We start from the raw sequence: 118218 nt of genomic DNA on the forward strand, positions 1-118218 counted from the left end.
GAAAGGTATGAAGATGGATAAATCACCCAGACCAAATGGACTACACCCAGGGTTCTGAAGGAGGTAACGGAGGAGATTGTAAAGCCATTGGTGGTAATCTTTCAAGACTCATTGGAGTTAGACAGTGTCTTAAAGAACTGAAAAATGGCTAATGTAATACCCCTGTTTAAGAAGGAAGGAAGGCAGAATACGGGAAATTAATAGGCCGGTTATAATTGCAATCTTTGGCAGGATTTTAGACTCTGTTATTATGGATGAGATGTAGAGTACTTAGAAGTACATGGTAAAATACAGTTGAATTAGCATGGCATTTTCAAGGGGAGATCATGCCTGATAAACTTTTAGAATTACTTGAGAAAGTAATGAGCAAGTTAAACAAAGGAGAGCCGGTGGACATGATCCATTTGGATTTCCAGGAGGTCTTTAACAAGGGGCCACACAGGAGGCTGCCGAATAAGATGAGCCCATGACATTAGGGGGCAAGGTACTGGCATGGATAGAGGATTGGCTGACTGGCAGAAGGCAGAGAATGAGGATAAAGGGATTAGGATGACAGCCAGGGTCTAGTGAAGTTCCACAGGGGTCAGTGTTGGGACCACAGCTATTCGTGTTATACATTAACAATGAAGACATTGTTGCTTAGTTTGTGGATGGCACAAAGAGAGGTGGAGGGACAAGTGTTGTTGACAAAGCAAGGAAGCCACACAAGGACTTGGTCAAACTTGGAGAGCAGGAAAAAGTAAGGTTATGCAATTTGGTAGGAAGAATAGATACATAGATTATTTTCTGAAGCACAAAGCATCTTAGGAGTCCTAGATTAGATTCCCTACAGTGTGGAAACAGGCCCTTCGGCCCAACAAGTGAGACCGCACCTGGAATATTTTGCGCAGCTTTGGTCTCCAAATTTGAGGAAAGACATTCTGTCTATTGAGGGAGTGCAGCGTAGGTTCACGAGGTCAATTCCCAGAATGGCGGGACTATCTTACGCTGAAAGATTGGAGCAACTGGGCTTGTATACACTTGCGTTTAGAAGGCTGAGAGGGAATCTGATTTAGATGTATAAGACTATTCAAGGATTGGACACTCTGGAGGCAGGAAGCATGTTTCCGCTGATAGGTGTGTTCCGAACCAGAGGACACAGTTTAAAAATAAGGGGTAGGCCAATAAGAACAGAGTTGACAAGAAACTTCTTCACCCAAAGAGTGGTGGGTGTATGGAATGCTCTGCCCCAGAAGGCTGTGGAGGCCAAGTCTCTGGGTACTTTCAAGAAAGAGTTGGATAGAGCTCTTGAGGATAGTGGAATCAAGGGTTATGGGGATAAAGCAGGAACAGGATACTGATTGAGGATGATCAGCCATGATCATAATGAATGGTGGTGCTGGTTCCAAGGGCAGAATGGCCTACTCCTGCACCTATTGTCTATAACAAGTCCACATCGACTCTCCAAAGAGTAATCCACCCAGACCCATTCTCTCATTTCCCTCTGACTAATGCACCTAACACTACGGGCAATTTAGCACAGCCAATTCACCTGACCTGCACATCTTTGGATTGTGGGAGGAAATCCAAACTCCACACAGACAGTCGTCCAAGGCAGGAATCAAACCCAGGTCCTGATGCTGTGAGGCAGCAGTGCTAACCAGTGAGCCACTGTGCTGCCTAGCTCAGGATTCTCCTAAGATTAACATGCAGATCCAGTTGGCAGTTAATGCAATTTATTACCATTTATTTTGAGAGGGCTGGAATACAAGAGCAGGCATGCAACTGCTGAGGCTGTATAAGGCTCTGGTCAGATCACATGTGCAATATTGTGAACACTTTGGGCTCCATTTCAAAAGAAGGATCTGCTGGCCTTGGAGGGGGACGAGATGAGGTTTACAAGAATGACCCTAGCGATCAAAGGCTTGTCATATGAGGAGCAGTTGAAGATCTAGGTTTGTGTTTGATGGAATTTAGAAGGATGTGTGGGGGTGGGACTTGATCGAAACTTACAGAATACTGAAAAGCTGGATAAAATGGATATGGAGAAGATGTTCCTACTAGTAAGAGACACTAGGACCCGAGGGCACAGCTTCAGAGTGAAGGGATGACCCTTCAGAATTGAGATGAGGAAGAATTTCTTCAACCAGAGGGTGGTGAATCTGTGGAACTCATTGCCACAGAGGGATGTGGAGGCCAAGTCACTGAGTGTATTTAAGACAGAGATAGATTCTTGATTAGTAAGGGGATCTAAGGTTGGGGAGGAAGCAAGCGAATGGGGTTGAGAAACGTATCAGTCATGATCGAATAGCAGAGCAAACTTGATGGGCTCACTGGCCTAACTCGGCTCTTATTTTCTTATGGTCTTATGGCAAAGGTGGTAGCATTTCAACTTTGTGAACCACTACAGCCTGTGTCATGGCTGCTGCTACACCAGTAGTCTAGTCGGCATGATTTGCAATTTTTTGACTCAACAATGATGAAGGAAGAGTGTTATCTTTGAAATGAGGGAATTTTCAATCCGTTGCTTCCCCAAACACCTACTGTCTTTGTCCTTCTGGGTGGTAGAACTCAGCATTTTGGAAGAGGCTGTTATAGATGGCACACACTGCAGTCATGGTGCATTGGTGATGGAAGGTTTGAGAACTAAATATTGTAGTGTGTCATTCTTCAAACTGTCCTGCTGGCTGCCTCTGTTCTTCAATGTAGTCTGTCCCTATTAAAGAGAAGCTGTACCGAAAAACACGAGGCCATTTCTGATTGTTGCTACAATGTTAAACAAAGAAAATGAAACAATAGGACATCCAGGGATCTGCAGGTTAGTTTGATTGTCCGTGGTCAATGCAGGGTTACCGGGATACGGTAGGGGAGGTTGGGTCTGGATGGGATGCTCTTTGGAGGGTCAGTGTAGACTCAAAGGGCTGAATGGCCTCTTTGGCACTGTAAGGATTCTATGACAGAGAGAGAAAGGGCTCCAGGGTCACAGATACAGCGCTGGAGACCAGACTAATGGAGCTAAGAGAGAGGAGAGATGACATGATTCCCCAACAGGGCAGAAGATCCTCATGAAAGAACCTTCAAGGGAATTTGCAGCAGGTGACCAGGATGGTCAAAATCTGGAATCTGGGTCCAAGAGCTGAATAGCAATACAACTGGAAGTTACTCGAGTGGGTGGTCAAAGTCAGATCTCTACATGGTATCGCCTGGCCACCACATCATCACACTCTCTTTCTGCTCAATGCATAACACTGGCACTGCTCGCCCATCAGCACTCTCAGGCAGTCTGGACTCACATCTAACCATCGCACACCTCCCAAGGCTGACACACCCAGCTCTCACTGCTCCACATTCCTCCAGCTACGGCACACATATCATCCAAATACACTGCTCCCCAAACAGCAACTTCTCTCTCTCTCTCTCTCTCTTGCGCGCGAGACAGAGAGGCTCATCCAGAAAGGGGTGGAGCAGGTGAGCTGAGAGGACCACCTGAGCCCTCTGGAGGAGTTGGTTGTCAGCATCATGAAGATATGCGAGGCAGCTGATAGCATCCACCATCCCGGATAGCGTGCAGGATGTTGTTGCATTCTGCCCTTTTCAACATCCAGCTCATCCTTGTTCTGCCGTCTGGCATAATGTGCGAGCTGCAGGTGGTATGACAACGGAGCACTCAGAACTCTCTGCAGCCTTGACCCACACCCAGTGGTCCCAGGGAGAGAGAGAAATAAGGCAGGCACAGTTTGGGAAATTTAGCTAGCATGGACGAGTTGGACCGAAGGATCTGTTTCCACGCTGGGTGGTGCTATTGCTCACTTATTCCAAGAACAGCAGCCACCAGCTCAGAGACTGGCACTGCTGTTACAAATTTGGGACTCATGGTTCAATGTGGCACGGAGGGCCACAGGGCATGGCACAGAGACCACTCCCTCAGCCCTCCACAGCCTCTCCAATATCTCCACTGCTGCTGACCCGGAGGCACCTCTTATTCCTGTTGATGTTTGTGTGTGCATAGGTCACCCATCGTCTGGCTGGAGATCAGGAAAGGTTGGATAGACTGGGAAAAAAACCCAATGAACTGCGGACGCTGGAAATCTGAAACAAAAACATAAATTGCTGGAAAGATTCAGCTGGTCTGGCAGCATCAGTGAAGAGAAAGCAGAGATTCAGACCCAGTGACCCTTCTTCAGAATGCTGCAAGATCCACTGAGATTGAGTTTGCTTTCCCTGGAGCAGAGGGGACTGAGGGGGCACATAATTGAGCTGCAGGATGCAGAGACCTAAAGCAAGTGATGAGCTTGAGTGAGAAATGTTATCCATTTGGACTTTCTGATTCTAAAATCAGTCTCTTTCTCCTCCTTAATGGCTAAGATTTTCTTCAAAGGCTTACAATGATCCATTCTGCATCAGGGAAGTCAGACAAATTTAAACACTGCTGATAAGGCGAAAAGACTTTGCCAGAAATTCCTTTATTCCCATCCCCCCACTCCAAGGGTTCTCACTGGGAGTCAGGAGTCAGCTAGAATTTCCATTCCCAGATCCCAGAGGCCATAACTCACTGAAGATTTAGGAATGCATCGGGACACAGCAAACCTCCGAGCCACACTGCCGAGACGAAGTAATTTGGAAGATGCACTTTGCAGTTAGAAAATGTACATGAGTGCACTTTTATCATTGAGGGTGGACAGTGAAAGACCATGGAATAGGAGAGCAGCAAAGTAAAAAAAACTTCTCGAACCCAGACAAAAACCAACAGTCAAGCATGTTCAGGTGTTAGAGCTTTTCTGTCTGAGTCACCCACACTAACCCCATTCTCCTGCTCACTCCACTTGCCCTTTGATATCCCACAATTGAAATCCAAACTTCTGACCCTCCCTGTTACCTGGTTATATGGGGTGCTGGTGACACAGTGAGAATCCAAAGGCCCAGGCCAATGCTCTAGGGACGTGTGTTCAAATCCCACTGTGGCAGATGGTGAAATTTGAATTCAATAAAGTCTGGAGTAAACAGCTGGCCTACTGTTGATTGTGTGAAAAGCACATCTAGCTCTCTACATCTCTCTCTCACCCTTGGTGGCTTGTTTTGATTAATTGAAAACGTGGGTGGAGGTGGATTTTGGGACAAAAAGTACCACTGAAGTCAGAAAAAAGGCTGTTCAGTTGTGTGAAAGAGTGCTTCTGGATAATGTATTTTAAAAATCTATCTGGTTTACTAATGTCCTTTACAGAAGGAAATTAGAATAGATTCCCTACAATGTGGAAACAGGCCCTTCAGCCCAACAAGTCCACACTGACCCTCTGAAGAGTAACCCACCCAGACCCATTTCCCTCCAACTAATGCACCTCAAACTATGAGGCAATTTAGCATGGCCCATTCGCCAAACCTGCACATCTTTGGATTGTGGGAGGAAATCAAAGCACCCAATGGAAACCCACGCAGACACAGAGAGAATGTGCAAACTCCACACAGACAATCATCCGAGGCTGGAATCAAACCTAGGACCCTGGTGCTGTGAGGCAGCCATGCTAACCACTGAGCCACCATGCCACCTATATGTGTAGTTCTTATCTGGTCTAAACTACATGTGACACCACACAGACAGCAATGTGTTAACTGGAATTAATTAGGGATGGGCAATAAATGCTAACCTAGCTCTTAATGCCCATATCCTGCAAACCAATTTTTAAACAATCACCTTAGTCCACTCCAAAATGCCAAATTTTCCACCCAGCCTATACTACAACTCAGTCATAACCCCCAAAAGTATCACATTCCCCACTCACTCCTCATATCTTTTAGAATCCCAACCAAACCAATTCTATTGTGTTGTTCACTCCCTGAACATTTAATAACCCCAATCAATCTAAGAGTCACATTGGACTTGAAACATTAACTCTATAGCAGTGCTCTGTTTACACAGCACTCTCCCCCCCATTCTCTTCATATTCTCTTTAGGATGCATTTGCTGACCTCCATAAACATGCAGAGGAGCAGCAAAACTTGAAATAAAAAACAAAGCCCCTATTGTCCTATGAAACCATAGGGCTGCTTCCTCATTAAAGAGAGATGACTGGTGTTGGTTTAACCTGAGAGGAGAGGTTGAGAAGGAGAGTCCTCAGCCAGTGTTGGAATCAGACCCACACTGTTAGCATCACTCTGCATTGCAAACCAGCCAATGGAGCTAACCAACCGTGTATGATGCAAACTTAGAGACAAAAAAACAATTGCAGAAACTGGAATCCAAGGTAGACAGGCAAGAGGCTGGAAGAACACAGCAAGCCAGGCAGCATCAGGAGGTGAAGAAGTCAATGTTTATGGTGTAACCCTTCTTCAGGATTGGGGTGGGGGTAAGGGGAGCTACAGATAAAGGGGGAGGGGGGATGGTGGGAGAGAGTTTTGGTGGGGAGAGGGGCACAGTGGTGAGGTAGGGATAGATTAACACAGTTAGAGGGAAGATCTGGTTGGTCAATGGGAAGAATGAATATGGTTGGTAGCTGGATAAGGGTTAATCAGAGGAGTGGAAGGGTGGGGGAAGGGCTGGAGAGGGAGTCGAGGGATGCAAAGGGACGTTATTTGAAATTGGACAACTCAGTGTTGAGTTCTGCGGGCTGTACTCTGCCGAGGCGGAAGATGAGGTATTGTTCCTCCAATTTGCGGTCTGATTCGCTACGGCAATGAAGGAGGCCAAGGATGGTCATGTCGGAGAGGGAGTGAGAAGGAGAATTAAAATGGGCAGTGACTGGGAGGTCAGGTCAGCTGAGATGCTCAGTGAAATGTACCCTCAGTTTACATTTGGTCTCACCAATGTAAAGAAGACCACATTGGGAGCACCGGACACAGTAAACTAGGTTGGAGGAGCGGCCTCCACCATTGCCACAGCGAATTAGGCTGCAAATTGGAGGAACAACACCTCATCATCCATCTGGGCAGCCTATAGCCTGCAGGACTCAACATTGAGTTCTCCAATTTCAAATAACCTCCCTTCCTATCCCCTGACTCCGTTTCCATCCCCTCCCCCTCCCTTCCATTGCTCTGGCCAATCCTTTCTTCCAGCCACCAACCGGACTCATTCCTCCCATTGACCAACGACGTTGTGCCCTCCACTTGTGTTCACCCATCCCGATGTCAGCACTATGCCCCTCTCCCCATCCAAAACTCTCCCCCAGCATCACCTCCTTTATCTGCAGCTCCCCTTACATCCACACCCCCTGTTCCCACCCACCCACCCACCCACCCCCCCACCCCCACCCCCACCCCCACCTCCACCCCCCATCCTGAAGAATGGTTACACTGAAATGTTGACTTCTCCACCTCCTAATGCTGCCTCGCTTGCTGTGCTCTTCCAGCCTCCTGCCTGTATAATACAAACCTATCAAGCTCTTAAAACTGAGAAAAAATTTAAAGATGGCTAAATAAAGAGAAAAGCTGTTAAAAAGGAAGATTTTTTTAAAAATTAGCTTCATTCTTTTTTTTAAATTCCCTACAGTGTGGAAACAGGCCCTTCAGCCCAACAAGTCCACACCCACCCTCTGAAGAATAACACACCCAGACCCAATTCCCGCTAACTAATGCATCTAACACTATTGGCAATTTAGCATGGTCAATTCACCTGACCTGCACATCTTTGGACTGTGAGAGGAAACCGGAGCACCCAAAAGAAACCCATGCAGACACAGGGAGAATGTGCAAACTCCACACAGACAGTTGCCCAAGGCTGGAATCAGAACCTGGGACCCTGGTGCTATGAGACAGCAGTGCTAACCACTGAACCACCATTTATGCTGTGCACATTTTTATAAATTTGGACTGCAAATCAAGTGGGAGGAAGCAGATTCCCACATCCCTCAGATTTAGTGCAAGATTTTAGTCAAGAAACCAAGCCTCGGGAAAGGGGTGGGTAAATGGGTTCAGGGGTCTTCACACGATGCTGTGCACCTGACTTTATTTCTGACTCCTCTCCACGCTTCCCACTCCCCCACTGATCGCCCATGACCCCGATCCCATCCACACTCGTTTCTCTTCAAGGTCCTATCCAGCAGCTCACGGGGAGTTGACAAGAGATTGGAATTTGTTTGTGGGATATCAAAGGACAAGTGGAGTGAGCAGGAGAATGGGGTTAGTGTGGGTGACTTGAATGTAAGAACCCTCACGCCTGAACGTGCTTGGCTGCTGGCTTTGTCTGGGTTTGGGAATATTTTTTACTTTGCTGCCCTCCTACTCTGTGGTCTTTCACTATCCACCCTCAGTGATAAAATGTGCACAGATGCACATTTTCCAGCCCCAGAAAAGTTCCCACTGCAATATCACTCAGAAAATACAAAAGTTTAAACACACGTACCAACAGATTCAAGAACAGCTTCATCCCCGCTGTTATTAGACATCTGAATGGACCTCTCAAATTTTTGATTTAATGTTGAACTCTGCAGCTGTAACATTATATTCCTCTCTCTGTTCTTTTAACCCAATGCACTTTGTATGGTATGATTTGCCTCTACTGCACGCAAAATAAACTTTTCACTGTACCTAGATACATGTGACAATAATAAATCAGATCAGATAATAAATTAAATCAAATATCAGCAGGGCCAGCACTCCCAGTGGTGTTGTCGGTCCTGGAGAGCTGCTAGCCTCTGATTGGCCAGGTTTTCCTCCCTTCTAAATGCCTAATGAAGCCCAAGTAAGTGCCTAATTAGCATGCATAGTGTCAGATACTCACAATGGTTTAAACCCCCTGTCACCCCAATTAAATTCCAGTCTGCATGGGAAACATATGGAGAAATGAAGTCTGTCAATTAGGGAGTGAACCATTAAGCACATAAGTACAGCCAAGGAGGCAATGGCCTAATATATTATCAATATTAATTAGATAATTAATCAAGCGATACAGGCAATGTTCTGGAGACCCAAGTTTGAATCCTGCCATGACAGATGGAAGGGCTTTGTATTTTTTTAAATCTGGAATTAAGAGTCTAATGATGATCATGAAACTGTTGTAAACTGTCAGAAATGCCCACCTGATTGAACTAATGCCCCTAAGGGGAAGGAAACCACCACCTTTACTCCGTCTGACCCCACACGTGACTCCAGACCCACAGCAATGTGGTTGACTCTTCACTGTCCTCTGACCCATTTGGGTTTGTGCAATAAATGCTGGCCCAGCCAGCGATACCCAAATCCTGTGAGTAAATAAAAAACAAAGCCCAGAGCAATGTTAGTAAATGTCTCTAAATGGAAAAGATGTTGAAATTCAGAACTCTTTTCTACAAGCTACAAGTGATGCTAGATCAATTGTTAATTGTAAATGTGAGATTGGAAGATTTTTTGGTAAACAGAGGTATTTTTAGTAACCAAAGGGCCTCTATGTCCATAAATGGAGATAGGCTACAGATGAACCATAATTCCACTGAGTAGCCAAACAGACTGGAAAGGCTGAGGTGAGGTCCTTTTGCTCCTGCACTTGTACTTTGACCTTTAATCCATGTTTCAATGTGTCCCAGCATATAGCAGTGCCGTCAAAAAGCAACAGGTGAAATCTGTGGTTAGATAGCTGCAGAAATCAGAGGGGAGAAGAGAGAAGCTGAAAATGTGTTGCTGGAAAAGCGCAGCAGGTCAGGCAGCATCCAAGGAGCAGGAGAATTGACGTTTCGGGCATGAGCCCCTCTTCAGGAAGGAGAAGGGCTCATGCCCTTCTTACAAGGGAGAAGAGAGACCAGAGATAGAAACAGGAAACAGAAGTGAATCGAAAATTATAAGTTAAGGAAAGCCGCAAGTTAAATGAGACATAGGCTTCCAACTCAGCTTCTAATTTGCAGAGCAGACTGCTCGTTAGTATGTTAGACAGGGAGCCAGCTACAGTGTTCAAAAAGGGGAAAGCAGAGATCGTCTCACCTGCTTCCCTCCCACAAACGAGTGCAATTCCTGATTCCAAATGCCTCACAGCATGCAATCACAGATTGCAGCAATCAGACGGTTGGAACGCATTGGGTTTTGAACACTGCTACAAAGGGTCCATTGTAATCAGTCTTCCACATAAGGTATCTGTTTAAGATGAGATGCCCAAGAGCAAGAGTCAGAGAACATAGGACATCACTGTGATTGGACTTGTGGCAGGGACAGTCAATGGACATTATATGTCATTGTAATGTCATGTGGTTAATTGACATGTAGCTTATGCTTTAAGACCCTTGAGGTTTGAAGAGGGAAGAGAGGTATCTCACAGTTTGGATGCAATACAGCGGGACAGGGGATCAGAGGAAGGGGGAGACAGATGAAGGGAGGATACAGAGGGGGGAATGGAGGAGTGGAGGGAGGATACAGAGGGAGAGGCAGAGGGAAACTGAGGGAGGGGAGAGACTCAGAGAGGGTGAAGGGAGAGAGATGGGAAACAGGTGGGGTAGGAGAGGGACAGGGGAATGGGGAGGGAGAGCAGCGGAGTCAGGAACAGAGGAAGGCAGAACAGAAGAAAAGGAGACTGAAGGAGAGAGGAGTTCCACAGGTTGGAGACATTGGGAAAGGGTGAATGGGAGAGTGATGAAGTAGCAAGGAGGGAGAGTTGGAATGACAGAAGGGATTGACTTTGGGTAACAGGAGCCTAAAAATTGGAAAATAATGAGAAGACCAGGTTACAGTCTGGTCTTGTGTGATTTTTAATTCTGAGAGACAAAATGTAAGATATTGGTAATAGGCAGAGACACTAACATGAGAGACAGAGGTAGACAGACAAAGAGAGAGAGAGCAGCAGAGTGACAAAGAGAAGAGATGCAGAAAGATTAGAGGTAAGAGGTAAAACAGGAGGAGTCTATTCAGACCCTTCAGCCCCCTCCATCACTCAAATAGTTTTACAATCTGTATCTCAACTTACTTGTTTTTGCTCAATATCCCGTTGATGCCTTTACCCACCAGAACCTACCAATCTCAGAGACCAGCTGTCAGATGAGAAACTTCCTCCAGTCCAGAAGTAGGCTTTTAAAAGCTCCAACCCCTCCACAGTGATGCTCCTCAAACGTCATTGTGTTTCACTAATTCTCACCACTCAGTATCAAATTTTGGTTGATCATGTTCTTTGGGACATTTTACTTTGTGAAAGGTGCTACATAGATGCAAGTTAGTGTTTCTTTAATTGCATTTTCATTACGCAGATAGCAAAAACAATGGAGGCTTTAAGCATCCTTTAAAAAATGGCCAATGACCATCTTGGTTGAATGGTCTGTGTAAGCAACTTGGAATATTCATGGAAACTTAGAATCAGTCGAAAGACAGAGCTAACTTCAAGACTCCACCAAGAGGAGGAACAGGTGACCAATGTTAGGTAAAGTGGATGGGCTGCTGAATTACAAAATATTTACAATACAGAATCAGCAACATTAGGTACTCGTTCTCCATGAGTGTCCTCCATCCCTTTTTCAATTTGTCCCAGTGCTGGTTTATCTATTAATTGTGATTTCCACATTTTCATTGCTCTTTGGTTAAAGAAATTTCACCTGAATTCTCTGATTTACATTTGTGGCTTCTAATTCTGATCTTGCCTCTTTAAATATTGAATTTTCTGAATGCAAAATCTTGACTTTTTGCAGCGTAATACATCAAGTACTCTGCGTTCATTCAGAGTATAAACTTTGTGGAAAGGAGGGTTGAACATTTTCAACTAGCTAAAATGTTTGTAGTTGTTGATCCAGGATTGAAAACCACCGTCTAACTGCAGGACAAGAGACTTTCTGTCAGGAGCTGGCAAGTCTGACAGGCATCAGTGTACTGGAGATACTCAGAGACCAAAAATCTACACAGCCAGAGCTGAGCTGAGCAGACTGCGTGGGCTCTGAGACTCAATCACTGTTCTGTACTGAGTTAGCTAATCCACCAAGAACAGTTGGTCTCTGCCATGTCTCCAACCTTGGACTCAGGAAGTCATCGTCTCAAACCCCACCCGGAGACTTGAAGACCTTAGTGAGAGCACAAGAAATAGGATCAGCTGTGGATCATACATCCCATTAAACCTGATCTGATAATTCAATACTATCACGACTGATCTTGGGCTCAGGTCCTGAGCAGTGTTGCTGAACGAAGAGACCTTGGAGTGCAGGTTCATAGCTCCTTGAAAGTAGAGTCGCAATTAGATAGGATAGTGAAGGAAGTGTTTGGTATGCTTCCCTTTATTGTCAGAGCATTGAGTACAGGAGTTGGGAGGTCATGTTGCGGCCGTACAGGACATTGGTTAGGCCACTTTTGGAATATTGCGTGCAATTCTGGTCTCCTTCCTATTGGAAAGATGTTGTGAAACTTGAAAGGGTTCAGAAAAGATTTACAAGGATGTTGCCAGGGTTGGAGGATTTGAGCTGTAGGGAGAGGTTGAATAGGCTGGGCCTAGAGAATGAGAGGTGACCTTGTAGAGGTTTATAAAATCATGAGGGGCATAGATAGGACAAATAGACAAAGTATTTTCCCTGTGGTGGGGCAATCCAGATGTAGAGGGCATAGCTATAGAGTCATAGAGATGTACAGCACAGAAACAGATGCTTCAGTTCAACCTGTCCATGCCGACCCGATATCCCAACCCAATCTAGATCCACCTGCCAGCACCCAGCCGATTTCCCTCCAAACCCTTCCTATTCATATACCCATCGAAATGCCTTTTAAATGTTGCAATTGTACCAGCCTCCACCACATCCCATGGCAGCTTATTCCATACACATACCACCCTCTGCATGAAAATGTTGCCCCTTAGGTGTCTTTTATATCTTTCCTCTCTCACCCTAAACCTATGCCCTCTAGTTCTGGACTCCTCCACCCCAGGGAAGAGACTTGGTTTAGGGTGAGAGGGGAAAGATAGAAAAGATACCTAAGGAGCAACATTTTCACGCAGGTGGAATGACGAAGAGGTGGAGGTTGGTACAATTACAACATTTAAAAGGCATCTGGATGGGGACACGAATAGGAAGAGTTTACAGGGACATGGGCCAAATTCTGGCAAATGGGAACAAAAACAGCAGTTGCTGGAAAAGGTCAGCAAGTCTGACAGCATCTGCGAAGAGAAAAGGAACCAGATTAATTTAGGATATTGAGTCGGCATGGACGAGTTGGAGTGAAGGGTTTCTAGGCTGGAACGCACTATGACAGATTGGGTAGGCTGGAGATGCTTCCACTGGGTTTCGAAGAGTGAGGGGCAAGCTGTTTGAAGGGTATGAGATCCTGAATGGTCTTGACAAGGTGAATGTGGAAAGAATGTTTCTGTTTGTGAGTCAGTCCAGAACTGGAGGGCATTGTTTTCAACTGAAAATAAAAAATGCTGGAAATTACAGTAGGTCAGGCAGCGTCGATGGAGAGTTAGCTCGAGTTGCGAGTCTGGATGACTCTTCATCAGAGCTTATGTGAAGTGTGAATGGGGAAGCATTGATGCAATGGTGGTGGGGGATGGAGTTCTCAAGTAGATTAAGTGATCAGCGTGTGAGAATGGCAGATCGATGGTGTGTCTAACTGCCAGACGTGAAAGAACAGACTGGAGTGGGAGGGAAGCAGGGAAAAAGAGGACATGGTGACAGAGGATGTAACAAGTAAAGCTAAAAGCAAGGGAAGGAATGGGAATGGGTTCACAATCTGAAGGTGTTGGACTCCATATTAAGTCCAGAAGGTTGTAAAGTGCCCAGTGTGAAGATGAGACGTTGTTTCTCCAGTTTGCGCTGGGATTCACTGGAGCACTGCAGCATGCCAAGGACAGACATGTGGGCGTGCGAGCAGGACATGGTGTTAAAATGACCGGCTACGGGAGCTCAGGTGTCCTGCAAAGCAGTCACCCAGCCTGCGTTTGGTTTCTCCAATGGGTTGTAGGCCACATAGGGTGCAGCAAATACAATACACAAGGCTGGAGGAGGTACAGGTAAAATGTTGCTTCATTTGGAAGGACTGTTTAGGCCCTTTGATGGTGAGCAGGGAGGTGGTGAGGGGGCATGTTGTACCTTCTGCAGTTACATGAGAAAGTGCTGTGGGGAGAGGGAGCAGTATTGGTGGTTGAGGAATGGTCCAGGGTGTCCCAGAGGGAACAGTGCCTGTGAAATGCAGACCGGGGGAGTGAGGGGAAGATGCGTTTGGTGATGGCGTTCTGCTGGAGTTGTCTGAAATGGTGAAGAATGATCCTATGAATGTGAAGGCTGGTGGGAGGAAAAGTGAGGATGCTGTTGAGAGTGCTGGGAAGGAGCAAGGGCGGAATGATAGGTCAGATGCATTTGAAAGCCCTGTCATCCACAATGGGCAGGACACCACAGTTATGGAAGAATTGGGCATTGGGCATTGCTTATAAATTAGACGTGCCACTTTTAGAACCAAGAAAGGGAGAATTTGTCTTCTCTCAGATATGTGTGCAATCTTGGAACTCTGTATTGGAAAGCAGTAGAAGTGAGGGTCATTGCTATTTTAGGGACAGAGGAACAGAAATTTTAATTAGGGAAGAGCATCAATGACTATTCTGGGTAAATAGGATGTGGAATTCAAAACATAAACAGGCCAGCCAATCGGCTCAAAAGGCTGACTGGTCTACTTCTCCTCCTATTTATATGTCTGTTTGCAATATAGGACCAACATACGCAACTTCACATCATTGGAAAATCCCAGGGAATAAATCAGCAAACCTTTGCTGTACTGTAAATATATCTTTTCTGAAATGTGGAGAACAAAACTGTGCGCAGTATTTCAGATGTGATCACACCCAAACCCTGTACAATTGTGACAATGTGAGCTCTTTTCATAAAAGAGGGGCGACAGGAGGGTGTCTGGTAAGGAACCCTGGGATGTCATACCTGAATGTGTCAAGGAAGCTTCGAAGAGTAAAAATCACTACAAACTGATCTGTAATTTCCTGTGAATATCTCAGACTGTGAACATGATGAAAGAAATGACAGCTTTCTGAGAGAGACATATTTTGGTGATACCGATTTCAAGAATGATCAAGGGCATTCTTCATTCCTGGTCTAAGTCAGAATTCACATCACACCAGGTTATAGTCACAAGCTTTCGCTACTCTGATAGCTTGAGATTTTAAATAAACCTGTCGGACTATAACTTTGCAGAATACGACTTCTGACTTTGTCCACCCCAGTCCAACACTGGCAACCCTGGTCTGTGGGCACTTGTGGACAGAGGTACTAATTTGTACTAATCTGGTTGGACTGCGAGTCAGCTGTGAAGCTCACAGTCAAAGAATGATCCACTAGACACCCCAAAGTTGCAGGTAAATGATTGCCACTCTGCTCCAATTTTCTAAGTTTCTTTGTATGGAATGCTAGAAGTCAGTCAGCAAGCCATTTGAAAGAAAAACCAGACAAAAGAATTACAGCTAACCGGCAAATCCAAGAATCTTATATCAGCTCTTCAATGATCAACATTAACGCTACCAGAACAACAGAAAGGGGAAAAAACAACAATATTTCACTACCTAATCTTTCCAAATGATCCAGAAACTGATCTGTGTACACTTCTAATTTCTAATCTATGTTACGTGCATTACTTTATTGTTTCTTCTCATTATAAACAAACTTTCTCTCTCTCTCATTAGCTCGAGAGAGCCCGGTTACATTGGCTCCTTTTAAAACACAAATCCACTTGGTCTGGTAAAAAGGTACCTGCAGAGAAGGGAGTCATTTTTTAGTTAACCTTCTGGCAACAAACCAAGGCAACACAGGTGAATAAGAAAGGGGATCCAGTTGATCCCTCCTCCTGCGGGAGTTTGCCAATTTGCGGTATTCCATCTGGATCCATAATATAATTGGGAACCTTAACTGTTTGTAACAACTTCTAAAGCACCTTTACGGACCTCAGTGTTTCCCAAAGTGCTATACCACCAGTGAGGTACTTGGGAAGTTGCAATATCAGAAACATGATTGTCAACTTGTACACAGCAAGCTCCCATAAAACAGCAATGTGATTGGTGACCAGATGATCTGTTGCTTTCTCACTCTACAGTATCATGGTGTTCACCTTCATCTAAGAAATGCCCTGGAAGTTCTTGAAACTTTATAATCCACAGTGTGAAGGGAACAATGAGCTGATGTGAACAGAGTCTCTCTGGATTCTGTTAGGGAAATTCAGAGCCAAATTGTGAATCAAGTGCTGGCACATTTTATCTTTTACTTCCTGGGGACCACTGCTTGCTAATGGAAGCAGTCTTGATAAATTATTTGAATAATCAATCCCTTTCATTTCTTTGAAAACTATCAGGTCACAATGGCAACAGTACACATTGTCTACAAATGTGACAGCAGCAACTCACCAGGGGTCCATTGACAAAACCTTCCAAACGATGACCTGACTGCTGAGAAAGTCAAGGACAGCAAAAATATGGGAACATTATAACTTCCAAAATCCTTGTAGAATCCCCACAGTGAAGAAGGAGACCATTCCCTCCAAGAGCATCCCTGCAACACCCCACCCTATAATGTCACATTTCCCATGGCTAATCCATCTAACCTGCACATCTTTTGGATTGTGGAAGGAAACTACAGCACCTGGAAAGAATCCATGCAGACACGGGGAGAATTTGCAAACTCTCCACAGACAGTTGCCCAGGGCTGGAATTATACCCAAGTTCCTGGCATTGTGAGGCAGCAGTGCTAACCACTGAGCCAGCTGACACACACACAATCCTCAGTTCAAAACATATTGGTCCCTTCTTCGTCAAAGCCAGGTCAAGATGCTGGAACTCCAACAGTACTGTTGGGGCACCTGCACCACTTGGACACCATTGGTTCATGAAGTAGATCCATCACTACCTTGTCAATGGGAACTCACACACTCTTCTCTTGGCTTCCTCACCTTGCAAACATCACTGTCCAACACTTCCACTGACTGATGAAAACCCATAAACTGATTCCAAACATTCAGGCTTCATCTTACTTAACTTGCTGATGACCTGTTCAATCTACCTACTGCCTCATTCCTGATGAAGGGTTTATGCCCAAAACATTGATTCTCCTGCTCCTCAGATGCTGCCTGACCTGCTGTGCTTTTCCAGTAGTACGCTCTTGACTTTGATTCTCCAGCATCTGCAGTCCCCACTTTCTCCTGCCGGACTTCCATCCAGCCACCATTCATGGAGAGCCTGTCTGAGCCAGTTCCACCAGGAGACATCGCTTGGACCAAATAATGGAAGCCATTAACAATTTCCTTGTGACAAACCCCATCTATCAAATGTGAACTACCATCACAATAGTGGTCTCAGCTAAATAGGTTCAGAGCAAGCCAACATCTCATGCAGTCAGAGAGTCATAGGGATGTACGGCACGGAAACAGACCCTTCAGTCCAACTGATCCATACTGACCAGATATCCTAATCTAATCCAGTCCCATTTGCCAGCACCTGGCCCATATGCCTCTAAACCCTTTCTATTCAATACCCATCCAGATGCCTTTCAAATGTTGTAATTGTACCAACCTCCACCACTTCCTCTGGCAGCTCATTCCATACATGCCCCACCCTCTGCATGAAAAAGTTGTCTCTTAGGTCCCCTTTAAATTTTCCCCTCTCACCCTAAACCTTTGCCCTCTAGTTCTGGACTCCCCCACCCCAGGGAAAATACTTTGTCTATTTACCCTAGCCATGATTTTATAAACCTCTGATACCAGTTGTGGAGAGGTCTGCAATGCTGCAGATTATCGAGCGGTGTCCCATCTGCAGACGAGATGCCACATCGATCGTGGCAAAAGAGGAGGCTATCGCTTGGCATCAGGGATTTGCATTTGCTAAATAAATGGGAAACTAAGGAAAGGCAATAAACACTAGTCTTGCTAAAGTTACTTACATGCCAAGATTTTTAAAGAATTCTTTCATAAAACTGAGTTTGATAGATTCAGGATCAGTTTCTGTGGATTGGAGGGTGGCTAATGTTGTACCACTTTTTAAGAAAGGTGGGAGAGAGAAAGCAGGAAATTATAGACCAGTTAGTCTGACCTCAGTGGTGGGAAAGATGCTGGAGTCTATTATAAAGGATGAAATTACGACACATCTGGATAGTAGTAATATGATTGGTCAGAGTCAGCATGGATTTATGAAGGGGAAATCAGCTTGACTAATCTTCTGGAATTTTTTGAGGATGTAACTCTGAAGATGGATGAGGGAGATCCAGTAGATGTAGTGTACCTGGACTTTCAGAAAGCTTTTGATAAAGTCCCACGTAGGAGGTTAGTGAGCAAAATTAGGGCACATGGTATTGGGGGCAAAGTACTAACTTGGATTGAAAGTTAGTTGGCTGATGGGAAACAAAGAGTAGTGGTAAACAGCTCCATTTCGGGATGGCAGGTAGTGACCAGTGGGGTACTGCAGGGATCAGTGCTGGCACCATAGCTTTTTACAATATATATTAATGATATAGAAGATGGTATTAGTAATAACATTAGCAAATTTGCTGATGATACTAAGCTGGGTGGCAGGGTGAAATGCAAAGAGGATGTTAGGAGATTACAGGGTGATCTGGACAGGTTAGGTGAGTGGTCAGATGCATGGCAGATGCAGTTTAATCTGGATAAATGTATGGTTATCCACTTTGGTGGCAAGAACAGGAAGGCAGATTACTACCTCAATGGAATCAATTTAGGTAAAGGGGTAGTACAAAGAGATCTGGGTGTTCTTGTACACCAGTCAATGAAGGTAAGCATGCAGATACAGCAGGTAGTGAAGAAGGCTAATAGCATGCTGGCCTTCATAACAAGAGGGATTGAGTATAGAAGCAAAGAGGTTCTTCTGCAGCTGTACAGGGCCCTGGTGAGACCACACCTGGAGTACTGTGTGCAGTTCTGGTCTCCAAATTTGAGGAAAGACATTCTGGCTATTGAGGGAGTGCAGCGTAGGTTCACGAGGTCAATTCCTGGAATGGCGGGACTACCTTATGCTGAAAGACTGGAGCGACTGGGCTTGTATACCCTTGAGTTTAGAAGACTGAGAGGGGATCTGACTGAGACTATAAGATTATTAAAGGATTGGACACTCTTGAGGCAGGAAACATGTTTCCGCTGATGGGTGAGTGCTGAACCAGAGGACACAGCTTAAAAATACGGGGTAGACCATTTAGGACAGAGATGAGGAGAATCTTCTTCACCCAGAGAGTGGTGGCTATGTGGAATGCTCTGCCCCAGAGGGCAGTGGAGGCCCAGTCTCTGGATTCATTTAAGAAAGAGTTGGATAGAGCTCTCAAAGATAGTGGAATCAAGGGTTAGGAGATAAGGCAGGAACAGATACTGATTAAGGATGATCAGCCATGATTATATTGAATGGTGGTGCAGGCTCGAAGGGCAGAATGGCCTACTCCTACACCTACTATCTATTGTCTTTTTTTTTAACATTACTTTTTTTTCTTTTTTAAAATTTAACCCCCACACTACCGCCTAACAGCGGTAGTGTTTGTCTATTGTCTTTTGACTGTGTAACTAATTGTCTCTCCGCAATTAGCCCTTCTTATCAGTAAAGGTGCTATGGCACCACCAGTGGTCAAAATTTACAGTGTGACATGTTTACATAAAATATTTCCATAACAAAACAGCCTCTGACAAATATAAAGAAAAGAAACAAAAAATAAGGCGTGCACTCAGCGCCTGTTAAAATGGGGAACCACAGTGGGTATGTAACCAGGATTCAATAATATCATCCCGTATTACCTGAAGATTGCACAAACTCCCAGGCAAAGAGTGACTTAAATACTGCAGGCAAACCAGATTAAACTATTCATTAAAGAGAAGTTTCCCTTTAAATAATGAAAATAATTGGAATTAAAGTCCAATTAAGTTTGACTTCCTAAATAGTTAAGAGGGAATTGGGCATAGGGCAACATTCCTTACTGGTTGAGGGTTAAAATCAGGATGGACTAGGAATTTACAAACTCACCACAGTCCTTAATTTGTTCCATATGTAACCTTGCACGTGTCAGTTTCTCTCTAACCAGGGGCTATGTGTTTAAATCTGTGATTCCAGTCACTACATTTTATCAGCAATGTGTCTCCTCTTGAGTCAAACTGTGTTTAAGAAAGAACTTATAACTTGGTACTTTTTGAAGGGAATAAAACAGCACCGATGGGCTGAGAACATGCTAGACTAAAGAGAGAGAAGGTTTGAACTCGATTCATTGACCGTGAGTCAACTCTTGGCGTGGAGAGGCAGGGCTCTCCGACATCCTTTTTTCAATCCCACACACATATATACACACAGAGGAAAAAAAAAGTTGGGCAAATTGCCAGACTGCAAAGGGAATTGTCTCAGAGTTGGAGCACTCGGGAGAAAATCAGTCCTGCTCTCAATCCTCCCGTCCCAGCACTGAGTTCTTTCTCCGAAAAGTTGCAGCAAGATTTCATTTCTGTTTCTCTCTCTCGTGTTGTATTTTTAAACCACACCGGGGGGCCCTCCTCCCCCAGACTCGAGGAGTTTCTTACCTCTATCGCTGATTTTGCTCTTTTAAAAAGAAATTCTTTGGAGAAAACTCCCCCCCTCCCTCTGTGTGTGTTTGTCCCCTCCTTCCCCGGTTGCAACCAGACTTCCAGGCGATTCAATACTAGGAGTTTGAGACTAGGCTGCCAGTATTATCCCAGACTTCTTTTACTGAAGAATGGACTTCCCAAAAGGAAAGTTTCCCACCGCCGAGATCTTCAGGTGAGTTCGAATCTTGGCTGGTCGTTCTGAACTGAACTGGTGTGGTTTGTCCCCTGAAGTTTTGTGGGGTGGGAATCTTCTAAGGATTAGTTGGGTTGAGAATTTGCTCCTTGTAATTCTTTAACATCTGGAGTCTTTCAGGTCACCTTCCCCTTAGCTGGTGAGAGATTTTTGTTCTTTGGTCACAGATGTCAGGGAGACTGAATAGAAGATGTGATTGCACTGAAGGGGTGCAGAGGAGATTCACCCAAGGATGTTGCCTGGGGTTGGAGTGTTTCAGCTGGGATAAGGCTGGGGGTATGGGGGATTCTGATAGAGGTGAGTGCCTTTTGAATCAAGTTGTTCAGGTATGTAAGACATTTACAGCATAGCTAGAACTTGAACCCAAATCTTCTGGCTTGGAGGCAGGGACACTACCACTGAGCCCTCCTGATAAGGGTACATTAGATTATGAGAGGCACAAAGTGAATAGAGAGCAGCTGTTACTCCTTAGTCGAAGGGTCGGTAACAAGGGGGCTACTTTTAAAGTGAGAGACAGGAGATTTGAGGAAAATTTTTTTTCACCGACAGTGTTTTGAGGGTCTGGAATGCACTGCCTGGGAGGAGAGTTGAGGCAGGGAACCCCAACCTTTTAAAAAGTACTTGGATGAGCACTTCAAATGTCATAACGTTTGCAGGAAATGGGATGAGTGTCGATTTAGAATTGCCTGTGCAGATTTGATGGGCCGAAAGACCTCTTCTGTCCCAAATGATTCTAGGAACTAAATGAGACAAGAATTATTGTGATCAGGAGAGTCCTCCACTGGCCTGAGAGGGTGGTTGAAGCAAATTCAGTGAGAAGTTGGGAGTTGGATCAATATTTGATAGAGGCAGGGCTATGGGGAAAGAGTAGAGAGAATGGGACAAATGCCACAGCTCATTAAAAGAGAAAGTATCGGTATGTTGGGCCAAAAGATCATCATCAACACTGACTGGTTAAATGGCACAGCTCCTCATTTTATTAATGTTAGAAGCTGCGGTGTTTAGTGGAATGGGGGCAACGGAGGAAAGAGCTCCTTATATGTTTTTAACACAAAAATGATTAATCTGATTTGAATGATGGCTTTAATTAGTCGCATTCTTCTGAAAACTGTCATCATCTTCCGCCAGATCTTCACGATGAGTTTGCTTTCTCCATCTCTCTCTCTCTCTCTCTCTCTCTCTCTCTCTCTCTCTGCGCCTTTGAAGCAGGAAAAGCAAATTTTTAAGAGACTGCTGTTGTATGAGTAAAAGGTTTTGTCATGGGCTTGGTGTGTCTCTGGGATCTAAATGTTTCACTGGAGATTATTCCTGGAGTTTGGCAGGCACACACAGACAAGGTCTGGATGCAGGAAGTTGAAATGCTGGGTCAGACGCTAAAGACTCGTTTAGGCTGCAGTGGATTTTGTCATGGATTCCGAATTACCTTCAATTCCTTTCCTGGTTACTTACCTGTTGGATGAGACGAAAGTGTTCAATCCTCATGATTGAGAAATAAAGACCCTGAATGTGCTGGTAACTGAGCAGGAAAAACCCACTGAGAGGGATACTTATAACATGTTCCTCAAGGTGCAGAATTTGGGGAAAAGTTACATGCATTATCTTCAGAGTGAAACCACTTTGATCAAAGTTAAAAATCACACAACACCAGGCTATAGTCAACTGGTTTAATTGGAAGCACACTAGCTTTCGGAGTGCCCCTCCTTCATCAGGTGATTGTGTTTTGATCAAGTTTTTGATCACCTATCCTCAGATCGTCTCAGCTGGCTCAGATTTGGAAAGGTAAAAACAATAACTGCAGATGCTGAAAACCAAATACTGGATTAGTGGTGCTGGAAGAGCACAGCAGTTCAGGCAGCATCCAACGAGCAGCGAAATCGACGTTTCGGGCAAAAGCATTCCTGATGAAGGGCTTTTGCCCGAAATGTCGATTTCGCTGCTCGTTGGATGCTGCCTGAACTGCTGTGCTCTTCCAGCACCACTAATCCAGTATCAGATTTGGAGAGACTGTGGCACTGGACTAGTAAACTGGAGACTCAGGCTTATTCTTTGGGGACACTGGTTCAGATCGCACCAAGGAACCTAGTGGCCTTTATATTCAGAAATGGTGACCCTGAAACAGCCGTCTCTTATTGTACAAAACCCCTCTGGTCCATTAATGTCCTGTAGCAAACAAAATTTTCTGTCTTTGCAATAGACTGGTTTACATGTGAATCCAAACTCTCAGCAATGACCAAGCAAGCCATTCAGTTCTAGGGCAATTATGGACGGGCAATAAGTACTGATCTTGTCGGTGACACCATTATCCCATGAAAGAATAAAGGTATAAAAGCCTTCTGTTTGAAATAATGAGAGATTTTGCTGTGATAAAGGCACTACATGAATGCAAGTTGGCATTTGTTGTGTGAGAACGGTGACCTGTCTGCTGTGAATGTTTGATGAAGAGAGCATTGATGTGTCTGAGGGATAGCAGAAGGCATTCAACACCATAAAGGGCTTTTGCCCAAAATGTCGATTTCGAAGCTCCTTGGATGCTGCCTGAACTGCTGTGCTCTTCCAGCACCACTAATCCAGAATCTGGTTTCCAGCATCTGCAGTCATTGTTTTTACCTCATTCAACACCATAAGTCTACATTAGTGTTTATGTTTGATCTTCACTTCTTCCTAACCCTAACAGTGAGGTTGTTACCTTTGGAGAGTCCAGGATTGAGGGCTGAGAGAATAAGGGGTCTCACATTTTAAGATAGAGATGGGGATTTAAGGCAGAAATTCAGGGAGCTAGGATGGAAGCTTAGGGCTGGGACGAACAGAGTTGTCTCTGGTTTGTTGCCCGTGCCACGTGCTAGCGAGGCAAGGAATAGGGAGAGAGACGAGTTGAACACGTGGCTACAGGGATGGTGCAGGAGGGAGGGTTTTAGATTCTTGGATAATTGGGGCTCTTTCTGGGGTAGGTGGGACCTCTACAAGCAGGATGGTCTTCATCTGAACCAGGGGGGAATATTCACGAAGGCTATTGAGGTGGGTTTAAACTAATCCAGCAGTGGGATGGGAACCAAAATTGTAGTTCGAATATAGAAAAGGTTGAGAGTAGGGAGGTCCAAAATCAAGTTTCAGGGACACCAGATGGCACCGGGAAGCAAGACGTTGGTTTGAAGTGTGTCTACTTCAACGCCAGGAGCATCCGGAATAAGGTGGGTGAACTTGCAGCGTGGGTTGGTACCTGGGACGTTTGATGTTGTGGCCATTTCAGAGACTTGGATAGAGCAGGGACAGGAATGGTTGTTGCAGGTTCCAGGATTTAGATGTTTCAGTAAGAACAGAGAAGATAGTAAAAGAGCGGGAGGTGTGGCATTATTGGTCAAGGACAGTATTACAGTTGCAGAAAGGATGTTAGGGGACTCGTCAACTGAGGTAGTATGGGCTGAAGTTAGAAACAGGAAAGGAGAGATCACCCTGTTGGGAGTTTTCTATCGGCCTCCGAATAGTTCCAGAGATGTAGAGGAATGGATAGCAAAGATGATTCTCAATAGGAGTGAGAGAGACAGGGTATTTGTCATGGGGGATTTCAACTTTCCAAATATTGACTGGGAACACTATAGTACGAGTACTATAGATGGGTCCGTTTCTGTCCAGTGTGTTCAGGAGGGCTTCCTGACACAGTATGTAGACAGGCTAACAAGGGGCGAAGCCACATTAGATTTGGTACTGGGTAATGAACCCAGCCAGGTGTTAGACTTGGAAGTAGGTGAGCAGTTTGGTGATAGCGATCCCAATTCTGTTATGTTTAATATAGTGATAGAAAGGGATAGGTATACACCATTGGACAAGAGTTACAGCTGGGGGAAAGGCAATTATGATGCGATTAGGCAAGATTTAGGAAGCATAGGATGGAGAAGGAAACTGCAGGGGATGGGCACATTAGAAATGTGGAGCTTATTCAAGGAAAAGCTGCTGTGTGTCCTAGATAAGTATGTACCTGTCAGGCAGGGAGGAAGCTGTACAGCGCGGGAGCCATGGTTTACGAAGGAAGTGGACTCTCTGGTCAAGAGGAAGAAGCAGGCATATGTTAGGATCAGATGTGAAGGCTCAGTTAGGGCACTTGAGGTTTACAAGGTAGCCAGGAAAGACCTAAAGAGAGAGCTCAGAAAAGCCAGGAAGAAACATGAGAAGTTGTTGGCAGATAGGATCAGGGTAAACCCTAAGGAATTTAAGGAATAAAAGAATGATGAAAGTAAGATTAGGGCCAATCAAGGATAGTAGTGGGAAGTTGTGTGTGGAGTCAGAGGAGATAGGGGAAGCACTAAATAAATGAATATGTTTCAACAGTATTCACTCTAGAAAATGACAATGTTGTTGAGAATATTGAGATACAGGCTACTAGACTAGGTGGGATTGAGGTTCACAAGGAAGAGGTATTAGAAATCCTGCAGAGTGTGAAAATAAGTCCCCTGGGTCAGATGGGATTTATCCTAGGATCCTCTGGGAAGCCAGGGAGGAGATTGCCGAGCCTTTGACATTGATCTTTAAATCGTGATTGTCTACAGGAATAGTGCCAGAAGATTGGAGGATAGCAAATATGGTTCCTCTGTTCAAGAAAGGGAGTAGAAACAATCCTGGTAATTATAGACCAGTGAGCCTCACTTCAGTTGTTGGTAAAGTGTTGGAAAAGGTTATAAGAGAGAGGGATTATAATCATCTAGAAAAGAATAATTTGGTTAGGGATAGTCAGCACAGTTTTTGTGAAGGGTAGGTCGTGCCTCACAAACCTTTATTGAGTTCTTTGAGAAGGTGACCAAACAGGTAGATGAGAGTAAACCAGTTGAGGCGTATATGGATTTCAGCAAGGTGTTTGATAAGGTTCCCCACAGTGGGCTATTGTACAAAATGCAGAGGAATAGGATTGTGGGAGGCATAGCAGCTTGGATCAGTAATTGGAGAAAGTGAGGACTGCAGATGCTGGAGATCAGAGCTGAAAATGTGTTGCTGGAAAAGTGCAGCAGGTCAGGCAGCATCCAAGGAGCAGGAGAATCGACGTTTCGGGCATGAGCCCTTCTTCAGAAATTCTTCCTGGATCAGTAATTGGCTTGCTGAAAGAAGACAGAGGGTGGTGGTTGATGGGAAATGTTCATCCTGGAGTCCAGTTACTAGTGGTGTACCGCAAGGGTTGGTGTTGGGTCCACTGCTGTTTGTCAATTTTATAAACTACTTGGATGAGGGCGTAGAAGGATGGGTTAGTAAATTTGCAGCTGACACTAAGGCCGGTGGAGTTGTGGATAGTGACGAAAGATGTAGCAGGTTACAGAGAGACATAGATAAGCTGCAGAGCTCGGTTGAGAGGTAGCAAATGGTGTTTAGTGCGGACAAGTGAGAGGTGATTCACTTTGGTCGGAGTAACCGGAATGCAAAGTACTGGGCTAATAAGATTTTTGGTAGTATACTGGATTAGTAGTGCTGGAAGAGCACAGCAGTTCAGGCAGCATCCAACGAGCAGCGAAATCGACGTTTCGGACAAAAGATTTCAGATTCCTGAAGAAGGGCTGATGCCCGAAATGTCGATTCTCCTGCTCCTTTGATGCTGCCTGATCTGCGCTTTTCCAGCAATGCATTTTCAGCTCTGATCTCCAGCATCTGCAGTCCTCACTTTCTCCTTGTACATTTAAGTCATCATTGGACAAGCATACGGAACATGGAATAATGTAGGTTAGATGGGCTTCAGGTTGGTATGACAGGTCGGCATAACATCAAGGGCCGAAGGGCCTGTACTGCGCTGTTATGTTCTATAATTTCTTCTGAGATGGTCAGTCTCTGGAATTGTTCATTGCAGAGGGTGTTGAGGCCGGGTCATTAAGTATATTCAGAGCTCTAATGGATAGATTTTTAATTAGTAAGGCGATTGTAGGGTTGGCGGTTATCAAATCAGCCATCAACTCATTGAATGGTGGAGCAGACTCAATGGGCTGAATCGCCTACTTTTGCTCCAGTATCCAATGATTTTATGGTAACTTAATCAACTAAGTCTTTATTCTTTCTCCCGATCTTAATCTACAATATTTGCTTCAATATCACCATGATCAGATTAGCCATGATCTTACTGAATGACTTGACAGGTGAGAGGGATTGATGAGCCAACTCCTGTTCGTGTGTACGAATGAGTTCCACAATCTCACTATGCACTTGGCTAAAAAGGTTTCTCCTTTAATTTCATTGTGTTCACAGCTTTCTGCACATATGAAGGAGGAGGGAACAGAGGGCTTGAGTTGTGTGCAGAGTGGGAAGAGGCATTTAAATTGAGGAGGAACCTTAAACCAGCAATGACTTGTCAGGCTGAATGGCCTGTTTCATGTCATAGACTGTCTAGAGCAATCCAGGGGCTGTGAGCACGGTACTAACATAATGAATATCAGTTTCGTATTTTGATTGTTCACTAACTTGCAAAAAACATTGTCCAATTCGCTCGTGTGCTGGGGGTGATAATTTGTCCTTTGGTTAGAATGAGCTAGTCACTTCATATAAATAAGCCAACAAGAATCCAAATTTACACAGCATATTTAACATTGTGCCTATTCTATAGTGTTGTGGAGGAGCAATTATCAAGCAAAATTTGACCCAAAACTGCATAAGGGAGAATTCAGGACAGGTGACCAAAAACTTGACCAGGAGATAGGTTTTAAAAAGCATTTTAAGAGGAGAAAGAGGTAATTCCAGAGATTGAGGAAACTCCAGACCTTGGGAACGAGATGGTTGATGCAGTTGTTAATCCTAAACAAAAGAAATGAGGGATGGTCAAGGGATACAGACTTGGTAGAAATGCCTATCAAGAGAAAATTGGCAGACACCATCCACACTTCCACTGGCACCATAGACTGGTGAGCACCCAGTATCTGTGATAAGATGGAGTGAATTTTCTATTGTCAAGGTCAGAAGGTAACAGTTGGAGGTGAAATACCAGATGAGAGCACTTTCAGGAAACCAACGTCGACAAAATGGGAAGCCAAGTTTCAACTGTAGTTGAATCGTAATGAAATGAAAATATGAGGTAAACATGAATCAATTGTATTTCATTTTGTTTAGTCATTTTGGGATTATGGGTGTCACTCGCAAGGCTGGAATTTATTGCTGATCGCTATTCCCCTAAGAAGGTAGTGGTAGTGGCTGTCACCTTCTTGAACCACAGGAGCCCACATTGTAATCGACTTAACAAGCACTAACTTGTTAGATCATTTCACAGGGCAGTTCAGCATCAACCACATTGGTAGGGGACCGGGTAAGGAGAGATTTTCTCCCCTAAAGTATAACAGTGGTCAATTTGCATTTTTTTAAATGACATTCCATCAGCTTTATGCTCACTTGTGCCAACTTATGCCGTACAATTACATTGCATTAGATTATTGATTGTTACGTTGCATCAATTCTTGATGAAGGGCTTTTGCCCGAAACATTGATTTCGCTGCTCGTTGGATGCTGCCTGAACTGCTGTGCTCTTCCAGCACCACTAATCCAGACATTGCATCAATTGTCTCTCTCTGTATGCATATATCTCAAAATGGACATGTTTTAGTCTGAGAAAACCTGCAGGAGGGGAGCCAAGGCTAGATTTTTAGTGGAGCTCAGTGATTTGGTCAGCAGAATCATTCATGCAACATGCTGCACAATGGAATGTGGATATGTAACTGATTATGTTACTTTGTCTGTAGAGCAGAAGAACAAACCAGAAAGAAGCCTGTAATGAAACCATTGGAAGATACTACACTCGAGAGCCATAATCAGTTATCTTTGTAGATATAAATGTAAATAGTGTTACTGTATTGAATAAAGTGAGAGAGCCTTGCTCTAGCATAACAATGAACAAGGGATCTGAGTGGCCAGCAGTCTAGTACAAAGGGACCTGTATCCAAGATAGTGTGTAAATACTCAATACCCAAGAAACAAGGGCTTCTGAAGGTTACAGAGAACAGTAATAATATGAAAGTAAGTTACAAAGAAAGTCACCAGCTGAGATGCTTGTGGTAGGATTATGGCTATAAATAGAGTGGTAGCGCCACAGAGGAGAGGCATTGGCAGAGGATAACGAGGTCAACTGTGTGAAAAGGGTTGGAAGAGAGGGAGAAAGCACCACGATAACAGTCACGCAAAATGGTATTGTGAACACTACACAGTGAATGAGCATGAATTAAATTTGTGAAAGACCTGAGAACCAGCAGGGAGTAAGTGTTGTTTGGTCCGGCACACTGATTGCGAGAGAGACTAAGGGATTGGAGTATTGAATGGGACAGGATGTAATCAAGGAGATAACAGGAGTAGAGTGGTTCTCAAACTCTAAACTGTCCTGCGAAGAAGCCATTACCTCTTCAGAGGCCAGTATAGGGAGAGGAAGGCAGCTGTGTTTTGAGGTCAGGGAGGAATAAGGGGGTTGTGATGGAAATTTTAAGTTGATCAAATAGAAGCTGTTGGATTTATGAAAGGAATTGAGGAAAGCTCTGGGAATATTCCTGGCTGCTCGTCACCACAGAAATAAGTTAAGAGCTTGTGACATTTGGGAAGCCTCTGTTCAAGAGAATGCAGTAACAGCCATACCTGGAAGTACACAGATTATTGAAGTTGGTTGAGCTACACTTGTGTATTTTTAGTGAAATCAGTCTGATTTTATCCATAGAGGCGCAGAGAAAGAAATGTTGAAAATTTTTCATAATTCACTGACTAGCTCCAAGTTGTAAAAGCTGGGTCTGATTCTAGGCACCACTTATTAGGAAGGATCTAGATGTAGGTTTGCTTGCTGAGCTGGAAGGTTTCATTGGGAAGGATGTTAAGGCCTTTGTGAGAGTGCAGAAAGGAATTACTGGATGACACCAAGGATGAGGGTCATCAATTATGGGGCAAAACTAGGAATGCTCTCATTACGGCAAGGAAGATTAATGTGGAATTTGATAGCGAAGGTAGTGTTCAAAAGGGATTTCAATAAATACTTGAAGGAAAAAATTGCAGGATTCTACAGAAAGACCTGAGAGAAATAAGACTAATTGCTCAGTCTTCCCTTAGGCTAATACATCCCCATGGATGAATGAGGAGTAGCACAGTGGCTCAGTGATTAGCACTGCTGCCTCACAGCTCCAGGGATCTGGGTTCAACTGTCTGTATGGAGTTTGCACCTTCTCTCCATATCTGTGTTGGTTTCCTCCCACATTCAAAGGGTTAGGATGGATTATCCATACTAAATTCACCGTGGTATCCAGGGATGTGCAGGCTGGGTGGGTTAGACATGGGAAATGCAGAGTTACAAGGATAGGGGTTCGGGGGGGTGGGTGTGGGTGGGATACGCTTTGGGTGGGTAATGTCGAATTGCTGGGCTGAATGGTCTGCTTCCACACTGTAGAGATTCTATGAAATGGCTGCCGTCTTTACCACAACTTACTATATTTCTGTGGCCTGTTGCACCAATGAGTAAAGTGCCCTCCTGTCTGTTACTAATCCGCAGAAGCAATTATGGTCCCAGCTGATAACTCCAGTCTGAGATGAGTTGGCTGACCTGACTAATAACACATTGTGTCTGTGTCTGAGTCTGAAAACTGACTTCAAGATCCATTCCATAGACTTGAACATGAAATACTGCTTATTCAATGCTGGGAGATCGCTTCACTGGTGTAGGAGTACTGAAGGACTGGCGAGCAGTCAGAGGGCTGAGGGCGCATGCACTATCAGAAGGTTAGGGAATATTTTTGTTGCCTATTTGTAATGGGTGTGGGATTGAATACAGGATAGAATAGTCCAAATAGAGGAAAGGTCCATGATGTCCTGGAAGGATCACTCCTCAAACAAAACAACATTTCCCAAGTATACAAATTTAATAATTCTCAAATCCCTCCATTTTGTTTTATCCCCTAGCTCTGTCATCTCATCTAGCCCTGTGTGACTTCTGGCATCCTCCCATTTTTACCCATTCTTGACTCAGCCAATTGCAGTTGTAAATTCAGTTGCTTTAATCCCAAGGTTCTGGAATTCCCTTCCCAATCCTTTCTACCTCCTTGCTTCTCCTTTCAAAAGCTGACCTCCAAATTAGATTAGATTAGATTACTTACAGTGTGGAAACAGGCCCTTCGGCCCAACAAGTCCACACCGCCCCGCCGAAGCGTACCCACCCATACCCCTACATCGACCCCTTACCTGACACTATGGGCAATTTAGCATGGCCAATTCACCTGACCTGCACATCTTTGGACTGTGGGAGGAAACCGGAGCACCCGGAGGAAACCCACGCAGACACGGGGAGAATGTGCAAACTCCACACAGTCAGTCGCCTGAGGCGGGAATTGAACCCGGGTCTCCGGCGCTGTGAGGCAGCAGTGCTAACCACTGTGCCACCGTGCCGCCCCCCGGCGCTGTGAGGCCAGGTTGACCAGGTTCCAGTTCCATCACCTCTGACTGCATCTGCCTATGTATCAAATTTCCTGAGATAATTAAAAACATCTTGCATTTTTCTCGCTCTGTCAGCACAGTTAAACACCTTCAGGTGCAGTAATGGTAAACAGAAGCTAAAACTAAGTCACGTAAGCATGGGGCGACAGTAGTGTAGTCACTGGACTAGCATTCCAGTACCTTCGACCAATGTTCTGAGAAAATGGATGCAAATTCTACTGTGGTGAAATTTGAAGTCAGTTAAAATCGGGGCTAAACAACTGGCCCAAGTACAACAATTGACAATGGTTGTAAAGCATATCCAGTTCACTAATATCCCTTATGAAGGAAATCTGCTCTCCTCACTTCCTCTGGCCTGTACTCCAGAGCCATCGCAAATGTGGTTGACACTTAACATGCTTTATCATCTAGAAGGCAGTTAAGTGTTGACCTAGTCAACAATGTTCCATACCCCACGAATGAATAAAAATATCAGGGAGGCGAAGGAAGAAAGCAATGAGTTTCTCCTGTCGAAGTAACAAAGACCTGGATGAATGTTTCAGTGATTGTGGTGAGGCAGGATTTGGTGATGTTTTGGTGGTGAAAATAAGTGTTTTGGTAATGGCACATATGTGGCTAGAATCTGGTCTCTGGGTCAAATATGACACTTGCTTATTTAGCTATCTTTAAATATTTTAGTTACATTGAAGGCACTGTGTTAAGATATTGTTGTTACTCAAAGCTGTGGTTAGAATTGAGACAGTGAAGCCTCACTGGGGCATGACTCCACCGTTAAAATCCCCCACCCCTCAGCAAAGGGGGTGGGTGGCCTTCCACTGCCTGAATTCCAGTAGAGGTTGGGGGAAGAGTTTGGAAGGACAGATGAACCAACATTTGTCAGGTAAACCTTCCCATTGATATGGCACAGAGACTGAGGTATTGGAACTCAAACTCATGACCTTTTGACTTGGAGGGGTGTGCTGTCAACTGAGCCACTTCCAACAAGACTAATAGACTCCCAGTCCCTACATGTTCCCACGTTAAGAAAAATGGAGGTGGGGCTGGCTTGGCAAGTGTATATTTGTTCTTCAAGAGCCCATCAGCTGCTGATTTATGAAACATTCCTGGTGAAGGGAAACCTTTCACACACTAACATCAGCCTGACAGAACTGTTCTTTCTCAAAACACCCTGATTGTAATCACTGTTATTTGGTTGTTCAGTGTTCTTTGCTTCTAGGCATTTTCACTTAATTTTTGCTATTTCATTTCCAATACTAAGTTTGATCAGACTTTGTTTTTAAACAATCCCCGCAAGAGAAACACCTAAATACAATTAGGTTGTGACAGAGAATGTGCGAGAGAAAGAGAATGATATCTGAATCCCTGGTCTCCCTCCTCCCTTTGTCTGTTACTTCCTCCAACCCCACGACCTTCTAAGATCTCTGCATTCTCCTAGTTCTGGTCTCATGTGCATCCTTGAGATTAATCCATCTACCACTGGAGGCCATGTCTTCAGCTGCCTGAGCCTCCTACACTCTAGCACTCCTGCCTGAAATATCTTGCTGTCTCTATTTCCGCCTTTTTTTTAAGACGCTGCTTGAAGCCTATCTCTTTTGTGCAAAGTTTTTGATCAGTCCTAATACCTCCTCTTAACCTGAATTGCCTTTCTGCATGAAAGGAGCTATATAAATATTTGTTGTTGTAGAGCAATTGTTCGAGGTAACAGCACAAACAGCTGCCGTGAAACGAAGGGGACTGGGAGAGAGGAAGGGGATGTGAGATGGATGAACAGAAACACGACAATGAGCAGCGGATACAGCCTGATGCTCAAACACAATAATAATGCAGGGAAGAAAGATAGATTTATATGGTAAAAAACAAAGTACTGGAGAAACTCAGCATATCTGGCAGCATCAGTGGAGAGAGATAAAAGTCTTCAGGGCTGGGGTTCTGAAGATGTCATTACAGAGCCAAAACGTTAACTCTGCTTCTGTCTCCACAGAGATTGCAAACCCGCTGAGTTTCTCCAGCACTTTGTTTTCATTGCAGACTTTCAGCATCTGCAGGGTTTTGCTTTTATGGAGATGCGCACACATGTGCTCTTTTTCACACAATCCTTCCTGTGCATAGGTATACACGGTCAGGAAAAGATGAACATATTCCTGTTCATTCACTCGCATAGCCACAAGTGGGGTAAAATGTGGAAAAATCAATTTTCAACTTTTGTCATCTGATTTTAATGCCTGAGAATTTCATGGACTAAAATTATTTTGTACTGGCAGAAATATGGTCCATTTTCTAATCATTCAAATGGGTGTTGCTGACTGTGCCAGCTTTTATTGTCCATCTCTAGTTGCCTTCAAGAAAATGATAAGCTGCCTTCTTGAACCACAAAGCAGTTCAGGAGAGAATTCCAGGAGTTTGACCCAGAAAGAATAAAGGAAGAGTGATATATTTCCAAGCCAGGATGGTGAGTGGCTTGGAGGGGAACTTGCAGGTAGTGGTTTTCCCATGTATCTGCTGCCCTTGTCCTTCTAGATGGTAGTGCCTGTGCATTTGGAAGGTGCTGTCTAAGGCTCTTTGGTGAATGTCTGCAGTGCATCTTACAGATTGTATACGCACAGCAGTGACTGAGGTAGAAGGAGTGAATGTTTGTGGATGTGGTGCCAATCAAGCAGGCTGCTTTGTCCTGGATGGAGCCAAGCTCTTGAGGGTTGATGGCAATGAACTCATCCAAGCAAGTGAGGTCTGTTGTAAATGTGACTGCCTGAAGTCTGTCCAGGAGATGAGATAATCACTGTAGGATTCCTAGTCTCTGACTTGCTGTTGTAACTATTTATTTATATGTATTTGTATGGCTAGTCCAGTTTAGTTTTTGGTCAATGTAAGGACCAGATTCTTGATAGTGGGGCATTCAGTGATAGGGATGCCTTTGAATGTCAGGGAATGACGGTTAGATTCTCTCTTGTTTGAAGATGGCCATTGCCCGGCACTTGTATGGCATGAATGTTATTTGCCACTTGTCTAAGCTTGGATATTTTCCAAGTCTTGCTGCAGTTGGATATAGACCGCTTTAGTAGCTGAGGAGTTGTGAATGGTACTGAACATTGTGCATTTCAGCAAATATTCCCATTTCTGAGCATATGATGGAGGTAAGGTCCTGGAGAGCCTAAAGTCTCTGACAGCAACCAATAGACCATACATCCAGGAAGTTTAGGAAACCAATGTGGGATAAATCAAATAATCTGAACTGAAACTACCGTTTTATCTGAAAATGTAGAATTAAGTTAACTGAGTCAGACATAAAGAAACCCGCAAATCATGTTTTCATTTGCACTTGGATGAAAAGTTGCATTTTTGGACCAGAAAGGCTTGCTTGCCATTAGCATGGAAAGACAATAGAGCCAGGCTTGAAATGCACAAATGATCCATATATCAGTAGATACTTGGTATTGCAGCAGAGAAAAAGGAAAAAATAGATTTACAGTATAAAGAACTAGATGTGTGTCTCTGTGCTCCACGTTCCTCCTCCATCATCCCACAAGCCAGCCCTGAATATCTATTCACTGAAAACTCAAGGATTCTATGAATGTTGTTACTGCTGTGGATAAGAGACATCAACTAATAGCTGTGATCTCTGGTTCACTATAACAACTCAAGGACTCAAACTTTTGTTTAATTAACAGACTGTATATTCTTTAACTGTCTGTTGCACCTGACACTCTTTCCTCTTAAGCTTTCATGAAGTGGCCATGGTGTAGTGGTAGTGTCACAAGACTAGCAATCCAGAAAGCCAACTTAATATTCTGAGGACTTGAGTTTGATTCCCACCATGGTACCTGGTTAAATTTGAATTCAGTATGAATCTGGAATTTAAAAAAAACACTATGACCACTGTTGATTATCACAAAAACCCAATACCCTTTAAGGGAAGATAAGTGCAGTCCTTACCTTGACTGACCTACATGTGACTCCAGACCTGCAGATTGTGGTTGACTCTTTGGCAATTAAGGATAGGCAATAAACGATGGCCTAGTGAGTGACACTCTCTCATCCTGTGCATGAATATCGAAAAACAACATCCATGTTTGATGTTTTGTTATTTGTGAAGTTGGTAAGTAATTTGTTTTTAACTTTCACACAGCACAACCTCAACATGGCTTCTTCATTTATATCAGGCAAGCTTTGTTTTAATTGATGTGACCATGTGTTCAAAACTTTGTGAAATATTTGGTGCAACTGCTGTGGATTGGAAAGCGGGGAGTGATTCACCCCTCCCCAATATCAGTACATCAATGCATGGCACACGCACACCCTGCACGTGCATCCAGTTAGTTTATATGCACAGTGTTACGAACAGCATAATTTGACACGGATATATCACAAAGAGTGAGACTCCGCTTCCTCCCTGGAGAGTAGTGGTATTTCTCCATCCTCTGAAGCTGAGATAAAACCTGTTCAGTTAGACTTAGCTTTATTGTCACATGTACTGACATGAGAGCTGGGGTGCATAGCCTCAAAATGAGGAGCAGATTTAGGACTGAGTTGAGGAGGAACTTCTTCAACCAAAGGGTTGTGAGTCTGTGAAATTCCCTGCCAGTGAAGCAGTTGAGCTTCTTCATTCAATCTTTTTAAGCCAAAGATAATTAGGTTTTTGGACAAGAAAGGAATTAAGGGTGACAGTGAGGGTGTGGATAAGTGGGGTTGAGTCCATGAAAAGGTCAGCCCTGATCTTATTGAATGGTGGAGCAGGCCCGAAGGGTCAGGATGGCCTATTCCTGCTCCTAGTTCTTATGTACTGTGAAAGGTTTACCACTTATTGTACCATCTTAGATACAAAAGTACAGATTCTTGAGTAAAAATACTTAAGGGAAAAAAATTATAAAATAAAGTCCAGCATTACAGATCTTCAAAAGGATAAAATCCTAGTAATAAATTAGAAAAGTAAGAGATAAAAAGTTTAGAATAACAGTCCTTCCACAATAATACAACAAAAGAAAAAAGAATTAAAGAAGAGAATTTAAAATAAAGTCCACTGACTTGTGTGAGCTGTAGATCCAGCTATAATTCAAAGTGTCCATTCCGATGTGTCTACAGCACTGAAACAGGCCATTTGCTCCAGCTGATCTATACTGCATTCTTCAGAAATGCTAATGACTTTTAGTAATTTCCTCAAGTAATAGGTGGGCACAGATTTAAAGTCATTGGCAAAAGAACAAGAGATAATAAATGAGAACAAATTGCTCACTGTGAGGTTTATGAAGATCCAGAACACACATCCTGATGTATTGCACAAGGACATACACAGAAAAAGGCAATTGAACATGTGATTGAAGAGACTAATTTGTGGTGTTTTAGGTGAAAAGGCTGTGGTGTGGGATTAAATTGGAGAGATCATTCCAAGAGCTGGTGCAGGCAGGGTGGACCAAATAGCCTTTTTCTGTGCAGTAAGATTCTATGATTCGATCATAAGAATTAAGTGCAATTCAACCCTGTGAGCCTGCACAATAAGATTATGGCTGAACTGATTGTGATCTCAACTCCACTCTCTTGTCTACCTTCCCACAACCCATGATTCCTTTATCAATCGTTAGTTTGTCAGCTACTGCATTACAATCATAGAATCCCTACAGTGTGGAAACAGACCCTTCGGCCCAACAAGAGGAAACCACCCAGACCCATTCCCCTATCCTATTACTCTACATTTACCCCTGACTATTGCACCTAACCTACACATCCCAGAACACTATGAACAATTTAGCATGGCCAGTTCACTGAACTGTGACCCAGCCTCCAGTCCCGTGAGTTCCAAAATATAATGACTCTCTGACTCAATAAATTCCTCCTTATCTCCTCCTGAATTGGGAGACCTCATATTGTTTGAAGCTGTGACCCCAAACTTCATATGCATAAAGCAAATGAGGACAATTTGTTTTTGGGATCTCTATTTATTTGCAGATAAAATACTCAGGAATGAAATTTAGATTTTTGTCTGGGTAGTGAGAGACACAGAGCAGAACCATTCACGGCGAGGGGAAAGGAAAAGCTAGGAAGACATAAATATAAGACCATTCCTAATAAATCCAAGAGGGAATGTATGTACCAAGGGTCTGGTGAGAACCGGGAACTCCATACAGTGTGCATGGGGCAAAGGCATAGATGTATTTGAGGGGAAGTTGGATAAATATATGTGGGAGATAGAAAAATGTGCCAATGGAGGGGTGTAGGAGGGGACTTGACACAGACACAGAAACATAGAAAGTCGGAGCCAGAGGAGGCCTTTCAGCTCTTTAGTCTGCTCCACCATTCGATATGATCATCGAACTCAGTCCCTTGTTCCCATTTTCTCCCCATACCCTTTGATCCACCTGGACCAGTTAGCCTGAACAATTCTTTCTGCAAACAAAAGAATGCTGGAGAATCACAGCAGGTCAGGCAGCATTGACGGAGAGAAAGCAAGCTAACGTTTCGAGTTGCGATGACTCTTCATCCGAGCGGAGATGAAGTGTGGAGGGGCAGTAATTTGTTCCTAAATTCTTTCTGCAACATCTGTCCTTGTACAGTTTGTGTTTTGTCTCTGGATAATTTTGTGTTCTCTGTCGAGCACAAAGTGAAAAAGATTTCAGACACATTGTAGTATCCTGGAGTTGGCTGTTTGAAGTTTCAGTAATCACAAGGTCAGCACCTGCCCTCCAATTGTTGTCTGAGAAAGGAAATCTTTACTGTTTCCTCACTCCCCTCTCGTCTGTGTTCAGAGATTGGGATCTTTCTCTGTCTTTTTAATCTTATCTCTTCCATTCCTATTGTCTCCAGCCACCAGCCCCAAGATTGGACAGGGAAGGATCCATGGTGCTGGCTACTCCCTATGACAGCCAGCTGAACCAAGGGGATTCTCTGTTTGAAGCTTAGGGAAACTGGGCTCAGCTATGGCTTGTCAACAATTCTGAAAGTGTCTGGGAGTTCGAGATTAAATTTCTGGACATTACTGTTTCTCTCACATAATGAGGAGACCGGTCTGTGCCTCTAAGTTTGACCATTAGAGACAAGACAGCGTGTATCCATGTGTTTGATTGGCCCACTCGATATGTTGTGGGTTCATGACTGTGATTCCTCAATGGCAATTGGATAAAAAGTGCCTTTGTTTTTGATTTCCCCACCCAATGATGGACAGGGGTCTGGATCTATGGTTCCACCAGGCGGTGATGGAATGTGGATATGTGTCTATGATTGTCCCAGTAGAGATGGAGCAGGGTATATCAGTGTCTGAGGTTCCTCATCCGCTAATGGGATGTGGGTCTATATCTATCCCCTGCAATGGCCTTGGGTCTTTGACTGTGATTCCGAAAATCACCCCCTCATCTTGTTTCAAAGGTTAGGCCAAAAGCAAAACCCCCTTCTGCCCTCTGCTACTTCTCCTGACTTTGGTATCTGCAGCAACAACTGAAAAATCAAATAGTTTAATTGGATTTAACTCAGTGGATCACATCTGTCACCAACCCCACAGCCGCTGATATGCAAAGTACACAGCAGCCGACTTAGCAAGGACAGACTGTCTTTTAAATCTCATTGTTAACAAAACTGCCCACTCTCCATAGTGTCTATCCTGGGGATTCTTCCATCCAAGAGCACTTTGTTGCATTTGTAAGTGAAATCCTATCTCTGTGAGAGAGGGCAGCTCCGTATAGTCAGGCATCTAGAAAAACTGCTTCACTTTGTTCCAGACCCAGCCTGATAACGATTGATGATAAAGTTAATCCCAAGGCTACATAATCATCAGCATTGAGTTATAATTAATGATGCAAACCATCAAATAAATGATCCATGGACCATGAACAGGCATTCAGCCCCATGAGTCTGTACTAGCATTCATTAGGAATGTGGTTGTGTTGTGTCCCAATTCTACCAACCTGCTTTGGCTCCTTATTCCTTACTTAGCACACAATCATTCGCATGATTGAATGGCACACTGAGATCTCAGCCCCAGCATACAAAGATCCAAAGATGGAGCAACAGAAGGCCATTTGATCCTTCGAGCCTGCTCTGTCAGTCATTATGATGGTGATTGACTTGATTTTAACCTCCACTCTACATTCCTGCCTATCCCTGATAATCTTTTATCTCCCTTTTGAAATGAAGAATCTGTTTTCCTCTGTCTTAAAAATATTTAAAGATTCTGCATCCACTACCTTTTGGAGGAAGGGAATTCCAAAGATTCTCGACCCTTTTCTCATCTCTGTCTAAAATGGACGACCCTTGTATTTAAACTCTGACCTCTAGTTCTAAATTCTCCCGCAAGAGGAAATGTCTTTATCCACATCCTCCCTGTCAAGTTCCCGCAGGATCCTATATGTTTCAACGAGGTCGCTGACTCTAAGCAGCTTTTTATTTCAGGGGGAGGTGGGATTTTAGACTTTACAGATGTTCAGGATCCTTTCCGTGGTCACATGCTCCCTGATGTGACCCCAGCTGCAGATTTTGGGATCTTCATAACACAAGCATGGTAAGGTTGTTCTATCACACATTGTGTCATCTCTTCAAAAAAAGGAATAAACTGGAGCTCCCATTGTCTCTTGAAAGAGAGAGAAGATCAAGAGGTGATCCAGTAAAGGTCTTTAAAATGATGAAGGATTCAATTTGACACAGAGGGGTTTCCAGTTATTGGGGAGACCAAACTGAGGGTCACAGATATAAATCGGCTTACAGCAAATCTGCAAGGAATTCGGGCAAAATGTCTTTACCCTGAGAGCAGTGAGAATGTGACCACAGAGGGGTGGCTGAAGCAATTAGTATTGATACATTTAAGTAAAGGGATGCTAAATAAAACATGATCAGAGAGACAAAAAAAAATCCAAGGTAGACACGCAAGAGGCTAGAAGAACACAGCAAGCCAGGCAAAATCAGGAGGTGGAGAAGTCAACATTTCTCCCAACCTTCTTCAGGACTGGGGGTGGGTGTAAGGAGAGCTGCAGATAAAGTGAGGGAGGGGGCATGTGGAGATGGTGTGATGAGATAGGAATAGGTGAACACAGGTAGAGGGTATGAACTGGTTAGTCGATGGGAGGAATGAATCTCGTTGGTGACTGGAATGAAGGGTCAGTCAGAGGAACCGAACGGAGGGTGAGGAGCTGGGAAGGGATTGGGAGATGGGAAGACAGGTTATTTGAAATTGGAGACTGTTGAGCCCTCCAGGCTGTAGGCTTCCCAGGCAGAAGATGAGGCATTGTTCCTCAAACTTGCAGTCTGATTCACTGCAGCAATGGAGGAGGCCAAGGATGGTTGTCGGAAATGAGGTGGGAAGGGGAATTAAAATGGGCGGTGACTGGGAGGTCAGGTTGCCTACTGCAGGCCCGGCTGAGATGCAGGGCGAAACAAATAAAGGTGGATGAAGAGGCCATGGGCTGGCATGAATCACTTGGGGCAATTTTCCTCTATGGACCTGCAAACTTTGAATAATTCTGTGTGAAATCACAGTTTGTTGTTGCCTATACTCAATTCAACTCATTCATTTATCTGAGGGGATGTGGGAGGAATGGGCAGGAAGTAAATTTGGAGCCTTTATTCAGCTCTAAGTTGCAATTGCTTTGCAGACAGAAACCCTGTGGTTATCAGAGGCGATTAAGATAAATAGGTACTCTTGAAGGCTATTACTACAATTTTTTTAAATCATGCTGGTTGAGGCATATGGGAGTTGCAAGCAGTTCTCTGACCTTCCAACCCCTGATGCCAATTCTCCCAACTCCACTCCCTCCTCAACCCCTGCTGGGAATATTAGAGGGCAACTGGTCATGCTTTGACCCACAGTATTTGGGAGTTTGCACGGAACCTAGACAAGGTAGTGAAATGGGCAGACAGAAGCAGGAACAATTGACTGTTGAGGCTATGCATTTTGACAGAATGAATAAGGAGAGATAATCTGGACTTAATGTCACACTTATAAAGGAGTATATGAAAACAGAGGTAGCAGGGTGGGCGTTCCTGCGTATCGATCTTTGAAGGTGCCAGAAGTATTGAGTGTGAGATTAGTGAAGCACATGACTCCATAAATTGAGGCATTGGATACAAAAGCAGGAAGGGTATGCTGCACTATAGAACAAATTCTGGTTCAGCCACCAATGTAGCATTGCATCCTGTTCTGGTTACCGTGCTTTAGGAGGGATCTGAAGGTCTTTGAGAGGCTATGGAGGAGTTGTATCTGAGTGGTTCCAGGTTTAGAGGATTTTAGTTACAAGGTTAAGATGGAGAAGCTGAGATTATTCTCCCTGGAGGATATTATGGAGAGGCGTTGGCCTGGAGATGCTATCAATCCAGAGACCCAGGTAATGTTCTGGGGGCCCAGATTTGAGGTAGATGGTGGAGTTCGAAATCAATAAAAATCTGGAATTAGGAATCTATTGATGACCGTGAAACTATTGCTAATTATCCTTTAGGGAAACAAACTGCTATCCTTACCTGGTCTGGGCCTACAAGTGACTCCGGACTACACAGTAATGTGGTTCATTCTTAAGTGCCCTCTGGGCATCTGGGGATGGGCAATAATTACTGGCCAGGCCTGTGATGCCCACTTCCTGTGAATGAATTTTGAAAAAGAGATTATGGGGAAGATTTGATCGATAGATGATATGTTCCAATAAGATGGACAAAATATTCCCATTAGCTGTGAGGTGTTGCTGGAGAGGTTGGGGAGGGAGTGGTGTTGGTGGGGGCACAGATATTGGGTAAAGAATGCATTGGAGGTGTGAGGAACAACATTCTGAACACAGCGACGGGCAATAATCTGAGACAGGCAATTCCCAAGGATGATTGAAGTGGAGATAATGGTTTTCAAAATAGAATTGGAGAACTTGAATGAAATAAACAGGTCAGGACTGCAGTACTCGAACAGGTGACTGTGACTGGATTATTCCACAGGGTGCCAGCACAGATTTGATGGGGCAAATGGATACTTCTGTGTCATAGTGACTCTGTAACAACGTGAGAGTTGGAGCAGGATTTGGAGTTTGTCTTGAGGACATGTCAATTGCAGTATCGCTCAAGGGCCGTACCTCTGTCTTATCCTCTCTCTCTTTTTTTCTTAATTTATTCAACAAAAAGTTCTTCTCTCTCCATTCCCAGGTTCCATTCTGGTAGCTTCAAGATATCACTTGCCCTGATGCCAAGGAGTCAACACACTCTCAGACACTCATGAAGCACAAGCACAGAGTATACAATCTAGCTCACTAAATTTTGTATAGCACCTTCGATAAGCTCAGGGTGGCCCTCAGTTGTGATATGGAACATAGTGTTGAAATATGGGAAATAAAGAAGCCAATTATGCAGAGCAAGGTCTCATAAGCAGCAACCTGATGGATGATTGGATCTACTATCTCTAAGTATTCTTTGAGATGTTCCTATATTCTAAGAGAGACTACATTTCAAAATGAGGTAGCTCATCAGCTACTAGAAAATGTGAAGGTCACAACAGGCGATATAGAAATTCAAATTAATTCTTTATTTCAACGTGGGCAATTGATGAAACTCTGTTTCTGCTTTTAATAGGAAGGTTACTAAACTTGCCATAAACCCCTTAGAACTGAAAACTCCAAGCTCTCCTTTCCCACAAGCTCAGTTTTTATTGATTCAATCATTATGGTCCAAAAAGAGGCCATTCATCCCATCATGCCTGTACCAGGTGAGCATCTCACTTAGTCCCCTTCAAACTGTGCTGTAATGTTTTATGTTATAGTGTAGGTTAGTTGGGCTTCAGATTGGTTTCACAGGTTGGCGCACCATTGAGGGCCAAAGGGCCTGTACTGTGCTGTAATGGTCTATGTTCTATGACTGCAGCCTCTGCTTAATCCGGTGCCTTCATCGATATTCAACTAATTCCAGTTTGAATGCCTCCATTTTAACTTGTCTCCACCACACCATCGGGCAGTGCATTCCAGACCCAAGTTGCTCACTACAGGAAAATCAAGCTTCCCTTCATTTCATTTTTGCTCCTTACTTTGAATCTATGTCCTGTCATTCTCCATCCCTTCACCAAGTGGGGACATTTTTTCGTGTGGAGCTCTTATGACTTTGAGTGCTTCAGTTAGAACCCCTTTCAGCCTTCCTCTCTCTGTGGAGAACAGTCCTAACTCCTCCAATCTATTTCATTTACCTCATCCCTGGAACCAATCTCATAAACCTCATCGACATTCTCTCCTATTCCATTTGCGTGTTTCCTAAAGTCTAGCGATGAAATCTTGCTGATCTGAGTGAGGCTTAAATCCTGATCACCCTGTGGTTTCCTGCTCCCTCATTGCTCAAACATTTGGGTGGAATTGTTTTGCTTTGAATCTGTTGCACCTCATTTTCTTTACTTCGGCCATAAAATAGAAACACCGGGCTCGTGGGACTTTTGAAAAACAACTGTTTTTCTTTGCAGTAACCTTACTCCCACGTCTCTGTGGGTTTCATTTTATTCCCAGACACTGATGAGTCGGTTAAGCACACTAACTGTTTGTTTGCTTGTCACCCCCACAGATGGGCTGTGTCAACATCTTTTCTCTCTTTTAAAACAGATCCCGTATTTTTTCCCATGTTTTCTTTTCCTTGTGTGCTTGGCAGGAAAAGGTTAGTTTATTCAAGAAATGTTTAGGATACTTGCCGGAGTAGTTGCCAACTCTGCGTCTGTCTTGAGAAGGATTGGCATGAGCATCCACCATGTGGGTGAGAGAGTGTTGCTTGTTAGTGTAAGTGGGGGTGGGAAGGAGGCAGCTACGATTTGAAACATCGGGAAAGGCTCATGCCTGAACAGATGTCTTTTTCCAAATCACGTCAGAAAGTAGCTTTTCTTTCTTCTTTCCCATGGGATGGGCTGGATGGATCACCACTTGGTGCTCATCCCTAATTGCCCTTTGAAGTAAGAATCATGCTTAGCTGTTTTTGGTAGCCATGATGCTGTGGTTCTGGTGTCACCTGCAGGCCAGATTGGGTGGAAGGTGACAGATTTCTTCCTCCGAAGAATTGTTCTTGAACCAGATGTGTTTTCTGACAATCGATACAGAGGTATTGCCGTGTGATTTGGACAGGCTGAGTGAGAGGACAGTGTAATGTTGATAAATGTGAGGTTATCCACTTTGACAGCAAAATTAGGAAGGCAGATCATTATTTGAATGGCTGCAAATTTGAGATAGGGGAATGTGCAAGTCCTGGGTATTCTTGATTAGATTAGAAAGTAAATGTGAAGATGCAGCAGGCAGCAAAGAAGGCAAATGGTATGTTGGCCTTCATAGCAAGAGAATTTGAGCACAGAAACAAGGTGGTCTTGCTCAAATTACACAGGGCACTGGGGAGACCACATGGAGTAATACAGTCATATAGCACAGAAGCAGACCCTTTAGTCTAACCGATCTATGCTGAACATATTCCCAAACTAAAACAATCCCACCTGCCTGCTCCTGACCCATATCACTCCAAACCTTTCCGATTATGTATCCATCCAAATGGCTTTTAAACATTGTAATTGTACCCACATCTGCCACTTTCTCAGAAAGTTCATTGCCTCTTATGGCTTTTTTAAAGCTGTCTCCTCTCACCTTTAAAAAATGTGCCCCCTAGTCTTGAAATCCCCCATCCTAGGGAAAAAGACAACTACAGTTAACTCTATCCATTCCCCCAATTTATTTTATAAACTTTTAGCAGATCACCTCTGAGCGTCTTTCAATCCAGTGAAAAAAGCCCTAGCCTTTCTTTATAACCTTCCATAAATGGCAACATCCTGGTAAATCTCTTCTGAACCTTCTCAGTTTGATAATGTCCTTCCTATAACAGGGAGACCACAACTGGAATCCAGAAGGGGCCTTACCAATGTTCTGTACAACCTCAACGTGACTTCCCAACTCCTATATTCAAAAGACTGAGCAATGAATGCAAGTGTACCAACTGCCTTTTAACCACCCTGTCTATATGTGAGGCAAACTTCAAAGAATTATGTACCTGCACCCCAGGTCCCTCTACTTCTACAGCATTACACAAGCCCCTACTATTAATTAAGCCATACCTTTGTTTGTTGTACTGAAAAACAATACCTCGCATTTATCCAGCATTCCATCTGCCATTTTCTAGCCCATTGACCCATTTGATCAAGATCTCTTTATCATCTTCGAAAACCACCTTCACTGCCTACAATGCCACAAATTTTGGTGTCATCCACAAACTTACCAACCATACCTTCTATAATCTCACCCAAATCATTTCTGGAATATTGTTGAATTTTGGCCTCCCCTCTTTGAGGAAGGATGTTGTTGCTATAAAGGGAGTGCAGTGAAGTAAAGGGATGGCAGGACTATGTATGAGGAGCACTTGAGTTGGCTTTGATTGTATCAACTGGAGTTTAGAGGAATGAGGGGGAATCTCATTGAAACCTATAAAATTCTAACAAGTTGGACAGGTTATATGCAGGAAGGATTCCCCCAGTGGTGAGAGTCCAGAACCGGGGGTCATAGATAGGGATAAGGGTTAAACCATGTAGGTCTGAGATGAAGAGAAATGTCTTCACCCAGGGAGTGGAGAGCCTGTGGAATTCACTGCCACAGAACATGGTTGGGACAAAAGATTGTGTTTATAAGAAGGAGGCAGATAGTGTTCTTGTGGCTAAAGGGGTGAAGGAATATGGGGAATGGCAGGATTAGGGTATTTGAGCTCGATCTGCCATATTAAAGGGCTAGAATGGCCATCATGTTTCTATGATGACTGCTTCAGCTGCTTTGCTACTCAATATGATCATAGCTGATCATACAGTTCAGTTCCCTGTTCCCAATTTCTCCCCCATACAACTCTTAGGACTAAAGAGAACAAAGGGTATCTAATTCCTTCTGGAAAACCATATTTTGGCCCTACATGCTTTCTGCGGCAGAGAATTCCACAGACTCACCACTGTCTGGGTGAAGACATTTCTCATTATCTCACTCCTGTGGCCTATCATACGTCCTCAGACTGTGACCGGACAGTCCAGAATAGGCTCATCAGGAATGTTTTTCCTGCACTTACCCTGTCTAGTTCTGTTACAGGTATCTATGAGATCCCCCTCAATCTTCCAATTCATTGATTTCTATTCCAAATTCTATCAACTGAATTTACTTTTTATCAAGTGCGCTAATGGTGTGCCCCCTTTCCAGACTGGATGTTTGATTTAATGGTTCATATATAGTCTCACTGCACCATTACTTTAAACAGCTTGAAACCCAGCAACCACTGCTGGATGGTCTCAACCTTAGGAGATTTGAGGAGCAATCTAATCTAAATGTTTAAAACAAAGAGGATTTGATTGGGTAAGTAAATGTGGAAAGAAATGGAAACAAAATCAATTCCTTCTGTTATGGGTGTCCAGAATGAGGTGGAGTGTAACTTTAAAATAAGAGTTTTACAACTGTAATGGATTAATACACTGTGAATGCTAACCTCTATGCAAAATGTATCAAAAGTGTAAACATTTACCTTTTAATCACCAAAATGCTCCCTTTTGTTTCTCTTTGTTGCTGGTATTTTGAACAAAAGAGAATTTCACCAGGTTTCTTTGATCAATTGAAAAATAACCAATTTATTATAAATAAGTTCAACATTTAAACAAATGGAAAATCTGGATAATAGCCAAATCATGATTTAAATTAAACTTCTATCCCCCTAATCCCAAACACATGCATTCACATGAGAGGCAAGCCAATACAACTCTACAAAGATGATATGGGTTTTTAAAAAGAGGCATTTGGGGAAAAATGCCCTGGTGGGGTCAAACACAGGGGATTGAAAAAGGAGGACTTTTTTTTGATTACTTACAGTGTGGAAACAGGCCCTTCGGTCCAACAAGTCCACACCGACCCAGACCCATTCCCCTACATTTACCCTTCACCTAAAGCTACGGGTAATTGAACATGGCCAATTCACCTAACCTGCACATTTTTGGACTGTGGGAGGAAACTGGAGCACCCGGAGGAAATCCACGCAGACACGAGGAGAATGTGCAAACTCCACACAGTCTGTCTCCTGAGGCGGGAATTGAACCCGGGTCTCTGACGTTGTGAGGCAGCAGTGCTAGCCACCATGCCGCTCACAGTCCAGTTAATCTCCCGTCATTGAAATCACAAATATGATAGATTGATCTTCAAATCAGACTTCTCTTCTGATGAGAATCAATTAGAAGGAACAGTTCCATTTTCAGAGTTTGAGAAAGTTAAAGTATTGATTTCTGAAACTTACTCACTCAGGTTCCCAGAATACATTTTACAGAGATATTTACACCCTTTCCTCTTGTAAGATTTTCTCTCAGGTAAGAGAAATATCTTTCTTTTTGTGATCAACTTCTTGAAGGTTTGGTCCTTCAACCAGCACACCTAGATTTTATACCCTACAGTGTGGAAACAGGCCCATCAGCCCAACAAGCCCACACCAATCCTCCAAAGAGTAACCCACTCCCTTCTGCCTAATGCACTTAGGGCAGTTTAGCATGGCCAATTCACCTGACCTGCACTTCTTTGGATTGTGGAAGGAAACCCACACAGACACAGGGAGAACATGTAAACTCCACACAGAGTTGCCTGCGGCTGGAATTGAACCCAAGTCCCTGGTGGTGTGGGGCAGCAGTGCTCACCACTGAGCCATTGTGCTGCCCTACTGTGAAATGGCAACTTTAGTTCAGAGGCAGTTACTAGGCAACCTTCAGCAATAGGCCCCACAAATTCAGCAATCATAAGCCATAAAACCCAACTTGACTCATTTCAAAAGGACTTAGGCCTCATTCTTTCCACAAAGTCAGCTGATTGATTTTTGTAAATATTAGATGACTCAAAACACACTTCATCTTTTAACTCCAGTAATTACTACTGAACATGACTCTTGGAAATCACATGTCCCTTCTAAATCCTTTCAATCTAGAATGTTCATTCAGCTCCATATTCCAGTTCCTCATAACCCTTCACTAAAAATGTGTATTCCTGACAGGAGCTCAACTCAGAGATTTGTTGCATTCATTCATGGGTCATGGATATCGCTGGCTGGGCTGGCATTTAATACATGTCCTGAATTGGCAGGGGTCAGCTACCTTCTTAAGCTGCTGTACTAAGAAATATTTTGAGACATGTAGAGGATTAGAAATCCAGAAACCTGTCCCCCAGTGATTTTATGAATGCTGGGATCAAATTTGGGACTTTGAAGTCAGATCAATAATGCAGCATATTTTAAAATTGCTACAAAATTAGGAAGGATAGTTAGCTCATTTGACTGGACAGTTAGTTTGTGAGGCCAACAGTGTGTGAATTCAATTCCTACACTGGCTGAAGTTGTCAAATGGATACTACCTTCTCAAACTTACCCTGCACCTGTGGAGTAGTGACCCTCAGGCTAAACTACCACCAGTTCTCTCTCCCTCTCTCTAATGAGCCCTCCAATGACTTGTTCTTTACAGAACAGAAACAGGCCATTCTGACCAATTGATACATGCTGTTTTTTTCCTGTGCTCCACGTAAGCGTTCTTCTCATATGTACCAAAGGTAAGTAACAAGAGTCAAGATCAGCAGGAATTTGATTGATTTGTAAAGCAGGTTGAAGAGACTAAATGGCCTCCCCTTTCTACCATCCTCCAAAATTAAACACATGTAGTGTTACCTGCTTTTATTGGACACTTTCCTCATGATTTTATCATATTCTGTGACTGCATGAAGAACTGACTTAAGAAGAATTGTAGCTTCAAGTCAAACTTCAGGGAATTGAGCACTAATGTAAGACTGCTGCTTCACTGCAATACCAACAGTGTGCGACACTGTCTCCTGTACCATTGCTCCAATCAGACATTAAACTCTGAGGCCCTGTCTGGTGGCTGTAAGAAGCTGTGGCACAATTCATGGAAGACCAAGAAGTGCTGCCCAATATTTTGGGCTAATATTTATTGACCACCAACATTGGTTCGCTCAGTTAGCTGGATGGCTGTCTTATAATCTAGAGTGATATAAGAGCACAGACTCAATTCCCCCAGTGACTGAATGAAAGACTATCCTTCTCAACCTCTCCCCTTCCCTACGGTGTGGTGACCCTCTGGTTATCCACCTCTACGTTATCTCCCTCTACTGGGAGAGTAGTCCAATGGTGACTTTATCATTTTATTCCCATGTGGTCTCTACTCACTCATTTAATCTTTTGATGACAAATTTCCAACAGTAATCAAGCCAAACTTAATGATATTCATCCATCTTCACAGCTACATAATTCAATTCTAATCTCCTTCCCCAACCAGTAGCAGTTCTCTCAACCTTAGGCTAATCAAAGTTCAAAAATCACACAACACCAGGTTATAGTCCTACAGGTTTATTTGAAAGTAAAAGCTTTTGGAGTGCTGCTCCTACATCAGGTAACTTCGTTAGGTCATTTGGACTAATCAGGCATTGTGAAAGTTGATTGGATCTTTGATCATTTCATTGTAATCCAATAAATTCAAATCACATACTTCATGATCATTAAATGTCTCCTAAATGCAAATGATATCTGTATCCTGAGAGAGTGAGTCTCTGTGATAACTTTGTCCAGTGACTCATTACTTGGTGTTTACTGTGTACATGGAGAGATTGGTAAAGCTGGGATTGTTCTCCTTAAGGCAGAGAACAGTCAAGAGGAGAGTTAACAAAGATATTCAAAATTGTGAAGTGTTTTGATGGATTAAATAAGGAGAAATGTTGTTCAGCAGTAGGGGGGACTGTAACCAAAGCTCAGATGTAAAGCAGTTGTCAAAAGAGGTGACATGAGGAGGTATTTATTTACTCATTTAGCTGTTACAATCTGGATTCTCCTGCCTGGAAAGATAGTGCAAACAGATTCAATAGTAACTTTCAAAGGGGAATTTAAAAAGTCATCACAAATGCCAGGCAATGACCATCTACAATAAGAGACTACTTAATTTGACAGTCAATGGTGTTACCATCACTGATTCCTCCTCTATCCCCAATATCCTGGGGTTACCATTGACCAGAACCTCAACGCATTACATAGATAAAGTGGCTACAAGAACAGGTCAGAGGACAGGAATACTACGACAAGTGACTCACCTCCTGACTCCCTAAAGCCCACCTACCATCCACAAGGCACAAGCCAGGAGTGTGTTGGAATGCTCCCCATTTGCCTGGATGGATGGTGTAATTCCAACAACACTCAAGAAGCTTCACACCATCAAGGAGAAAGCACCACTCCCACAAGCATCAACTCCCTCCTCCACCCATGTTCAATTGCAGCACTCTGTATGATCTACAAGATACGCTGCAGAAATTCACCAAAAATCCTTAGACATCATCGTTCAAACTCACAACTACTTCCAGTGAGAGGGACAATGATAGCAGGTACACGGGAACACCAGTACCTGAGAGTTCCCCTCCAAACCACTCACCATCCTGACTTGGAAGTATATCACCGTTCCTTCAGTGTTGCTGGGTCAAAATCCTGGAATTCCATCCCTCAGGGTATTGTGGGTCTACCTGCAGCACATAGATTGCAGTGGTTCAAGAAGGCAGCTCACCACCACCTTGTCAAGGGCAACTAGGATTGGGTCTTTTTAAAAAAGTTCTGGCCAGCCAGTGATGCCCTCATTCCATGGGTGAATAAACAAAAACATCAGGGTGCACAGAATAAGGGGTCACCCATTTAAGACATAGAATCCCTACAGTGTGGAAATAGGCCAGGAGGCCCAATAAGTCCACACCAACCCTCTGAAGAGTAACCCACCCAGACCCATTCCCCTACCCTATATTTACCCCTGACTAATGCACCTAAACTACACATCCCTGAACACTATGGGCAATTCACCTAACTTGCGCATCTTTGGATTGTGGGAGGAAACCGGAGCACGCACACAGGGAGAATGTGCAAACTCCACACAGACCTGAGGCGGGAAGCAAAGCCAGGTCCCTGGTACTGTGAGGTAGCAGTGCTAACCACTGAGCCACTGTGCCTCCCAGAAGTGAAAAAGGCCTTCTCTCAGAAGGTGGTGAACCTGTGGAATTGTTCATGACAGAGGTCCATCAAGGACATGAAGTGTATTCAAGGCTAAGATCGACAGATTTTTAATCAGTGAGGAAATCAAGGGTTATGCGGAAACAGCAGGAAATTGGAGTTGTGAATTAGCCGATCAATCATGATTTTATTGAATGGTGGAGCAGACTTGAGGGGCTGAATGTCCCACTCCCAGATCAAATGGTTTTAGGGATGAACTGATACCTCCCAAACCTCTTGATTTCAAAATCGAGACAATTCAATTTTCAGGCACAAAACAGAAGACTGTGTGTTAAAACATCTCCCCCATCGAGGCTTTGCTTAGCAGACTGGATGAAATCTAGACACTAAGGGAGTTCAAACCTGATCATGGGGGCATTTCAGAATCTGAATTCTGAAACCAAAACAAAAACTGGCATCAGTACAAACAACCGGGGAAACTGTCCAATTCATGGATTAAGAAAACACAATTTCACCAATTCCTTTTGGGAAGTTAACCTACCATCTGTGCACAGTCTGAGCCATATGTGACTCCAATCCTATATCAATGTGATTGTCTCTTAATTGCCTGCTGAAGCAGCCTAGTAAGACACTCAATGGTGTCACTATCTTCAAGAGGGTAAGTATGAGAAATATGCAGTAAATGCTGTCTTTGCCAGTGAAGCCCACATCCTGGGAACAAATTATTTTTGTAAGAGAAGTAACTCACACCCCCTTCTAATACAGAATGAAAGCAAACCAATTTGGCACTTAACTAGAGTACACTTATATTTATGAGGGGTTCTGGAGATCTAAGGGAAAGAGAAAACATATAAGGAATCTGGGTTGTTGCTGCTGCACTTCAGGGAACAATCATTAGGTTATATATATCGAAGGCAGGAAGTAATTAAGTGCTGTTCCCCTGACCCCTGCTATGAGCAGTTGGAAGTGTAGCAAAGTACGAGAGAGTTTGAAGAAGGTTCAAAGCTTTGGCTAAGGTTGAATTTTACTGTGATTGTCATGGCAACCACAGGCTTACGTGATTTTGAGAACTTTCTGCATTTCTTATGAACATAAAGGCCAGCAGAAGAGAATGCAAGGTAACAGCAGTGGTGAGGGAGATCAGTCAAAAGGGAAAGAAATACACCAACAGAGGATGTGGGATTGTGAGCCAATTCTGGCAATCAATGTATTCTTGAATCACACTGTGTGCTTTTACAGAGAGGCCCAGGAATTTTGGGAATCTGTGGATTTCCCACTGAAGTTGATACGAAGCCAAGTCTGAATCTACAGGGAGGATCAATCTTGTGTCTCGGACCTCCCCCTGCTGTACTGAACCATTCAAAGCAAGGAAAGCCATGTCTGAGATTCTTAGATTATCCTTCCACTTATATTTTCAAGCCTCAGGATTTCTAAAGGGTCTTTCCAGACAATGAAGGCATTGCTTTAAAAAAAAGTAGTCACTTTTGTAAGAAACTTCAAAATGTTTGTGCATTTAGAGACTATTCTGGATATTTGTCTGGTCCATCAGCAGGACCTCCTGCTTCAACATCCAAAAGCTGACCCCACCCCATCTCTCAACTTAAATTCATAACATCATCCACTACAAAAGAGGCTCTTCATCCCATCAAGTCTGCATTGCCAAAGCTTTCTTAAATCGGTGGAGGCTGGTACATTTACAATATTTAAAAGGTGTTTGGATGGGTATATGAATAGGAAGGGTTTAGAAGGATGTGGACCAAGTGCTGGCAAATGGGACTAGGTTAATTAGGATATCTGGTCAGCATGGACAAATTGGACCGAGGGGTCTGTTTCTGTGCTGTACATCTCTATGACTAGAGCCACTTTCCAGCACGTCACCTGTAGCGTGATATTTCACGTGATATAATATTTCAAATGCTCATCCAAGTGCAAGTTAGCTGATGCACAAACCCTTTTCCAAAATTTTGTTGCCTGCATACTTAATTATGCCAATCTTCCTTACCTTTCATAGGCTTTAATTGATCTAAACCTCTGCTACCTGCAATCTAGGTCATCTCAAATCCCTTCTCCCCTCGCCCTGCTCGATGTTAGATGTATCAACCTTGTTTTCAGATTGCTCCAGCCTCCTCCAGCCCCACAACTCTCCCAGACGACTGACTATAGCCATCCCTTCTCCCAACCGTTTTGCTATGGTTTGGGCCACAAATGAATGAGGGTTTGCCCCATACTTATGGGCAAAGTGATTTGCCATTGCCCTCTGCATGGACTAACCAGCAAACTCACCCATGCTTGCCACCTGTCACTGCAGCTATTGGAAAGACTTACAAGCTGATAATTATGATACAGACTGTTTGGCATCGTGCATGGCATGACAAAGGCATCGTGCATGGCCACAAGTCCTGATGCAGGGCTTCAAACACTCAGAATCTGGTCGAGAGGACTTTACCCTCTGCACCACAAGATCTCCTGCTTCAGAAAACTACGGTCCTCCAATTCTGGTTTCTTGAGCATCCTCAGTTTTGATCCACCTGAGGATGGATTGGATGCTGTCCTTTGCAATAGTGGAGTCCTAATTTCTGGAATTCTCTCTCCAAGACTCTGTATCCATTTCCTCCTCGAAAGCGTTTCTTAAAAGCAACATTTATGAACCAGCTCTATGTTCATAAGTGCTAATGTGATTCAGTGACAAATTTTATTTGATAACCTTCCTGTCAAGTGCCCTGGAAGGTCACATTATGTTAAAAGGTGCCATGCAAAGTTGTTGAAAATGAGCAGCCAATTTCCAAACATCAATCCCTCGCATCTCAGTAGTTGTGGTAATCGCCAGGTCATTTCATCTTTGTGATGTTGGTTAAGTTTTCAATTCATTGGAGTGAACACTACTGCTCTTCATTGAAGTAATTGCCAAGGATTCATCTTCCACTACCTGAGAGGACAGACGAGGCCTGGTCTGGCATCACCTCTGAAAGGTAGTGTCTCTAGAGTGGGTCTTGAACCCATAACCCTCTGACTCCAAGAGGTACGTCTACTCTCGCAGCTAGAGCTCAGGTCCCACCCTGCCTATTAAAAAGTAGAACAGCTTGTCTTGGGCATCACTGAGGCTCACTGTTATGCTATGGGTTCATCTATTCTTTGGAGAAGTTCAGATTAGATCTCGATGTGAACTCATGATCAACATTGATATGACTTAGCAGCAGACATCTCTGTCTTGAGCTGCTTTAGTTCCAACCTTCTAACAGAATCTCTCTGACATGACTACCAAGGTCACAGTTACATCACAGTACCTCAGATGCTCATTTGCAAATTCCTTAAATCCGATCTCTAAACTATTGGCCCAAACAAATGATTTGGCATTCCTGTTATAAAGAATCTCACATCTTGAGATAGTCCTTCACCTTGAGTTCTCCTTGAACTAATCTACTTTGAACCCAAGCCCTTTTAATGTGGGCAATAAAACCAAATGCTAAAAGAACACTAAACCACAAAAGGTACTACTACATCAGATAACTAACTGCTTGGTCAAAGAGGTAGGCTTTAGGGAGTGATTAAAGGAGGAAAATGAGCTGGAGAGGCGTAGAGAAGGATTCCCACAGATTGGGACTCTGATAACTGAAGGCACGGCTTCTAATAGTGAAGCAATTATAACTGGGTATGCACAAGGCCAGAATTAGTGAAGAGCAGATTCCTATTGGATAGTTGTAAGGTTGGAGGAGATCATAGACTAGTGAGGGGTGAGGTAATGGATAGATTGGAAGATAAAGATGAGGAATTTAAAGTCAAGACATTCCTTGACCAGGATCCAATGTGAGCACAGAGGTGATAGGGAGTTGGGACTTCCTGTGGTTTAACACTTGGGCAACAGAGTTTCATATAATAGTGCTACATTAAGATAGCAAATAAATGCAAGATGTTGCTGCTATACTCTGTAAATATTCCCCCAAGTTCTACCCTAATAACTTTCAGGCAAATGGCTTCTGCTCCTCATGGTCACTGTAAAATTGAATTTGCATGATTGACAAAATGAGACTAAGAATATTCTCTTGTGGTTTTCAGCAGCCGCTTCCCACGGTCATATTTGAGGACCTCCCCCTTTCGATGGAGTCTTTTTATTGCAGGTACGTATTTTAAAAGGATGGAGTGCTCAGACTAAGAAACAGTATTGTTTTCCTGTCTGGCTACAATGTCCATGGGTTGGAACGTGGGGGTAGATGGGCGTAGACAGGCTCAGGTCAAGGTGTATATGTCAGAATTAATTACGAATAATTAGGTGTCAGTTGGTGGTGGCATAGGTCTATTGTCACTGAGCTATCAATAAAGAGACCTGTCCTGATGCTGTAGGGACACAGGTTCGACTCCAACCGTGGTGGCTACTGGTGAATTTTGGGTTTAAATAAGTGAATTTGGAATGTAAAGTTCGCCATTGGTCATCATTTGATTGTCATAAAAAATAATCTGGTTCACTAGTGGCCTTGTATAGGGGAAGGAAATCTGTCATCCTAAACCGGTCCATCCTACATACAAGACCCACAGAACTGTGGTGGACTGCTAAAAGCCCTCTGAAATGGCTGAACAAGCCACTCCGATCAAGAGGCAATTAGGGATTCTGAACAATTGCTTGGTGTCTCACTCCATGAAAGAATAAATTGTTAAAGTTGTATCCTCGACGACTGATATTTGGTATGATGTCAATGACAATGAGCTTCTCTTTTTAATCAGAGGTAGAGCTTCACAATGATACAGTAACAGTTTGCTTGTAATGTCTGTGTTTATTCTAGTGTACCTGCTGACATTCAAATTTGGCGAATGTTCTCCAAGTCACTTGAAACTGAAAGAGATCATTCTGCAACCGTCGTCCAATATCACTCTGAATTGTTCCAGGAATGGCCACATTCATTGGAGTTATGAGAAAGTCGCTGATGTCTATCCTGACGGCCGTTTTCTGCACATACGTAACGCGACCATTTATCACAACAGAGAGTACACCTGCTTCAGTAATAAAACAGAGATAATGAGCTTTTACATCTTTGTGCCAGGTCAGTTAAATTGTTCCATCTCAATAGGCAGAATCCTATTCTTTAACATTAGTCTTCAGGAATGAAATGTGGAAGCAATTTTTCAGGGTTGTGGAGATCACAGGAACCTAAACATAGGAGGTGGCCATTCAGCCCCCTTTAAGCCTGTTCACCATTCCATCCAAATGCAGTTGGTCTGTACCAAGTCAATCTACATTGGTTTCAAATCACTTTAGACCCTTACTTAGCAAAAATGTGAGTCTTAGTTTTGAAATTTTCAATTGTGCACCTACCCCAGCTTCCAGAGAAGCATTGTATTGGACTCAAAATGGTAGCTCTGTTTCTCTCCCTGCATAGGACTTCTCTAGCACTTTCTTCCCTGATCCACTTTCAATGCCACCTTCATGTGCAGAGGTCCCCTTTGTGCGAAGAATTGTTTCATACCGTGGTCCTTAACTGCCTAGCTGTAATTTTTGTATTATGTCTCCTTATTATAGACTTCTCCCACAAGTGTAAGACAAATCCAAACCCTTTTGATGCAGTGTTGGTGTCCATACCTCTGAGTCATGAGGTGTGGGTTCAATTCTAGCTGCTCCAGGGATGAGCAATGATGTCTCTGAACAGGTCGGTTAGAAAATGTCTATACACCTTAATTAAATCACCCCTCCATCTCATAACCACAAAGGAAATCATACTTAGGCTGCACAGTATCAAGATTTCACACTTGTTTTCAAACTGGTGTCATTCCGTTGAATCCAGACTGCACTCTCTCCAAGGCCAGGTGTATCTTTTGAGATGTGGCATCCAGAACCGAACATAGTCATTCCAGATGGTGCCTAAGCAGAGTCTGATATAACTAATATATCTGCTCCCTTTTGTAGTTCAGTTTTCCTGAGGTAAAGATCAACATTCCATGAGCCTTTCATTTTTTTTTGTAGCTGCCCACTAGCTTTTAGGAAGTTCTGTTCTTGTACACCCAAACCCCTCAGTACCTCCAGTGCTAGGAAAGGAAAATTAAACCTCCTAAATTGTGCTTCTTTTACAGATCCTAACATGTGGTTCCTCCCACAACGGCCAGATGACATGATCATCATAATGGAAAGCTCAGTGTCTTTTAACATTCCGTGTCTGGTGTCCAATCCAGATGTCCAGGTCACTCTACTGCACGTGGAAACTAACACCCTTGTAGACCTGCCATACAACAACAAGCAAGGCTTTTTTGGCAAATTCAAAGGTGGGACCTATGTGTGCAAAGCTACACTAAATGGAGTGGAGCAACAGTCTGAGAGTTACATTGTGGACACATATGAAGGTAACAGGACCCTTGTCAAGGATTGTATAGAACAGAACAGGCCTTTCGGCCACCATGTCTGTGCCGACCATGATGCCATTCCAAACTAATCCCATCTGCCTCCACATGGTCTGCATCCCTGTATTCCCTGCCTGTCCATGTGTCTGTCTAAATGCCTCTTAAACATTGCTAGCGTATCTGATTCTAAACCTCCCATGGCAGTGCATTCCAAGCACCTACCACCCTCTGCATAAAAAGACTTACCTCGCACATCTCCTTTAAACCTTTCCCCTCACACCTTAATCCTATGCCTCCAAGTATTTGACATTTCCAGTCTGGGAAAAAGACTCCAACTATGCGTTCTATCCGTGCCTCTCAATTTTATATACTTCTATCAGGTCACCCCTAGGTCTCCAACGCTCTAGCAAAAACAATCCAAGTTTGTCCAAACTGTTCTTATAGCTAATGCACTTCAATCTAGGCAACATCCCAGTAAACCTCTTCTGCATCATCTCCAGAGCCTCCACATCCTTCATATAGTGTGGCTATTAAAACTGCACACGATATTCCAAATGTGGCCCAACTAAAGTTTTAAACAACTGTACTTGATTTACCAACTTTTATACTAATGTCCTGACTAATGAAGGCATTATTGCCATATACCTTCTTTGCCACTTTTGTTACCACTTTCAGGGATCTATGAACTTGATCCCCAAAATCTCTCTCTATATCAATGTTCCTAAGGGTCCTGCCATTAACTGTACACTTCACTTTTGCACTTGACCTTTAAAATGCATCACCTCACACTTGTCCAGATTAAACTCCACCTGCCATTTCTTCATCCAACTTTCCATATTGATAACCTGTATCCTTCCTCATTGCCTAAACTCCACCAATTTTCATGTCAGCTATGAACTTACTAATCAGATCATCTACACTTTCACCAAAGTCATTTGTATATACTATAAACAACTGAGGTCCCAGTATTAGTCTTTGTGGAACACCACTGGTTACAGACCTCCAGTCGGAAAAAACACCCCTCCACAAGTACCCTTGATCTTTAATGGCCAAGCCATTTTTATGCCCAATTTACCAATTCCCCATGGATTCCATATGGTTTGATCATCTGGACCAGCTTACCATGACAGACCTTGTCAAATGCTTTAATAAAGTCTATGTAAACATCCAATGCCCTACCCTCAACAATCATTTTTGTCCCTTCCTCAAAAAACTCAATCAAGTCATGAGACAAGCTGTCCCCTGGAAAAAAAATGTGATTATCCCTAATAAGTGCGACAAAGGGCCTGAAACTGTGCTGTACTCTTCTATATTCTATGTTAAGTTTATTCTTTTTCAAATGCGAGTAAATCTTATGCCTAAGAATCTCCTCCAATAATTCCCTTACCATTGATGGATGGCTTATCAGTCTGTAATTTCTTGGATTATTCCTGTTGTCCTTCTTAAACAGCATTGGCTATTCTCTAGTCCTCTCAGACTTTGCATATGGTCAAATAAGGATACAAAGATCTCTATCAAGGCCCCAGCAATCTCCTCCCATGCCTCTCTTAGTAACCTGGGATATATTCTATCAGGCCTTGGGGATTTACCTCCCTTAGTGTTTTCCAAGATAACCAACACCACCTCCTGAACATTAACATGTCCCACAATATCAACATACCCTCCCTAATCTTACCATCATCTATGTCTGTCTCCTTAGTAAATAACAATGTGAAGTACTCATTAAGAATTTCACCCACATTCTCCCCCTCCATGCACAAATTCCTTCCTTTGTCCTTGAGTTGACCTACCTTTTCCTTAGTTACCCTTTTACTTCTAATATATGTATAACACGCCTTGACATTCTCCTTAATCCTACTTGCCAAGGACATTGCGTGGCCCTTCTAGCCCTCCTGATTTCTTATTTAAGTTCTTATCTAGTTCCTTTTATATTCCATAGGGGTTTTATTTGATTCCCATTTCCTAACCCTTACAAATTCTTCCTTTCTCTTTTGACTAAACTTTCAGAATCTCTTATCATCCAAGGTTCCCAAATCTTTCCATCCTTATCTTTCATTTGCACAGGAATATGTTAATCCTGAACTCTGATCCATTGGCCTTTAAAAGATTCCCACATGTCAGATATGGGTTTACTGTCAAATAGTCACTCCCAAATCTAATTTCTCCAGTTCCTGCCTAATACTCTTGTAATTAGCCTTCTCCATCCACCCCCCACCACCCCCACCACCACCACCACCACCCCATTTTAGCACTTCCACCCAAGGACCAGTCTCATTCTATCCATAACTATGTTAAATCTTACAGAATTATGATCACTGTTCCCAAAACGCTCTCCCACTGAAATTTCAATCTCCCTGGCTAGGCGTATACTCCAATCCAAAGTCCAGTGTGGCCCCTTCTCTTGTTGAACTATCTACATGCAGTGTCAAGAAACCTTCATGGATGCACAGAACAAATTCTGCTCCATCTAAGCTCCTAGCACTAAACAAGTCCCAGTCAATGTTGGGCAAATTAAAATCACCCACAACAACAAATCTGTTGTTTTTACATCTCTCCCTGATCTGCTCACATAACTGTTCCTCTATCTCCTGTTGGCTATTGGGAGTCCTACAGTACAAGCCCATCATAGTGGTTGCATTTTTCTTATTCCTAAGTTCTACCCATAAGGCATCATTGGATGAGGCCTCCAGGATGTCCTTTCTCAATACAGCTGTGACATTCTCCTTAATTAGTATTGCTAATTTAAATTTTTCTCTATCATGCCTGAAACATGCAAACCCTGGAAAGTTGAGCTATCAGACCTACCCCTCTCTCAACCAAGTTTTTGTAATGGCTACCACATCATAGTCTCATGTACTAATCCAGTCTCTAAGCTCATCTGTTCCTTGCATTAAAATAAATGCACTTCAGATCACTAGTCTTGCCATGTTAATTAACATAGCCCTGCCTGTTTCTCCTATTAAACTTAATTGATTTAACCTCTACCTTCTCTTCAATAACTGCACGTTCTGACTCTCCTGAGTGGCACTAACAAACCTCCATACCACCTCCCTTTTTCCCCCCCCCCCAACTCTTCCTCTCTTCCTCCCTCCCCCCCCCCCCCTCCCCAGGATATTGGTGCCCCTCCAGTTTAGGTGCAACCCATCCTCTGGTATATGTACCCCCTTGCCCTGGAAGAGATCCCACTTTTTCAAATATCCAAAGACCTCCCTCCTACACTAGCACTTTAGCTACTCATTCATCAGTAGAATCTTGTCATTTCTGATCTCACTAATATGTGGCGCAGGCAGGAATCACAATTACAACCCTGAAGATTCTGCTTTTCAACTTTCTACCTAATTCTTTAAATTCCCTTCGCAGGACCTCCTCTCTCTTTCTGTCTGTGTCATTAGGACCAATATGGACTATAACCTCCAGCTCCTCACCCTCCCTTTTCAGAATATCCTGTGCCCATCCATATCTGTAAAATCACCCATCACTGCCTATAGAGCCCTCATCCGTCCAGACTCAAGTACTGCTGGATGGCCTGCTATCTTCCACTCAGTGTAATCCTGAACTCCTCCAAAACCCGTGCAGCCAATGCCATCAGTCACACTAAACCTTTGCCCCTTGCTCAGTGATCTAGACTGGCTTCTGGTCCAGCAATAAATCAGAGTTAAAATTTGTACTCTTTTTTTTTAAAAATGCCTGCATTGCCTACTGCCCTCCTTGTTTCCATAATCTTGTCCAGCCTTGTGGACAATATCTGAGATCTCCACACTCCTCCAATTCTGGCCTCTTCTCATCCCCAGTTTATTTGCACCACCATTAATGGGACACACCTTCACCTGCCTGAGCCCTTAGCTCAGGAATTTCCTTGTTAAACATCACTACTTCTCTCTCATCCTTTAAGTAGGCCCTTTAAAGCTTGGGGCTCATAGGTTTTGCTTATTGTCACTAATTCTGATATTTCCTTATCTGCATTCTCTGTCATTATTCCTGCTGATGCAGGGATCTCGATGTCTGTGCATGGCAGTGATTGCTATACCCAGAAGACCATGTGCTCTCACACCAATCGCTGTTTGCAGAACGTTCATCAGAAGTCACACCTACCAGGTGAAAGTCCAACAGATTTATTTGAAATCACAAGCTATTGGAGCACTGCTCCTTTGTCAGATGTCACCTGTGATTTCAGCTTGTGAATTCAAATAAACCTGTTGGACAACAACCCGGTGTTGCGTGACTTCTGACTTTGTCCACCCCAGTCCAACACTGGCACTTCCACGTTATGAAACCTCTAAGCAGCTGCACAGCCACTTACAGGGAACACCACTGCAAAGTGGGTAAGAGTGTCTTTGTTAGCTGCTTTGTACAATGTTGTCATTGATGCAGTAGAACATTGATAACGTATAACCTGTCTACAATGTAAAGGTCATTATCATTTCCCTTTCTGTAGCACCTGACCATCTTTATATTGAACTTCATGCTGAAAGAACCCTGGTCAAACAGGGAGAACCCATCAGTGTCACCTGTACTGCAAATACCAACTTGCTGGAATATAATTGGAACTGCCCAAGGTTGAAGGTGAGTTTGTGAATGGTCCCAATTAATGGTAGTGTGGGACAAGTTGGGATCCACCATGAAACCTAGTTTGATTGAGTGTGTTTTATGTCATCAGTGGGGTTACCATAGTGTTGAAAGGGCACTTGTAGTGCAGTGATCATATCCCTGCCTCTGAGCCAGGAGGCCTGGTTTCAGCTCCCATCTGCTCCACTCCAGAAGTGTGTTGTAACATCTCTGCTTTAGAAAGTATCTCCCACAGTAACCAGCCATTGAGTGTATTCTCACGAGGCTACTAATCTTTTTCAAACAAAAGAAAACTACGTTATGACACAAAAGGAAAATCAAGCAAAACCATATATGCATATAAGTCACTATGAAAACATCTTAACAGCAAAAACAGTGATTCAAACTTTTTCCCAGTAACATCTTTTTCAGCTGCTCAATCCCAGAGAAATTGAGACAGGACCCACTGTGAAACCTAGTTTGATTGATAGTGTGTTTTAGAGACTGGGTGGATAGAGAAAAGCTTTTTCCCGGGGTGAAGGATTCAATAACGAGAGGTCATGCTTTCAAGGTGAGAGGCAGAAAGTATAAGGGGGATATACGTGGCAAGTACTTCACACAGAAGGTGGTGGGCGTTTGGAACGCATTGCCAGCAGAGGTGGTAGAGGTAGAGGTAGGCATTTAAGATGCGTCTGGACAAATGCATGAGTAGGTGGGGAGCAGTGGGATATAAATGCTTAGGAATTGACCGACAGGTGTAGACAGTACATTTGGATCGGCTCAGGCTTGGAGGGCCGAAGGGCCTGTTCCTGGGCTGTAAATTTTCTTTGTTCTAAATATCAAACCGATCTTCATTGTTTAATTTCTTATTTAAGAAGCACTTTCTAGTTTTCGTTCTGGAGCAAGTTTTAAGGTTTCGTTCCAGTTTAGATGGCAGGGATTACCTTTTAGATCTGACAGCCAAACATTTCTATAAACTCTGAGAACCTGGAGATTCTACAAGCCCGAGAAGTTGTCCCATGGCTAGAATGAAACCAGAATCTGAACTTCGTCTGCTAGGACAAAACTGGAATCTTAATCTCTGAAATGAACTGAAACAAAACTACAAGTGTTTCCTTATCATTTGTTTTCTCTGCATGTTATAAACTTAGCAACTTAATCACCTCATCAATTATCTCCACAGCTATCTGGCCAGACATTTATTAAGTCACATGCATTCTTACAAATGATGCAGTTAGGCCAATTTGCCAAATGATTTTCTGATCTCAAATTAAAAAAAAATCCTTCACATAACAGAAACTAAAATCTATCTACCTTTTGTTTTAATATAATCCAAATTCCCGAATGATGATAATTTATACTATACATCTTTTTAGCATATTGATCATAAAATCCCTATAATGTTGGAAAAGCCCATTTGGCCCATCAAGTCTGCACCAGCCCTCCAAAACGCATCCCACCCAGACCAAGCCTCCCACCTTTCCCAGTAATCCCACATTCACTATGGCTAATCCACCCAGCCTGCACACTACAGGGCAATTTACCATGGCCATCCACCTAACCTGCACCTCTTTGAACTGTGGGAGGAAACCAGAGCACCTGGAGGAAACCCATGCAGACATAGGGAGAACGTGCAAACCCCACACAGACAGCTACCTTAAGTAGGAATCAAACCTAGATCCTTCACAAGGTGAGGCAGCAGTGCTAACCACTGAGCCACCATGCCATAATCATTGTGTGAGAGCAGTGAAACAGTTTAAAAATGGTTAAGAGTCATCAGGGAACATTGACTTATTTATCTGCACAACCAGCAAAAGTTGGAAAGATGAAGCAATAACATCTCAGATATTTCAGCTAGCTCCATCAAACACTCTCAGGCAGGGAAAGCACCAAATTAACTACAGTGTAAAGCTACCCCTTATGTTGTCCCCCATCAAGCACTCCTAAGCCAAGGGAAGCATGGGGCTAGATGCAGAGTAAAGCTCTCTCTACCCGGTCCCCATCAAACATCCCCAGACAAGTACAGCACGGGCTTAGATACAGAGTAAAGCCACCTCTGCACTGTTTCCATTAAACATTCCCCTGACGGGTACAGCATAGAGTTAGATACAGAGTAAAGCTCCCTCTACACCATTCCACTAAACACCCCCAAAGCAGATACATTAGCCAGGGCACTCACTTTTAGAAACAATACTTCAGTTCTTTAAAATCACCCAAGAAGGGGACCGTTTCAAGGTTTAATGTTTATCTGAAAGACAGCTCCAACTGTGCTGCTGTCCCTCAATAATAAATCCCCTCCCCCACAACAATGCTTCTTCGGCATTGACTCTCCAACAATGTATCACTCCCTCAGTACAGTCTGTAACAATGCGGCACTCCCTCCTGGTACTGCCCCTCTGACAGTGCAGCACTCCCTCAGTACTGCACCTCTGACAGTGCAGCACTCCCTCCTGGTACTGCCTCTCTGACAGTGCAGCACTCCCTCAGTACTGCACCTCTGACAGTGCAGCACTCTCTCAGTACTGCCTCTCTGACAGTGCAGCACTCCCTCCTGGTACTGCCTCTCTGACAGTGCAGCACTCCCTCAGTACTGCCCCTCTGACTCCCACAGAGCTTCCTTTCCTTTTATGTTTTTCCAACTAAATGTCGACTTCTCCACCTCCTGGTGCTGCCTGGCTTGCTGTGTTCTTCCATCTTCCTGCCTATGTACACTAGTTTTCTCATAGCAGAACTAAAAGGAAAACTCTCTACCCTTGTTCAGGAAGCTCAAATAACTGTGTCTGACGGGGCTCAGGAAGTGAACTCCACCCTCTACTTGGAAAGCGCCATGCTGGAAGATTCCGGATGGTACAACTGCAGTGTCATAGGGTACCACACTCTAAATCAATTTGAAGAGAAGGCTCTGCAAATTACCGTTGTCAGTGAGTAACCTTTTATCAATGAAAGTATCACTACGGTACCTTCAAGCATGCAGATTGTGGGGGATACTGGTTAGTCTGGGTGAGAATCCTTGTAAATGCTGTACTAGTAAATCTGTCTGGTTATCAGCTAAGTTGACTTGGTTTTATGTTAAACATAAGTTATTTTATTTTGCCTGAGTTTTCCATCAGCTGTCCTGACAGACAAACACTCAAGGAAGAAAACAGAAATAATCTTTGTCAGTAAAGATTTGAGCATTGCTGAAAATTGAGCCATTTCATCAAAATGTTTCATCTTTAATTCATCAGACAAGAATATCCACATATATTTTTAAAAATAACAACAAAAATAGGCTTCAATAAAACATATCTTTTTCTAACAAGCCACATGTCTGTCCTTCCAAACAACTAAAGTGAGACTGAATCAGTACAGGTAACTTAACTCTCACCCTGCATCAGTAAAGTTACAATCAATCAATGCCTCCAACTTTATATGCTTAATATCAATGAAATCATTAACAATATGTGGGGGCTCTTATGACACAGTGCTAGTGTCCCTACTACGAGGCGAAATGGCCTGGCTTCAAGTCCCACCTGCTCCAGGGGTGTTAATAACATCTCTGAACAGGTTGGTTATGAAATATGCAATAATTAACACCGTGGGCTCCTGCATATTCTTGCTTCTAATAGTGATTGGATCATTATGGTCCTCAATTAGGCTTGTTGAAATATCCACAATCTTTCTTTCTGTCACATGCATTGTTATGATCCCAGCTGACATCAGTACTCAGAACTGTGTGTAAAACTTTGCTTGTTCGGTCCTAATTTTGTCTGTTTTTTAGGTCAGTAGAGGTCCCTTTCAGTGAATTCACAAGAGGCTACCTATACATTTTTTTTTACATGAAGATTTAAACATTTATTAAATGAGAGTATAAATTATGAAACTATATGAACTAGACAAACATTTGGAACGATTTAATTATGAATATCAGAAAAGGATTTCACTCGTACTGCACCTTTCTCCCATGTCAGCATGATCCCTACAAAGACCCAAAATTCAGCTAAGATCCACCACTACCTCCACATTAAGGCTTCTCACTCAGACGCAGACTGGGACAGTTGCACCTAATTCCCTTCCAACGAATTTCTGTGCAGACATGCAACAGTTTGTCCCTTCGTCTAGTGTCTTTCCCTGAGACTGCACAATCTGCAAACCAAACACACTATTACTTTAATTTCAGAGCATTTACATGCGTTCCCTAAACCTAATGTTCAGCATTTCCTTGCTTTCTGGCATTCATCATGCTGACTGACTGACTTTCTTGATTGTTTTGCCTTTTACCAGATGTTACTGGACACCTGTCACTAAGCAACAGCACAGCTGTTTCCTCCACAATCCTTTTTAGTGCATTGAACTATTCACTTCAATGGTTTAAAACAGAATACCAGGCTTCTCACGCCACAGCTCACGGGATGAGGGCATCACTGGCTAGGCCAGCATTTATTCCCTGTCCCTAATTGCCCAGAGTCAACCACTTTGCTGTGGATCAGGAGTCACATGTAGGTCAGACCAGGTAAAGATAGCAGTTTGCTTCCCTAAAGGGCATTAGTGAACGAGTTTGGTTTTTCTGGCAATTGACAGTGGATTCATGGTTGCCATTAAACTCTTAATTCCAGATATTTATTGAGTTCAACTTCCACCACCTGCTAGGATTGAGTTCAAATCCGAGTCCCCAGAACATTAACTGGGTCTCTGGATTAACAGTCCAGCAATAATATCCTCACTGTCTCCCTCATAAGCAAGTTATGATTTAGGTAACCAGGGAAGCATACCAAATAGGATGGCATAACTCAGGCAATAGGACCATCCACATTTTCCTGTGGGAATTGGAGAATAAGTTGAGAAGGTAGATTTGTCAAATTTAATTTAGTCAAGATGAGATTGTCCTGTGGGCTCAAGTGACTTTTCTGTCATCGTAGGATGAAAATTCTTATTAAAATGTACCCAGACCACTGTGGAAACATTTAAGAGCCGTAAAATCTCCTCTCTCACTGACCAGAAGATGAAACACCATCTTTCATATGTTCCTAACTTATACTGCTTTATACTGGATACTAATGAACTGTAACCCTGCACACCCCAGTGCTACACGTGATCTTAAATGGGGTAAAACTATCGCAAAGTCTCAGACTGAAGAATCTGGACTGTCCTTCGCAGCTCAGAGGAAGTTAAGAGGAGGTTTATTGGGGATGTTCAAAGCCATTCAACATTTTGATGGGGCAGATAGGGAGAAGCTGTAACCTCTGGCAGATCAATTAGTAAACAGGGCCCACCCAGGTAAAATAATCAGCAAAAGAATCAGAGAGAAGATGAAGAGATGCATTTTTCACTCAACAAGTTGTGTGAAAGGGTAGTAAAGATGGAATTATTTGTAAATTTTGAAAGGGAAATGAATTAATACCTGAAAAGAGAATCTTTGCAGACAGCATGGAGAGAGGTAAGTGGGTGTGGAACTAATTGGGTAACTGTCTGGTCTTGTCTATACTGGTGTAGTATAGGCACAGTGGGCTGAACAACCTCATGTTGTATTGTAATACTCTGTGATGCTTTACAGTAAATGGATTTGTTCATCTCAACACCAATCTGAGTGCCATTGAGTATGCAGAGCTGTCAGAGGTGAAAATATTTGTGGTTAATATAACTGCCTATCCAGAACCTACTGTCAAGTGGCTGAAAGACAACGTACCATTCAACGAAAAGTCTAATCAAGTGACATTTACCAAAAAATCTCTGGGCAAAAACAGGTAAATAGTTGCATTGTTTCCAGTTCTTTAGTACAATTCTCAGGGCAACAACAGCATGATAATCAATAATCATTCTGATAGTGAATTCAGGAGAAATTTGTTTTTTATTCAAAGATTGGTGAGAATGTGAACCTTGCCGCCACAGGGAATGTTTGTGGCAAAAAGTATAGAGGCAGTTAAGCGGAAACCAGATAAATATGAGAGGGAACAGAGTAGAAGAATTGCAGAGCTATGGGAGAAAAAGTGAGACAGTAAATGGCACTTTCTACAAGACTGGCCTCCTACTGAATTGTAAGATTCCATGGCATTGACAACTCTCTTCTTGCAAAGGGTATGGATGCTGGTTGTTAACAGGAGCTTTCAGGATTAAGATCGCTGTATTTTGACTTAGGGTATTACATTCCAAACGTGCGGTCTTTGAGGGTGGGTAACACTCACCATGTGCTCAGTCTAACAATGGTCTTACACCCGTGTAATTTTATATTCCATGGAAATTCACAAACGGTAACGGGGGAAGGATACGGAGGTCTTAGGCACACTGGTAATGTCACTGCCTCTGGGCCAGAATCTCTGTCTTCATGGGACATGTTGGCACTGAGGGAGTGTTCATGATGCAGTTGAACAAACTGAACAGCGTGTAAAACCTTTCACCATTACCCCACTGTATCTCAAAGGGAAAATCATGTGTTTAAAGATGGGCAAAGGTGAAAGGAAGTGAACACGGTGACAGTGGGGAGTGGGAGTAGGTGGCCATCAGGAGAGAAGGAAGTCAATAAAGGGCATTATTAGTAATTCCACCCCAGTCTGCGATTTCTTGTCTAGTGAGATCAATATCTCCCTTTGTATGGAGACTATGGAGAAATTTGGGAAAGGTAACATTGTAAACAAAATGTATCTTTAAGCCTTGGTTAAAGGAAACTGTCTGTTTCAATGTCGATCACAATGTCCTCTCCCTTTCCTGCTACACCCTTCTGTATCACACTGACTCATACCATTCCCTGCTCTCTCCCTTCCATCACAGGTATCAGTGCGCACTCCATCTCATCCGTGTGAAGGAAGAAGACTTTGGGAATTATAGCATTCAAGTGTGGAATGCTGACAGCAAAGATGAGTTTACCTTCTCTTTAAGAGTAAATGGTAAGATATTTAGACTGTGTTGCTGTGAAAATATTCATTACCCATCAACATCTCTGACTGTTCGAGGGAATCAGAGATGGTGCCTCTTCCAAGGAAATGTAAAAGATCCCACCACAATTTATTATAGAAGTGTCCTGACCTATGGAGAAAGTGAGGACTACAGATGCTGGAGCTCAGAGTTGAGAGTGGGGTGCTGGAAAAGCACAGCAGGTCAGGCAGCACCCGAGGAGCAGGAGAATCGACCTTTCGGGCGAGAGCCTGATGAAGGGCTCTTGGCTGAAAAGTGGATTCTCCTGCTCCTCGGATGTTGCCTGACCTACTGTGCTTTTGCAGCGCCATACTCTCATGTCCTGACTTATGTTTTTTCCACAATCAGTTATCCTTCAGCACTGAAGGTGGTAACCACTTGGTGTAATTGATGGCTCTTTGAAGGGACTATCCAATTAGTTCCACATCCTCTGTGTTTCCCAAAGTCCTGCAAACTCTTTCTCTTCAATTCTTTTATCCTACTGTTTATCATATCAAATTTTGTGGGATCCTACCACGCACAAATTAGCTGTTTAATTTCCTTGATTAGATTGGCAACAATACGTCTCAGAAGATGTTATTGTTTGAGGTGATTTGCGGTACTGTTATCTCTAACACTGAGACTCCCCCTAATAAATACAGTAGCTATAATAGCAGAGTAGAAGCTAGGAATACTGCTGGGGGACTCACCTCCCTGAGGTGTTCGTCATCCACAAGGCACAAGTCAGGAGTGTGATGGAACACACTCCATGTGCGTGGATTGGTGTAGCTTCAACACTCAAGAAGCTTGACACCATCCAGGCCAAAGCAAAGAAAGCCAACATAGATTTGTCAAAAACAAATTGTGATCAAGTAAGTTAATTCTATTTTTCCATGAGGTAACAGAAGCTTCAGGAGTGTAATGCAATGGTTGAGGTGTATATGGACTTCCAACAGATGGTTGATATAGTATCTACAGTCTGTCAGTAATTTTGAGGCCAATAGAATAAAAGAGTCAGTGGCCACTTAGATGTGAAGTTGTTTGACTTCCAGAAACAGAGAATAGTGACAATGCATTGTTTTTTTGCAGATTTTTATGTGCACAAATTGATGAAGGGGAAAGGACAGGTTTTGGGAAGTTGTTATAAAAGCATATGATATCTTGAGTTTTATGAATGGGGATGTGGAGTTCAAAAGCAAGGAAGTCATAATGATCTGAAAAGATATTAAAAACAAAATTCTGAGGAGACCTATTGGTCTCAAACTTTTCACAGTATTTCTCTCCCCATAGATGTTGCCAGATCTGTTAAGATTCTTCAAGACTTTCTGCTTTTATTTCTGTATAAGTCCTGGTGTATTTCCAACTGGAGTGTTTTGACCAAATCAGGCTCTGCATTTTAGGAATGTTCTGAGGGCTTTAGAAAGGGTGTGGAAAGATTTACAAGACTGGCTCCAAGGATAAGGGATTTGGGTTTTGTGGATAGATTGCTGAAGCTGGAGCTGTTCTCCTTGGAGAAGAAAATATTGAGAGGGGATTTGATAATAATGTTGGTCAACATGATGAGGAGTCCAGACAGATTAGGTAAAATGAAACTGCCCCCTTTAGCAGAAGGGTTGAGACCCAGATTTAAAGGTGAATAGCAACAAGAACCAATTGTGACATGCAAAAACTTACTGTTATGCAATGAGTTATTAAGATTTGGAAGACACTGCCTGAGAATGTGTGGCAGGTTCACTAGTTGCTTTTCAAAAGGGGATTGGAGAAGGACATAGTACTACTGTCTTAGAGTCATTCAGCACAGAAATAGACCCTTCAGTCCAACCAGTCCATGCTGGACATAATCCCAAACTCAACTCAACCCAACTGCCTGCTCCTGATCCATGTCCCTCCAGCCCTTTGCTATTCATGTGCTTATCTAAATGTCTTTTAAATGTTGTAACTTCCCACATCCACCACTTCCCCAGTAAGTTAATTCCACGCCTGAACCAGCCTCTGTGTAAAACATTTGTCCCTCATGTCTTCTTTAAATTTCTCTCCTCTCACCTTAAAAATATGCCCCCTAGTCTTAAATCCTACATCCTATGGAAAAGACATCTGTCATTAACCTTATTTGTACATGGTTACAGGGAACGGGCCAGGATGTAGAGTAGAGAATAGCATGGAGTCAGTAGGCTGAATGACCTCCTTCTGGGCTATAGCTATTGTTTAACTCTCTTCATTATACAAACACGTTAAATCCTAGGATTGTCAAACCTTGGAACCACTTCTTTCCGTCAGTCTCCCCTCCAAACTGCAGGGCTATTTTCCTCATTCCACCTTCCCTCCAACCTGTGGGACCCCTCCATTAAACTTCCCTCAAAACTCTGGGACGCCTCCATCAATCCCCCTTCCAAACTGTGGGACTCTTCCTCTCCCTGACTTTTACCATTAATTCTACATTCCAGGGCTTGATAAAAATACCAGATTTTGTGAACTAAATGTTGATTCCACCTTTGCTTTTCTCTGCACTACCGGCTATAAACAATCACTTCAGCTTCCGAGTCCAGAGAATTCAAAAGAAGAAAATAGAGTGTAACACATAGTGAGAAACAAAGAGAGTGAGTTGGGTCCAATGTGTTGGTTTCTTATTCCTATTGCCTTTTCTTTGACACACAGTGCCAGCTAGGATCCTGGAACTCAATGACTTTCACCAACTGAATGGTATACAGACTGTGACCTGTGTTACTGAGGGATTGCCCTTACCAGAAGTCACCTGGTATACATGCCATGACCTGAAAAGGTAAGCCATTTTGAAAATTCCCAAGTTACCAACAACTGAGAAAGACAAGGGCAAAAAAGGCAGAGGAAACAAGAAGCACCAACCTCCCATCTAAATCCTGAATTGGACAAACTTTTATTATTATTGGGTCAAAGTCCTAGAACTCCCTCCCTAGTCACATTGTGGGTGTCTGCGGTGGTTCAAGAAGACCGCTCACCACCACTTTCTCTGGGACAATCTAGGAATGAGCAAACAAATGTTGCATTTCTTGGAGATGCCCATATCCTGAGAATGAACTTAAAGTCCTGCTGATCCACGGTATTAGATTAGATTCCCTACAGTGTGGAAACAGGCCCTTCAGCCCAACCAGTCCACACCGACCCTCTGAAGAGTAACCCACCCAGAACCATTTCCTTCTGACCAATGCATCTAATACTATGGGCAATTTAGCATGGCCAATTCACCTGACCTGCACATCTTTGGACTGTGGGAGGAAACTGGAGCACCTGGAAGAAACCCACGCAGACACTGGGAGAATGTGCAAACTTCACACAGACAGTCGCCCAAGGCTAGAATCAAACCTGGGACCCTGGTGCTGAGAGGCAGCAGTGCTAACCACTAATCCACCGTGCCGCCCTATTGAAGGTTATTGAGCACTAAGACGTTTTGGGATTGGACATATTCTGTAACCTCTTCTTTTTCCATTCCATAGCATGAGGCACCTGGGTTACAGTTGTCGTGGTTTACAGATCCTGCCAAAATTCCCTGCTCAAACTGCAGGTCAAACATGTTCCATCTTCTCATAACTGAATTGGGATAAGGAGCAAGAGAACTTTAACTAGAAATAACTATCTTTGGATTTATCTTTTTTGCATTTATTTTGGAATTTACCAGTAAAATTAATTTATATTTTTTTTTTAAAAATGATATCAGGGCTAAAAGGGTCAAAATCAGAGTGCATGTTGCATAGCCTGGACTTACATTCCTTCACGCAGCAGATTAGGGTGGAGATATATTTGAGGTGTTTAAGATGTTGATATAATTGATAGGCTGGAAAAAGAAAAGAAAAATAACATTTTCAACAACAATCATGAATAAAGAGGCATTATTTAATAGTCAGATCCAGGATGTTCAAGACGATCTCTTCCCACAAAGGCTTTTGTAAATTTTGAACCCAATAAAAGTTTTTAAAAAGCAGGTCAGTTTAAAAAAAAAATTAAAACTGAGAATGATAACTTGTGTTCAGGTAAGGATATTAAGGGTTATGGAATGAAGATAGGCAGATGACATTGAGATACAGATCAGCCATTGGATACAATATGAGCTCAGAGGGTAGAATAGACCTCTCCTGGTCTTCTGTTCCTTTCTTGAGCTTCTGCTAGCTTGCGTTAGAGGGTGTGCTGAGCACTGGCCACTCTTCCTTTTGATCCAACCAACCTCAACTGCAGTCATTCACCTCCCATGGAATCTGATGAATTATTCTAGGTGCAACAATAAGGTGGGGAAGTGGAATGCACTGAAAATCAACTCGAGTGGAATTCAGGTGGAGAAGCGGATCTCTGAGCTACCGGGAAACCGGGTCTTCCGTGTAGAGAGTGTCCTCATCCGGAAGAATGTGGATGAAACTGCTGCGATGCGCTGCTCCGCCACTAACGGCTTTGGGACCGTGAGCCGGGATGTCAAGCTCATTTCCCATGGTGAGTACTAAACTCCGAGCTGGGAATGAAGAGGCTGAGTGGCTGGGAAGGGAGCAGACCGGAACGGGGGAGGGGAGGGGAGAGGAGAGATGGCGGGAGGAGACGGAGTTGGGAACAGCAGAGTAATAGAACACAGAGACTAGGCAGACACAGAGAGAGACAATGGGTCAGCTCCCACTCACAAAGCTGGAGAACCAAGGTCCAGAAATAACATCACAGCCATACAAAGCTCTGGTCATATCCCATCTGGAATAATTGCATTCACTTCTGGACTCTGGACCTCAGGATAGATGTATTCTACTTTAAAGGAGTCCAGTGCAGTTTTATAAGAGCTAAAAGAGTTAACTTGTGAAAGCTGATTGTATTGACATGCAAGCTTAATATAACCATTAAATGTGTAATTTTTCATCTTCCCCATGTGGGAGTGTCTGGCCTCCAACTGGCAACTATCAGCAGCCCAACGGGGGGTCACTTGTATTGGACAGAAAGAACACCCACCCCCACCCCCACATCCCACATCCCACATCCCACCCCCACCCCCACATCCCTAAATCCTGTCTGAAAATATTCGAGAATGAGTAGGAACGCAAGACATTGGCTGCAATTGTGGCCTTAGACTTAACAGAATGTCATTCTAAAGATTCTGTTGCCAAATACAACTAAATATCAGATGAGATGAGGTATAAATAATAATAGTTTCCACACAAGTCGCAACGATCTTCCTTGTTTGAAATGGTACTGAACTCCCTCATCCAAACAGTGTTTCTAACCATTTTTATCCTTTTGTGTGGCTCTTATCAGTGCCTGTACCCAAACAGCTCCAGAACAGAGAACCCAGTGTTTGACACCGAACAATAATGAGCGAGTATCCTCAACGAGAAAGCAAAATGTGAAAATTATTCAAATATTCTGGCCTTACAGTGACTCAGTGGGAATAGATCTCTTGTCTCTAAACCAGTCATTTCTGGGTTAAAGCCCCACTTTGGAAACCTCAGTGACTATTCCAGGCTGATACTCCATTGCAGCACAGGGAGCGTGCCACACTGCGTTTTGAATGAGTTAAACCAATATTCTATCTGCCCTCTTATGTGGATGACCCCACAGCCACTTGGTTGAAGATGAGTAGGCGAGGTCTCCCTGCTGTCCTGGAGCTAATATTTATTCCACAACCATTGTTACACAGGCTTTTAGGAACACGTTATCTGGGGAGTTTGCTGAGTGCAAGTTGAGCTGCCCCATTTCTGATATTACAACAGACACTGCGACATTTCATTGGCGGGGAAGCACACTAGGGTGTCTGGAGTTTGTGCATGCCAGCACAGAAATACAAGACTTTTGCTTTTCTATGATGTAAATTTCCCTGTGTTGTATAGCACAGAGCCACTGTTGGTTGTTTACAATATCTCACAAACTCCTTTCTGGACTGCAACTATTCACCTTTCCCAATTTTTCCTCCTTCAGGTATCCAGTCTCAGCTGGTCACTGTGGCCACCATCCTGGTTTTGTTGGTCATCATTGTCATCTCATTAGTGGTTCTGGTTGTGGTTTGGCGGAAGGTAAGAGACTGATGTTAGAAAATGATGAGAGTGAGCAATCTCACTGAGACCTGACAATGGCTAACCCTAACCATAACCCTCACCACAGTGAACAACCCTTCTATGGCCTCTGACTTTCAGTTCTGCTCTCCAATGCTCTCCTTTTTTCTCACTCTATCTCTGCTCTTGTTTTAATCTTACTCCTTGTCTCTATATGTTCCTTTTCAGTTTACTGAAGTCCACAAGCAATTTGATGGGTCAAAATGACCTGGCATTTCTGGAATTGCCCACACACTTCAATGTTCACTGCCCAATAGACAATATCATGGATTAGCCACCAATGCCCACATGTCCTTGGTCCTTCTGCAGCAATACGTCCTGGCAAAGAGCTTTGACACAACAATTTGTTTTCCTTTGAAGGTAATGCTCCTTCAGGTATCAAGCTCATCTCAGTAGGGCAAAAGCATCTGAGGATGTCTGGCAATTCTTTTATCATGTCAAACCCTCCTTCTACAGATATCTGAATGGGCTGAATAAAAAATAGGTTTTAACACAGCTCTGGAACAGGTGGGGTTTGAGCCCAGGTCTTCTGGCTCAGAGGTTGGGGCACTATCACTGAGTCACAAGAGTCCTCTGACCATTCTTGGATTTGTTTCTATAACCAGAAGTGCTGTTACACACAACTAATTTTATTTCCCATCACCAAATCACCCATGGTAATTTTTTCATCGATTTAACCAGCACCACTAAATCATCCATGTTTTCCAATTGATAATTTATATGCAAAGCCGATTAAGGATAATACAGATCGTCAAAGGTTAGGAGAAGGTAGGGAGAGAAGGAAGGGCTAAATCAATATAGGGATGAAAGGGCAGGCCATCCTTCTATATTAATGTTCCACAGTGGCTTCAGTTGCAGGTCATTATCTAGTTCCAGTTGAAGTTGGTCATAGTCATGTTGATCAAAGTGCAGCAGACTGATTTTGAGCACATCTTCCACCTTGATGTTCATTCTAAATCAATGGAATGTCTAAGATGTCTTCATTCCATAACAAAAACCAAAAGAACTGCAGATGCTGGAAATCAGAAACAAAAACAAATTGCTGGAAAAGCTCAGCAGGTCTGGCAGCATCTGTGGAGAGAAATCAAGAGTTAACATTTCTGGTCGAGTGACCCTTCCTGGGAAATTCTGAGGAAGGGTCACTCGATCTGAAATGTTAACTCTGATTTCCCTCCACAGATGCTGCCAGACTGGCTGAGCTTTTCCAGCAATTCCTGTTTTTGTGTGTACATCCATGTTTGGGATAGGGATTCTGCTTGACATACTCAGTGTGACCATCTTGGTGCTATGTTTATTAAAAATATCAAGGTCATATCCTGGTATTTTTGCCAGAAGTTGTTGTGGTAAAAGGTGGTGCACTTATTAGTGGTTGCACTGAATCATTTCCTGTGGTTTGTAATCTGTTCCCACAGTGAATTGCTGACTTAACAGGTACATATGGAATCTTGTGATGCCAAATACACGATCAACTTTTCATGTTCAATTGAAAACAAATGCTGATGTCAGACTTTTGAATCTAAATACAATTCATTTGCTCTCTTACGTAATGAACAGTCCTAGCCTTTTCTGCAAAACATTTGAGTTTCAGAATTGCCTCTTGGGTTGTAGTGCAGTTTTCTGCTGAAAGTACTTGTTTTGGAGACTCAAAAATATGTTGCTGGCTCCTCCTACCATACATATGGTGCGTTCTTCTTTAGGAGCTCTCTCTTTTGATGTGTTGTTGGAAAATTTGGGAATGTATGGTGCCAAGAAGATGAAGAATCCAAGCCACCCCTGCGATTCTTCATTGTCATGTGGTGTAGGCATTTGTCACATGTCTTCGACTTTGTCTGGATCAGGACAGATTCTGCAAACTGATTATATTGAAAATGTTGATTTAACCTGCATTCATCCAGCACTTCCTGAAAATGAGCAATTGCCAATAGGGAGTGAACATCCCAAATGTGCTCCTCTTCAGTTTTGTCAATGACCACATTATTATCATAATACACGTGCATTCAGAAACACTTTCTGTAATACTGTCCAAATTGTGCTGCAATAGACTTTTACTGAGAGACAAACCAAAACGTAGCCACTGGAATCAATACTTTCCAAACATCGTTCTGAATCTTGAGATTCTATGGCGACTGTATTGTGTCGCATATGGTAACACGGTGGCTCAGTGGTTAGCACTGCTGTTTCACAGACCTAGGTTCAATTCACTCTTGGTTCACTGCCAATGTGGTGTTTGCACATGCTCCCTGTGTCTGCATGTGTTTCCTCCCGTGATCCAAAGATGTGCAAGTTAGGTGGGTTGGCCATGCTAAATCGCCCAAAGTGTCCAGGGATGTGCAGGTCAGATGGATTAGCCATGGGAAATGCAGGAATAGGATAGGGAGGTGGGTCTGTGTGGGATGCTCTTCAGAGGGTAGCTATGGACTTGAGATGGGCCAAATGGGGACAGTCGCTAGGATACGGACTCTAAAGACAGTGATTCATAATTGTGTTGTTATTCCACCGCATACAACCCATTCCCCTCTCAATGGCCAAAGTTAGGGCTAGGTTGTTCAAGAAGGGCAGCACATCCTCACACAAAGCATGATGGGAGTCTGAAAGCCTCTTCCCAAGATTGAGGTGTAGGGTCAGTTCAAATGTTCAAAACTGGAGCTGAGAACCCTTTTAACCCTCACTGATCAAAATCCTGTGGCACAAAAGCAAGGAAATGAACTTGTTACAGATCAATTGAATATCACGGGAGGCTCAGCACTGTCCCCATGGCTTGTCCTACCTGCCTATCTTCTTTTCCACCTATCCACTCCACCCCCCCCCCCCCGACCGATCGCCTTCATTCCCTCCCCCACTCGCCTATTGTACTCTATGCTACTTTCTCCCCACCCCCACCCTCCTCTCTCTTATCTCTCCACCCTTCAGGCTCTCTGTCTGTATTCCTGATGAAGGGCTTTTGCCCGAAACGTCGATTTTACTGCTCCTTGGATATTGCCTGAACTGCTGTGGTCTTCCAGCACCACTAATCCAGAATCTGGTTTCCAGTATCTGCAGTTTTTCTTTACACCCCAGAGTCTGAGTGGCCTCTTCCAAGCACTTATTTTGCCTCTTTCATCACTTCTTATTTCTGTTTTTTTTTTGCAGAAGCCTCGCTATGAAATTCGCTGGAAGGTCATTGAATCCATCAGTTCAGATGGACACGAGTATATTTACGTTGACCCAATGCAACTTCCATACGATTCAAGCTGGGAGTTCCCCAGGAACCAGCTTTCTCTGGGTATGAAACCACGGTGCTCCATCCAGAAAAAGAAACATAACTTGCATTTGTGTAATGCCTTCAACATAGTAAGATATCTTTTAGTGTAGGGAGCAGAATCTGAAGGTTGAGCATTAATGTTAGAGGAGAATAAAAGACTAAAGCAGATCTGGTAGAATGAGAAGGTTTTGATACAGTGAGCAAAGAAAGAATGTTTCATTTTATAGGGAAGAGCCTAAATAGAAACTAACAATAAATGATGGGCCTCAACAAATTCAACAGGGAATTTGTGGAGATAGAGTGACAATGTCACTGGGCTTCTCATCCAGAGGTTCTAGTTGAGGACATGGGTTCAAAACTCAACCCAGGCAGCTGGAGGAATTGAAATTCAATCAATTAATAAATAATAATGCAGGAGGATAAACCTGGGCTCTGTGTTGGTGACCATGAATCACGCATCGGAGACAAAAACCAAAATTGCTGGGAAAGCTCAGCAGATCTGGCAACATCTGTGGAGGGAAATCAGAGTTAACGTTTTGGGTCCAGTGACCCTTCGTCATCCACAGTTCATTCAGTTTTTATGAATTGCACATCGATTGTCATGAAAACCCATCTGACTCACTCATGACCTTTCGGGGACGCAAATCTGCCATCCTTACCCAGTCTGGCCTACATGTGACTCCAGACCCACAGCAATGTGATTGACTCTGAACTGCCCTTCGAGCCACTCAGTTCAAAGACACTTAGTGATGGGTATGAAATGGTGGCCCAGCCAGCAATACCCATATCCCATGAAATGATTCTGCTTTAAACTCAGAAGAAACCTGTTTATCCAGAGAGTGGTGAGATTACAGCAGTTCAAGAAGATAGCTCACCACCACCTGTTAAAGGGTAACTAGGCACAGGCAATGAATATTGGCCAGAAGCAATGCCCAGGTCCCTTGAGTAAATAAGAATAAATGTGGAGCTTGCTGCCAACAGAGTATGTTTAAAGCTTACAGTATAGATGTATTTAAGGGGAAGTGAGGTGAAGGAAGATGATGGTGGGTTTAGAGGAGAAAAAATGGAAGAAGACTCAAGTGGAACCTGAAAATCAGCATGGGCTGATCAGACCAAATTGCCTGTCCCTTTTCTGTACATCCTACACAGGTTTGGGGAGAGGGGTAATTCCAGAACTTGGTCCACTCAGTTATTAGTGCAGTGATTAATTGGGGAATGCATAGGAAGCCTGAATTGGAGGAGCGCACAGATCGTAAGGTTGTAGGTTGCACAGGGAGTTGTAAGTCGGGAGGAAGCTATAGAGAGAGGGAAAGAGTGAGAAGTTGGAGGGATGAGAATTGTCAACTCTGTATTACTGGGGGGTGAGCAATGTAGGTCAGTGAGCTAATACATGACACTTGTGGACTCGTTTGACTTTTGGATGGGATAATGTTCACAGAAGGTGGAAATTGAAAGCTGGAGGGAAGAGAAGAGTCAAGACAAAAGCAATAGAGTGGTAGGGATGTGGATGAAATTTCAGTGCTGAGCAGTTTGACAATACAGAAGATAATGGGTGGTGATGTAATAGAGCTGCAAGGCTACATCTGCCTCTCTCTATTTCCCTCCTCTATTTACTGAAGTGCAGAGCCGCACTTGGAATGAGATTGGATTAGACTGTGGATTCCACTTACCCACTTTCCTTTCAGGTTGTCTGCAAATATCCACATCCAGATGTGCTTCCAGTTAATACAGCTGCAACCACTATATGAGCAGCTGCATCTAGATGTTGCCTGCACCATGTCTGTCCTTGCCCAGATGTGCCTGTGGCTCATGTGACTGTATCCAGATGTTCAGTGATTCAGTTGCCACATCCAGATGTTGCACTTTGGTGCACATAGCTGCATCCAGCTGTGGTCTCTGCCTATTTGGTTACATCAAGATTTTTTTGTGGTTTGGAAGCTGGATTCAGTTAGTAGAGAGTGACTTATTTATGTTTTTATTCTCTACCCTCCAACCTCAATAGGATTTAAGAATTAACAGAATGCCTGGGAACACCATTTCATGCCCAACCACTGGGGCACCAAGTTTTGAGGCAGGGAGAATTTAATCAGACAGGAGGATGCAAGATGGGGGCTCTTATCTTTCCACCTCTACTCGATTAAGCCTCAGAGAGGTACTCTGTTGGATGGTCTTCTTCCACAAATGCCCCACTTAACAGCATCATCCAACCGTCACTGGTAGTAAACCATCAACAGGAGAAAGAGCTTTCCCCCAACAGCAATCGTAAACATGGGTTTGCTTGTTTCACCTTGCTCTTTTGGAGGGGAAGCCCCTCGTTCAGTCCCTGATTGGTAACAAAATGAGATTCCACTGAAAGCCACCTCGCCTGACCAAGAGACATTTCCCAGGGAAGCTGATGTGAGTCTCTTGCTGGCTCTGCCTGTGGCAGGCAAGAGCACCATTCACCAACCTGAAATTCCACCTGAGGTATTAAAATGGGAGCAGAAAGTGGGAAGGATTCATGCTTAAACAGTGGTTGGATCACAGCTGGAGAACTGTAAACCATTCTGGTCACAATGGAAAGCAGCTATTGTCTCTGGACAAAGTGCAGGATTTATTTACCAGACTCTCTGGTAAAAATGCTCGAAGAGATTACACAAATGAGCATTGTATTCTCAGGAATTTAAAGATTTTAAGGGCGATTAAGGGTAACGGAGAGTTTCTCACTCTGTAGCTATTTCCACCAGTTGTGACATCTAGGGTTGGGGGGAGGGGGGCGCGGTGCCTATCATCTAAATATTAGAACCAACCCTTTCAGGGGTGAAATCATCAAACAAATCTTACACATAAAGGCAGTCTACTCTCTATCCCAAATGGCCATTTTATTTCTAATCATTCACAGGATGTGGATGTCACTGGCTAGGCCAGCATTTATTGTCCATCGTAGAGGGTAGTTGAGAGTCAACTACATTGCAATGGGTCTGGATTTCCTGACAATCAATTAGATCATTAGACTCTTAATTCTACGTCTTTATTGAATTTAAATCTCACCGTCAGCTGTGGAAGGATTCAGACCCAGGTCCCCAGAGCAATCTCTGGGTCTCTGGATTAACAATTCAGTGATAATACCACTGGGAGGCCATGACCTCCCCATTGTTAATTCTGAACTTCAGACTGCTGCAACTTTGTTATCCAAAAGTATTTTGAGGGATACTGTGGTACCTGGTTACAGATTGTCCGTAGTCTCGTTAAATAGGCTTGAGGGGCGGAATGGCATCTTGAGTTCCTTTGACTGAAATTTTCTTGCATTTCCCTGTCCCAATTACCTCCTGAACTGACATTGCCCATTCTGCCCTGAAGATTACACTTGAGCTTGATTGATCATGTGTACCTGAAAAGATTACTGCTCTTCAAATTGAACCATTGATTGCCTGAACTCCCTACAAGAACTGAAGGAGATGAGAAATGCAATTGATGAACATTCCACCAACCATTGCAGATAAATTGGATTTTGATTCCAAAGGAAGAGGATTGAAAATCAGAGAAGTCATATTAAATCTGATTTGAACCTTCAGTTTTATTTTTCTGAGGGATGTCTCCTTCCTATCAGAAGGATGTTTTGAAACTTGAAAGAGTTCAGAAAAGATTTACAATGATGTTGCCAGGATTGGGGGATTTGAGCTACAGGAAGAGACTGAATAGGCTGGGGTTGTTTTCCCTGGAGCATTGGAGGCTGAGGGGGTGACATTTTATACATGTTTATAAAATCATGAGGGGCATGGATAGGATAAATATACAAAGTCTTTTCCATGGGGTGGGGGAGTCCAGAACTAGAGGGCATATATTCATGATGAGAGGGGAAAGTTATAAAAGGGACCTAAGGGGCAACCTTTTCACACAGAGGGTGGTGTGTGTATGGAATGAGCTGCCAGAGGAAGTGGTGGAGGCTGGTACAATTACAGTACTTAAAAGGCATCTGAATGGGTATATGAATAGGAAGAGTTTAGAGGGATATGGTCCAAGTGCTGGCAAGTGGGACTAGATTATGTTAGGATACCTGGTTGACATGGATGTAGTGGACCGAAGGGTCTGTTTCTATGCTGTACATCTCTATGACTCTGTGGGTATCACTGGCCAGGCCAACATTTCCTCCCCTTCCCTGATTGTCCTGGACGATTCCAGTGGGACTGATGTTTGAGGAGAGACTGAGTAAGTTAGGATTGTTTTTGCAGGAGTTCAGATGAATTAGTGGGATCTCATAAAGATTTGTAAAATTCTAACAGGACTAGAGAGAGTAGATGTAGAGAGGATGTTAGAGCATAGAACAGAACAGAGCAGTACATGGCCCTTTGGCCCTCGATGGTTCCACAACAATCTGAAGCCTATCTAACCTATACTATTCCATTTCCATCCATATGTTTATCCAATGACCATTTAACTGCCCTTAAAGTTGGCAAGTCCACTACTGTTGCAGGCAGGGTGTTGGAAGCCTATATTACTCTCTAACTAAAGACACCTGTACTATGTCTATCACCCCTCAATTTAAAGCTATGTTCCCTCATGCTAGCCATCACCATCCGAGGAAAAAGGCTCTCACTGTCCACACTATAAGATAATCAGAGGGTTAGATAATGCTCTCGATGGTAGATGTGTTCAGAGCCAGGGGTCACAGTCTGAGGATTCAGGATGGACCATTTCGGACAGAGATGAGGAGATATTTCTTCACCCAAAGAGTGGTGAGTCTGTGGAATTCATTACCACAGGAAGTAGTTGATGCCAAAATATTGAATGTATTCAAGAGACAGCTAAATATAACACTTGGCGCGAATGGGATCAAAGGTTACGGAGATAAAGAAGGATTAGGCTATTGAGTTGGACAATCAGCCATGATAGTGATGAATGGCAGAGCAGGCTCAAAGGGCTGAATGGCCTCCTGCTCTTATCTTCTATATTTCTATGTGAAAGGAGGCAGTGAGCTGCCTGAGGCAGTCCATTTGTATTAGTTTATGCAACTGAGTGCTCATTGATGACAGTTATGGGTCAGCCACGTTGATACATGTATGACAGGCTAGGTAAAGATGACAGATCAGTGAATTGACTAATGATATAATGATAGAAGGAACACAAGGCTGCAGAGTTTTGTACAACCTGGAGTTTCTGGGAGGTGGAAGATCAGCTGAGAAAGCATTGGAATGGTTGACTGGGCATTGGGATTGTGAATCGTTGGGACTGATCCTTGCTCATTGTCTTTTTTCAGGTCGAACGTTGGGCTCTGGAGCCTTTGGCAGGGTGGTTGAAGCAATGGCCCATGGACTCGGTCACTCAAACTCCACCATGAAAGTTGCTGTAAAGATGTTGAAAAGTAAGTCTGCATTGACATACAATTCTGTCCCATTGTAGAGTTCGATTGCTGGGGAGCTCTCTCTCTCTCTCCAGTCTGACTTTACTGCTCATCAAGGCTTATTGCTTGTCCGCTACTGGAATGGATGTGGGAATAGGTTGACAATCATTACCAATTGCTAATTGGTCTGAGAGGCATTGATAGTCGGTTTGATCCAGGTGTTCAGTGGCTTGTTGGTCTGGAGTTACATGGGGGCCAGACCAGGTACATTGGCAGATTTCCATCCTTGAAGAACCATACTTGAACCACTTGGATTTTTACGAGAATGTAACAGTCTCATAATGACTTTAATGACACAAACCTCATCTTTTCTGATGTCTAAAAACTATATTGAGTGTTTCAAACTGCCAATAGTGAGACTTGAGCTCTGGTTTTCTGCATTATTCAGTCCACAGGCATAAACCACGACACTGCAATACGCTTTCAGCAAAGTTTAATTTATCCTATCAAGCATTTTGCGAACCATTTTTAGCTCATTGTATCATAGTCAGTTAGCTTCTGAAAAAGTGAAATTGCTTTCCCTAACAATGTTGTATTTGTTAATGTCCAACCGACTGTCCAGTCTTCTACCCAGAGATCAGCCCTTACTTTTGAAGGCCAGCCTACAATCACAAGTCAGGTGTGTGGTGGAGGTGTTCCAGTGCAGTTACAACACTGGCATCTACCCAACAATGTGGAAAATTGTCTGCATACAAAGCAGGACAAATCGAAGCCAGCCAATTACTGCCCCATCGGTCTACTATCGATCATCAGTAAAGTAATGGAAGATGTTGTCATTACGATCTAGCAGCACCTGCTCAGTTTGGGCCCTGCCAGGGTCATTCAGCTCCTGACCTCATTACTGCTTTGGTTCAAACATGGAAGGATGTTGTAAAGCTTGAAAGGGTTCAAAGATGTTGCCAGAGTTGGAGGATTGGAGCTATAGGTAGAGGCTGAATAGGCTGAGGCTGTTTTACCTGGAATGTCAGAGGCTGAGGGGTGACTTTATAGAGATCTATAAGATCATGAGGGGCATGGATAGGGTAAATAGGAAAAGTATTTTCCCTGGGGTGGGGGAATCCAAAACTAGAGGGCATAGGTTTAAGGTGAGAAGGGCAAGATCTAAAAGGCATCTGAGGGGGGCAACATTTTGGTGTGTGTATGGAATGAGCTGCCTGAAGAAGTGGTGGAGGCTGATTGAATTATAACATTTAAAAGGCACTTGAATGGGTATATGAATAGGAAGGATTTAGTGGCATATGGGCCAAATGCTGGCAAATGGGACTAGATCTATTTAGGATATCTGTTTGGCATGAAGGTGTTGGACTGAAGGATCCAACTTGTCCATTAAATATTGCGAGCAGGTTATTGCTGAGCAGGTTATTGCTGAGCAGGTGCTGCTTGACAGCACTGTTGATGACACCTTCCATCACTTTACTGATGAATGAGAGTAGACTGATGAGGCAGTAATTGGCCAGGTTGGATTTATCTTTCTTTATGTACATCTCTATGACTCTATGGACAAAAGAATGGAAGTCCAGAGGTGAGGTGACTGACAGCTCGACATCAAGGCTGCATTCGATCAAGGAGCCCTTGCAAAACTGGTATCCGTGATTATCAGGGAGAACGCTCCACTGTTTGGAATCGAACGTAGCACTAAGGAAGATGGTTGTGTTTTTTTTTTAGCAGTCATTCATCTCTGCCCCAGAACATGCATATATTGTGGGCTTGGCCAGCATTTATTGTCCATCCTGGAAAAGATGATGACCTGCCTTCTTCACCCATTGCAGTCCCTGGGGTGGAGGAACAGCCACAGTGCTGTTAGGGTGTGTGTTCCAAGGCCCTGCAGGAATATACTTCCAAGTCAATGGGGTGAGTGGCCTAAGGAGGACCTTACAGGCAGTGGCGTTCCCAAGTACGTGCTGCCCTCATCCTCCTGGATGGTATAGATCATGGTTTGGAAGGTGTTGTCATAGCATTTTTGGCAAATTTCTGCAGTGCCTGTTGTAGACAGTATACTCCACTGTGACTGAGTATTCATGTTGGATGGAGTAAGCTGTCAATAAAGTTACTATTAAATCAATGCTTCAACATATTGATTTCACCATCTTGAACATCTCCCAACCATCTTGCTGAAAGTAAATACCTGATTGGTTCTCTGTGACTTACAGCTACTGCGAGGACCAGTGAGAAACAAGCCCTGATGTCGGAGCTGAAAATTATGAGTCACCTTGGCCCCCATTTAAATATTGTCAATCTAATGGGAGCCTGTACCAAAGGAGGTAAGAATCAAGTTTACTTAGAGTTATTCTCCTCTGTGGTGCTAAACTCTTCTAGAGGAAGTATCACTGTTAACACTCCCAGACCAAGGACAATAAGCTATTAATGGTCCATAAAAATTATGAGGCAAAATTAATTAATGTTAAGCTGCACATATCCTGGATTAGGGCCTGAGGCCTACCCAGAAACTGGGGTCCTTGGATTTACCCTGGCTCTGTAAAACCGTGTCTACTCTGCAACTGGAACACTGGCTCATCACTGGATCAGGAGCACTTGGGGCCTACCCTGGATCAGGAGCCCTCTGGTCTGCCCTGGATCAGGAGCCCTCATGTGTCCCTTGCATCTGGACAAGGGGTTCAGAGCCCCAATGTGTGTCAATGTCCACAGATGCAAATGCATGTTATCACTAAGTTTGAAAAGAAGCCATGATAGATCAAGGAAGCTGCCCTCTAGTCCTTTCAATATCCTTGTTGTAATCATAAAGCTGAAACTGATTGTACTCCAATTAGAGAAAATCAATATTTCGCTAATGAATGTGCTTCTGATGACTGAGCAGATGTTATTGCTATAAAATTAATCTTAAAGTCAGAACTGGAAGGAGAGACTATCAGAATTTCCCTCCATTCTCTCCACAGTCTTAGTTAAAGACTGTGTGACAGAGACTCTGACAGGAACTGACCACTCAGACTGTGACAGGGAGGAGCTGATGGAGACCTAATGCTCACTGAGAGATTTTGACTTTGCTTTGGGCAGGTCCAATCTACATCATTACGGAGTACTGTCGCCATGGCGATCTGGTGGATTATCTGTACAGGAACAAACATACCTTCCTACAGCACTACGCTGACAAAGGGCAGAGAGAGTCAAACAATGTCATCACAAACTCCTATAACGAGAGGATGAAGAGGTAATGCTTGTGGAGTCTTTACCCATGTAATAATAACAACAACCACATGTATTTGTACAGCACCTTCAAAAGAGCAAAATAGCCTTAGGAATTTCACAGGCCAGTTGTTGGGAGCTTTTGTTTTTTATAATTTTATGGGATGTGGGCATATAGCCAAAGTGCACTGTTTGGTGCCTGTTCATCACTGTCGTAGAGAAATAGGTAGATCACTCATCATCTAGATTAGATTCCTTACAGTGTCATCCAACAAATCCACACCAACCCTCCAAAGAGTAACCCACCCAAACCCATTTCCTTCTGACGAATATACTAACACTATGGGCAATTTAGCATGGCCAATTCACCTGACCTACACATCTTTGGACTGTTGGAGGAAGTCTATGCAGACACTGGGAGAATGTGCAAACTCCACACAGACAGTTGCCCGAGACTGGAATTGAACCTGGGATCCTGGTGCTGTAAGGCAACAGTGCTAACCACTGAGCCACTGTGCTGCCTCTTCAAAGACATTTAGGGATGGGTAACAAATACTGGCCTTGTCAGTGATGCCCACTTTCCAGAAATGAACATTTAAAATAGTCAAAGAGTTGGGCCTTAACGAGAGAATAAAGGACAGAGAGAGATCGGGAGAGAGGTTCAGGAAGTGACTAATGGAGGTGTGGCCTAGGCAGCTGAAGGCATGAACACCAATGATGGAACAAGTACAGCCAAAGAAGGACAAGAGGCCAGAATTTGAGGAATGCAGACATTTTGGAAGTTGTGAACTGGAGGAGCAAGATTGTGGAGGGATTTGAAACTAATCATCAGAATTTTAAAGTAGAAAATGATTAGGTAGGTCAGAGAGTGATAATTACAATGTTGCCAATTTCTGCCCACCCTGTTTCATCCATATCCTCTTTAATGTCAATGAACCCGTCATACCCCAGAACTGGTGAAATAATAATAGGATTATTTATTTGAAGGTAAAATAGATTTTTTTGGAGTTAATCTCATCTCTGATTGCAAGATACTGACAAAACATGAGACCGACATAGCTCATCCTGCCTAAGTATGTAATCATTGTCACAGTGGTTTAAGATATATTCCCTTAAAGGTATATTAGATTAGATAACTTACAGTGTGGAAACAGGCCCTTTGGCCCAACAAGTTCCAACCCTTCGAAGAGCAACCCACCCAGAGCCATTCCCCTACATTTACCCATCACCTAACACTACAGGTAATTTAGCATGGCCAATTCACCCAACCTGCACGTTTTTGGACTGTGGGAGGAAACCGGAGCACCTGGAGGAAACCCACGCAGGCACTGGGAGAACGTGCAAACTCCACACTGTCAGTCGCCTGAGGCGGGAATTGAACCCAGGTCCCTGGCGCTGTGAGGCAGCAGTGCTAACCACTGTGCTGCCCATTATGCTCATAGAGTCATAGAGATATACAGCACAGAAGCAGACCTTTCGGAACAACTTGTCCAAGCAGACCAGATATCCTAAATAAATCTAGTCCCACTTGCCAGCACTTGGCTCATAACCTTCTCAACCTTTCTGATTCATATACCCATCCAGATGCCTTTTAACTGCCACTTACTCTGGCAGCTCATTCCATTCACACACCACCCTTTGTGTGAAAAAGTTGCCCCCTAGGTCTGTCTGAAATTTTTTCCCCTCTCGCCCTAAACCGATGCCCTTTAGTTCTGGACTACCCCACCCCAGGGAAAAGACCTTGTCTATTTACCCTATCCATGCCCTTCATGATTTTATAAACCTCTAGAAGGTCACTCCTCAGCCTCCGCTCCAGGGAAAACAGCCCCAGCCTATTCAGCCTCTCCCTGTAGCACATACCCTCCAACCCTGGCAACATCCTTATAAATCTATTCTGAACCCTTTCAAGTTTCACGACATCTTTCCAATAGGAGGGAGACCGGGATTGCACACCATATTCCAAAGTGGCCTAAACAATGTCCTGTACAGCTGCAATATGACCTCCCAACTCTTGCACTTTAGGCTCTTGTAACAATATTCCCTTTATTCTTCTAAACAAAAGATTCACGCTTAAGGAATAAAGCTGTTTACATGACAACAAAACAAAATAACATTGTGCTTGAATTTACTTTAATACAGAGGAACAAATGTGGGATCTTTATTCAATTGACACCACCATTCAATCTCAACACCATGTTCCCACTTTCTCTCCATGCCCTTTGATACTTTTATCTTTCCCTTTCTTGAATATATTCAGTGACTCAGTCTTCACAGCCTTCTGTGGTGGTAAACTCCACAGGTTCACCGCACGTTGAATGAAAGAAAAGTTCCTCACCTCAGAACTAAATAACCTACCCAGCATCCTGAGACTGTATCCCCTGTTCTCGATTCCCCAACTGGGGGAAACATCTCCCAGCATTTGTCTATCCAACTGTTTTACAATTTTATACATTTCAATTGATTCCCTTTCGTTTGTCTAAACTCTCAGGAATGTAGGCCCGGTTAAACTAATCGCTCCTCATAGGACCCTCCTGCCACCCCCAGTGTCATCTTCACTCTGGAGGCTTCCAGCCTCTATTCCTGATGAAGGGCTTTTTGCCCGAAACGTCAGTTTTCCTGCTCCTTAGATGCTGCCTGCCCTGCTGTGCTTTTCCAGCACCACTCTGATCTAATCCCCAGTGTCAGTTCAGTGAAGCTCTGCAGTACTCCTTCTGGCAAGTACATCCTTCCTTGAGTAAGGAGAACAAAACTGCATGCAATAATCTAACTGTGATGACACTCCAACTGCTGAACTCAAATCCTCCTCTCATTATACCATTTGTCTCCTCCCTCTCTCTCTCTCTCTCTCTCTCTCTCTCTTCCCCCCTCCCCCTCTCTCTCTCTCTCTCTCTCTATCTCAACGCTCCTGAGCCCAGTTTCTTGCTCTCAGTCTCTTGCTTTTCACTCTTGTCGCTCTCCCTTTTTCTCTCTCCCTGTCAGAAACATAGAAAATAGGAGTAGGCCATTTAGTCCTTCCAGCCTGTTTCAACATTCAATGTGATCATAGCTGATCTTCCAACTCAGCCCCTGAACCTTCTTTCTCCCCGTACCCTTTGATCCCTTTAGCCCTAAGAATTATATGTAATTAATTTCAGTGTTTTGGCCTTCAGTTTGATGTTGCTCTCCCCCTAGCTTCCTCTCCCTTTAAGAAGTTAGAATGATGATATTAGCACCAGTAGACGTGGATATCTCTTTAGTGGGTCATCACGTTCATGATGGGCTGAGTGGCCCACTTCCGTACTGACTGTGGTTAATACTGCACAGCTTGTACAGTCGAATGCCAGCCCTGATGTTGAACTCCTGACAATGGGAGATTTCTTCCTTGGCCCTCTCAGTCATTCCCATTTTACAGTCTCATCATTTAAGGAAATTTAGCATAAAGAGGAATCAGAAAGAAACTGAGATTTAATTTGCAACTTTCCCCGCAATAAGCAGCAGTTTTGTTTTGGGAGGATTTTGTGGATCAAACTGAAGAGATTAATAACATTTCTAAACCAGGCTTCAGTGTAACAATGAAGGGTGTTTGAATTCCTAACACACCCTATGCAAATGACCAGTTATTTCTATCCTGTGTGTAATTGTGGAAATAGTTTCCGATTCTCGATTTTTATTTTTCTTGGAGCTTGTTTTGGCTCTGTTCCAGATGTAGCCAGAACAGTGTCAAACCCTGTGGGTTAGAGAGACCAACCCATCCTCCTGACTTCCTGCAGTTGCAGCAAGACATCACTCTTCATGTTTTATAAGCTGCAACACCCCTCTCAGTGTATACATCTCTCTCTGTGCAATTGCCTCTCTATTTGTGCTCAACTCTTTCTCTGTCTACATTTTTTTTTATTCATTCATAGAATGTGGGCATTGCTGACTAGGCCAGCATTTATTGCCCGTCCCTAATTTGTGAGAGGGCAGTTAAGAATTAACCACGTCACTGTGTGTCTATAGACACTTGTAGGCCAGACCAGGTAAGGATGACAGATTTCCTTCCCTAAAGGACATTAGTGAACCAGGTGGGTTTTACTAGCAATTGACAATGGATTAATGATTGTCATTAGATTCTTTAATTCCAGATTTTTTTTTTTGCAATCCGTGGCAGGATTCAAACACAGAACAGTACCTTGATTAACAGTCCAACGATAATACCACTAAACCATTGCCTCCCCACTTATCTCTCTAAGCGCTGTCACTCTTTCTGCACGATCATCTCTCTCTCTATCTCTCACTCTGTGCACTAGTCTCTAGTGTGTGTTCCTGATCCTTTATTCCAGGCAATGTTTGCAGTGTGTGATGCAGTAAAGGATAAACAGTTTCAGAACTGCAACAATAAACCTGGTCTTAAACTCCACAATTGCCGTAACCTTCCAAACCCCTACTAAGACCCATTGGCCCCTCCTCCAAGGTGCTGTCTAAATCTGGGAACTTGCTGGGTGAAGGGCTGAGGAGTGTTCACTGATTTTAATCCCCCTACTCCTCATGGATTTAGAGAGAACGGAGGTTGACCTATTCAGCAGAACACATGACCCTTGGTGACACACAATATAGAATGGAAAGGACAAAAGGACCAGAGAGGGAAAGGTTTATTTGACCTCGGGAGTTAGTGTAACCCTGGAGATGCTGCCTGAAAAAGCAGTGCAAACATGCAATCACAATTTTGAAAACAGGACTGGATAAAAAAGACACTTATTCAATGTTTAATTATTATTATTTACAGAGCTATGGAGAGAGAGGGCTATGAGACTCATTAGATAGCCTTTCCAAAGAGAGACAATGGATTGAGTGGGCTAATTCTGTGCTGCACTGTTCTGTGGTTCATATTTCACTGACAGGGAAGCAGATCCTTCTACTGTGTTGTTCATGATAATGATAATTCTTACTGTCTCCCCCTCATTCTCGTCCACAGTTATGTGGCCCTGTCATTTGAGAATGATGGAGGGTACATGGACATGACTAAAGATGAGAAGCTTGAGTACATGCCAATGCTGGAGGCTAAACATGAACCAAACTACGCTGATATCGAGCACCCCGACTACAACAGGCCATACTCACAGGAGACAAGCTCCCACACTGGTAACTCCCCTCAATCTAACTCCTAAACATCCTGGTCAAGTTTCTTTCTCTTTCTGCCTTTTCCCTCTTTTTCTCTCTCTCACCCGCTATCCTGTCACCTTTGCTCATCTGCCATCTCACTCTATCCTGACCCCTTTTTCTCCTGTTCCCCTCCAGCTTCCTCTCCACCTACCCATAGCCTGCCCCCTCTCCTTCACCCCTCCTTTTCTCCCCCTCCTTCTTTTCTCCCCCCCTCTTCTCCCCCTCCCCCTTTTCTCCCCCTCCCCCTTTTCTCCCCCTCCCCCTTTTCTCCCCCTCCCCTCACTACGCTCTGGGCAAGAAAAAAAATTCACGGATCCTGATCCAAGCACACTGCTCCCTAAAGCCCCAAGTCCTGGTAATCATGTGCTGACTTATCATCCTGTCCCACCTCCCCTCTCCTAACCCCTTCTCCCTCCTTTACATATTTTCTCACTCTCTCTCTCTCTCTCTCTCTCCCTCTCTCCCTCTCTCTCCTCCCCCTCTCTCCCCCATGCTCTCCCACACCCTCTCTTTTGCTTCCTGCCTTCTCTCCCACACTTCTCTCCCTCCCTCACACACACTCTCCCTATCTCCCCACTCCCTCTCTCTCCCACCTCCTCTCTCCTGCACCCCTCTCTCTACCCCATCCCAGCCTTCCCTCACCCCCGCCTCTCTCCCTCCTTCACATTTCCCCCATACCCATCTATCTATCTCTCTCTCTCTCTTCCACACATTCTCTCCATCCCCCTTTCTCTCTCCCTCCCTCGCTGTCAACCCCTCAATCACTCACACACCCCAACCCCACTCCCTCCCACCACCGTCTCTGTCCTAGCCCCCTTTCTCTCCCACCCTTTTCCTTCTCACACATCCCTCTCCCAATCCCTCCCTTCTGTCACCTCCAGCTCACCCTTTCCCCCTCTCCTTCCTCAATTTCCTTTATCTCCCCACACTCTCTCTCACCATCTCTTGTACTGTTTTTTGGGTGTTTTGCATAGAACAGGCATTATTCACAGGAGAACCTTTGGTAACTCTATCTCTCTATGCCTCCCTTTTATCTGTCTATTTTTATCTATTTCTCTCAATCTCAATTTTTATCTATACCAGTCTCTGTGTCTGTCTGTCTGTCTGTCTGTCTCTCTCTCTCTCTATCACACTATCCCTCTTTCTCTCTGTACCCCCTCTCTCTCTCTCTCTCCCCCTCTCTGTCTCCCTACCCTCCCACCTCTCTGTCTGTCTCTCTCTCTCTCTCTCTCCCTCTCCCTCCCTTTCTCTTCTGTCTTCTCCATTGTTTCTCCTCCTTCCTCCTGAACTGCAAATCGTGACTGCCACCAACTGGCGGCTGCTTCATACTGCAGGCTGTTGCTTGTATTGATATAAAAGAACAAGTTAGATGTTAATATCTTTTTAAAAAACCAAAGAGATACTTTCACTCTGTGTGAAACGAAAAGATTCAAACTCCACCTTAACAACTGGAGGGTGAAAGAGAGAACTGAATTTTGATATTCCTTTCACATCATTAAGAACTTTTCCTGCACTTTACAACCCATGGAGTATTTTTTAAAATGGAGTCACTTTCACAAAGTAGGAAATGTAACAGTTTTCTTGCACAGCAAAATCTCGCAAGGAGCAATGCTTTTAATTCTTTCATGGGGTATGTATATACTTTCCAGTTGCCCCTTGAGAAGGTGGTGCCTTCTCGACCTGCTGCAATCCTTGTGCTGTAGGTTGACTCTCAATGGTCTAAGGGAGGGAGTTCCAGGACTTTGACCCAGCAATGGTGAAGGAAGGGTGATATGTTTCCAAGTCGGGATGATGAGTGGCTTGGAGGGGAATTTGCATGTGGTGGTGTTCCCATGTATCTGCTGCTCTTGTCCTTCCAGATGACAGATTTGGAGATCGCTGCCAAAGGAGACTTAGCAAACTTCTGCGGTGCATCTTGCTACTGTGTGTTTGTGGTGGAGGGAGTGGATGTTAAACGTGGTGGATGGTATGTCAATCAAGAAAACTGCTTTGTCCTGGTTGGTATTGAGCTGCAGGAGTGTTCCTGGAGCTTCATTCAACCAAGCAATGGAAATTACCATCACAGTCCTGACCTGTGCCTTGTAGATGGTGGGCAGAATTTCACTAGTTATGAAGCGTGTTACTTGCGACAGAATTCCCAGTCTCTGAACTGTTCCTCTAGCCACAGTAATCATACGGCTGATCCGGTTCAGTTTCTGATCTTTTACACACCCCTGACTAGGTAATAAGGGCATTAGTTAAATTCTGAAAGAGAGGGTACCTCCAACAGAGTTACCTTCTGGCAGTATTACACTGAAAGTGTTAGTCTGCAGTTGGTGCTCAGGAGTCTGGAGTAGGGCTTGAACCAGACCACAATCTTATCACTCAGACATGAGAGTGTTATCCAGGGAACCAGAGACAAAAAGAGAGCTCCCTCGTAGGGTCTTGGTCAATATTTACTCATCAATATTGATCAGTGAGGGCAGGCAGGGACAAAACAGAGAACAAGATAGGACTGATAAATTAAACTGCATTTATTTCAATGCAAGGGGCCTAACAGGGAAGGCAGATGTACTCAGGGCATGGTTAGGAACATGGGACTGGAATATCATAGCAATTACAGAAACATGGCTCAGGGATGGACAGGACTGGCAGCTTAATGTTCCAGGATACAAATGCTACAGGAAGGATAGAAGGGGAGGCAAGAGAGGAGGGGGAGTGGTGTTTTTGATAAGGGATAGTGTTACTGCTGTACTGAGGGAGGATATTCCCAGAAATACGTCCAGGAACGTTATTTGGGTGGAATAGAGAAATAAGAAAGGGATGATCACCTTATTGGGATTGTATTACAGACCCCTAATAGTCAGAGGGAAATTGAGAAAAAAATTTGTAAGGAGATCTCCGTTATCTGTAAGAATAATAGGGTGGTTATGTTAGGGATTTTAACTTTCCAAACATAGACTGGGACTACCATAGTGTTAAGGGTTTAGATGGAGAGGAATTTGTTAAGCATGTACAAGAAAGTTTTCTGATTCAGTATGTGGATGTACCTTCTAGAGAAGGTGCAAAACTTGACCTACTCTTGGGAAATAAGGCAGGGCAGGTGACTGAGGTGTCAGTGGGGGAGCACTTTGGGGCCAGTGACCATAATTCTATTAGTTTTAAAATAGTGATGGAAAAAGATAGACCAGATCTAAAAGTTGAAGTTCTAAATTGGAGAAGGCCAATTTTGACAGTATTCAGCAAGAACTTTCAAAAGCTGATTGGGGGCAGGTGTTCACAGGTAAAGGGATGGCTGTAAAATGGGAAGCCTTCAAAAATTAGACAAGAGTGCAGAAACAGTATATTCCTGTCAGGGTGAAAGGGAATGCTGGATGACTAAAGAAATTGAGGGTTTGGTTAAGAAAAAGAAGGAAGCATATGTAAGGTATAGAACAAGATAGATAAAATGAGTCTTTAGAGTATAAAGGCTGTAGGAGTATACTTAAGAGGGAAATCAGGAAGGCAAAAAGGGGACATGAGATAGCTTTGGCAAACAGAGTTGCAGAGAATCCAAAGGGTTTTTACAAATACATTAAAGACAAAGGGGTAACTAAGGAGAAAATAGGGCCCTCAAAGATCGGCAAGGCAGGCTTTGTGTGGAGCTGCAGGAGATGGGGGAGATGCTAAATGAATATTTTGCATCAGTGTTTACTGTGGAAAAGGACATGGAAGATATAGAATGTATGGAAATATATGGTGACACCTTGAAAAATGCCCATATTACAGTGGAGGAAGTGTTGGATGTCTTGAAACATGTATAAGTGGATAAATCCCCAGGACCTGATCAGGTGTACCCTAGAACCCTGTGGGAAGCTAGAGAAGTGATTGCTGGGCCTCTTGCTGAGATATTTGTATCATCGATAGTCACAGGTGTGGTGCTGGAAGACTGGAGGTTGGCAAACGTGGTGCCACTGTTTAAGAACGGTGGTAAGGACAAGCCAGGGAACTATAGACCGGTGAGCCTGAAGTCAGTGATGGGGAAGTTGTTGGAGGGAATCCTGAGGGACAGAATGTACATGTATTTGGAAAGGCAAGGACTGATTAGGGATAGTCAACATGGCTTTGTGAGTGGGAAATCATATCTCACAAACTTGATTGAGTGTTTTTTAAAAATAACAAAGGATTGATAAGGGCAGAGCGGTAGACGTGATCTATATGGACTTCAGTAAGGCATTCGGCAAAGTTCCCCATGGGAGACTGGTTAGCAAGGTTAGACCTCATGGAATATAGGGCAAACTAGCCATTTAGATATAGAGCTGGCTTAAGGTAGAAGACAGAGGTTGGTGTTGGAGGGTTGTTTCTCAGACTGGAGGCCCCCGACCAGTGGAGTGCCACAAGGATTGGTGCTGGGTCCACTACTTTTCGTCATTTATATAAATTATTCAGATGTGAGCTTACGAGATACAGTTAGTAAGTTTTCAGATGACACCAAAATTGGACAGCAAAGGAGGTTACCTTGGATTACAATGGGATCTTGATCAGATGGGCCAATGGGCTGAAGAGTGGCAGATGGAGTTTAATTTAGATAAATGTGAGGTGCTGGGAAAGCAAATCTTAGCAGGACTTATATACTTAATGGTAAGATCCTAGGGAGTTTGCTGAACAAAGAGACCTTGGAGTGCAGGTTCATAGCTCCTTGAAAGTAGAGTCACAGGTAGATAGGATAGTGAAGAAAGCATTTGGTATGCTTTCCTCTATTGGTCAGAGTATTGAGTACAGGAGTTGGGAAGTCATTTTGCGACTGTACAGGACAATAGTTCGGCCACTTTTGGAATATTGCGTGCAATTCTGTTCTCCTTCCTATCAGAAGGATGTCGTGAAATTTGGAAGGGTTTAGAAAAGATTTACAATTATGTTGCCAGGATTGGATGATTTGAGCTATAGGGAGAGGTTGAGTAGGCTAGGGCTGTTTTCCCTGGAGCGTCAGAGGCTGAGGGGTGACCATATAGAGGTTTATAAAGTCATGAGGTGCATGGATAGGGTAATTAGACAAGGTCTTTTCCCTGGGGTGGGGGAGTCCAGAACTAGAGGGCATAGGTCTCAGGTGAGAGGGGAAAGATATAAAAGAGAGCTAAGGGACAACTTTTTCACGCAGAGGATGGTGCGTATGTAGAATGAGCTGCCAGAGGAAGTGGTGGAGGCTGGTACAATTACAACATTTTAAAAGGCATTTGGATGGGTATATGAATAGAACAGTTTGGAGGGATATGGGTCGGGTACTGGCAGTTGGGACTAGTTTTGGTTGGGATATCTGGTCGGCATGGACGGGTTGGACCAAAGGGTCTGTTTCCATGCTGTTCATCTCTATGACTGTGATTCTAAATAAAATGTTCTAGTCATTAATATGTTGCTGTTTGCCACTGTCAGATTGACTGTTTTGTTTCCTACATTATCCAATATACTTTAAAGTGATTATGAAGAACACTGTCATCCTGGCATTTTGACCATCACTATTTTCTTTTTGGTTTAATGGAACCGTTCTCAAGGTATAAAAATGTAATGCTATCAAGACTTTTGTCCTTGACTTGTCCACACAGCCATCCTGGAGTTGATCATTAATTCCCAGAGACTCCAATCCATTCCTGAAGGGGTGGTGACCCTGATTATGGGATGTGCTGTTTCTTGAGTGGTTAACACAAAGTCCCATCTGAGGGTTTAAATGGACATTAAAGACCCCAGGTATGATTAGAGGGAAACCGTCGATTCTCCCCAAATCCTGCTGTAAGAGGTTTCTGACAACCCCAGCAATCTTGAAGCACAGATTAGCCACATGTGGTGGCTTTGGAAACTTGCTGTGCACAAGATGGCTGCATGTGGCTAATGAGGGTGGTGGTGGAGGAGGGTTGTTTTTTCATACTGGAGGCCTGTGACCAGTGGAGTGCCACAAGGATCGGTGCTGGGCCCTCTACTTTTTGTCATTTACATAAATGATTTGGATGCGAGCATAAGAGGTACAGTTAGTAAGTTTGCAAGTGACACCAAAATTGGAGGTGTAGTGGACAGCGAAAAGGGTTATCTCAGATTACAACAGGATCTGGACCAGATGGGCCAATGGGCTGAGAAGTGGCAGATGGAGTTTAATTCTGATAAATGCGAGGTGCTGCATTTTGGGAAAGCAAATCTTAGCAGGACTTATGCACTTGATAGTAAGGTCCTCGAGAGTGTTGCTGAACAAAGAGACCTTGGAGTGCAGGTTCATAACTCCTTGAAAGTGGAGTCGCAGGCAGATAGGATAGTGAAGGCGGTGTTTGGTGTGCTTTCCTTTATTGGTCAGAGTATTGAGTACAGGAGTTGGGAGGTCATGTTGCGGCTGTACAGGACATTGGTTAGGCCACTGTCGGAATATTGCATGCAATTCTGGTCTCCTTCCTATCGGAAAGATGTTGGGAAACTTGAAAGGGTTCAGAAAAGATTTACAAGGATGTTGCCAGGGTTGGAGGATTCGAGCTATAGGGAGAGAGGCTGAACAGGCTGGGGTTGTTTTCCCTGGAGCGTCGGAGGCTGAGGGGTGACCTTAGGGAGGTTTACAAAATTATGAGGGGCATGGAAAGGATAAATAGACAAAATCTTTTCCCTGGGATCGGGGAGTCCAGAACTAGAGGGCATAGGTTTAGGGTGAGAGGGGAAAGATATAAAAGAGACCTAAGGGGCAACTTTTTCACGCAGAGGATGGTACGTGTATGGAATGAGCTGCCAGAGGATGTCGTGGAGGCTGGTACAATTGCAACATTTAAGAGACATTTGGATGGGTATATGAATAGGAAGGGTTTGGAGGGATATGGGCCAGGTGCTAGCAAGTGGGACTAAATTGGGTTGGAATATCTAGTTGGTTGGATCGAAGGGTCTGTTTCCATGCTGTACATCTCTATGACTCTCTCTCCCTACATACAGCAAGCAACTGAATTCAAACTAGTTGGTTACACTTTGCACAAGTTGATGTGTCTCTTCAGAAGCATAAGTCTGTTGATTGCAAGGTCCTTACACAGTCCTGTCTTTTTTTTTTGAAAGAGCATGAGGTCACAGAGAATAAGTTACTGATCAGCGAGTCTCCGATTCTGACCTACACGGATCTTATTGGAATCAGTTATCAGGTGGCACAAGGAATGGAATTCCTTTCGTTGAAAAATGTAAGCCATTCAAATCTGTGTCTCCGCATTTGTATTTCTGTTTGTCTTTTCCTGTCTACTGTTTTTCTATGTTCTAAATTTTTCTGTATCGCTCTCTGCCTCTCTGTCTATCTTTCTGCTTGCTTTCTCTTTCACACCCTGTCTATCTCTGTTTCTCTCTCCATCTTTCTCTTTTTCTCTGTCTTTCTCTTTCTGCTCTGTCTGTCTGTGTCTCTCTCTCTCTCTTTTTCTATTTCTGTTTCTGTTTCTCTTTTTCCCTCTCCCTGTCTTTCTCTTTTTCTTTGTTTCTTTCTCTCTCCTCCTTTCTTTCTCTCTTTCTCTCTGCCCCTTCTGTATATGTCTGTTTCTGCTGCAGCCTCATGTGTTTGATGGAGTCTGTGCTGTTACTTTCACACACTGAGCCAAGACGTAATAATGTTGAACACCGATGTGCAGCCATCGGTGAACACCCCCACTCTAACCTTAAATTGGCGGGAGAATCATTGATGAAGCAGCTGAAGATGGTTGCGTCTCGGACATTACCCTGAAAAACTCCTGCAGGGATATCCTGAAGCTGAGATGTGTAATGATGCAGCTCATTTAACAAGGTGTTGCTGTTGGTTTTTTTTTCAAAGTGGCCCTAAAACCCATCCAAAGCCAGACTTTTTGCAATCATTGCTTTTATAACAGCTCTGAGGAAAAAAAAGCCAAGGACAGCATAACCTTATTAAATGGGTAGCATTGTCACAGATGGCTGACCTCAAACAACAACAACAATCTTCCTATGTGCCAGCTATGATACCCTCCAGCAGTAAGTTTGTCCCCAACACCCATTTATTCCAGTTTTGCTAGGGCTCTTTGATGCCACACTTGGTGAAATGCAGCCTTGATGTCAAGAGCTGTCGCTGTCATCTCACCTCTGGAATTCAACTCTTTTGTCCATGCTTGAACCAAGGCTGTGATGAGATCAGGAGCTGAGTGGCCCTGGTGGAATCCAAACTGGGCATCACTGAACAGGTTATTGCTGAGCAGGTGCTGCTTGATAACACTGTTGATGACACCATCCATCACTTTACTGATCGAGAGTAGACTGATGGGTGGGAATTGGCCGGGTTGGATTTGTTCTGCTTTTTGTGTTTAGGACATATGAGTAATTTTTGACATTGCTGAAAATGTGTTGCTGGAAAAGCGCAGCAGGTCAGGCAGCATCCAAGGAGCAGGAGAATCGACGTTTCGGGCATGAGCCCTTCTTCAGGAATCAGCTTTCTCCTAATTTTTGACATTGTCAGGTAGATACTAGTATTGTATCTCTACAGCTTGGATGGGGGAGCAGCAAGTTCAGGAGGACAAACCTTCAGCAGCATTGCCCGAATGTTATTACGACCCACAGCCTTTGCAGTATCCAGTGTTTCCAACAGTTTCTTGATATCACATGGAGTGAATTGAGTTGGCTGAAGACTAGTATCTGTAACGCTGGGGACCACTGAGGAGATCAATGTGGATCATCATTTTGGCACTTCTGGGTGAAGATTGCTGTGAGTGCTTCAGCCTTATCTTTTGCACTGATGTGCTGGGCTCTTCCATCATTGAGGAGGGGAGTATTTGTGGCACTTCCTCCAGTGAGTTATTTAAATGCCACCACCGTTCACAATTGCAGAGGTTAGATCTGATCCATTGATTATGGGATCGCTTAGTTCTGTCTATTACTTGTTGCTTATGCTGTCTGGCATGCAAATGGTTCTATTTGGTAGCTTGACCAGGTTGACACCTCATCTTCAGGTATGCCTGATGCTACTCCCGGCATGCCCTCCTGGTACATTCCATTGACCCAGGGTTGATCCCCTGTCTTGATGGTAATGGTTACGTGGGGGATATACTGAGCCATGAAGTTATAGATTGTGCTGGGGTATAATTCTTCTGCTGTTCATGGCCCACAGTGCCTCATGGATGCCCAGTCTTGAGTTCTAGATCTCTGAAGTTCTTATGAAGTGCTAGATCTGTTCAAAGTCTGTCCCATTTGGCATGGCTATAGTGCCACGCAACACGATGGAGGGTATTCTCGATGTAAACAGGACTTGGTCTCCACAAGGACTCTGTGGTGGTCGCTCTTACCGATACTGTCATTGACAGATGCATCCTTTAGGACCTGACCAGCTCGATCAGTACTACTGCCTCCGAGCCACTCTTGGTACTGGACATTGAAATCCCCCAACTAGAGTACATTTTGCCCCTTTTCTACCCTCAGTGCTTCCTGCAAGTGCTGTTCAGTATGGAGGAGCACTAACTCATCAGATGAGGTCAGATTGTACATGGTAATCAGCAGGAGGTTTCCATGCCCGTGTTTAACCTGAAGCCATGAAACTTCATGAGGTCAGAGTTAAGGATTCAGGTCAACTCCTCCCAACTGTATACTGCCATTTCTGCTGAGTCTGTCCTGCCGATGGGACAGGACACATCCAGAGATGGTGATGGTGGTGTCTGGGATATTACCTGTAAGGTATGATTCTACAAATGTGACTTTGTCAGGCTGTTGCTTGATTAGTCTGTGAGACAGAGCTCTCCCAATTTTGGCACTAGCCCCCAGATGTTAGTCAGCAGGTCTTTGCAGGGTTTCCGGTACCTAGGTCGGTGCCAGGTGGCTCGTCTGGTTTTATTTCTTTGTTGAAACTTCATAGTGATTGACACAACAGAATGGCTTGCTAGGTCATTTCAGAGGGCAGTTGAGAGTCAGCCATTTTGCTGTATGTCTGGAGTCACATGGGGGTCAGACAAAGTGAGGATGGCAGATTTCCTTTCCTGAAGGACGTTAGCGAGCCAGGTGAGTGCATGGCACCACTGGAAAATCTCAGATCCTGAAGACATCATTGGGTTTATGGGGAATCTCCTGGCTGTCACACCTGATGTTGTCAGAGGGAATCCCTCCCCCAGTTCCTGGTGTTATCACTGGGTTCCTGGAGTATTATTGTGAAGTTGTGATGGATTGATTTTAGTTTTTTTTTCTGTTTTTGGTAGTGTGTCCATCGGGATTTGGCTGCAAGGAATGTACTAATCTGTGAAGGAAAACTCGCAAAAATCTGTGACTTTGGATTAGCACGAGACATAATGAATGATTCCAATTATATTTCAAGAGGCAGTGTGAGTATCTCATCGTCTGCTTAAATATCATAAATTGCATCATTATCACAGACCATGAAATATTGTCATCTGTGTAAATATCACACTCCATGTAAATATGACCAGTTTAAATACTGTGGACTGTGTAAGAATTGCTGTCCATATGTATGAATATCACATTTTGTATTTGATTTGGAAGTGCCGGTGTTGGACTGGGGTGTACAAAGTTAAAAATCACACAACACCAGGTTATAGTCCAACAGGTTTATTTGGAAGCACTATCTTTCGGAGCACTGCTCCTTCATCAGATGGTTGTCATTTTACATTTTGTGTAAATATTTAAACCTTGAAACATTCTGTCTGTATAAGTATTCTGATCCATATGAATATCTTTCTTGCATCAGTTTGTGTTGAGATATGATAAGTTGAATGAACATTTTTATTGACCTGTATTTCTAATTAACCTGTTCAGAGATGTTATTGCACACCTCTGAAGCAGGTGGATCTCCCAGTCCACAGGCAGGGATGCTGTCACTTTACCGCAAGAGGGTCCTTCTCAATTACTTTAATTTTTTATCTGAAATCTGTGGCCTCTCTTTCTTAATTGTCTTGCCAGATGCTTAACCCACTCCATAGTTACAATCAACCTGCTCAGACATGTTATTACACATGGCCATGTGTGATTGGAACTTTAACCCAGGCCTTCTGACCCAGAGGTAGGGATACTACCACTGTGCCACAAAAGACTTTAGGATCTCTTCTTTAACCTAATTTTCTAATTAACCTATTCAGCAATGTTATGACACAGCTCTGGAGCAGGTGGGACTTGAACCCAATCCTCTGGTCCAAAGGTAGGACATTATTACTGTGTCACTAAATAACCTCCTTCTGTGATGTAACTGCTCCATAATGGGTGGTTAGTCTTGTTAGTCCTGTCTTGTTACCTTCCCATCAATCTGCTGTTGCTTTGCCCATCTTTCCAGTGATTCTTCAATTTGTGATCCATTGATAATCAATCCATCAGTTCACTGACTGATCAATCACTTTGTTGATCGGTCACTCAAATTTAGTCTTTTCCGTGTATCTGTCATCACGCTGGTAATATTGCAGTGAGTTAATTGGTCCCTTTTGAGGCTTATGACACCATGCACATATTATACTGCTGGGAAATATTTATCAATCATTCACCAACATTTGTGTGTTTTGCTCTGCTGTTCATTCAGACATGACCAGAGATAGTGAAATGTGATATAGAAATGTAAGTCTTCACTTTCTCCCTTTCTCTGTCCCTTTCTTTCTTTTCTCACCAGATCTCTCGTACATACCCTCCATCTGTTTCTCTCTCTCTCTCTCTCTCTCTCTCTCTCTCTCTCTCTCTTTCTCCCTCCATTTTTCCCTCCATCTTTCCCCTCCCCCTTTCTCCTTCCCCATCTGTCTCTTTCTCCTCTCTGTCTCTCACTAGAGTAATAATTTTGAGAACATTACAAATAGGGACAAAAGTAGACCATTCAGCCCCTTTGTACCTGCTCGGCTATTCGGTAAGATTAAGGCTGATCTGTCTGCACCTTTCCATGTAATCCTGAGAATCCTTTATTCTCTGCCAAACAAAGTCTATCCACTTCCATCTTAAAAATATTCAATTACTCTGCCTTCTGAAGCAGAGAGTTCTGAAGTCACGTAATCTCCAAAAGGTTCTCCTCTGTCCTAAAAGGCCTTTAATATCTAGTTCTGGACTCTCCCACAAATGTAAGCATTCTTCCCACACCCACCTTATTGAAACCATTCAGAATCTTACACACTTCAATCAGGTCGCCTCTCACTTTTCTACTCTCCAATGAAAACAACACCAGCCTGTCCACCCTACCCTCCTAAGACAACCAACTCATTCCAGACGTCAATCCAGTTAATCTCCACTAGACTGTCTGTAATGGATTTACCACCTCCTTCAAATAAGGAGACCAAAACTACATACAATATTCGAAATGTGCTCTCTCCAATGCCCTTTTTAAATAAAGTCAGAAGTCAGATGACACCAGATTATAGTCCACCAGGTTTATTTGAAATCACAAGCTTTGGGAGCACTGCCCATTCATCAAGTTGAAGTGACTTCACCTGATGAAGGAGCAGCGCTCCAAAAGCTTGTGATTTCAAATAAAGCTGTTGGACGATAACCTGGTGTCATGTGACTTCTGACTTTGTCCATGCCAGTCCAACACCGGCACCTCCACTTCATGGCTTTTCAAATAAAGCACAGCATCCTTACTTTTATTTTAAAAAATCACAGATTACTGGAAAAACTCAGCAGGTCTAGAAGCATCTGGGGAGAGATAGCAGAGTTAATGTTTCAGGTCCAGAGACCCTTCTTCAAAACGGATCCTTAATTTTTTTGTTCAATTCCACTTCCAATAAATAATAGCATCCTGTTATATTTCTTGATTACATGCTGAGCCTGTTTACTAATGTGATTCATCCCTTTGTAGCTTGGAATGCTGCAACCGTTCTCTATTTAAGTAACACTCTGCTCTTTTAATCTTCCTGCCAGAGTAGGAACAACTTCACATTTTTCTACATTATACTCTGTTTGCCAGATTGTTGGCCACTCACTCAACCTATCTGTTTCTGTCTGCAATCTCTTTATCTTTCCTTCACAACAAGCTTACTGTCCATCTTGTTGTCTACAACTTCAGCTGCTATGCCTTCGCTTCCCTCATCAAACTGTAACTTGTGAAAAGTTGAGGCCCCCCTGCACTGAATCCTGTGGAACTCCACTTGTCACAACCTGCCAATCAATCTAAGATCCATCTATGCTTCCACTCTGTTTTCTGCCAGCCAATCTTTGCTCCATGCGAATACATTACCCGTACGCCATGAGCTTTTATTATCCACAGTAACATTTGATGTTGCACCTTATCAAATGCCTTCTGGAAATCTAAGAATAGTATATCTAAAGGTTCCCCTTTATCCACAGCACATGTTACTCCTTCAAAGGATTCCAATAAATTACTTAAAAATGGTTTCCCTTTCACAAAACTTTGCTGACTCTTCCCAATTACCTTGAGTTTTTTTTTGTCTAAGTGCATAACTATAAACACTTTAATGAATTTTAACACCTTCCCCACAACAGGCATGAAATGAACTGACCTATCATTTCCAGTTTTCTATTGTTCCCCCCCCCCCCCCACTTCCTGAATGGAAGGATAATATTTGCTAATTGCCTGTCTGATGGAACCTTTCAAGAATCAAAGCAATTTATAACTTGACACCAATTCGTTTACCAGCTCATTAGCAAGTTCTTTTCAGACCCTAAGATAAAGTCTATCTGTACCCAAAGACTTAGCAGCCTCCAGCTCCATCCCTTCATCTTGTGCTGCTTCCCTCATGATTATTGTTTTGCTAACTTCCTGTCTTCCTTCCATAACTCCTTATCAACATCTATTGGTGGAATTTTTTTGCATCCTCAGTAGTGAAAATAGAAGAAAACATTTCCTCACTTAAGCTGACATTTCTTTAGTATCTAATATTAATTCCAAATTCTCACTCTCCAGAGATCCAACACTCACTTTATTTACCCTTTTCCTTTTCGTTACACATAGAAACTTTTACAATCCATTTTTACATTCTAGCTACCTTTCTTTCATATGCTAATTTCTTCCTCCGAATTAACTCTTTCATTATTCTTTGCTATTCCTTAAAATCTGACCAGTCCTCTGACCTGCCACTCTTGTTTTTTCCTGAAGTTTGACATCTTCCCAACTTCTTTAGATTGTGGATCCTCTCCTACAATTTTTTCTTTATTGGAACATACCTATTCTGAGTATTCCAAAATATCCCTTTAGATGTCTGTCACTGTGTCTCTAATGACCTATCCCCTAGCCTAATATGTCAATTCACTCCATCACTTGGAACAAGGGAGACATATCATTCAATTAGGAATCTAGAACCCCAGATTAATTCTCTGGGGACATGTGTTCAAATCCCACTAAGGCAGATAATGAAATTTGAATTCAAAAAACTTTGGAATTAAAAGGTTCACCTAATGGTCACCACTACTGATTACTGTTGAAAAACTCATCTGATTTGTCAATGTCTTTTAGGGAAAGGCCTAGCCAGTGATACCCAAATTCTGTGAACAAATGAAAAAAAGGATAATGTTGCACTTAACGTTTGCATTATGTATTTGTCATGGACTGTTAGTTGTTTAAATAGAAACCACCAGGTTGGTAACTATTTATTATATTGGTTCCCAGACCTTTTTGCCTCTGAAATGGATGGCACCGGAGAGCATTTTCAACAACCTATACACCACACTGAGCGATGTCTGGTCCTACGCAGTCCTGCTCTGGGAGATCTTCACCCTCGGTAAGGACCCACAAAAACCAAATGTCTCTCTTCCCTCTCTGACTTTTTTCTTCATAAAAGGCACTTCAGCATTTGTGAGGGAAATTCCAGTGGTTAAGTGGAGTTCGGGCCGATTTTGCAACTTTGCTACTGGCCTTAATTTGAGTTGGATCTCCCTAATCCTACATTTGGAATTAAATTGCAGATCAACCATGTTCCCATTGAACAGAACAGCAGTCTTTGGGGGGAGGGCTGAATGGCCTCCTGTTCCTATATTCTCCTCTGGTCTTTGATGATGACCATCTCAGGTCCACAGATACATCCAATGACTGGAATGAATCGATTATCGAGGTGGTGTAGGAGATGGCACTCTCCCTAAATCCGAAAGTGTGAATCTACTTCCCACTTCAGAGATCTGAGTTCATAATCGAGTGCAGGACTGTGTGAGTGCTACACTGGCATCAAAGGGGATTCCAGATTAAAGGGGGTTAAACTGCTTCTATTCAGAAAATCCCATCACTGTCATTTCAAACAATCATAAGGGCATTCTCCCCTGGATCTTGAACAGGTTTTTAACCCTCAACCAGCATGAATTTAAAATTTTGAAAATTGTCTCTTCAGTTTTTGTGGAATCTTTCTGCACACAAATTGGCTGCAGTACCCAGATTTCTTGGTAATTTTAGTTGTTTGTGATGTGCTTCAGGGCTTCAAAGAAGCCTAAATCTGTGAAAGCTTTTCTGAATTAGATCAAATGACTAGACTGAGCCTTGTATCGATATGAGTGATGTCAATTTGGTTTTTGATCTGTAAATAACAACGGCTTCTTTATCTTCTGCCTTCATTCCACTCTCCTTTTACTCTTTTTTTTTTTCTCATTCCTTCATTTTCTTTTTGCTCTCGCTCTCGCTCTCTCACACACACTCACTCTCTCTCTCTCCTCACTCACACTCACTCACTCACTCACTCACACACTCACACTCACACACCCCTCTCTCCCTGTTTCTCCTCTCTCACTCTTGCCCCCCCCCCCCACCCCCACCTTTTAATATCGTGACTTTTTTCTTTCAATCTCCTTCCAAGGTGGGACACCGTATCCAGAGCTTCCTGTCAATGACCAATTCTACAATGCCATTAGGCGTGGATACAGAATGCCCAAACCTCAGTACGCCTCAGATGAAATGTGAGTAAAAGTCAGGAGCTGCTGTATCAGGTGTGGGCTAGATGGGGAAGATTAACTATTAGGAACAAGGGAACGCACCTCAGAATTTGCTGGCCTTGACAAACGTGGAACAGAAAGCCTGAAGGAGTGGATGGGAGAGGGGGACTGGAGATGTCACCATATCCCATTTGTTAAAAACCTGTGGGCCATAGGAAAAAGGGGGAGAGTTATGGAGGAGTAATGCCCCACAGTTTGCAGGGGGAGGCTACAGAAGGAGGGTGGCTGAGGGGCAGAGCAGCTAAGGAAAAGAGGCCTAAGTGATTGGGAGGTTGAAGGAAAGAGAGAGAGCGCTGTCTGATGAGACTTTTCAAGGGGAGGCTGAGGGAAGGGCAGACATAAGGAGACGGAGCTGAGGGAGTGGGAAATGTCAGATACTTTGGTGGGAGAGACTGAGGGAGGGATCCATAGTCAGAAGGAAAAACAACACCTTCCAAACCCGTACCACTTGGAAGGACAAGGGCAGCAGATATGCAAGTTCCCCTCTGAGTTACACTCCATCCTGACATGGAAATATATTGCTGTTACTTCATTGTCACTGGGTCAAAATCCTGGAAGTTCCTTCTTAACAGCACTGTGGGTCTTGGTATGCAAATGAACTGCAGTGGTTTGAGAAGGCAGCTCACCACCACTTTCTCCGAGACAATGAAAGATGGTAACACCCACATCTCCAGAATATATTTGGAATACAATAACATACTCACGGTCCAAAAATATTCACAATAACCTGACCTCCAAGCTGAATTTATAAGAGTTGCTGTTGGGACTTGCTTATAATAATTGGTGTTTGAAACTATTTTACAGATATCAAATCATGCAAAAGTGTTGGAATGATGAGTTTGAGAAAAGACCTTCATTTTCAACTTTAGTAACCCACATGGGAAACCAGCTCAGTGAGGGTTACAAGAAGGTAACAATAATATTGAATGAAATGCACCTTTTATGTTTAGAATATTTCCTTGCAAGTTTTACTAGTAATGACATTCTTACATCGGACATCCAATTCAGAGCAGCTGCTCGATCTGCACTTCATCCGCCACCCTCGACACTCCCTCCCTCCAGCACCCTCGATACTCCCTCCCTCCATCACTGACACACAGTAGCAGCAATGTACCATCTACAAGATGTACTGCAGTAACTCATCAAGAATCCTCCATCACCACCTTCCAAACCTGTAATCCATGTCTGGGTGGGATGTTTTTTCAAAGGTCAGTGTGGATTTGATGGGGCAAATGGCGTGCCTCCACACTGTAGTGATTCTATGAACGACAAAATCTCCTTGATGGCAAAAGATAGAGTAGAATTTATCATGTGTCTTAAATCGGATTTATTTTCTGTTTGTTGTTCTCTTCTCCCCTGCTCTCCTGTCCTCCCACACCTTCTGTAGAAATATGCCCAGGTTAACCAGGACTTTCTGAAGGGTGATCACCCAGCCATAGGTCGCGCCGGGGCTAAGTTCTTCCAAGTTAACGACAACGTGATCTACTCCAACTGTACTGAGGGGCTGCCCAATGGCACCAATAATGGCTACATCATCCCATTGCCGGACCCTGAGCCCCATGAGGTGCCTGCAGACACTAGCAGTCCGATAGAGAACTCTCCGAGTGAGTCTGCTGCAGGAACAAGGCCAAGGTAAAGAACCATGCCAATGTTCAACAGGTCCTTGAAGCATTGCAAGGTGATAAAACACTCAAACATTCAAACAGGCTTAAGTGAGGCCATTCAGCCCAATGTACCTATGCTGTGTCCCACTCTGCTGTACCATTCTCTATTTGTATAAACTCATTTATAGCTACTAATTTTTTTTGTGATTGTCAGTAAAACTGTTTGCCCTACACTACTTTTGTAAATTCCAGTTTCATCTTAATCACTAATTATCCATGTAACAACAAATTGCAATGGCACAGCACCTTTGACACAGCAGAACATTCCAAGGAGTATCATCAAACAAATTTGTCACCAAAACGCGTGTACTGATTTTCAGGCAGCTGATCAAAAGCTTGATTTAAAAAGATTGTTTTGAAGGAACGTCTCAAAGGAGGAAAGAGAGAGGGGGAGGGAGGTCAAGGGATGGAAAGATTTATGGAGAGGGTTCCACAGTTTTGGATGGAAAAATTCATGACAGCCAATGGTGGAGATGATTAAGATTATGAATGGTCAGGGGGCCAGGATTGGCGTAAATCTGTTGTTTGCAGGAGTGCAGCAGGTTACAGAGATAGGGAGAGGCAAGATCATGAAGGCATTCAAAGCCAAGAGCAAGAAATGGTAAAGTTGAGGTGTTGCTCCAAGACCCAGTGTGCAACGTCAAGGACAAGAGTTGGTGAAATGAATCTTAATGTGTTAGGACAGGGACGGCAGTGTGGGATACCAGCAGGGAGAGCATTAAAGCAATCCAGCACAGAGAATTAAAGACATGAAAGAGGGATGGAGCAACAGATGAGCTGAAGCAAGAACAATGCTGGGCAATGAGAGAGGAGTAAAATGCACAGTCTTCATGACATCACTAATATTTGAACACTCCTCTCTGGGTCAAAAATGGCACCAGATTGTAAACAGCCACAAATATTTCATTTGGTAATTTTCAGACTAAGTTAGTAGTTGGATGTCCCAGCTCTTGGCTTGAAGGTACAGAGGAACGTCAATTATCTGAAGGACACTGGTGGGAGTATTTCGTTTGGTTAATCGATTGCCAAATAATTGAATGATGGATAACATAGTTTTGCCAAGCTCGGAACCTGCATCTTGCCGAATAATCCAATATTTGGATAATCGAATGCCAGGTAGTCGAGGTCCCTCTGTATTGAGTTCAGGCCTGTCTGTAGAAAATCCAGTTGACCATCATGTTGCCGGGGTTGGAGGATTTGAGTTATAGGGAGAGGTTAAATAGGCTGGGGCTATTTTCCCTGGAGCGTCGGAGGCTGAGGGGTGACCTTATAGAGGCTTACAAAATCATGGATAGGGTAAATAGACAAAGTATTTTCCCTGGAGTGAGAGAGTCCAGAACTAGAGGGAATAGGTTTAGGGTGAGGGCAGAAAAATATAAAAAAGATTTACAGGGCAACTTATCTCGCAGAGGGTGGTACGTGTATGGAATGAGCTGCCAGAGGAAGTGGTGGAGGCTAGTGTAATTGCAACACCTAAAAGGCATGTGGACGGGTATATGAATAGGAAGGGTTTGGAGGGATATGGGCTGGGTGCAGGCAGGTGGGCCTAGATTGGGTTGGGATATCTGGTTGGCATGGACGGGTTGGACCAAAGGGTGTGTTCTGTGCTGTACACCTCTATGACTCTATGACTTTTGCAGGTTGATGGAAAAGATCTGATGGCATCATGGTTACTCAACCAACATCACCAAGCAAAATATGCATTATTTGGTCATTATCATACTGTTATTCATGAGCGCTAGCTATGCCAAATTGGCTATTGTGTTTCCAATCATACAACAGTGTTATTTTTTATTCACTTGTCAGACGTGGGTGTCCATGTCTGAACCAGCATTTATTGCCCAAGCCTTTTTGCCTTTGAGAACATGGTCATGAGCTGACTTCTTGAACAATTGCTTTAGCTGTAAAATATTGTGAGGGTGTGAAAGGTGCCAAAGGTGCCATAAAATGTTGTTTTCATTGAACTGCTCTCTTTATTGCTTCCTGACTGAACCAATACTTTCTCTCCTGATCTTTGCAAACTTGTCTATCTCCCAAATTTCTAGGTGTTGGCCCTTTGAATGTTATTATTCAAAAGAAAACATGAACTCCATTGCTGAATGAGTAGGGATTACTGAGACATGTCCATTCTGTTCTCATCTTTCAGTTCCCTTGTGTGTGGGGAGAATGGAGAGCCGGCTGACTCCAGTGATTCTGCTCCGGTGACTGAAGACCCTAAGGAGCTTGAGGTGGACACTGAAGCTGACACTAGTGTGCTGGACGTTGAGGACAGTTTCCTGTGACCTTCACCTTCTGGAACTGCCTTCACTGCAGAACTTCCTCAGAACTTTCAACTTCACTTAAAGTGCAAACTCTGTGAGAAAATCCCAAATCCATGCATTGCCTAAGCAATCCCTTGGGTAAAATGGTGTATACAATATTGGGATAATAATGTGAAAATCTTCAAGACGCAATGAGTCCCTTCTGTAAACATTTCTGTCATGCATGAACTATGCATTAGATTCTGAAATGTGCATCTGACCATTCATTTCACGTAATATTCTTTGGACATGAAATTGTCACCGGACCAGGATTTTGTATTGGGTCGCAATGTTTGAACAAAATTCCCAACTCCCTGCCCTACCCCCTCTTGATTTTCCCAAGAGGCTCACCGTGTTGAAATCAAGAGCAAGTGCATCATCTCCCACTCCCTGAACTCATCCCTTCCCTCTTTTCTCCAAACTGTCAGGCCTGTCTTCAATGCCCTCAGTCTCCCCTCCAAACTACGTAACTCAATTTGTCCCTCACCCTCCTTTCCTCTTGCAATTTGTGAGCTTTTAAAACCCAGCTTTGTCACCAATACAACTCTGCACCCTGTCCGGTTGCATTTTCTGTCAGAGTCCTGCACTTGCTGGGCTTTGTGTCTCCAGCGAGATTTATCCATCTTGTTAAGAGAGTTCCAGTGCATTCCAATCTTCCCTGGTTTTGGAATCTGGGAAATTTAAACTTGGCATTGAATTGGAGTGCTTGTCCAATGTTAAGATACATAAAGCTCAGCCCAGGACAATACTATAGAAACAATGAAGAGGTCACTGCGCAATATGAGCTATTATGCAGTTTATATTAGACCAGACTATACAGTACTTTGAACCCACTGATCCAAATGAGGAGAAACTATTTTAATGCCATTTAACTATTTTAGTAGCAACTTGTCTTCAGATTGGCTTGTTTCTTCACAGTGGGACCTAACTCTGGTCCTGAACCAGAGTAGAAATATTTTCAGGGCAACATCATACAGATAGAAGCCAGAGCAGTTATTAAGTTTGTGTTATATTACATTTATTGAGATTATTCCTTTCCATTACATTTTCACCTTATAAGTAGCAATTTTTGCACAATTGAGACTATATAAAGGAATTATTTTTTTCTTTTTTTTTAAGCAAATATTTTACATATACTTTTGTCATGCCATTTTGTTTGTGTTGAAAACTTGCAGTCTTGTTGCTCCATGATGTTAAGGTCTTCAGATGCTCTTGTCTGTGTGTGCGAGATGCCGGGGAGATTTAAACATGATCTCCCTGAAAAATGAAACAGTATTAATGTAACTCATGCAGTTAAACCATCAAGAACCATAACCAAGACCACAAGTAGGGGAGGCCTCAGATTTCAGCAGATGTAAGGTCATTTTCATTTTCCTGGACCAAAGATTCCTGAAGAGAGTTGATGATTAAGGAGTGTGGATATGCTGAAAGGGAAGCAAATGAAATGAATTGGAAGGTTATGCAGATAGATTAACAGCAGTTTTTGATGAGGATTAACTCCAGCATGGTGCACTGGGCTGAATGGCCTGTTTCTGAACTGTATATTCTTGGAGAATTGCCTTTGTTCAAAAATAACTCCATTCCATTTTATTGGGGAACAGTCAGGAATGGGAAAAGCATCCATTCAAAGATTGTTGATTTTTCTGTGAGCATTTGTTGGCAATTATTTGGAGTTTAGTCTGTGGCTGTTCTCACTTAGTTATTTTTAGCTTCTTGTGCATCTTGTTTTACACTTGCCTTATTTGCTGTTCTTTTTCATTTGTTTCATCTGTGTGTGGATGGAGAGAATGTTGTTGAAACACCCGTCACCACCAGCGACAAGCACTGTTTGAGAATAGCTCCACTGAAATTTGACACTGACTAGACCTCCCTCTATCCTAGCACTGGGTTTCAGCTCCCACCTGGAAATTGGGATTGATAGATTCATAGCATCCCTTCAGTATGGAAGCACACCATTCAACCCAATGAGCTCACATTGACCCTCCAAATAACACCTTCCCCTCTCCCCCTGCATTTACCATGGCCAATCCACCAAACCTGCATATCTTTTGGGTTGTGGGAGGAAACCCACACAGACAAGGAGAGAATATGCAAACTCCACACACACAGTTGCCCAATGCTGGAATCGAAACAAAGTCCCTGGCTCGGTGAGGTAACAGTGCTAACCACTGGGCCACCATGCCGGTAGATATTGTTGGATAGGAATGTTAGGGGTTTATGGAACCAAGGTAGCTCGATACACTTGAGACATACCCAAACAGCCATGGTCTAACTGAACGACAGGGAACTGAATGACATCCTCCTGTTTGTTCTTTCTATGTTTTGATATTCTCCATTGTTCATAAGACATAGGAGCTGAAATAGGCTATTCAGTGCATAGAGTCTGCTCTGCTTCTCAATGCAATCATGGCTGATCTGATAAACCTCAACTTCGCTTTCCTGCCTCTTCCCATAACCTCTGGTTCACTTACTGATTAAAAATAGGTCTATCTCAGCCTTCAGTCCAGTTAGGGATAGTCTTTTAAAATGGGTACACAACCCGGTAGAACTGGGTTGAGTCTCACAAGGCTCTTAGAGTCATAGAGATGTACAGCACGGAAACAGACCCTTCAGTCCAACCCGTCCATGCCGACCAGATATCCCAACCCAATCTACTTCGTCCCATGAGTGAGTATTGGGTTCCAAATCTAAAAAAGAGTGAGAGGTCAATGTGCGAACTCACTATACCATCTGGCTCTCTAAACTGTAGTTTAAAACTGTCTCACTGATATTGATCCTTACATCTTCTGAAAATGCCATTGTATCTTTCATGATCATTACTTTATTGAAAATGTCACAATAATAATTCAACTTCTTCACCGATTGTGTGTGTGCGCACACATGCATGCATTTTAAATAGAGTGATGTTGTGGTGGGAATTTTGGACAGAGATGAGGAGAAACCTCTTCACCCAGAGAGTGGTGGCTGTGTGGAATGCTCTGTCCTAGAGGGCAGTGGAGGCCAGTCTCTGGATTCATTTAAGAAACAGTTGGATAGAGCTCTCAAGGATAGTGGAATCAAGAGTTATGGAGATAAGGCAGAAACAGGATACTGATTAAGGATGATCAGCCATGATCATATTGAATGGTGGTGCAGGCTCGAAGGGCAGAATGGCCTACTCCTGCACTTATTGTCAATTGTCTATAAACAGCAGCAGCTCAGAAGTAAGTGATCTATTTTCTCCAGATTGTTTTCGTGTGATTGCAACTCAGCCGGTTTCAGTCCTCCATCTTTCCCTTAGCCCTGCAAAACCTTCTCTTCTGATAATGATCCAATTCTTTTTCAAAAGCCACAATTGAATCTGCCTCCACCACACTCTCAGACAGTGCATTCCAGTTCTGAAGAATAGTTTCCCTCATGCTGCTTTGGGTTCTTTCATGAATCGCCTTAAGTTGATCTCCTGTTCGGCAATCCTCTGGTGAATGGCATTAGAACTCTTTGTATTGTAAAGCAGCTTATGTCATTCTAACACAACATCTCCATCCTTGATTGGATGCAATCCTGATAGTTTTATTACCACACCTTCCTATTCAAACTCTTCCATCTTAGTATGACATTGGTTAATTCTACAGTATTGCTGTCTTCTGTTGGCAATTGGAAAGGGAACAAATTCCTTAGTGTCAATTGTTTTAGTTGTGGCAGTTTGTGACATAGCCCTTTTACAGATTTCTTGCAGATTAACCTGTGCTATTTGTTTATGCTTTGGGGTAAAAGGAGAAAAACTTGCAGTCAAGGAAACACTCTTCTGAGCTGCCCAAGCACACCACCTAGTGGGAGTTTGATTGATTGAATCCTGCTCAGCAGTCAAGTAGACTGTCAATCTGAAGCAACAACAGAAATTGCCTGACAAATGCAACAGTTCTGGCAACACCTGTGGAAAGAAGGTAGGGTTAATGTTTCAAGTCCAGTGAGCCTTCCTCAATTTGGTCAGTTATCAGGCGAGAAGATGAAATTGTAACAAAGAAAAAAATGAACTCAATAGAGTCTTCATGCGTCGGCCTCACTGAGATTCCCCCACACCCTCCCCATAAATGTGTCCCTCATCATTCCATGAGTCATTATGCTGAATTATATTAAGTGTGACCCTCCAAACAAAAAGCATTGATTGCAATTGAAGAATTGGGGTTGTTGTTTGTGTCAATACAGGCTTAATACTATAGCTTTTTATCCTATCCTTCTCCACTAACTAGTCATCTTAAATTTCAGATCATCCAAAGGCTCAGGTCCTGCTAGAGCAAATTTAGATTGATGGTTTATTTGCATCAACCTTAAAAGTGCACCATGAAACTGCCTTGCATTAGGTTTATTTATGAATGACCTAAAATGACTGTGTATGAAATGGGAAGTTTCATTGTGTTCACACAGATATTCTCTATTAGTAACGGTACAGATCAATATTTTTAAATGAGTTTTAACATTGAATGTTAATTCTGAATGTGCGTATGTGTGTTGATTGTGAAAAGTATTTAGATATGTGTGCTGGTCAGTAATGAACTTTTCATCTACCTTATTCACTATTAAATAAACATGTTATTTTCTAGCACTTTTCTTCTGTTTCTCTTCAATAATTGATGTGTAAAGATTGATTCTGCAATGACCATTTGTGCACCTTTGTTCAATCATAACATGGTACCATAGGCATTAGCAAAAGCTGTCACTGCAGCAGATTGTATTTTCTGCTGTCTTTAATGTGTAAAAATGGCCTAAGTTAATTCACAAGGATGTAATCAAACGCAAATTTGACATTGGGTCAGCTTCACTTGTAAATAGCCCCTTGCCCCCAGTTTATCTGCACATTTCTAGAACTCACAGCTACACAAACATGGTTCGTAAAAGGTATCAAATTCCTTGCTTTCAAAAGATGCAGCTATTCTTGTAAATACTTGGTTTTAAAACAGTTTTTTGTCATTTCATTCCAAAGTTTTAAAAAGCACAAAAAAATCCCATAAGAACATAAGATATAGGAGCAGGAGTAGGCCATTTGGCCCAATGAGCCTGCTCTGCCATTCAATAAGATCATGGCTGATCTTTTCACAGACTGAGTTCCACTGACCACCCCCCACCCCCATCCCTCACCTCCATCCATAACACTTAATTCCTTTACTGTTCAAAAATCTATCTTTGCCTTAAAAACATCCAATGAGGTGGCCTCGACTACTTTACTGGCAGGGAATTCCAGAAATTCACAAACCCTTGGGGTGGAAGAAGTTCCTCCTCCACTCAGTCCTAAATCTACTTCACCTTATTTTGAGGCTATGCCCCCTCATTCTAATTTCACTCACTATTGGAAACAACTTCCCTGCTCTATCATATCTATTCCATTCATTATATGTTTCCATAAGATCCCCCTCATTCTTCTAAATACCAATGGGTATAGTCCCAGTCTAGTCAACCTCTCCTTATAAGCCAACCCTCTCAATTCTGGGATCAATCTAGTAAATGTCCTCTGCACTTCATCCATTGCCAGTATATCCTTTCTCAACTAAGGAGACCAAAACTGTATACAGTACTCTAGGTGTGGTCTCACAACCCTTCTTTTTTAAACTCCATCACTCTAACAATGAAGGACGTTATTCTATTCGCCTTCTTTATTACCTGCTGCACCTGCAAAACCAACTTTTTTGATTTATGCACAAGGATACCAGGTCCCTCTATAGAGCATCATGCTGCAATTTTTCACCATTTAAATAATAGTCTATTTTGTTGTTATTCCTACCAAAATGGATGACCTCACATTTACCAACATGTGCTCCATCTGCCAGACCTTTTTGCACTCACAACCTAATTATATCCCTCTGCATATTTTGTATCCTTTCCACACTTTGCTCTACCACTCATGTCAGTGTCATCTGTGAACTTTGACACACTACACTTGATCCCCAACTCTAAATCATCTATGTAAATTGTAAACAATTGTAGTCCCAATACAACCCTGAGGCACACGACTATGACTAGCCATTGATCACCAACCAGAAAAACACTCATTTATCCCCACTCTTTGCTTTCTGTTAGTTAACCAATCTTCTATCCAAGCTATTACATTGCCCATAACACCATGTACCTGTATCTTATGCATCAGCCTTTTGTGCAGTACTGTGTTATATCTTCTGGAATTCCAGAAACACCACATTCATCAGTTCCCTGTTGTCCACCACCCTCATAATGTTCTAAATGAAGTTTGATAACTTAGTTAAACATACCTTTATATGACCTTTCATGAACCCATGCTGCTTCTGTCTGATGGGACAATTTCTATGCAGATCCTTGTTATTTCTTCCTTGATTATAGATTCAAGCATTTTCCCCACTGCAGAAGTTAAGCTAACGGCCCTATAATTATCTGCCTTTGGTTTATATCCTTTTTCAAACCGTGGCATCACATTTGTTGTTTTCCAGTTTACTGGAACCACTATCAGAGTCCAGCAAATTTTGAAAAATTACCCCTATCTCATTTGCTATTTCCTCTACCATCTCTTTTAGTATCCTGGGATGCATTCCATCAGGGCCAGTACACCTGTCTACCTTTAGCCCCATTAACTTACCTCACGCTACCTCTTTAGTCCAATTTTAAAATTCCAGATTTTTCAATAATTTACATTCTACTTCTGCCAATTTGCTGAGTAATTGTTGTGCTTAAGATACATAAAATTGGAATACCATGGTTCAAAGTTTTCAATTGAAGCTGAAGAAATCCGTATAACATTGTAGAAACTAACATCACAATTGGGTTATATATTTGTTGTCTAACCTCTTCACAAGAATGTGGAATTGTTGGCAAGGCCAGCATTTTCTTGAAATCCCTAATTGT

The 118218-nt window shown here is 43.2% G+C and overlaps 1 protein-coding gene across 2 annotated transcripts; it reads left to right on the plus strand.

The window, feature by feature from the left end:
• Positions 1–20116: 20116 nt before the first annotated feature.
• Positions 20117–115954, plus strand: pdgfrb (platelet-derived growth factor receptor, beta polypeptide). Of its 2 annotated transcripts, none has more exons than XM_072590324.1 (23): positions 20117–20590; positions 55001–55062; positions 55723–55980; positions 57005–57271; positions 61704–61831; positions 64575–64734; positions 67347–67536; positions 68558–68673; positions 71336–71459; positions 72924–73135; positions 74597–74691; positions 77860–77992; positions 83208–83312; positions 85502–85612; positions 86364–86517; positions 91426–91592; positions 98643–98761; positions 101753–101875; positions 106102–106213; positions 107273–107372; positions 108213–108318; positions 108796–109040; positions 111219–115954. In XM_072590324.1, exons 1-23 carry the CDS (start codon positions 20547–20549, stop codon positions 111352–111354), a joined length of 3267 nt encoding a protein of 1088 aa, XP_072446425.1. In that variant the 5' UTR covers positions 20117–20546; the 3' UTR covers positions 111355–115954. The 2 variants fall into 2 exon arrangements, with proteins under 2 accessions (XP_072446425.1, XP_072446426.1); XM_072590325.1 differs by having other exon boundaries at positions 55004–55062.
• Positions 115955–118218: the final 2264 nt, after the last annotated feature.

This window comes from Chiloscyllium punctatum, chromosome 20, assembly GCF_047496795.1.
Source record: "Chiloscyllium punctatum isolate Juve2018m chromosome 20, sChiPun1.3, whole genome shotgun sequence".
Classification (NCBI taxonomy): Eukaryota; Metazoa; Chordata; class Chondrichthyes; order Orectolobiformes; family Hemiscylliidae; genus Chiloscyllium; species Chiloscyllium punctatum.

Coding starts and splice junctions, on each gene's coding strand:
- pdgfrb (XM_072590324.1), top strand. CDS start 20,547: ATGGACTTCCCAAAAGGAAAGTTTCCCACCGCCGAGATCTTCAG. Junction 77,993..83,207: donor CAGGAACCAGCTTTCTCTGG/GTATGAAACCAC, acceptor GTCTTTTTTCAG/GTCGAACGTTGGGCTCTGGA. Junction 91,593..98,642: donor GGAGACAAGCTCCCACACTG/GTAACTCCCCTC, acceptor TTTTTTTGAAAG/AGCATGAGGTCACAGAGAAT.